Below are 144,179 nucleotides of genomic sequence, written 5' to 3'. Positions count from 1 at the left end.
AAAGGCAAGCATGTAAATAAACAATTTGCGCTTTTATTACATTACGCATACGCCGCGTAAACGATTGTTACATTTTTGGCATGTTATTAACACACGAGCGACGCTTCCATATGCATGTGGCTGTCTCTCATTCACACACACACACACATAGGCAGTTACTCGTTCATTCATTAGAAAAAATAAATTAAATTCAAAGCAATAATGTTAAGAAAAACACAAAATAATTCCCGCACATTTCTGGCCGCATGCCAAGTGCACAAAAAAACAAAAAGATAAAAAAAAAAACGATGAAATGAAAATAAAAAATTAAAGCTAAAAGTAGCGAGTCGTAGATTGAATACTCTGCGCTGTTTATTTTAATTACGAGTGAAGGGTAAAAGCAAATGTTTAAAATTAATTTAAATAAATATTTAAAATTAAATGTGCTTTAAAAGGAAAATATAATAATATTGTATATAAATTTTTATTATAGGAGTGCTTAACAGATCTAACATTTGTTGCAAGCATTGGGCAAAGCCAAAAATTGATGAGGCAGCTCAAGAGCTTAGAGCTGAGCTATGAGTATTAGAATTTAGTAGTAGAAATGAAGTTAACACTACTTATTTGCTACTAATTATCATTATCATATAACTTTAATAATAATCGAATCTTCAACTGAGCATAAGCACAAATAGTAAGCAATATAATAGAAAAGTAAAAATCAAGAATTTACATAAATTTGTTTATATAACATAAACAGCTTGAGGACTGCAATTGTTACTTATATGTTAACAGCAACTCTTGGTTAGTGTATAGCAAGCATTTTACTGCTTGATATTGGTTTCTCTTTGTGGTTGTATTAGGTTTTCAGCAGGTCCTGCCATTGACGCTATCATGTGTTGTTTGCTTGCTGGCTGCCAACCCAACACCTAGGCGCTGGCTCTGCCTCTGACTGTTGCCTGTTTGTCAAAGGTTTGGCAATTACTTACATTTATGTGGCCCAAAAATTCTGAGGCTTGCGGCATGTGGCCTATGACGTTGGCAGCTGCCAGTTCGTCCGTCAGTCAGTCAGTCAGTCAGAGTGAGAATTGCCCTTGTTTTTCCTTCATGTCATATCGATTTTCAAATTGTGCGGCGACTGCTCCAATTGGACCTCGTGTCCAAGTGTCATTTGACTTGACGGAACTTGTGTTTGCAAAATTTTTTTGTTGCTGTTGCCTTTGTTGGCTCAAAGGTGTTAACTTTAACGTTCAAGCAATTTATAATATACATTCTTTTTATTCATTTGCATTTTTTTCCATTTTATTTTGTGTGTACATAATGTAAACACGTGTTGTCGATTTCAGCGGAATAAGCGGCAAATTGATATGCCAAAAAATATATAAATTCATGTCGAAATTTCATTTAAATTGTTTTAAATGACATTTTAGCTATAAAGTAAAATTGGATGCCTTGGCATTACAGTTGGGCACGTACCAAAACCAATTTTTGTTAGCATGCACTCAAAACTTTGTTTGCTACAAATTAGAATTCCATAAAATGTAAATTCTTGTAAAGCCAATGAACTATACAAGGCAACGTTGTTGCCTCATCGTATCGAATGATAATGTTATCTAAGGCGTAGTGTGAACAGTTAAGGTTTAAATTGCGGCTAAGTTTACACAGTGCATTCATTGATTATTGATTTTTAAATTGTACTTAACTTGTTGCTCAGCCAGCCCAGCAGCAGCAGCAGCAGCAGCCTGTGAGGTAATTTATGAGCCGCAACCGGTTCGATTCGACAACTTTTGTAATCAATCTTAATGCATGTCTGTGGCCACGCCCATATATTGACTGGCTATGTGTTAATTTGTTGCAACTACAGTTGCTTTTAATTGATGTACGCTCTTTGGCAGAAACGTCATAGCTTAAAGTACTATAAACATGGCCAACTAATTGTTTTGAATTGCTACAAGTCCAATGTGCACACACTTTAGTTATTTTCCAAGTATTATTTTTGCATAAATTTTCGTCTCGTTTGGCTTTTTGTTTATTTTGCAACCTTGCAATTTTCTACTTGATTGCACATTATGACCGCAACAATTATTATCGCTTGGCAATTCGAAGCCCAATGACTAGCCCCGCTTTTGGCATAGAACCCAGTGCAATGAACCCAAGAGTATTAGAAAAAAAATTGCAATTTGATGACTGCACACGCCCCATTCATACGTCACGAATAGTGCAGTCAATTGATTTGTATTTTCGTTTGATTATTAAAAATCATCTTTTGAGTTCATGGCAAATTGCAAATGCAAAACACATTGAAACGTTTTTCACTCGATGCATGCCTGGCAATGTAACGGAAACAATTATATCGCATATATATATATATTGTTTATATATGTATATGATTGGCAATTGTAGTGTCAATAGCTTTGCACAACTTGCCACAAACAATAAACCGCAAGTCATTCGCTTGAAGCGCGTAAACTTCGCCGTTAGTTGTGGGTGGCTTTTCATTGTGGCAATAGCAAAAGTTATGCGGTTGGCAGCTTGTTTAAACAATTCCAAAAGCTTACTAATTTATACGTTCTAATTGTTATAATGCTGTTTAATTGAAATATGAAAGTCATGCACAGTGTGCTGTAGTTAAAGCAACTACAAGTTAGTCGCGCTTTATTTTACATATTTTATATTTTTTTCGTGTTCAACTCATACAAGTTTCTGCTTTATGCCACTTGCTGACCTTGGCGGCTGGATAATGTTTTTTCTTCAGTCGGCTACCAGTCGCTTTAAATAGCATTGTTAACCTCCAAGAGGTCGCCAGCAAACTGCAGCCAGCCAACAGCTAAAAACAAAAAAGTTTTTGTATAAAAATAATACAAACATTTGTTTTACAAGGTAGTTGAAACTTTTTCAACTTTTCAGTGCCGTCTCAGCGTATCAAAGGGCCTATGTAAAAGATTAAAAATATGATTATTTGCCGGCTGTGACCGCCAGAACTGTAGCAGCGTTTATATCACATAAAAAGGCATTAAGTATTTGGGCCACAAGCTTTTAATTAAAGGCCATTTGCAGTGAGTTTGAATTTTTTAATTGCAATTGTCATAAAATGAACTGAACTTGCAGCCAATGTGGCGGTAAAAAAGCTAAAAATTAAATTTAAGTGTAGTAGAAGTTGTAATAAGCAGCAAAATGCGCAAGTTGATTAAATGTTTGGCTTGATCAGCTTACGAACTCAAAAATTTTGCAGCTCTTCGCTTCCGCAAGATTCGAAACAGACAGTCAAGTACTCAGGAATTTCCGCTGTTCAGCCAATATTTAAACAATGTCTACTCTATACACTGTTGCTACTGTCTATTTAAATCTTTTATCAGCAGTGTGTACTTAAACGCTTTGCGCTGATTTCTATCGCTGGCCGATAATATCTAGATAAGGTGATCAAAATATGCAGACAAATGGTGCTACTCGCAAGTCATTTGGCTGTCAGTGACGTGGCGCCTCAAAAGTAAATGGGGGGCAGTTATCATGATGGGTGGATTTTGTGCGTGTGCGTGACTCATGTATGTAAATTTTGCTGATAAGCGCTGTAACTAAAAATAAAAGTTATAAAGACGCAGCACTGTGATAAGCTTTAATTGTTAGATAAAAATTATGAAATTAATTTTCGCATTCACACACATCTTGGCCACATTCGCATGCGGGCAAGTTGCTGGCCTCAGCGGGCAACTTAAGATTGCCCACAAACAAACGCCCGTACTTATCATCGTATATGGTAAAATAGAATGGCCGATCGGCATGAAATATCTCTGGCTCTGGCGGCGGCGACGGCGCTTGTGGCAAGCTGCGTGTCATTAGCACAGCCGCTGTGGCAGCTGCTGCTTCGCTGCCCTGCTCATTGACCTCAATGTACGCTTTGTGTATAATTTTGGACACATCTATGCGCGTTTGCTGCTCTATCATTAGCTTGAATTCGGGCGCATTGAACAGTCGCTGCATATGCAGCTGCTGAAAAATTGGCGACAACTCTTGCTCAAACTCGGCTTTGAACTTGGGCAGCTTAACGTCTATGCGCAGCTTGCGCAGCTGCTTTGTTATATTCTCCAGTGAGGTGCTGGCAAGTTTACGCTGCAGATTATGCAGTCCCGCTGCTTGATCGGGTAATATAATTAACATGCTAAGCGCACAGTTTGTATAGCGCAGTCGCAGCGCTTTGGCTTTGAGACTTTTAAGCAGCGCATATTCAAAATAATTGGTGGCATGCATCATCTTCACCAAGCGCTTGTTGCCAGCTGCGTCCAATTGAAAGTATTCCTTGCTGGTCTCCAGCTTGTCAAACTGTATGCGCCAGTTGGCCTTAAAATGTATTGCATTGACCAGCAGCAGCGTTGTATCTGCCCCAAGCGCAGCTGCACTTATTAATTGCTTTATGCAATTGTTGGTCTTCTGCTGCACCCAGCTATTGATGCTGCTAGCTGCTGCTTCAGCATTCTCAAAATCTATCAGCTCTGCTGGCGATCGATACTTGCTTGCTAATAAATCCTGAAAGCTCTTACTCAGCTCATAGTCTTGGTGCAAGTACAGTTTGCTAGCCATTTGCAGCACGCTATATTGTTCATAATATGCTACAAGATCATTAAAATTATTTGCTATTTCCACCAACAAGCGACTGCTTAGCTTAAGTCCGTTGTCCAGCTGCTTGGCTGTGGCGCTGCCATCAATGGCGCCCATGCGTAACATTGAGGCGCAGATTTGTACGCTGAGTGGTGAGCATATTAGATTGACATGCTCATTCGATTTGAGCAGCTGCTCATAGAAACTGTTGCTGAACTTGTCCACACTCTTGGCGATGGCAGCATCGCTGGTCATGCTGTAATTAAAATTAAAACACATTAAAATTTTGACAAATATAATAAGGTAAAGTTGCTACATAGCAAACTAAAATTAAAATTTTGACAATGCTTGGCTGGCCAGTGTTGTTTTATTTTAGACTGTACAGCACAAGTAAAAGTGAAAAAATAAAAGTACGTATACTTGATTTAAGCCTGGTTTGTTGGTTCGACTGCTGTTTCATACTTGTATTAGGTTAGGTTAGGTGACCTCACATAGACCACTATTGCTCCTTAGTGTTGCCGTTATTTGTATTAAGAAAAACGCAGATTATCTATGGATGCTCGTCCTATTTAATTCTGATTTTATTTTCTCTGCACAAATTTACTTTTAGCTTTTTGTTGCTGCTTTGCATATTTATGTTAAGCAGCAGGCCTAATGTATGCCAAACTGAGTCACACCAGGCCTCACTCTATATGCAAATTCTGTGAAATTTACTGTCTGCATATATTTTAAGCCATAAGTTTGTTTAGCGCACATCAATCAACATATTTTTAAATAGATAGTGTTGCTTTTATTTGATATGTGAACTTTTGCCGGCTGACACGTGCCTGAGTTCATAAATTATCTTATCTAAAAACAAGGACAGTTGTCAATTTTTCGCTGCGCTAATTAATGTTCAATAACTTTTTAATTCAGACACATTTACATGTCAATCAGCATAAATCACAGCTACTACATATAGTAGTGTTGACTAAGGTCGGTGCGACTAAAAATTTAATATTTTTGATGATGCCTAGACACGGAACTGTGTGTACAACTCGTATGTAGGTCAGTTTGTTTGCATGTTCTTGTCCAGCTATAAATAAATGCATTTTTGTATTCAGCGGGGGGGCCATTGAAATTGACAAATAAATAAACAAACAGCAGTACGTAGGCCTAGACTATTTTTGGTAGTCGCAACCTTGCGCATTCAGCAGCTCAAGGCGTCAATAGCCTCTTGTTATGACAAACTCAGCAACTCAGCTCAGTGTTTTTTTTTTCCTGCGGCTGCTTTGTGATCCTGATAGCAAATAAAAGTCAAGCACACTTTGACCTCAGCGACTGACTGGTCAGTCACAGTCACTGTGCTCTAATCGTATGTAATTTCACATATAGCTAGATATATTCACTTTTTTTGAGGTCTGGTAATTTGATGCTGGCAGCTAACAACAGACAATTGTCTGTATGGCTAAGTGCACTGAACTCGTTTGCTTCCAATTTTTTGTGTGCGCTTTGCATAAATTCGAGCTGCAGCGTCAATGTGGCACAAACAAAACAAAGACTGAGACACACTCTAGTGTTGTTAATGAGCTGCAGAATGTAATTATATTTGCCACAGCGGCGCCCAGTCAGGTGTCGTGCCTGTCATCATCAACACTTGCAATAACTTATAATCATGGCCTGGGCCCCATTAGCTATTGCCTTTGACCTTTGCTGTGTCGAATGGGTTGAGAACTATTATTAATGTTGCTGCTGACAGCTGTAGCCATAGCCATAGAGCCTTGGGGGCCTGCACCAACATCAAGTTGTGTATTGCTGCAAAATTGTAATTGAAACTCGGTCCTGTTAACTAATTATGCTGCTGCTGGTCACATAATTGATTGGCCTGCTGTTCATTGGCTTGGAAAAATGCAAAAAAGATGGAAAATGTGGGTCAATTGTCAAGTGTTGCTGCTCACTGATTTGTTGTTGCTGACGGAATTAATGTGCTGTAAACATTTTAATTACCAATTCAAAAAAGAAAAAAACTCTAATTGAAAAGTAGTCAAAACAAATCAAATGAGTCAGTTAAGCTGCTGTTTAGGGTTTTTTCCTTTACGTTTAGCATATATAAATTTAAATACGCAAAGCAAGTTGTTTTTTGTTTGTTATTGTTAAATATTGGTTTGTTGTTTGACTAATGCTGACGTTGAAGTTATAGTACAACTAGTTTGGGTTTGCCCAATAAGCTGAAGTTGTTCAGTTAAATTAGCTTATCAGTTAAATTATTAATGGAAAATATTTGGCATCACTAGGCTAAAAATTTGCAAACTCATTGCTAATAACGTTTGCAAATAATCCACTGCGATTAGCATTATTTTTAGATTTTACGCGCTTATTATTTACAAAAAAAATTAAATAAAGCGCTAATAATAAGTGCGTTAATAATTTTATAAAATATTGTAAGCTAATCAAATCACAACAAAATAAAGTAAATTGAAAACAATTTAATATGCTCTTTGCTAATTTCGTTGCAATCACAATAATTTGTAATCGAAACCGCAAATAAAGCTAATTTAAATATTAATTGATGCACACTTAAAATAAAATAAAACCAATTGCCTATAATAAAGATTAATAACAAGCATTCAATAGATATGTTTGTCATAAATAAAAGTATCAAATTAAGCAATTAAAAATGAGAGATGCGCGATATTTTATTTTGCATAATTATTATCAGGCGATCTCAACAGCACTGCAGCTTTGCAATTTGCATATTTATTTTGTTGCAATATTTTTCCAATAGGAAAATGTATAAAAAAAATGAATTGCATCAACGTCATCAACGTAGCGCCAGACAATCAATGACTGGGCAGACGACAACAATAGCGCTGAGACTACGTTGCTAATATGTTTGCTATTATTATTATTGTTGTTGTTGCCGTTGCTTTGCCTGCTTGCCTGCTTGGTTGGTTGTTACTTTTTTGTTGTTACTTTTGCGTTGGCTATTGTCGTGCTTGTCAGTTAACGAGCTAATGGAAAAGTTTATACTAGAACTAATAAAGACACGGGGGCATAAACCTCACTCACTCTGTATATATGTTTGTAAGCCTTACATGATGTTTTCGTGCTTGCTATATAATTTAATTTAATTTCTTGCATTTTCATTACGCAAGTCGTACGACAAAACTGACATGCACTAACGGAATTTTTTTATACTAAGGCACTTAGTTTAGCAACTTTAGCTCGAAAGATAAAAAGTTGTGCCAATATTTGCCTTATTACCGATGCTGCCTTTGACAACGCCGCTATATATTCAATTATGTGCAACAGACAAAACTTTTACTACTCACATACGCACACACACGCACACACACATAGCTTTATTAATATAATAAACAGTGCAAAAGTTTGGGCAGCAGCAGCAGCAGATGCCGCAACTAATTAAATGGGATTTATGTTGATAGCTTTGCTCATTTTGTTTATTGTCAAGTTAAGCTTTACTTTGAGGCTTAACGTAACAGTAAATGCGCATTATGAAATCAAAGAATAGTGCAGACAAAGCTCAAAGGTTGTCTGCATATCAATTGAGCGGGCGTGGCACTCAAACTTAAAACTTTGTATAATAAACAAACATATTAAATTAATTAGGAGCTACTTGAGGAAGTGCACACACACACAAACACACACACACATATGCTTATTGATTTGCTAATACATAAGCAGCTTATCATTGTTCCGTACTTTGCTTACTAAGCGCAGCTTTAGTTAATAGGGGGCTTGAATTGCTTAGTGACGTCAGTATTCACTTCGCTGAAGGTTATAACTTGCATTAATTCCTAGAAATTTTCTTGCTATACAGTTCAACCCTTATCTTAACTTATTTGCTTATCACATAGTTTTGCACACAAACAAAAGTGTAATCAATCAAATAGCATTGATTGCAGCCTATGTAAAGTCTACAAGAATTTCATATGCAGCGCTCAGTTGAAAGTTAATTCGTTGGCGATTATTGCTCATTAGCAAGCAACTCAAGGACAAGCTACGTAACAAGGCCTAAAGACAAGCTGGCCTGACTGACTCTTATCTGCTGCATGCAGTGCAACGCCCACTTGGCTTGCCAGAAATTAATGCACACAAATATGGGTTAAATATCATTTATAAAAAATTTATTTATGTTCCTTGTACTCACTTAAGTGCCTGCGTATACGTATGAAGTCAAAAGCTTTATATTTAACATAAAGATAAAGCTTACAGTGCGCGTCAAAAGTGACGTCACATGCAGTGTCCAGTGTGTGTTTTTTATTTTGGGGGGCGGCAGCAGCACAAAAAACCGGCTTCAAACTGTTGGACATTGAACAGCAACAAGCTGAACGTTGTAACTGTTGCTCGCATTGTTGTTGCTGTTGTTGTTGTTTTTATCGTTGCTGTGAGCCATAGTTTTGTTTTCTTTGTGTTGACCAATTTGCTGTGCTGTGCTGTACTGTGTGGGGAATCACAGCAAATATATTGTCAACAGGTTCATTTATAAATATAGTGCGACTCTTTAAACGTATCACGTGCTTTGTGAACCGCAAAACCATCAAAAAGCCAAGCCGAGCCGAGCCCTCTCTCTCTCTCAGTTCAGCGTTTGCGATTGCTCATAAGCCAAATTAATTTGTTAGACTGTTAAAAAATTCCTTTACTCATGCTACTTGTTTATTTTAATGTGTGTTCGCGCTGCTGTTTTTAGTTTATACTGCCAAGTCATTCAAATTAGCGCATATTTATCAACTTGTTTACGCTGCTTGCGGTTTCATCAGAAAAATATGTGAACTCTGCCCCAATGCAATAAGCAAATGCAAACACATGTTGCTTGCCTTCGAACTTTGCTTGGCCCACGCGAACGGAAGCTTTGACTTCCAAACATAACAGCACAGCTGATAGCGTTTGGCTTAAAATCAATGCCCAGCCCCTTGAAATAAATCAGACGATTGCAAGTGCAAATTGTCTTTGTTTCGTTGTAAGCTGTCAATATTACTTAGTATAGCTGCATTAGATTAGACGACGGTGATAAGAGAGAGACTAGCGAAAGCCCTGAATAGATAGAGCGCTACACTTGTGCTTATTACGTATACGCATACTTGTTTTGTATATATATTAAGCATACGTAGTGCGTCTGTCTTTGCCTTGATTCACATTTGGCGTCAATATTTACTGCGCGCATACACGCGCGTTGAGCTTCGGGCACTAAAATGTATAAGCGCGCGTTAAATTCACACCCCTTAAAATGCCGCTAACTAATATAACAACTAGCTAATATAAGCATTAAGTGCTTTGCCGAATTTTAAGTAAATTTAGCGCTCGAGTCTCTATGCGTATTTTTGGGGCGTTGCTTAGTGACTTGGTGATAAGCTCAGCTAGATCAAATATATATACATCAATATATGTATATAGTATTATATATTTTTATTTATAGCTTGTATTTATTTTTGTGGCAGACAAAGCTCAATAAAATATTTAAAGCAAGTTGCTATAGCTTTGTATCAGCTGCTCACTTTTTTTATATATTATATTCTATAAAATATTTAAAGCAAGTTTTTAAAGCTTTGTATCAGCTGTTTACTTTTTTTTTATATTAATTCAATATTAAATATATTTTAATAACATATTATACATCAATTTGAATTAATAATCTAAAACTTTTGGTATATAAAATATTTTTAAAAATGCTTAAAGCAATTTATCTGAGCTTTGCAGCAGTTTTAATGCTGTAATAAATTTTAATTTAACATTTTGTATATATAACATATTTTATTAAAGTCTTATGCAATAGTAACTGCTTTTTTCTATATATCAAACCCTTACTGTAGCTAAAGTAGGGCATGTAAACGCCGCTCAGCAGTTCGACACAAAAAGTAATTTTTATATTGTTTACATTTGGCAGTCTCTGGTCGCGTGTTCAGCGTATCCCATGCCTAAATACAATGTTCAATATATCCATCCATACAGTATGTGAGCTTAGTACGCACCTATGGATGAGCGCATGCCCTAGTGGTCGGTCATTCTATGTGCGACTGACTCAACTTAACAGCGATGCGTAGTTGTAGCAATTAAACTTTAAAACTCTCCGCGCTGCATGCAGCAAACACGTGTGTGTCTCTCTATTGAGAGAATATTATTGGTTATCAACGATTTCAAATTTGTTGCTGGTCATTGCAGATAAGCAATGTAATATTTACCCAGTTAATGGAGCGTGCCTGAACTTGTAAGTCGCATGTAAATATTGCGACCCCAAAAAAAAAAATTAAGACTGCTGCCAGTTTTGATATTTATTTTTAATTTCAGTATAAAAACAATACGTTATTGCTACTGTTGCATTGTTTGTTTTCTTTTAATTTTATTACTATGCATAATAGCAAGATTCTTATCTTATAATGTTCTATGGTTATCTCTTTTGCTCTTTTGCAGTTGCCGCCGAGTTGCGAGAGAGCGAGTTTCATCAGCTTCCAAACAAAGAAATAAAGGCATAGCAATATTGTTTACTTCAGCGGCCTAATAAAATTGCAATTTTTTATGGCTAAGAAAATAGAGCGTGGCCACATTTTGCACAGAACTGGGCAACTGCAGTTGCTGCTGGTGATGATGCAACAGCAACAAAAGTGAAGTTACAATTGCGAATGGAAAAGCGCAAAAGATTATACAATTTGTAAGCTGCAACGAACTAGGACAACCAGCAACAAAGGCCTCAGACAGCGTCTACAGCTGATAAATACCGGCTGGCAACAAGTAATAGCAACACTTAGTCACAACAACAACACACAACAGCAACAACAATTGCAAGAGCAACAGCAACAACAGCAGCAGCAGCATAAATTCAAAGTCGTTGCTGTATTAATTGAGCGTAGCGTGGGAACTACAAATCACAGCAGCAACCAGCACCAACAGCAGCAACATTTACGCTCTCAGCTGTACTCAACGCGCTCATTGCGCTCTCAGCAATATTTCGCGTTGAGTTGGGCGCTCGTTTAGCCTCATATATTTCACTGTGGCTCGGCTGCCGCACACGACAGTTGTGCTTGAAACGCTTCGTAGTGAAGATCGTGCTCGATCGACGCGCGTCTGAGTGAAAAAAGAAATAAAAACATTAAAAATTACAAAAGCTAAAGCGAGAGCAAAAATCTAAGCAGATTTAAATGCAAGTGTAATTTGTTATTAGAAAAAATCGACGACGAACTTCGCGCGTAAATTAGCAAGCGTTTGCAAGAAACAAGCTACAAAAGAAACTTAATCTGGAAAAATAATAAGCTAAGAAATAATAAAAAACTGTGTTGAAGTGAAATTTTTGTTGGTGTATGTGTACAAATAAAAGAAATATACAAAGAGTTGTGGCTCTCAAACTGTAAAGTGATGTGCGTGCCAGCAGCACAACAATTACAGCAACAGCAACAATAGTAACAAAACAGTTAAGCGCCCAAAGCAATGGCCATAGATTTTCTAATATTGGCGCTGCTCATCATCTCATTCATCATCAATCTGCTGGCGCTGTGCGCATTCTGGATAACGCCGGGACTGCGCACCACTGCCAATCGCTTTACCATCAATCTGCTCATAATCAATTTGATTGGCTGCTGCATCTTAGCGCCAACGCTATTTCTAAGCGGGCTCAAAAGCTTAGACAGCGGCGCAGACGACGGCGAAACAATTGAGTTCTATTCAAAGGCGGGCAATCATCAGTTGACCATACGCCGGCATGGCCAAGTTGTGGAGCAGGATGGGATTGTGCTGCGTCGCAACATTACCAAGAACAACAGCGATACGATCGAAATGTTTTACAAGTGCAACACAAGTTTTTGCCGTGAACTCACCATAGATGAGCGCAGCGATGGCAACATTGTTATAACGGAAACGGAAACGCATCAGGAGAATCTGAGCACGCCGGCACCAGAGCTGCTAGCGCTGCCGTCGCTGCAGCTGCGCTGCTGGTCCATAGACATGGCTGCTGCGCTGGGTGCGCTGGCTGTGCTGCTCGTAGTGGGCGACACCTGGTGCGCTGTGACTGATCCGCTGCGCTATCATAGTCGCATCTCAGGCGTCAAAACATGGATCTTCATAGCGCTCACCTGGACTGTGGGCATTTTATTTGGCGCGCTCTCCGCATTTCGCGTGCTGGACTTTGAAGCGGACACTTTGCTTAGTCGTCAGCGTCGCTTGGCTGCCACTTACTTTAACATCAGCAGCACCAACAGCATCTTTGGCATTGTCTTTGCCTGCGTCTACTTCATAGTCATCATACTGCTGCCCTTTGGCTTTGTATGCGGCATGTACTGGCGCATCTTCAGTGAAGCGCGCGGCAATGGGCTGCGCATGCGTCAAAACGGCAGCTCGCCGCTGCTGCAGAGCGCGCTCAATCTGAATCAGCAGAGCAACAAGGAGCACAATGCTACCACCTACGCGAATAGTCTATGCGTGCATAGACATAGCATAAGCTCGGCCAGCTCACATGGTGGTGGCGTCGTCGTTGGTGGACTACAAATGCAAATCGATGCGCGTGCGCCGCGTAACTCGCCCAGCTGCTTGCGTCGCGATTCGGCTGCCAAAGTGCTGCTGCCTACAATCTCAGACGATGGCTCCGATGTGGATGTGGTGGTGCATACAGCAGTGCAGCTGATGAGCGTGCCGGAGCAAACGCTGGCGGAGCGCACGCAAAACATTTTGCTGACGCTGCAAACGGCCAGCGGCGAAATAAAGCGCAACTACTCAGCCAGGCAGCTGCCGCTGCTGGGCACATCATCGCAGGATCTGCGTGAGCTGCATCGCCTGCAGGGCATACGCCAGGTGCACAGCTCGCCCAATTTGCATAAGTACACGCAACTGCGACAGGATTCGCTAACACTAAGCGACAATTATCAAACATCGCATCCGCTGCAGACGCCAGTGCAACAATCGCCGCAGCAGCAGCAGCCAGCAGCGCTGCCACAGCAGCTGCAGCCAGCGCAGGCAGCAACAGCAGCGCCGCAGCTGCACTTTACAGCGCAGCGACAGCAATCGCTGCAAATACCCGCCATACACGCATCGCCCAAAGCGCTGAGCTACATGAGCTCGCTGCGTCATCGCCTGAGCAATGCCAGCTCGCTGTTTAAATATCGCGAGGAGTCGCGCGCCGCACGCATCAGCATTTTGGTTGTCGTCATGTTTGTCGTCTCCTATTTGCCCTATGGCTTTCTAGTGCTGCTGCAGTCGCGTCTGTCCGCTGCCAACTTCAGCGGCAGCACGCAGCTTGCCATCTTTATGATATTGCTGGCCAACATGAGTTCGCCATTTATTTTCGCCTATCGCAACAAGCGCGTGCGACGCGGCGTTAAGCGACTGTTTGGACTCAATGTTGCTGGCGTGCTGCAGCGTCAGCACAGCAGCAGCGTCAAGACGAACAACAACAACAACAACAGCAGCGCCGCAGCTGCAGCAGTTGCTGCTGCCAACAATGCTGCGCAGCTGCAGCGCAACAGCAGCAAATTGTCGCAGTACAGCAGCAACAGTTGCCGCTATCTAACGCCGCAGAGCTCGCTGGCGGGTCAGGCTACACCGCTGCATACGCTGCGTCCCAACAGCAGCTGCAGCACCATCATTAACTTTGGCGCTGCACAAAAGTCTTCGGCTGACTCTGCCGATGAGGGCACCTCGCTGGAGGCAACACCGCCGCCGCCGAAGCGCACTGCGCGTCCCAAGCTGCAACGCGGCATTACCATAGTCGAGCACATACATATACCAGGTGCTGCGCCCAAGTTTCAGTCGCGGCGTGGACTGCTCGACATGTTCTTTCGCAATCCCAGAAAGCTGCAGTCCAGCAGCTGCTCGGAGCCCACAGAGGTTTAGATTTTAGTCTTAAGTCGCTTTGCTGAAGAATTCGCAGAACAGTATTCGTATTTTGTAAGTTTAGTCGTTTAGTCGAAGTAAACCGTTTAATTATTATTTTCAATGCTGTGCTAGAAGCTTCTCATGCCAAATTTCGTACCAGGCCATGCCCAAGTTGCTAGTCAAACGCACACGCAGTTTGCAGTTTGAAATGCACTGGCTAGCTAATTAACTAAAGTACCTTGTAAAAAATCATTTACAATATATCTAATCCAACTCTGTTTGTCTAACTATATATCAAAGCTGCTGCTACAGCAGCAGCGCCGTCAATTTCATGTACCTAATAACCAAATCAAGCAAACATATATACAAACATATATAGATTAAAGACACACACACACACAGTTTATATATCAAGTCAATTGCTTGAGTCAACGGCGCCGCCACTAATTTATTATTATTTTATATGATAAATATTTAATAGACACAAACACACGCCAAGCTTTAACTATAAAAAAAACAAAAGAATATAAAAGGCAAACAAGAAAAGATGAAAAAACATTCTATCTAAACAAAACCCAACGCTAAACATTCAATTTATAATTAGCTATATTAAGTGTGCAAAGCATATAATTGTGTATTACAAATTTATAGTTTAGTCTTTAAAGCCAGCACTTCCAGATGGCTGAGCCTATTATACACTACTTGCGTAGAGTGATATTGTATAATAGAACATGATATGTAAGCGGCAGTTTTCTTATTTGGAAAACTTTGTTCCGATCTATGCAATGTCTACTCTACTCTACACTCTCTCTAACTGTCTGTCTGCTTAGCTAACAGTCAATTTGTTATGTTTCTTTACTGTCACTGCGTGCAGCTAAATACCTCATTAGTTTTTAATTTTGAAACAGCCAGTCTGGCGTACGTACGTGCCTCAGGCTTACAGTTTGACGCCGGCAGCGCCGCTTCGGATCTAAAGCTTTATATTGTGAACTCTGTCCTATAGTTTATTTTCAATTTGTAGCCCTACGACGACACGAAACAACAAGAGAAAATGCAAATAACTCGAATTTATATATTGCTAAAAATATACAATTAAATAAATATATATATTTGAAATATATGTGTATACGTACTTGTAATCTTTTTGTTTTAAACAATTTATGTGATGCTGCGCTAAAGAGAAAGGTTATATCTAAATCGGATTGCAAACTGTATTAGTAGCGCTATATTTTTTGTCAAAAATATATATTAAACTATCATATATGAATGTTAACCACAAATTCAATGTGACAAATTAGCTCCTAAGCTGAACATTTAATGTGCAACCAACCAAAAAAAAAAAAAACACTAAATACCTAAACTATAACTACAGTACAAGCAAATAGCAAACAAAAAACTACAAGCATATTAAAATATTCCAAGAGTAACAGCAATTAAATAAATGCATATGTGTCTTGAAAAAAAATAAAAAGAACAAGCGAGTTTATTTATTACTTTGCAGCTAAACTGGTTTACTTTACTACTGTTGGGCAAAACCATTTCAACTCTAGAACACGCACACATACAATCTAGCAATATTAATTGATTTATTTGGGCAAGCGTTCAATACAAAGTTCAAAGGCAGACGCTGCGACTTTTGAGTGAATACGCGTGCTTCATTTGATTGGATTATATAAGCGAAGCTGCGATTGTCGCTTAGCGGGACAAGCCACCATAAATGGGCGTTTGACTGGAGCGTGTGGTGCTTGTCTTGCACTTAGAAGTTTGACTTATTTGGTGGCTAACGCTGCGTATGGGCGTTAAGCTGACTTAAGGCAACACCACTGTCATTATCTTTTAGTCGTGACTAAGCGACTTACCTGCTCCGTCGCTGACTCAGTTGTTCTATCGTTTGCTGCACTACAAGAACGATTTGGCACTGACATCATATCATAAATATCAACATTAAATTCGACCCCAAAAAAAAAGTTTCAACGGATGCGCCGCTTTGTTTATTTGTTTTAGTGATTCATGGCATTCAACTATGCGTAAAAAAATGTCAAACAAACCAAATGAAAAAAAAAAAAGGTTGCCATTTGTTTGCTTTTGTTTTCAGCATTTGCCAATTGTTGCGCAAAATTTCTTGATAAAGGGTATTTCCATCAGCTTCAACATTTTTTTAATGAGCAACTTGGCTCTAATGGCTCACTGCACTTTGAATATCAAACAGCTCAGCCAACTCATGTGTGTGTGTGCCTGGTGTAAATATTTAAAATTCTTGAAAATAACTTTGGTCACATGAACGCGCTCCAATGAGTATAAAAAGTAAATAATTCAACAATATGAGCGATTTTTTCATTTCGATTGCAGCTGCTTCTGTAAACATGAATTCTTTATGAGCTACGCTCAATTCATTGGCAGTGGTAGTGCGTTCCGTTATTGCAGTTATTTAAAACGGTTTTCCATTATTGCACTTTGCTGAAATTTCATTTAATTGCGCCAATCAAGGTAAACATTTTGAATGTAAGCACAGGTAAAGTTTATATGCATATTAAATTATAGCGCAGCAATAAAAAATGGCTGCAAGTAAATTAATGCATATTGTTGCTATAAGAAATGTTTTAATAAATTTGGCATAAATAAAATATTAAATTACATATAAAAAAGATTTAAAATATGCAGTACAGTAACTTTATTTGCTTTAAAAATCTTAAATAAGTAAATAAAATAAATCCCTTGAGTTCAAATCTTAAAATGTTTGGCTCTTTATTCATTTATATTAATTTAGCTACTGCTATTCACGCTTTTTCCTTTGAAAATTAATTACCAAGGGATTGAAATTTCCAATTGGCAGCTTCAAAATTCAAAAGAAATACTTTCAAATTTAATAGCAAGGGAATTAAATCGCACAGCAAGCGCAATAATTAGAATTTTAAATTTAAATCAGCTTGTCGAGTTTATTCGTAGCGAAAGCAAATTTATTTGTTAGCATAACTGTGCTTTATATATATACATTGCATTTTATTGGTAAACAAACTTGCTCTTAATTAATGCCAATACAAATGTTTGCTGATTAAATCTTTTAAATCTTTTGCAATCCCACCATAGTGTCAATGCCTTAAAAGCCAACTTGCTTCCGTAAAGCCGAATTGAACAGCCAAGCCTAATTTGAACATACGGCATAATTAAATATAAATTTATAGATATTAAAACTCGATATTTGACTCATGCCAAATGCGCGTTAAAAAGCTTAAGTATATATAATATAAAAGTCATTAGAACAAAATTTGTTTGTTGGCACAGTGAGACAGTTTGTAATTTATTTTTATTTTGGCTAAATAAATTGAATTTAAATGCTTAAAACTAGATGAATGAATGACTGACTGTCAGCTGGTGGGAAATAGCAAATTGGGCAACTGCGTGGCCGTGTGTGGGTGGACAGACTGAACTGAATTGTGAGGAAGCGCACAGATTTAGGATAAAAGTGCGTCAACAACAAAATTTTCGAAGGTTGCTGCTGGTCGTCGGTCAACTAGGCAAGGATGTCAAAGAGCAGTGCGACTAAGTAGCTGTCATTCAAGCAAACAAAGCAATTGATTAACCAATCAATTTTAGACATTGTCGGCCTACAGTCTGTGCGAGAGAGAGAGAAGTGTCAATGAACTGTCGAACGGAAGTTTTGTCAGCTGTCGCTGTAGCTAAGAATCGATTGACATAAATCAGCGATGCGGCTAGCTTTATATATAAATCATTATCATAAATCTAATAACGCCGTGTACGGCGCTTTTCAATTTGCATGTGAACTTGAGCGCAGCGCGCAGTGCATTGACTTGGCCTAAGAAGTTACCTTGATTCTGACTCTGTGACTGCGATTTGCTATCAGTTAACTGAATCGTATCGAAATGACAACAGCTGTGTAGCGAGTATATTTTGGGTAATCCGCGCAGATGTGTTGAACTATAGTAAGTACTTAATATTAAGTACTCACTATAATATGCAAATATATGGGACTGGGGCTGGGGCTGGGGCTGCTTATCAGCGTATGGGTTGCCTTATCATTCGCTAGATCTAACAACAACATGATTTAATATATTTGCACATAAACAAGCCTCGCCTGATGTTATTTTTGTTTTGTATTTTCTATGCGCTATTTTTGTTATTTGTCTAGAAATGCGTTTGTTTTAAAATACGCGCGCTCGTTGTTTTGCTTTTCCTTGGCCAAAAACTGTGCCATTCTCACGCAGCTTAAATGGGCTTCAATGCTGCTGCTTGGCTGCTGCGCTGCTGTTTGTCTTATCTTTGCTGGGATTTGCTCTCATAAATATGCCTTGCCTGCCTGTCCGTGTACAGCGCTTATCGCAACTCTCGAGCTGTCGTCATACAGCAGCTGAAATAGAAACATATGCATGAGCAGCTCGAGTCGAGTCGAGAGCCTGACAATATTTGAACTGCTGAGCATATTCCTACACTAGCTGTTTTTTTGCCTGGAATATTCCATGACACGTTTCAAATATTGTCACAGTCACAAAATATGTGTATGCTGCATCTCTCTGCATCGCTTGTTTGCTGGCCTGGCTTGGTCCAGGGCGCAGCTTAGTCACTCGACTCAACTCGACTCTCGTTCTTTATGCAAGTTTTTCCCCAGCAGCTGAAAATGCGCTTATCAGCTCAGCACGCAGATTTGCTGAAGCGGAAAATTTTTGCAATCAACACGTCAGCAATGTTAATTATTTTCAATTTATTTTTCGAACACAGCAACAACAGTTGCCGTTTTGCTTGTATAAAATTTAAGGAATTTTTCGCAGTAGTGCCAGCAACTTTGTTGTGAGCAAGTAAACTTTTTGGCTTTAAATAAATACATTTGGGGTTATTAAGTGACAGGAGGCCAGTGTATCTTAATCGTAATTCGTAGAAAGTGTTTGGCCTGTCAAGCGTTAGTTCGTGCTCAAGTGCTCAACAAAACAGCTGACAGCTCTTATAAACACTAATTTACAGTTTGCTGGAAGCGCATAGAATTCGCCTGAAATTCTGTTAATGAGTGCGACACAATTTGTATGTTCGAATATTGTGAAAGAGGCTAGTCATAAATAATGCACTTATTTAACTAAAAACAGCAGACTATTTATAAATATGCAACTTATAGCAGTTTGTTGCATAAATAACAAATGGGTCTTTAAGTGTGATTGTAGCAAATTTTTAGTGAAAAATGCAGTTGGTTTGTTATATTTTGTTTCATTTACTCGTCGCAGCTAGTTACTGATTTAAGTCAAAATTAATCTGACATATTCGAAAATAAATTAAATGTATACTGCAATTAAACCTGAATAAAATACACTTAGGTTACTCTAAGTTAAAACTGTAGCTGGTTATAGAATAAAATATATTTTTCAAAAAATACGCAGCACTTCACTTTATACAGCTTCCCTTTATTTTACAATTTTATAAGAAGTAACGCTTTGTTAATTTTACAAACTAATTTATCGTTATTTATGTTTTATGTTCACAATTATAGTTGATACATTACAAAGATCGAGAGGCTCAACTTTAAGTCTAAGCTGTTAAACACTTTAAGTATTACATAAGAAGATTCTTTATATACCAAACATTCTTGTTTTAATTCAATAATCTACACAAATAAAGTTGTGTCATTAATATAGGTAAGCTGATTGAAAAGATAAGGCTAACCTATTCAGTTGAGCGCGAGTATATATGTATTCCAGTTTAGATTGACAAATTAAATGTTTGATTAAATAATATATAATATGCATTATTAAATAATATATGTTTATAGCTTGTTTGCTTGCAGCTACTTTATGAATTGCGCTTATATTTCTTTGGACTTCTATTGTATTTATTTTAAGGCGGTCTCAGCTGTCGTATTCCAGTTTAGATTAAGGAATTAAATGTTTCATTTAATAATATTTAATTTAAATTGTCACTATATTTCTTTAGAATTTCTATTGAATTTATTTTTAGACGGTCTCAGCTGTCGGCTGCGTCCTGCTGCATTTCAATTATATTTATTTATACCAACTATAGTTGCCACATGCATATTTTGTTGCTCGCTGTACGCCAGACAATTTAAGATTTCAACTAACATCCACTGACAGGCAGAGCAGTTGTCAACCTTAGCATTTAGTTGCCATCTGGCGCATTTGTTGCCAAAATAAATACATTGCAAAAGAGAGAAAGAGAGAGCGAGAGCGAGCGTGTCTGCCGCATGTGTGGCTCATTTTTGGGATGCACTTGAGTGTCTAAATGTAGCGCACTTGGTATATATTTCCGCATCATTATAAATTTGCAATACGCCAAGCTGTTGTATTTATTAACGTACAATTTGTTGGCTATAGTCAAATGAAAAAAACAAAAAGAGCCGATATTGAATTTGCGGCAATTTTGCCGCCGGCTTGCATTTGATTTGGTTTTTTTTATTGGTTTAAACGCTTTGGGGCTGTTGCCTACGGTTGAGTGCGCATTTGATTTCTTTTTGGCCGCAAGCCAAGTGACGTGCCAACTGAGGTTAAGGTTTGCAACCTGGCTGACTGGCCTGGCTTTAACCAAACAAAACAAGAAAATATCATAACAAACGCCCACCCACCAAAACTGTTGTTTGATTTGCTTGTTTGCACAAAAGTCAGAGTCGAGCTAAACTTATTTTTGTATTCAAGCAACTTTAACTGCCAGCCAGAGACTTGCCTCACAGCTAAACAAATATTTAAACAGCTCAGTGCTCAGTGCTCAGTTCCCAGTGCCCAGCAGCCGGTAGAACAAAACTAGAAAACGAAAAACTACAACTACAACTATAACTTCCGAGCTTGACAGCATGGGGCGCCATAAGCTGCCATATTATAACCGTTAAGAAAATACTTTGCAACATTTCTTTATACTCTAAGCTTTTTTTTCGACAGCTTGCTTATGCGCTGTACTTTTCATTTTAGTAGCAAAACAATTTGTTTTGTTTTTAATACAAGCGCTACTAAGCACTAGGATAACTTTAAGTCGTATAATATACAAAGCGTGTGCTTGGGTTTAGGCGCCTTGCTGGCTGCTTAGTGTCGCAAAGTTCTATGTGCCAAATTGATTTTCACATTGTCCAAGCGTGCGCTGCGCTGCGTATACGTAATGTGTGTGTGCTAGTCATTCTATATGCTGATGGCTTAAAGTGTTGCAAATTGCTGCTGCTAATTGCAGTTGTCTAAAACTTTAAGCTACCAAAACTATCTCGTGCTAGAGCAAGTAAACTTGGCTAACAACACGTGGCTTAAATTACAATTTTGATAAGCGGCTGGCAGGCGGGCATGTAATTTAAGCGTTTTTGCTAAGCTTATAATAATAATTTGCTATTAATACTATTAATTTAAATATAGTAGCTGGCACAGGAATTTAATTGCTGCCAGTTTGACAGTTGTAAATATGTTTGATTTATTTTATAAAGAAATTTGCTTGCATGTTTATTACAAGTTGATGTAAAGTTAACAAGAAATATTTATATAATAAATGCTGACAAAAGTTCTTTACAGCTGCTTGCATGAAATAAATAATTATATATAATTTGTTAAAAAGTTTATAACATGTAGAAATTGCTTACGAAAATTTGTTAAGCTATGTGCTAAAAGTTGTGAAATTAAAATACTTTAAAGTTTTAGTTTTCACTCTACAAATGCAAATGTTGCGCTCTTGAATTTTTATCAATTTCATGGCCTGTGTTTAAAGATGCATCAGCTATGCGGCAGCGTCAGCATAGCAATCATGTGTGTTGGTGTTGTCAAAGCTGCTGCTGGGGCTGGGGGCGTGGCGTTGTGTATAACACGCCACATTTGCTAACGTTGCTTCCACTTTTCGCTTTGCACATCAGCTGCTCAAAAATTAGAGAGTTTAGCCCAGGCAGCCAACAAAGTGGCAATGAAGTGCGCCAGGCGCGCACGACAACACTTAGGGTCAACCAACAGCCACAAAAACCACCAAGCCACACTCACACACACACACACATGCGCACACATGCATACGAACATGAAAACTGCCATGCACAAAATGAGTTGCAGTTGCCTTTGGCTTTGCTTTGGCCATGCTTGAAAGGATTGAGCTGGCAGGCATTGTGCTCTAGCTAAATGAAGCTAGCTACATTGATTTCCCAGGTTATATAATAAAAAAAATATATGCTAAGGCTGCGGCAAAAAAAATTTAATAGCACAAGGGCAAGCTAAAAATATAACTAAATCAATTGTACTTTCTTTATAGAGGGGGAGTTTGCAGCTTGCTGATTTTTTGTTTGTGAATCAAACTATATGTGCTATATATTTATAATCTTCATATTTATTTTTGTTAGCTGCAGCTTTTAGTCACTCTTTATATAATAAAAAGTATATGCCAACATAAAAAATTGTTTAAAACAATGGCTAGCGAAAAATAAAATGATAGCAATATGTAATTTTTATTTGCAAGTTGAGTTTGCAGCTGGGGGATTTTTAATTAATCAAACTGTATTTACAATTTTAATATTTATTTTGCTTAGCTTTAGTTTAGTCACTGCGCGTAGCTTTGGTTATTTAATAAAAAGTACGTACTATAATTAAACTGCTGCTAAAAATGTAAAAACATCAAGGCTAGCTAAAAATATTACTAAAGTAATTGTTATATTTGATTGTAAGGGGAATTTGCAGCTTGGTGATTTTATTTTATTAACCAAACTATAATAAACATGTTAATATTTATTTGTTATATTTTGCTGCTGCAAAAAAAGAAAAAATATAACAATTGTTGGTAATTTTATTAATATATATAAATTTAACATTTATTGTATTTTTTCAAAGCTGAATTTGCAGTTGGTTATTTTTTTACTATATGTTTAAATTTAAACATTTATTGTATATTTTTTTAGCTCTATTTTAGTCACTGTGCGCATCTACACTGACTCATAAAAAGCACTCTCTTTCGCATGTTGCCTTTGGGGGCAAATGTGCACTGAGGCAAGAATCATATTGTAGGTTATTTTCGCTTTGCTTGCTGCCATGTGTGTGTGTGTGTGTGTGTGGGTGGGAAATGAGAAACGACAGTCAGTGCAAGTGACATGCAGCATGCGCTAGCTATTGCTTTATTTCGGATAGATCTACAAACAAACTGTTTTTATACTATATAGCATAGATGTTGCTGCTGTGGCTGTTTTCATGACAGTTGCATTTGACGTCTCGTGTCAATCGATATGTGCGCCTTTTGAAAATATTTCCCACTTGCTATAAGCGAAGCGTGCACTTATACTAAATGTCGAGCACTCAGCAACAACGAACGCTTCGCATATTAAAATCGTTTTGTAGCAGCAGCAGCAATGGTCAAAGCCAAGTTGGCTCAAAGTCAAGGCCGCAACGGGGGCAACAACTGTGCAGTTTGGCATTTGTTTTGGCTTGAGTTGAGTTGAGTGTGAGTTTTATTGCACTGTCGTGTGGCTGCAATTGAATGTACAACAACAGCAACACCAACAGCAACAGCAATAGCAACATGCAACATTTTGTGGTCAAGCGTACAACACGTGGCACTGCATTAATTTATCTGTGGCTTGTTGCTCTGCGTTCGTGTACGCTGCGCATATAAAGCTATATATGCATGCGTGTGTGTGTGTGCTGAGAGATATATCCGCCAGTTGGCAAACATTTCCATTTGCATTTTTGTTAAATTTTTAAAATTTGATTTAATAGTTACGCCTCAACTTGTGCAATTAACTGGCTAATTATTTATTCAAGGCGCTAGCTTAAGTTGTAGCCATTACATTAACTTGGAATATTTTCCATCCCACAAATAGTTTCCCTAAATCATTTAATAAGCTATAAGACAAATCATTTCAACAGTTTGCGGTTTGTTTCCGCTGCGTTTTGTTTACAAACAGCAAAAAAAGAGAAACTATTAAAAAAGTGTACAAAGAATGTTCTACTTGAGGCTGTGTGCACAGTGGTTTGAACTATATTATATGCTGTTTGATTTCATTTCATTCATGCACAGCACACGTACACGCACACTGTGGCATAAAAAAAACACCAATGTTTGTTTTTTAATTTATTGTTTCATGAGTGCAGCCGCATGGGTTCATTGTTTACAATTTATTGGTGATGAATTTAATTGTTTATACATATTTTTTATATATAATGCCGTGCGCCGTGTAGGTGGCAATTTTGGACTGTTTCAAATTAGTTTCAGTTACAGCGATAACAATCGTGCTGGCCAAATGAAATTAAAGTATAAACAATAGTGTGGGTGTTTTGGCTGTTTGTGTGTGCTCAAGAAAGTTGAGTTCAAACAAATGAAACTAGCAGACAAGAAATGTTTACGCCCTTTGCATCCGGTGACAATGCACTTGAGCGGGTCAATCCTGTACGCTCAGTTGACCTCAGACTGCAGAGTTGAGCGACTTTAGTCATAGCATTGAGCACAGAGCACTACGCGCTGAGCACTTTTATGGCCTTAAAATATAAACAAATGCAGCTGTCACTGCTTTTGAGTTATGCGTTCCTTTGGTCAACAGCTGGGTGGCTAAGATTTTATGGCTACCTTGGTTACCGCATCGCTTAAGCAAACAAAACGCTTGTAGTTCAATGCACCTGCAAAATCAATTTGCTATGCCCCCAGCCACAGCCACAGACTTTACTTGACTTTCGACTCTGGAGCGAGTCCGGCTGGCATCTATAACTAACTTTAGCAGCTGCAGTTAGCTTGAGATTAGCTTTTGTTTTTATTGCTGTCTAGCTATGACGAATAGACGTCATTTTGCTTTAGCGTAGGTCTGGAACTCTTGAAATACTTTGGACTCGACAGTCATGCAATTGTCTGTTGTGCACGCCAAACATTTAAATTTTATAGTTTTTTACACTTGCATTAAATTAAGTTCTAGCAAACAGACTAAAGTGCAATATGCAAATGATTAGCTTGAAAATTTTCGCTTTACAGCTGTTAAAGAGCGTATATAGCGACTATGCTACAAAATTATTTTTGGCAATAATTTTATTTGAGATTTCAAAATCAGCGCATTATTTGTGCTATTACTAAATTAAGCAGTAAAGCTGCAATTAGCAATTCCAAATAATAAACAAAATACTAAGAAACAATATAAAATTGTTAGATTGAAGATACTTATCAATTATTTCATTAAACTCAATCAATATCGTAATAAATTAGAAGCGCTGCTAAAATTAATTTTAACATCAGTACGCCATTGAATATTTATGTCTGATTCAAATAGTTTGAAGTAATTTATATGTATATATATAATTTATTTGTAGTTTAATAAAACAAGCAACTGATTACATATAATAAGTAATTCATAGCAACGTGCTGCATGTAATAAATTAAAAAAAAAAATAATTTAATTTATGCTATGACTTGAAACTAAAATAGTTTTCCAAGCTGAGTGCCATTTGCTTTAAATTTAAAATGCTTCAAGATTTAAATGAAATAACTCAAGCTACAACTATTTTAGCTTAATAACCCGCAGATTTATTTTACATTTGAACTAATTATCACTCTTTAAGTATCTCTGTTTATTTTTAGCACACACATTGAGTTTGTCAAAGCGCTTACCAACATTAATAACTTAGTTTTGAAATATACAATAACCTGCTATTGAAATCATGTCTTTCAGCTATTTTTAAATGCAACAACAAGTTGTGTGCTCATTGTTGATTCAATGGCATTACACGCAGACTTCCAATTGTTACACATCCACGCATTGTTACCTTTCTATTTGGCATTGTGAGCGCTGTTGCATATTCGATATAATTTCTTTTGCCAGCACATTTTCTGATGTGTCATGATGCGAGTGCACGCGAATGCGAATGCGAACCCGAACGCGAACGCTTAACTTCCGCACTTTATTTGTCTGCTTTCGAGTGTTGTGAAAGTCGAATTATGAATGCAAAAGTGGTGCCAGCCTCATGCATTTCCATGCCAAAATAAAAATGAGAAAAATATTCGTGTGGCGTCAATTTCAGTTAAGCAACAATAGGGCCAGCGCGTTGGGGGGAGAGAGGGACAGAGAGTGCTGCGTTGTGTGGCACGTGAATGTTGCACAGAATGCCAAACGCGCCACATCTATTTCCACTTCCGCTCATAAGCAGCGAGCTGGGAATTGAGCTGAGCTCAGCTCTGCAGCTGAAGCTGAAGCTGCGAGCAGCCAATAAACGCGGCAGCTGATTGGCATGCCAAATGAGACGCGTGTTGGGCCCCTCCACAGGGCAGCAAATAAATGCCAAAATAATAATATTATGTATACGCAGCCAGGGCGCAACTCATAAATGTTTGTTTGCTGCTGCTCTTAGTTTGTTTTAGTTTTATTTGCAGTCACTCGTGTGTGGGTTTTGGGCTGCTGCTGTTTTATTTATGAGCGCTAATGAATGCAACATTTTGGTGGAGCGACCACAAAATTGCCATTAGGCATTAATTGCAATTCAAATTTGCATTAGCGATGGTCAAAGCGTTTGGGCCAATTTGCTCATTACACAACTAATGCCTGTCAAACTGTAAGCTCATGCTTAGCTTGGCAATTAGCAAATTCACTATCAATTAGAATTTTAAATTTTGAATCTTGTAAAGAGACAAATACAAGTTATTATTTAAAATAGACAGGCAAAGCTATTAACACCTCATTGGCTTTGCCATCTTACACAATGCTGACCTTTAAAGGTGTTTTGTTGTTTTATTTGATTTGTCAGCGGGTTTTGGCCAAAACTTGTTTTCACTGTCAGCAGCTAAAAGTGAGCTTAAGGCCAATTGCTCTTGCATACAATAGAAAATATCAATAACAAAGTGTTTCCAGAATTTAGCAAACACTTTTAGCTGTAAGTTTTTCTTTTATTTTTCAGTGAACTTACAATTCAATTTAAATGCGCATACGCATGACGTATACGCGTTGTTAAATTTCTGCGCACATGTGTGTGCATGGGAAAATAAATTGAAACGAGCACACGCATAAATATTTATATAAAAGCGAATGATAGCAAAAATAACAGGTATACAATATATATAATTAGATTCATTGGTCGCGTCTGCGTTTTGCTAAAAATAAATAAAAGCCTAAACCGGTCACTGACAAACCTAAAAAAAATAAATAAAAGAGATTCACGCGCGCGACTTTTAGCGAAATACATTTCTAGTTAATTTTAATTTGAGTTACAAGCCAGACAAGCTGACGACGCTCAGAATCAGCATCAGCTGTGCGCTGCTGGCAGCTGTGCAATAGGCCAAAGCATTTACACTATTTCAGCTTTAGTTGAGTGGCCGATTAATTAACCATAATGATGCCCACAGCAGCTGGCAGCAGCTGAAGCTTCAGCTGTTTGTGTTTCATATAATTGCTGACTGGGCTTGGCTTTTGTTTCTGAAATGATGACACGCCTCAGACAGACACATAAAGGTATGAATAACAATTAGGCAGCAATGCAAGTACCGTTACAACAATCGAAAGCTACAGCACAGTATAAAATTTAATTAGACTGGGCACAGTGTCTGTGTATTTGCAAAGTCAGACTTATGTCATTTTAAAAACTGACTAAACTTAAAGTTATACAAAAAAATTCAAATTCAAATTGTTCAATATTTAAGACCTTGATTTGATAGATTATTTTGCATATTTGCTTGTCGCAATACTTTTGCAAATTCAGCAAGCGGAACGCACAAAGCGCTGAGAACACATGGGGCATGGAATTTTTGCAGTATAGACAGTGAAAGAGTGAAAGAGCGAGAGCGCGCGCTAAGTCGTGTTATCTGACATTGATACTGCCTTAAGCATGTGCAATTTATTGCGCATACGCCATGTTGTGCATGGTTGCATGCCCTTTTGCCAAAAATAACACAACAAACAAAATGATAAGTGCTGTAAATTTTGCATGCTTATCATTTTTTTTTTTTTTTGCTTTTACAGTCTTAGCAACTGATCAATCAGCTGTGAGCTGTCACATTATTTGTGCTAATTATTTGCTACACTCAACTCATTCACAAATACTGCTCAAGCGCACTTGAATTATCAAACAAAAAACAATAATTGTTTGCGCTTTTGTTAAGCGCGTGCTAAGTCTCAAACAAGCGCACAATATTTATAGCGCCAACGTTTTCTATACTGTTTTTATTTTGTTCATGCACTGATTTATGACATTTATGGTGCTTTGACTTTTCTCCCACAAGTGTGTGCCGCCGAGTTGTATTGATTTGGTTCAGGCCGTGCGAGCTAGTACGTACTATTTGCCATTTGTTTGTAGCTATGCATTTATTGCTTTGGCTTGCGGCTTTTATTTTGTTTTTGCTCAAATTGAGTTTTATATCAGTTATTAGCCAAACTGGCGACGGCATAGTGAAAATATAAAAACTAATTCACCAGCAGCAGCAAACATAAAATAAAGAATAAAAATAAAGTTGGAAATGTGTCAGCGAACTTGGCGTAGAATAAGCATAGCGAATGCGGCATACACTGCGTATAATTTATATACGTTAGTGCTATTAATAAGAGCAGTAGTGTAGCTTAAGCTGAGCTGCTTTCTTCTCTGCTGCTTCTCTAGATTGTGTGAAATACACCCACAGCCGCTCGTATTGTCTTGAGGGCCCCCCCTCAGCATTTAAGCGCTGATTCCGCTTTGTATGCCAAACTGCTTGGCTGATGTCATGCTCGTGTCTCTTGCTTAACACAAATCAGCGTCCAAGACTGTGTGAGAGCAGAGACATGGCCGGGGCGGGGGGAAGCTGTAGCCCATATTGGGTGAATATACTGCTTGACAGTCAGACCGACCGACCGACCGACCGACCGACCAAAGAGTTACAGTCGATTGTTGGTGGGCGTTGTCAACTGCAGACAAAGTGGGCCCAAGCTTTATGCCTTTTGGTAATTCCCATATGGAAAATTACTGCATGCCGATTTAGAGCTTGACTTGGTGGTTAAGTTGCATAAGCAAAAGCAAAGCGTGCTAAAAATAGGGCAAACCAAAATAGCTACAAAACAAGAATATCAAGAAATTATGCAAAAGTAACAAAGCGAGCGTAAAACCTTAACGAACTAAAGTTCCACTGGCACTTTTTTTGTGCTTTTAATTAAATGCATGTAGTCATGCTGAAGAGTTCGAAAATTCGTCAATATACAAACAGTTTTATTTTTGACAGCGCCGCTGACTCAGACCCAATAACTGGGCTCAAATTCAATTTCAAACAATTCAATTAGTGCCATGGAAACGTTTTTTTATGCGAACTGACCTTTGGTTTGAGGCTCGATGGCAATCAAAAAGAAATGTGCAGGAGTAATTGCTATCAAAACTAATTTCCGTGAGCCCACAGTGCGTATGACATACACAATTTGTCCTTGCCAGGCAAGCAAGTGTTCAATGGCATTCGTATATAATCTAAAACACGTGTGTGTGTGTGTGTGTGTGCGCGCTATTAATAGAGCCATGTGCATTGCTCAAATAGTTGTAAGCTTATTAGTAATAATAAAAAATTGTCACGTCATAGAATTGTGACTGCAATTTAAGCTAAACAAGTTGCATAATTTCCAAATGGCCAAGCAGCTAATTAATAAATAAATAAATTGTTTAAGCCGCCTAACTGCAGCCAGTTTAGATTACTTTTATCGCATAATTATATGAAACCTAAAATAAAGTTTCAACTTTTTTTCAGAAGTTCGCACACGCGCGCATAATTTGCACAACTTTTTGGCTGAAAAACTTTTATGTTGCGGCTAAAACAATTTCCGTTTTCGGCCAAAGGCACATGAAGAGTTTAAGCAGCCAGCGAAAGTAAAAAGTAAAAGCGCCGCAGCAGCAGCAGCAGCAGCGCAAAAACTTTCCAGAATCTCAAAGTAAAATTGAAAGTCAGCGCCATGCCACATTCCATAAACGTGAACATTGTTGTGTGTCTGGCCAGGTGACAGTTAGAACAGAGAGCAGTAGCAAAAGTAACAGAGCAGCAGCTACTGCCATACAATGCTCGTCAGAAGCTTTTCAAATCGCATTGCATTCCAGCTAATACAATAAATGTGCAGCTAGCTGTAATGAAAATAGCTTTACTAGACAGACAGCGCTCTCTATGCGCGAGAGGGAGAGAGAGAGAGAGCGGAAAGTGAAACGTGATTTCAATGCAATGCAGCCCCATTGGTCTGCGGCATTTGCTGTGGGGAACGCACGACTTTCTTGAATTTGTTAAGCGACGACAGCTGAGATTCTAATGAAATTTATGCACCGTCAGTGCTGCTTCGATTACAATGCTTGATTCTTGATTCTGATCGATTTGCTGCTGACTATTTATACTGCGCATTGTCTGCTCGTTTAATTGTGTAGTGAACTTGAACAAATTTTCGCACTTTATGCAAATAATACAAATGCATATGGCGTCTATATAAATTGGCGCATAACAATTAAGTTTAAATGCCAGTCGGTCAGTCAGTCAGGCAGTCAGTCATTCACATTGGCTTACAGCTTGCCTTTGATTGAAGGCAAATGCAATTGAGTTGCAGTGCCTGCAAAACTATTTCAATTGTCACTATATTTTGCAGTCATTGGCAATGACAATGAAAATCAAAATATATATAAAAATTTGCTTGTTGCCATGCTATGCGCATTTTTAAAGTGCAGGAAATGACGCGTATGCGCCGCTTTCACGTGCCTTGTAGCTGCATTAAGCATACGCACAGTGTGACGGCGGCGTTCGCATTTATTTCAATTGAAATGCAGATTATCCGCTGCAGTTGACTATTTTCTAAGTTTACAGGGAAGTGCCCCAAAAAGTTGCAGCAGCCATTTCATTGTTCAAGGCTTAAGCGCGCTTTGGGCAAAGTCATCAAAGGCGTGTTGCTTAATTTTCGTTCAAGGACTGTAGCTGATAAGAACTACGCGTTTAATTGACGTCAGCACTGGCTGCTGCTGCCTTATCCGGCTTCCAACTTACCCATGGCAACAAACAATTTCAATTAAATTCAAAAATCAACGAAGCAAGCGACACATTTCAAGTGCTACACAGCTACAGCTGGCAAAGCATAATCCCAGCGCCAATTCAAATGCATTCGTCAACACTTTCAGCTACAGGCTCGTGGGTGGCTGCCTGGCTGGTTGGTTGGTTGGTTAGTATCTGTAATAGAAAATCTAAATGGCGCCATTGTCATTGTTCTCGCAACTGGGTACAACTTTAATTGCAAAAGTATGCGACAATTTTCGTGCTAAGCCCAACTGGCTGATTACATAGCCAACATAATTACGAGTAAAATATTTTGTCAGCTTCCATTTGCTAAGCTGAGCGCTGGCACTGACGACAAAGCTCGAGCTTAAGTCTGCGTTCTGTGATTTGCCTGTGGCTTTTGCTTGAGCCTTATCCTGTGGCAAATGTGTAGCACATTTTTTGGCGTTGTTGCTGGCAATTTCCATATGCGTTTAGCTGTGCAAATTTGCGCAGGCATAAAAAATTTATTACGTATACGTATTACGCGCACGTCATGTAGGTCAATAGTATTGTTTTGATTTCAGTTTGTTTATAGCAGCAGCACAACAGCCAAATAAGATTAGTCGTTGCTATGCATTGAACAGCGTTTTAATAAAAAATAAAATATATATATATTGATATAGCTACAATTGCTACAACGCTTTAAGTTTTGTTATTTATCTTTTAAAAGGGTTTAAATTCAATTAAATGCAAGTGAAATGTAAAAAACAAATACGCAACTCATTACATTTCACGCTTGCACTGCTCATTAGCATTTATTTGTGCGTATACTTAATTACACACACTACAGTCGCTGCATGCAACACACTTCTTGCTGTTCTTGCTGCCTGCGATTGCATTTCAAAAGGCATTTTAATTGCTAGAACGGCGGCGCGGCGCCAACAACACTTAAATGCCAAGGTGTTGGTAGAAAGTTGTGCGTAAACTTAAGAGAGTGCCGAGAGTGCCGTTGCATGAAATCATCGTCAAAGTATGTAAGCTGGAGCCGTAAGCACCGCATGGTGCTACGTTCATTCACCTGCATGACATGACATTTCATTTCAATTGAGCTACAAGCGCTGCCTGGCGGCCTTTGCGCTTCCATTTACAGCTGACGAGCGCGATTATATCACAGCGCACGGTTCACAGTTCGCCCTCCCACGACATTTTGCGTACTTGTCCACTTGACAAGCTGATTTTATTAAATCACGCACACACACACGCGCATAAACGACAAGGCGCGCTTAGTTATTGTGCGCTGGCTGCGATTTATTTAGCGTGTCAATTGCTGCAAATCAGATAAATGGATTTGTCAAACTCTCATTTTGTCTCGACAACTTTGTTGAGCATAATTAACATGTTTTGCTTTTCTTTAATAGCAAACTATTGATTGAGGTCAAAGCTTGCCAGCTTGCATTTGAATTTTGTTTCATGCAATTGACAGCAGTTTAAGCTTTAAATGAGCGACTGCACATTACGCATACGCCGCATGCACCACACACACACGCGCAGACAAATGATGCAAGCTATCAAAAAATGTACACACACACACACACTCATATGCACACATACATTTGCTTTTTTGGTCAGTCATTCCGGTTTTTGGTTTTGGCCGTATGCCAACGAACACGGCCGCATTCAAAATGCAATCGACTGCACGCCTGTCTGTTCATACATTTAGTCTACGCCCTGCAGCCAAATTACATTCCATTAAAAAAAGAAAATCATGCCGCGCGGCACACAAATCAACATCAGCTCAATGAACATAAATTGCCAGTGCCGCGACGCGAGCCGAGCCCGCCAAACAGACGATCGATCGACCTTCACATTGGCCGACATGGCGACGACACAAGCAACAGCAGCAGCAACAGCAGCAGCAACAGCGCAGCAATTTGTTGCCAATTGTGCATATGGCCCAAAGTGCATGACTGCACACGCACATCAGCGAAGCTCTGGATTTGTTTATTACATTTAATTTGTAGCACATAAAATATTTGTTTTCAAAGTTTTTACAACTTTGCGAAATTTCTTTTGTTGCCGGACATTAATAAGAAAACTTTGAGTAAAATATTGATGTTTATATGAAACTAAACTAAAAGTTGTGCCAGCAGCGCTTTAAGCCACGCACAGTGGGGAATTCTGCAGGTTTTTTAAAATGAAGCTAATCAGATTTCATAATAAATGCGCATGGCAATAAATAAACAAAATAAATTTTATATGTATTTATAAGCGCATTAAATCAAAATCTACAAACAAATGTTTTTCAATATAAATGGTTTGTAATTAAATTCAAATTGATCTATTATTAACGATCAGCAGGCGTGCTGAGAGGCTTAGAGGCCTCAGCATGACTCGCCGAATATTTTTGTTTGCTTTGTGGCCAACAAATTTTACTTAAAGTTGGTGTCTAAATTAAATGCACCGAATTAGTTAAGCTCAAAACTTTAGTAAATTGTTAACAATAGTTAAAAGAATGTTTTGTGTGTCTAGTGACTTTAAATTATAAGTTAATATCTGTTTGCCTTAACAACTTACAAAATAATATAAAATAATAAATTAATTTTATTCTCATGCTTGAGTTTTGTTACAGTTTTGACTGTTTAGCATAAATTTATGAAAATCAATAAAGCAGAATGCAAGAATTTTTCCACTTAAAAATGATTTGCTGCATATCCTTTTGGTAAGGAATCCATTTAACCGCAATTATCAGCAAAGCGCAGGTTAAAATTTCCAAGAACTCAATATGTAGGGCTTTGCCAACTAATTCTACGAACTAATGAATATAAAATGCGAAAATTTTAGCTATAAAAAACTATGCAAGCTATGAATGCAGTTAATGAAATGAGTTGGCTCTTTGCTTTCAATTTCCCATAGTGCAGTCTGGTTTACTCATTGGTCAGCTGGAATGCATTTGAAGCTCATGCTGTTGCCAGTTGGTCACGCATGTTGGCAGGCTAAGCAAGTGGAGTTTGCTGCTAATTAGAAACTGCTTGCATAGCTGAATTCAAAACACAAGAGACTGAGGGCGAGCGGCGACGTCTGTAAGCAATTTGCAATTACGCTTACAGTTGTCAATGCACTGCATTCTGCTCACTACGACATACGCAATTGTGCCTAATGCGCTATGGCGTCGATTCAAGTCACGTAATTGTGCACTACGTATGCGTAATCTCAAACTGAGCACTGTGCGTGTTTAAGTTTGCCTGCAAGCTTAAACTGCATGAAAATGAAATGATTTTGTATCGATTTGGCTACAGCTGAGAGTTAATTGGCGCCACAAATCGTTGGAGTTCAGTGGGTGGGTGGTGCTGTGAGCCTAAATTATGCAAAGCTCAATCAACTGTAGCTTGTGTGTGTGTGTGTGTGTTTGTGTTGCGTTGCTTTGCTCGTTGTGACAATGTCCCGGCGTGTCAATTTCCGCCTCAGCACGTTGCGATGTTGCAACAGTTTGATGCGACTTTAGTTTCCCATTCACTGCTTCGCTGCTTGATGCCACATGACGTGTCGTCTCTGCTGTGTATGTGTGCCTGACGCATAATCAGCAACGTGGCAGCTCGAAATACTTGCCAGCATAGCAATCGCACCACAGGAAGTCAAAGGATACAATGACGCACCAGCCAACCAACCGAACGAGCGACCCAACGACCCAGCGACTATCACCTGGGCAACAACTGCAAGCTTTGCAGCTTAGTGCCGTCTCCAGCTGTTGGCTGCCAATGCAACGACAACGTGATGCTGTTTACATGCTATGCAAATACAATTAATTCCACTTTTGTGGACAATCTCCCTGCCACAGCAGCAAGACCTGCAGACAGGCAATTGCAATGGCAGCGGAAATGTTTACATTGCCCTAGCTCCCCCATTCGAGTTCCGCTCGCAAACAGACAATCCGAACACAAAAGGCATTCCGTATAACCCGCTTGTGGCTTTATGCGATTGCTGCCTGGTGAACCAAAAACTGTCAACTTATCAAACAAATACCTGCTGGCCAACACACTAAACAGCAAACGCTCAAGTGTCATATGTTGCAACTGATCTAAGCAGCTAACAATTTAAAGCTGTGCACATGTAATTTGGCCTACGATTTATTTACTTAATGCACGAACACAACTGAGCACTTACAGTAAATAATTTCATAGAAATTTGAGTGTCTATTTAGCTGTAATTAGAATTTAGAATTTGCCTAAGGCAAACTAATAGCACAGAGCATAGAATAAGATACGTCAGTCAGTCAGCAAATGCAAGTATTTAAATTTAAATTAATTCATAACTTATAAGCGAAATGTCTTTAATTAAGTCTTGCTAAGAGCTTGTCTATTTGATTACATTAAATAGTTAAATTAATTAATCTAGAGTTCTCTACTTATATCATGAGTATTAATAACTTGGAAAAAATCGCACCTCTTGTATTAATTTCTTATTAAATATAAGAAACTTTTTATTAGTAATAGTAATTCTTTCATTTATAGTAGGAGCACTTGGGGGCTCAAACCAAACCTCTTTACGTAAATTAATAACTTTTTCATATATTAATCATTTAGAATGAATATTAAGAGCTATTCATATTCATATCAGCAGATATACCCGTGAGTAAATCTATGCTGAACGCCATATCATTTATTATATATATATTATTATAATAAATCAGTCATTTTGCCTAAATAGTAAACTTTAAATTCAAAGAATTAATTTGGAATATTTGCTGACCATGCCGCATGCGACTTTTCCGCTAAGAAAAATTATACCGCATACAAGAATTTAATGCCAGTCTCAAAAGCTATTTATGCTAGTCCAAATTAACATTTATTATATACATAAATGTTATTCAGCAAAAGTTTAAATCACTTACGTATTACCTTCGCTGGTAGCATCAACAATTCAACATTTTGCGTTTCAATTTGCAAGACAAATTACTTCAATTGAGTTGTACAACAATGGACCATAAAATCATATTTTATAATTCACCATAAATGCAATAAAAACATTCGTTCTGTTCAATGCTGTAAATCAACAAGGCAGCGACCACAAGCAAAAAAAAAAGAAGAAAAGTCAATTAAATTCTGTATACTGTACGTTGTTCAAATATGGCGCTTTTTTTTTTATTGTTGCGGTTGTAAGTGTCGTCGCCGTGTCTGCGTCTGTGTTTTTAAACATTTTTTATTTGATTTTCATTAAACGAACTTTGCTCTCATTGTGTGTGCAACTGCCCACAACAGCAACAACCAACATCAACAACATTGAACTGAAAGCAGCTTAAGCTGCTGCTTTTGCCTGTTTACATTTGCATTCGCAATAAAGGAAATTGTAAATGAAAATGCGTGCCAATGTAGCAGCCTCTAAGCGTTTGCTGTCTGTGCATTTATTTTCATTTTTAAATGCAACATGAACTTGTAAGTAAAAGTCAGCGCACGCCAGGCAATCCAGATAACAACATTGATATGGTTATCAATCAGTCAAAAATGATACAATATTGAGACGGAAGAGACACCAATGAACATGCATATCAACAAAATAAAATTAAAATTGATTGCGCCAAAGCAGAAACTAGAGAAATTGTCATATCAGTTCCTGGAAGCAAGGAAAACCACTAACGGATATTGCATGAAGAGCAGCAGCAGTAACTAAAATTAAATGGGTTAAATATGCAAACTTTCCTCAGACTCACATCAGTGCTGCTAAAACTGTAAGCCAGCGCAAGCCTTGGCGCTTTTTTCATTGCTAATTGTTGTTAATTATAAACTTGAATTGAAAATATCATAAATGCGCTAACACAAATCAAACAAGTACCAATTTGATTAAAATATTTACAAAATTTTATAATTAACGTGCAAATTAATGCAGCGCCATCTGTTGTTTGTTGTTCAAAAGTTGTCATAAAAAATTCGCAGCATGTTTAGCAGCTGCGATATAAAATTCAAATTTTTATTTTGAGGCTGCCGCTGCTCATTGAAATATGTACAATTTTAATAAAATAAAAATAGCTAGCAGTTTTTTTTTTTATAGATAGCGCCACAACTGACAAATGAAAATTTGAGTCTGAAATTGTTATAATATATATATATAATATAAATCTTTTATGCAACAGACGTGCAATAAAAAATGCAATTTGTAACTTTTGCTTCTTATTAAGGTTTTTATTAAATTGAATGCTGTTCGTTCAATTGTTGTTGTCAAATTGTCTCTGTATTTTGGATTAAATTGAGTGGACACATGTTGTACATTTTGTCTTCAGGATTTCAGGATGTTATTATTTTCATGTTCGTTTTCTAAATTCATATTATGCTCTTAATATTATTTAGCTTTGTTCGCATCTAAAATGTTGAGCTAGACATTTTGTGTTCGATTAACAACGAGATATGCGGAAATATATTTAAATTTGAGTAACACACATAAATAATAAATATAATAAATATGATGGGTTAGTTGTTGGCTATCATAAATATTTGTATATATAACAATTAAAAGCTGAAAACTTGAACGATACTTGCAGAGGTATCTAAATTGTTCATTTTTTTTGTAACAGCTACAAAAGCTTTAAAATAGCTTCTCACTTTTTAGCTAAGTGTGTGTTAATAATCTCTCAACTTTAGCAATAATAACATTATATATGGGCTTATGAATATTCTGTTCATAAACAATGTATGTATATGTATATCAGTGTTTGTTAAATATGCGTTTTTGTTTGTTGTATTTCTGGTTGTGTGTGTTTATTTGCGTCATTTTCTTTCACTTATAATTATAATCATAATCATAAATTTAAAGTGTATTAATAATAATAATAATTATAAAAAACATTTTCTCAGAGCTTCTGTATACAAACGTTGAAAAAAATATAAGAATAAGAAACACATGCAATATCAATGCTTTTAAAACTTTGGTTGTTGTTTGTTTTTTGTTTTTGTTTGCCTTTACGATTTACGACATGTTTTAGCAATTACATTTTAAACATTGAATAGTTACATTATAATCATAGTAATAGTAATAATAATAATAATATATAATTCGCATAACTTCAACATTTTTTGTGCTTACATCTAAAATAAATTTTGCGTCTCAATAAACATAAATATTCACGTATTTTAAAATTTTGCATAATTTTTCAAACATTTTTTTTTATAATTTTTGTTGCTTGCTTTTTTAGCTTGCTGCTTGCTTGTTATTTGGAAATTGTTAATAATCAAATGATGATTAACAATTAACGCTCTGCTGCTGATGTTGTTGCTGTTGTTGTTGTTGTTGCAATTGCTGCCCATTTAGTAGGCGTGGTTGGCAATGAACAGCGAGCCGGAATCGCTGCCAGCGCTGCCAGCAACATATTTGCCCTGAGCGGCATCACCGTTGCCCTGCAGAAATAAAATAGAACGCATGTTAATTAAATTTTAAATTTTTTATAAACAAATGCCTTAAAGTGCTTAACTTAAGCGTTCAGCTCTTGAACTTTCTTTTTGGTTCACTGAACCGTAAACTTACGCAGCTGTGTCGCCCACACTTGACCACCCACGTACGTGAGAACTGAGAACTTTACACAAATTTAATTTGCAGGTCCTTTGAGCACAAAGCTTATGCGATTATAATACGACGACTGCAGCTGCGTCGCACTCAAGGCAGCAACAAAAAAATGCAGCTCACCTCTCTGTTTGCCAATTATATTATTCAACTGAAAAACTTGCAGCTAAATCTACTTAAACCAATGCATAAGCTGTAACTTTTTGTTGTTTTCTTTTTATTTCAGTTCTCTGACTTATTTAATAGTTCTAGCTGGTACGTCTATGCATTAAAGTAATTAAAAAAATATAAAAAAGTGTATGCAAGTGTATCATATAGTGATGTCTCCATGTTGCGGGGGGGGAATGTGTTATTGTCTCTCAGCTCAGTTGAGATTACGGCCAAATTGGTTAGCATATTGCACTTGCTTTTGCTGCTGGTTAACGCATTTTTGTTTAGTATTTGTGTTGAGCAACAAATAGACTGGCATTGCCCGCAAACGAAGGAATCGAGCCGGCGACGTATTTGCCTTGGCAACCAAGAGCATTGGCCTGATTTTGTGGTTGGGGTGGGTGTAAATAAATAAAAAAGAGGAAGCGGGAATAGGTTTGGATTAATTAACGTGCGTGCATAACAAAATATAAATAAAACAGCCAATTAAATAATGTTGTGTATAAAATCATGCATACAAAATAAAATAAATATAAAAGTTAGTTTTGAAAAATTTTGAGTTGTTAAATAATAAAATTGCATTTTTGTTAGTACAAATTTGAAGTTATTAAATGAGTGTAATGAGGCGAGCAAATTGCATTCTAAGCTTACTGCTTGGAAAAATATTTAGTCTTTTTTATTTCAATTAATTTATGAAGCTAGAAATATTTCATTTTAAGCTGTCTAAGCATTTGAATTCAAAATTTAATCTATATATCTAATTTATTTGCAGCTTGCTGATCAACTTTGCTTTAAGAATATAGATTCTCTATAGATAGAGAAGTTTATCTTTATTTAAATGAATTTATAACGTCTGCATATAATTGAAATAATACTTTAGCCAAACGAGTGTTAAATACTTTTGCATGAATTAAAACTTGAATTTCATTAGGAATTTTGCTTGAGTCTTGAGTTTGTCGCTTGAATTTAGTATCTGTGATCCTTAACAAACTGTCCAGTGCCGCCAGCGGCGCCTTGAACTGAGCCTGGCTCATAACAGCCGTAGGTGGCTTCACTATTCGCCTGAGTGAGTAATGAGGTAATGAGTTAGCGCTTGAGGATTAAACAGTAAGGATGTGTAAGGACTGGGATAGATATTTCAAAGCAGCTAGGCAGCTAACAATAACAACACGTCCGTACACCATATACACTTCTTAAACTAGCTCCCCATACTTTAGACTCTACTCTGTTTCTACTTACGCGAGCGCGCTTGAGCAGCTCAGCTTGGCCGGCGGCAACGTTCTCCTTCTTGCCACCCCAGGCCTTCAGCACGGAGGCTTGCAGAGCACGACCGTACGAGAAGGTCAAAGCCCATGGCTTCAGCAGAGCAACCTTGTTGATGGCGCTCAGATTGACTGTGGCCTCCTCCTCGGACTGACCGCCAGACAGGAAGGTGATGCCTGTTTATCAAATTTAGCTTTAGTTTATGTTTGAATATAAATAATTTATGCTTGTGCGGCTTACCGGGAACGGCGGAGGGCACGGTGCGACGCAGAGCCTGCACGGTGGCCAGACCAATCTCCTCGGGTGTGTTCTTCTTGGCGGACTGACCAGCAGTAACCATGTTGGGCTTCAGCAGAGTACCCTCCAGGTAGACGTGGTGATCGTTGAGCGCCTTGTAGACGGCGGCGAGCACAGTCTCGGTGACCTTCTGGGCACGATCCAGATCGTGATCACCATCGGGCAGCACCTCGGGCTCCACAATGGGCACAATGCGCTCCGACTGGCAGATGGAAGCATAGCGAGCCAGCACATTGGCGTTCTCCAGGATCGACTGGTATGAGGGGGTGTTCTTGCCGATCTTCAGCACGCAACGCCACTTGGCGAAGTCGCAGCCGTCCTTCTTGTACTGGGCGCAGCGAGCGGCCAAGTTGTCCAGACCCTGGGTGGTGGTCTCATCCTCGGAGCCCATCAGTGGCACAACACCGGAATCGACCTTGATGCCGGGAATGATGCCCTTCTTCTTCAGCAGCTGAACGAAGGGAGTGCCATCGTCGGCCTTCTGGTAGAGAGTCTCGTGGAACAGAATCACACCGGAGATGTTCTCGGCGAGCTTGTCGTCGGTGGTGAACAACAGCTGGCGATAGGCACGACGGTTGTCATCGGTGTTCTCCACACCAATGTCCTTCAAGCGCTTGCCCATGGTCGACACAGACTCATCGGCGGCGAGAATACCCTTGCCGGGAGCAACGATAGCCTGGGCAATCGACTTAAGCTCCTCCTGCAGCTCCTTGCTGGGATAGTTGAAGTAGGTGGTCATCTTTGAGATTGGTGTGTGGTTCTGCAAGATACGAAGCCATTTTGAGCATGAGCCTTGATGCAACTTGATCGAGCGATTCGTTTGGCATAATATTAAATTCAATGCTGCGCTTTGCAGTTGCGTCCAAAGCAAAGCGCTCATTAGACAAAAACAAATAGAGAAATTTTGGGCAAACAACTGTAAATTTTGGCAATAACAAAACTAGAATTTGTTTATGTGCATAAACATACAAAAAATAAAGTAAGCAACTGAGTCAGAGCAACACGTATCAAAAATTTGAAAATAAAGCTTATCAAACAGCTGATTTTTCAAAAAGAGAGAAACGTAAGAGAGCAACGCGCGCTGAAATGTTGCTAGCAACTGAATGCATGTTGCAGAGCTTTTAGCAACATTTGTTGCGTAGCTTAGCAGCAAGTTATAAAGCAAGCAGTTGCTATAGTAATTAATATATTTAAACAAAGAATTTTTGCAGCTGCTAAACAACTAATTAAATATGTTTACTAAACACTTGCACAACGCAATAGTTTTATTTATTTTTTAGCGCAGCAGCAGCGCAACCAACCTCGTCAAAGTTTTCTAAGCAACTGACCTAAGACCCGTGAGCAATTTCAACAACTCTATAGCAACTGATGTAATAAAACGCGTGTGCAATGAAACACGTAGACAGCGAGTGATACATAAGAGAGCGTAGAGAAAGTTAGAGGGGCGCCGCTGCCACGCTTAGTGACGTACACTTTCACTTTTAGTCAATTTGCTGCGTGTGACGTGTGTGTGCGGCGCATGCTCTGGCGTTGTGACATTGAACAAGGTCAAGCAACATGTTGCTAAGCGCAGCGCTGCTTATGAAACATTTTTCGAAACTGTTGCAAACACAAAAACTGAAAGTCATGGAGCGCGTGGAGCAGGCTACTCTCTTTAACGCCCACGCAGCTGTAGCTTGACACGTTTGACATTGAAAAGCGAGCATACATGTAAAAGTTATATATATGTATGCATATAATTTAGTATAAGCGAAAATTGCTGTGCTCAAAATTTGCTATTGAAAAGCCTTTTGCAGCTATTAGCTGCCACTTTTATTTTACGACACTTTATAGATAAGCAAAGAGATACATATAGCAGCTGTATCTATATATTTTATAAGCTTTATATATTTTTGTACACACCTACACGAGCCGGCGAACGATCGAGCACTGAAATGTAGCCCAAAATGTGGCGGCAAATAAATATAAAACTCAGAGCAGCAAGCAACGCATGACAATAACAACAACAACAACAACATTAAATTAACGCTGCTATCATGAAATATGTATGTAGTACAAAAATAAAATAGACACATGTCTCATGCTCTCGTTTGTGTGTATACACAAAAAAGAAAAACAAGTTGATAAAGCGATTAAAAACAAGCAAAATATATAGGGGAATATTCAAAAATAATGGAAACTTTGGAACAAGTTTTTGTTGTCAAGTCAAAAGTGTAACCTTCAAACCAAATATGGCAAGCAAAACAAGAAAACGAGCCCCCTTATTTAAATATAAATGTGGTCACATTATCGCTGCTTAACTTGTTCAGGATGTTGCTGGAATATCAGCTGAAGGTCTACGTAGTATTTGTAGTAGTAGTATAAAGGTCAAAGTAGATTCTAGACGAAGTTCCAGCAGCAGTCAATTGACAAATATTAATTTTGTTTTAAATCTGTATAGAATTTGAGTTGAATTTTAGGCATTTAGGTTTTGATTTGTTTTGGTATTTAGTGCTGCTCCTAGCTGACATTGACCTTCAGGTTTTGTCTGCTGTTTGCAACTCCCTTTCAGCTGGTGAAATAATATTTCCACCCCTATTAATGAGTTTGTGTCTATACTTGAATGAATCACAAGCTTATGTAAAACTTTGAAACTGCTACTCTTAAATCGAAAAAATAGGCAAGCAGCCACGCCTATCATTTACTTTTTTATTATCTATAAGAGACTAGTTCTCTCACACTAACAAGCAATTAAGAGTAGACTGCGCCGCAGCTGAGAAATAATTGGCAATTGCTGAAGATGTTTAATGCCAAGCGACGACACTTAAATGAAAACTAATTGAATGTATTTAGAACATATTTACATATATACTTGTGTATTTTAGGCAACTATTTATATAGAGCTAAGCAAGCAGCACTATAAATTGCAGTTGTGTGGCAGCAAGTTCGTTGAAAAACAGCCTGATAAGCCGGCACTGCTTTATTAACATTATCTATAGATAACATTTAACTAGTTTACATTTCTTATCAGTTTTATTTTGTTTGTCAAATTGCAGCCTTAGGTGCATGGGTCAACGACGTCGCTTAGAGCCATAAAAGAAAAAGTGCAAAAGCTTTAAAGTTCCAGCAGCTAAAGCTTAGAACTGGAACTTAGCTTTTATAACACACACACACATGCACACAAATTTGCATATTGATAACGCTTTTGTTAGTCGAAAATGCAAACACAGCGATTACGAAACAGAAGAGCTGCAAATTTTATGCACTGATATAACAAGATTACGAGTTTCTCACATATATTTGTTTTAATTTTTATATCGCGCACACACACATACGCAAGCTTATGCTTTTAACACCCACACACATACACTCACCGAAACTGGAAATTAAATTTGTTTGGAACTTTTATCCGCTTTTGCTTTTGCTACCGGCTGGCTCTGCTGTTGCTGTTGCACTGGAGTTAGCTATACGGACGCTTTTATTTTGGGCCCAAATAGTGGATGTGAAATTCCAAAGCGCAAATAAGCAAATGTAGGCAAGCGAAGCGTCAAAAGGTTGTTTGGAGGTCGTTGGTGTTGATAAACCGCAAGTATATATCTTTTAACAGAAAATGTTAAATTCGCTGCGTTTTCAGCTGTTACTTTAACCACGGTGCAGCTTTATGCTCATTCGGTGCTGTCAGGGCTGCAAGTTGAAAAACAAAAGCTAAATATGCAAAGCTTAATTTAATAATAACGTCAGCTCAACGCAAAATAATTAAATATAAGCAACATTAATGATTAATCGCAGTAACATTAAAAAGAAACTAATGCTAGCAAATTAATAAATACACAGAAAGCTTAACATGCAATGTAACTTATTGGTTGTGTTCTTCACTACGTATGTATACAAAAGCAGTGCACTGCTTGCAAGCCGTTACGTTAAGCTTGTTTTTCATTTTAAATACCTAAATGTAAACGCAAATTAAACTTGGCATAAAGAAGAATCAAATCAAGCAACTAACAATTAAGTAATTATGTATTAATTATTATTAATTAAATATTAAGATAAATTACCTGATCAATAACTAGCAATTCGTTAATTGTGAAACATTTAAATAACTTTACTTTTTGACATTGTAACAATAAATATATTTTTTAAATAAATGCAAACAGAAAATGTACAAATTTATATTTTTTTTTATTTTGTAAATATTTATTTATTTATTTATATTTTTGTAGCTTGAAGTTTGATACGCTGATAATCAATCGACAGCTCTTGGGTTAGCTTGAGACGTTGAGTAATGAACTCAAGCTAAATACGTAACTTCACTCAAATATAAACAAACAGCTGATTAGGAGAGTTGCAAAATTTCCCTTTATTATTAAAAATCGAGTGAAATGGAGAAGAGAAATATGCCACGCTTACGCTCTCTCTCTCTCTCTCTCTCTCTCTCTCGCTGTGCCGCCTCTTTATTGCTCTCAATACTCTAGTTGCGTGCTCTTGGCACAGTTTTAAAATGTCAACGATAGGTCAAATTTGTGAAGATTATAAAGGACTTTGCTCAAAGGCAAAGGTTTAATAACTAATAGCTAAGCATTTATCAAGATTTTAATTAATAATAACTAAATGGTTTGCCTTGATTGATGGGTTGGCTGCAAGCGTAGCGACTATCTAAGAGGCGTATACTTAATGTGTTTGCTATTAGTTGTTGCTCTTATCTAATGCAGCAGCCGACAGCAATGACTGAAGTTAGCATAAGACTCTCTGTTGTCCTCTTGCGCTCAGCGATTTCAGCCGCTCAGAGTTCGTCGTATCGTGCGCTCGTTGTTTCTTCTTCGTTGGGGTAGGCAATGAACTGCGGCGAGTTCTTATTTCGCATTTTGTCGCCAGCTTAGAGTTTCAGTTGAAATTCGTGCGTCGGCCGGTTCAGTTGTGTGGCAAACGCGCGGACTATAGCAAACCACACGTGTTGCATTCGCCTTGCGTCGTGTGTGTGTGTCTCGTGCGCAAAACTTATATTACGTATACGCTGTGCTTGCCATTGCCCTCGAGCGGCAATTGTGACAACAATTACGGAACTTTGCTGGGCGCTTTTCTTATTGCGTGTGTGTGAACCTAAGCAAGAAATTATGTGAATTACAAGTGAAGTGCAAGAAAATAAGCGAAACAGTAACAGGCATAATAAAAAGCGAAAATAACAACAACAAGAATAACACAAGTTGAGCAGAAACTTAAAGCTGACGCACATGTCGGAGAGCATGTTAAACAGTTTAGACAATTTTGGTAAGCCCCAGCGAAGCACATAAATCTTCATATACAAATATATACATAGAGAGGAAGCGAACCCTTGCGGTTCATATGCAGATTTTTTGGCAAGCAAAACGTAATATTGAGAAATTGATGAGTGCTAGCTACTCACTCCACTCCACTCGCTTCTTTGCTGCGCCCCTTAACAGCCCAGCGAGATTCACTTCATTAATATGCGGCAAGCAACATGCGTATGCTGTGCGTTGTCAAGCACCACCAAGCACCACCTACAAGACAACCACTCAGCCTAACAGGCCACACACACACACACACACACAGACAGACACAATACTCATGGCTGAAAAGGTTGCTACAGCTTGTCTGCATTTTAACCAAAAAATGAGTATCCTATAGCCGTCTCGGCAGGATGCTGTCGTGCTGATGATAATGTTGATTTTTGCCTTCCGCAATAATTTGCTTTGAACTTTGAACTACAGCCATTTTGTTGCTTGTGTGTGTTTGTGTGTGTGTGCGTTTCATTTAAAGCACTTTTTAGCTTTTCAGCAGGTGCTTAAGGCTTAAGTAGCTTGTGGTCAATGTTTTGGCTGTTTTTGTATTAATTTGAATTTTATAGCACGCGTTGGGCACTGCTGGGGTTAATGGGTTCACTAATGCTTTGCGCCATAATTTATTGAATGTAGGTCAAGAACATTAGCAGCGATAATATTTAATTGCAACTAAGCAAGTCATAAGCTGCATTTATTTGATTTAAGCCGCGCATATCCTTCAATTAATAATAAGCGCACATATCACGCTACAATGCTTAATTAGATAATATATTAATGCATATGCAAATATATATTTATGCATAAGTTTTATTTGTTTTAATTGTTAATTAAGCAATTACAACGCGCTGCTAAAAAAACAATTAAACAAACATCATTTAATTAAAATAAATAATTGCATTTGCTTGCGATTAACGTTAACCAAACTAAACTTGAATCCTTTGCGCAACAAAATGCAAAACATGGCCCAACAACAAATTGTTGTTGTTACAGTTATTGTTATTTTTACTCTTAAAGTTGTAGTTTTTATCCCAACATGAAACAAACACTTGTACCCATGGTCCATACCAATGCAAATTTGTGCGTGTGTTTTGTTTACTGCCAACAAGAGAGAGAAAAAAAAATATATAAAATAAGCACAATAACAGCGCAAAACAATAATAAAAGGCACACAAGCAACATCAGCTGGCGCCAAGTGCGGCCTTTTTGTTTCTTTTTTGTTTATATGTTTTGAGCTGTTTACATTATTATTATTTTTTTATTTGTTACAATTTGTGTGTGCGGTGCCTGTCGTCGTCGCTGTTTATTTGAATTCAATTATGCCGAGTATATATTTCCATTGAAATTTTACAGTCATTAATGGAGTTGAATGGCGGGTGACAAGCTTGTGGCAATGCTTTTCCATAAGCAGCTTACAATTTGCTGCCATTGTTGGGGGCTAATGAGCTGCATTTATATGCAAAGTGGGGTCGACATTATATTACCTGATGCCTAGAATTTCAATTCAAATATCATGTATACGCAAAATCAATTCAAGGCATATAAAATATATTTATAGCAAATCGGTTATACTTAAGAATTCATTGAAATTTCGATGTGTTAGCATCAAACGTTTTTAAGCTTAGCTTTGTCTATAAATAAAATAAAATAAAATATAAAGATAAAACTACGATTTAAATATTCATAGAAATTAGCCGTTAAGTTATGTTTAATATAAATAGACAAATAAATATATTGATTGATATTTACATAAAGGTATTAAAGCTCAGCTACTAGCTCATTATATTGAATCTACAAATCAGTTTTTACTATTTTTATATAATTACTATGCGAATTATTATAAATGGAACTTTCAGATATGAAAATTTTAATTGAAGATGAAGATTTTAAGGCTTAGCTTTTATACTAAGCATAATATTGGTACGAATATAATAGGAAAAACTCAAATTTGAATATTTATTTACAAATCAGTTTTTACTATTTTTATATAATTACTATGCCAATTATTATAAATGGAACTTTCAGATATGAAAATTTTAATTGAAATCGGCAAGCTATGAATATTTTAAAGCTTAGCATTTATACTAAGCATAATATTGGTACGAATATAATACGAAAAACTCAAATTTGAATATTTCACTAATGTGTAGTTTGCTGCTACTTAAATTGTAATGTAAAATTAAAATGCTTGGAATTATATATGAAAACTAATATATGATTAGATTGCATACATAAGCAGTTAAAGTTTATTAAGCTCAGTGCTGTGTGCTAAAAATAATAATATAACGCTGTCTGACAAACAGTTCCAAGGCTCAACTTAATATTTGTCGTAAAATAACTTTCAAATTTTATGCTTGCTTATTAAAATGCAAAGAACACATGTAAGCTTTAAAGATTTAACAATATGCTGCAGGCAAAGCGTCAATCAAGAATTCTTATTATTATTGCTAGACGTTCGCATTCGAGTTAAGAAATTTTGTGTGTGTGTGTGAGCGGCTTAAGGCGCCAGCGTTGCTGCTAATGCTGCACGAATGCAAAGCAACTGATGGCTTATTACAATTCATATTGAATGGAATTTAGCGCTGAATGAATTGCAAACTGAATGAAAAGCTGTAGCAACTTGCTGGTGGGAGGTGCTAGGCGCTCTCTGATTATAAATAACGTTAAGTAAGCGCACATGAATGCATTTTGATTGTCTGCTGTAGTTTACGGCGCGCTTCCTTTGCCAGCGCATGTAAATGAAGGACGACGGCGCACAACGGGGTGCGCTCTACTTCGTTTCAGTATTTGCTTTGCTGCTGCTGCTGCTTCTTCTTCTTCTTTTTTTTTGGCGACTTGCTGGCAGCAAGTCAGCTACTTCCTTAAATAGTGCGCTAATGTCGCAAGAAAAGTATTTTTTATTTTATTTTTATTTATTTGCTTGCTACTTTATATGGAAATTCCAACTCTAACTGCTGCAGTCGGCAAACGACAGCGACAACGTCGCATTTCCTTGCCTGCAATTTTACCCAACGCGCTGCGCACTCGCCGCTTTACGCTTTTTGCATTACTACGCGCCGTTCGCTTTTTATGTGTCGGTTATGCGCTGTTCCTCTTTTGAGGCCATGCAAAATAATGCATTATGGGTGTGTGTGTGGGTATATGTTGCAATAAATGTACGACTCGCTACGCTTTAAATTCGGCATGACATTACACAAAAAGGCAACGCGCATACGCAATGTTGTACGCCCATACTTTCCAACTGACAAGCCAACGAATATTGCATTGCATTGTGCTTGTTTGACTTGAGAAAGCAACGCATTTATTGTTATAAAACATACATTCATTCATGCAGCTTTAATACTGTTAACTTGGCTATTAAATTATAAGCATTTTAATTAAGTCTCGAATTGCTTAGCAGTTTTCTCTCGCCGCTGCTTAACGAAGCGACAAATGTTTTCGATTTTGCAGCTGCTGTTATTGTTGCTCTTAACTCCACCGGGTGTTCATTTAGTTGCTTTGCGTGCTTAGCTCTGCTCTGCTTGTGTTAATAATTCGTGCGTTGCGCTTGTGTCACGTTTTTGCAGCTAGCAAAACACAAAAAAATATACGCAAAGCGTTTGTGCTTGTCAATGTTGTTTCATTCTCGTTTTCATACTCAATTTTTGCATAATTTTTTATTTACACAGGCAGCAGCATATTAAAGCCAAACGCATGTAACGCCAGCAAATTTCTAACAACGTGCGAGCCAAAAAAAGAATCTCAAAACGTAGTACAAACAAGCATAAAAGCAAACAAAGCTCAGATAAGATATCTAGCAAAGTTGTAGAGTGGAATGCTTTCATTTTGTTTGCAAGCAACCAAGCATAAATATCAACATGCGAGAACTCGAGTCTTGCTCCTCTGCTCAGACACCACCCAAGCTACGCTACTTTCTCTCACTTTTTTCTACTAGCATTTGTGGCATGCTAACTGTTGCCACATCAAGTTGCTCTAGAAAAAAAGAAGAAGAAGAAGTGTATAGATTTTGTTGCAGTGTTTGCATTGACAAATCTGAAAACTAGTTATGGGTGTGGCACAACAATTTAACTTTCAACTCGTTGTTGACATAAAGAAGTTGAAGTTTGAGCAGAGCAAGCAGAGCCAGGACATGCAAAGGTTTGGCTTTTGCTCTTCAAGCTATTAAAAAGGGAATGCAATTACTCAAATGCAACTCAGAAATGTAATTAATATCAAGCGTAGTTTTATTTATGTGCTTGCTAAGCTATGAAATAACTTATCGCAGCTATAACTAGAAATTTGAGTATAAAATTTACTTCAAGTATCGTCTTCCAAAAAGGATTTGGGTAACACATAAAAGCAGCTCGTAGCTGATTTTGGTTTGGCTTGAGGCTGATTTGAAATTCTGTTGAATTTCCCCAGATACTCTTTATATTTGACACAGAGCATAAAATTCAGAACACGTTTTTATTATTAAATACAGCAGCATGTTGAGTAGCAGATTATGCATAAATTAAGCAGCTGTCAGCTTTGACTTATATAAATGCATTTTAAATGATTTAAGCAATCAGCTTAAAGCTTAAAGCATATATATAGATCTAGATATATATGCACGCTTTTAGTTTTGGGTTGAAACGCCGTTTACCTCAAATTTTTCACACAACAAACTTATGCATTGCGAACTATTAAAGTAGTTTAGCTTAGTTGCTGCACAGCAAGGAAAAAAAACTTTAATTTGACTTTTCCAAAGAAAATTGTGAAAACGAAATGGTTTTTGGCTATCACGTACACACACAGTCATAGCTTGAGTCGGTCAGTACCCTCGACAGCAACTTTTGGCATACTCATATGCCACATACAGCGAGTCAGAGTCAGAGTCGTCCTTGCAGCTCGCCTTTTTGGAAAACTGTCTTCAATTTCTTTTCCAACATTTGCTATGCATATCCCTTTCACTCAGTCCACCTGCACTACTGCGAAAAACTTTCTGTCGCTCTAGCAAAAAAAGATAGAGTGAAAAAAAACGTAGCTAAAGTTCAGCTGTTGCTGTCTCCGTCTAACGCAGCGTTGTTGTCGCCTATGTAAACTTTGTGGCCCACAGTGGAAACTATTTAAATTTTTCGGTGCGCACTTTTTGCGTTTTTTTTTTTTTTTTTTGTGTGATCCAGAAAGTTTGCTATAAATAATTTTGCACTTTTATTGTGCATTTTATGCATTTGGTGTGCAATTTCGATATCGAAGTTGGGGCTCTGAAATAAATATGAAAAGTTTTATTTATGCTCGGCACGGGCTTAGCCTAGCTCACGGCCCAAAAGCAAAGATATGCAGCCAGCCCAGCCCATGAGCGTTATATTTATGGCATTTGTTTGCCCAACAACTTTCAATAGCTCAATCACGCCAAAGCAAAGCTCTAAGCACATGCAACGCTCCAATTGTTGTTGCTGGACTGAGTCGCATTAAAACTTGTTGGATTTTCTATTTGTATTCGCAGACAGAAACAGGAACCACATCATCAATGTGAGTGCTGCGCTTCTAGTGCTGTGCTGCTAGCTCCTGGGGGCAATGAAATCACGTAAGCCGCCCAAGGTTTGTGGCCTCAACTACTTGACGCTTGTCTACATTCCATTGCTATTGCCCATATTAAAATGCTCAGCGCTGAGCAGCAGCAGCAACAATGGGAGTGGGAGCAGCAGCAGCAGCGGTGGCAGTCAGAGCGGCAGCGATTTCGATTATCGCATGGAACGTGTACGCAACGTGCTCAAGGAGGTGCCACTGATCGATGGGCACAACGATCTGCCTTGGAACATACGCAAGTTTCTGAAGAATCAGCTCAAAGACTTTCACTTTGGTGGCGATCTGCGCGAACTGGCGCCCTGGTCCTCCAGCGCCTGGAGCCACACCGATCTGCGTCGCCTCAAAGAGGGCATGGTCTCCGCTCAGTTCTGGTCCGCCTACGCGCCCTGCTCCTCTCAGCATCTGGACGCAGTGCAGCTGACGCTGGAGCAAATCGATTTGATACGTCGCCTCGTCCTGCTCTATCCACATCACATGGCGCTCGTAACCACCGCAGCGGGCATCGAACAAACGCATCGCACGGGCAAGATCGCCAGTCTAATTGGTGTCGAGGGTGGCCATGCGATAGGCACAAGTTTGAGTGTGCTGCGCATGTTTTACCAGCTGGGCGCCCGATATCTAACACTAACACACACCTGCAACACACCTTGGTAAGCATTGAAAACAAATTAGAATAAATAATAAATATATTAAGTTAAGTTAAGTTATATTAATACAAAATTGTTGCATAAATAGCAGTTAAGTGAGATGTTTTATTTTATATTAAGTTAACTCAATCTTATAAACTTCGACTTAATACGTTACTAGTTTATTTAGTTGGAGAGCGCGTAATCATGCATAAGAGGCAAACAGATTGTTTTGAGTCCTTAGTTTGCTTCGACTTAACATGGAAAGGAAGCGGCTTAATCTACTAATTAACAGTCTAAAATATCGACGCATTTCCGCAAAAGTATCGTATGTCAAATAAAATTAATTTTACAGGAGAGCGAATTTTCTAATTTATTTCTGGTATATCTTTGTAACTACAGGGAATATTATTATGATATTTAAGTAGATGATGAGTGACCAAATTGTCAATTTCTATAAAAAGTGGCGAAGGATACTTTCGCGGAAATGCGTCGTATTGTTGGTGCTGCTGAAACTTAAGCAGATTATAAGCAAATTCAATCTCTAACCTGCAGCCATATGTTCAGTTTTTAAGCTTGTGTTCAATACTTAAAAGACAAGAATTAAATCGGTTGTGATAGCATTTGTATAGGATGAGAAGGACAGTACTCAATTTGGTGGACGCAGGTTAATAGAAGCAGCTTAACATGCAATAAACAAACAGCAGCTTAAAGTAGAGTTAGGAAAACAGTTTTAGCAAGTGAGAGCCACAAGCTTAAAGATAGAGAGAGAGAAGCGCGTTTTTCATTTGAAAAGCATTTTCATATGAAAAGCACTCAAATTTGATTTAATTTTATGCTAACATCAATTCAATGCAACCAAACGCTACATTTTTCATAGAAACAAACTTAGCAAACTAAAAGCAAAATCGCCAGCATGCTGTGCTATGCTAAACACAAATAAATATAATTAATTAACCATAAGCTACATTGCAGCTGAATAAAAGAGCCAAAGTACAGTTTGATAGACATGAATACAGCTTTGATAACTAAAAGTAAATGACAAATTCTTAGAATTAACAGTACGCTGAACTAGCAAAAGGTTTATAAATAAAAAATATATATTTATACTATTTACTGCTTGCAGGGCGGACTGCTGCAAAGTTGACGAACCTGGGAAATATCCACACATAGGTGGACTTTCATCCTTTGGCAAGGTAATTTATAAACTCAGCTTGTAACTAACATAAAACTTTAATGCTTAATGTATTCAATATGCAGCTGGTGGTTAAGGAAATGAATCGCTTGGGCATGATTGTGGATCTGTCGCATGTGTCAGTGCCAACAATGCTGGATGCACTCGCCGCTTCACGCGCTCCGCTCATCTTCTCACACAGCTCCGCTCATGCCATTTGCAATAGCTCACGCAATGTGCCCGATCATGTGCTGCAGCGCATTGTAAGCAGCAAAAGCAGCGCTAGAGTTAATGTACTTTGCCACTAATGAGCTCTTTGTGTTATTTTCAGGCCATAAATGGCGGCTTGGTTATGGTTGCATTTTATCCGCATTTTGTCAGCTGCTCGGGACAGGCAACGCTGCATGATGTTGTGGGTACGTAGTTTGGCAAGTTTACGCCTGGCAGTTGCTTTAATATACGTACTATGCTTACAGCACATATAAACCATATTAGAGAGGTGGCTGGCATTGATCATGTGGGCATAGGCGCTGGCTACGATGGCGTCAATCTGTAAGTAAAGCTACACGCTTGTTAATTAGCTGCAATGCTTAAGTAAACTATTTGTTTGTTTGCTTGCAGTGTGCCCAAGGGTTTGGAGGATGTGTCCAAGTATCCGCATTTGTTTGCTACGCTGCTGGAGTCGGACAAATGGTCGGAAAAGGATATTGCCAAGCTGGCGGGCAACAATCTGATACGCGTTTTTAAGGAAGTCGAAGCGGTAAGCTTAATGCAATTCACTATTGACATTCTATTGTGCATTGGCAACATTTTTATATATGGCCTGGGCACTACCTGCAGCTTAAGTCCCACACAGTCCTAGCTCAAAAACAAAAGCACATTTTTCAAAGCAAAAACATGTCTCTAAGCACTGAGCCACACACACACACACACACAGCAAAGCAGCAAAACTGTGGGAGAGCGAGTGCATGTTGTCTGCATTCAGTGGCTCGCTTGTTATTGCACTTGGAAAATTCCTTTCAAAGGATAAAGAGAATAATGTGGCTTTGCAATGGAATTTGCACATACTTCGTGCGGAAAGAAAGCAGGCCAAGCTCGACAACGACGACGCTGCGGCGTCGAAAAGACGCAAGTTGTGAAATAATTTTAAAAGGATTTTCAAATGGTTATTTCGATATTTATACATGAGCACAACCAGCAGCAGCAGCAGCAGCAGCTCCCTAGTCTAGCTGCACTTTGTTTGCGGATGTGGTCAGCTTGTTTGCCGTCTAGTTGGTTTGCTCGGCTATCACAATGCAGCTTGCAGCTCAACTGCTATTTGTTGCTTGCTACTGTTGCACACAGCCATTTAAATCAATATAAGTTGCCATGACTGACTGCCTGGCTGGCTGGCTTGAGTTTGAAAGAGTTTGCTTTTGAGCAAATGTTAGTTCATTGACTACAAATACCACTCAATGCGTAGCATCATTCAGCCAGCTTCAAGTAGATTTGTTTTGTAGCTGCTCAGCTCTTAGTGCTAGTGGCGCATAAATCACAAGCACTACTTTCGCAACTTCTAGCAGCTTAGACTAGTTTTATGTGCATTATAATTTGGCTTTAAATTTGTTAATTTAAGCAGCTCATGCTCAAAGGAAAACGCATTTAAAATGCTAGAGTGCATTGTGTAGTGGCGGTCATTTAAAGATTTAATAACAAATATAAATCATACGCCCTCTTGCACACTGCTGCTTTAGCTTAAAAATTTTATTGCTTTTACTCATTATAAAAACCGCCCCCTTGGCTGGCTGCTGTACCGAACTAAAAAGCGATGCCACAGCATTTTTAATTTACGCGCTTGTCTCCACAGCGAACTTTAATCATGCTGCCCCAACCCCTACCCCCCCACTCATCCGCTCGCCGCTTATGCTTGACTCTCTGCTCAAGTTGAAGTCGCCTTATCTGCCTAGCAACATTGTAATTAGTTTTCGTAGCGCATGCAGCGCTGAGTAAACTACATAGACAATGACTCTCAATGTGATTACAATGCGCATTTGTATAATACACACGCTTACTTAGAGCTACTAGCAAAGCGGGCGAGCGGGAGAGCGGGAGAGCGAGCGGGTTGGTCTGGCTGGTTGGCAGTATTAAAAGTGTTGCCTACTTTGCAGCGCGGGTGATTAAAATCGCTACTTTTTTTTATTTTATTGCGTTTTGCACTCAACCACGCTGAAAATAAGCACAATAAAAAGACACACACATACACACTGCAAAGCTGACAGTAGTACATACATAAGTATATATTGCTTTTTTTACTGCTGTTTATTATATGGCATAATGCTCATTAAGAATTGCATTGTACTTTTTTCTCATTTTATTTTTATTTTAACACTGCCACAAAGTAATTAAAAATGTTGCCTAGCTTGTTTTTATTTTTATTGTATTTCATTCGTTTTGCATGTGTTGCCCACGCTTAGCAACAAAAATCAGAGCAACGACTGTTAGGTTATTGCTCCGAATTTATAATATAATATATTGTACATGTTTGCGTGTAATTAAATGCCAAAAGCCTAGGCTCAAATATTCAATTATTAGCTGCCTAAGCAGCCAAAAATTTGTATGTTGGCCAGTTGGTCGCTTGGGTGCCCAACGCGCTCGCTGTGATAATTAAGCAAGTCATAGAAATTAGGCAAAAGGCCATTTTAATGATTGTCATCTCTTGACACACACACACAGACCAGCGCACACACAGCCAAAAACAAATACACATACATATTAATTTAATACCCTTTTATGCTAGACACGCACACACACACAAAGAGCTCAGAGACTTGCACTTGGCTCTGTGTTCCAGTGACTTATTTAGCCAGCAAATCGCCAGCGTTTGAATTTATTTGCTCTGATTTTAAATACAGGCGAGCAAAGATAGCGGCGCGCATGTATGAATTTGCTATAAAAATAAGTGAAATTAGGGTAATAGAGATTTGAGTGAAAACATGGGAAAGTCTTAAGCTTACATGCTCTGGCGCCAACAATAACAACAACAACAACAACAGCCGCAAATGGCTGTGCGAGGGTCTGAAACAGGAAAGGACAGCACAGAGTTTGGACCAGCAGCAGCAGCCATAGCCATGAACATGATAATTTTCTTGACGCCAGTTTTTATCTGCAGCTACAGCAGCAGCAGCAGCAACAGAGCCTGGGGTTTGTGTAAATGTATCTTTTATTTTAGCCTTTTATATCTAATGCGAGGCATGGCAAAGGCATTTGGCACGACACATAGCCCAAGTGGCGGCAAAGACTTCGGCAAATGGCAGCAATTTGTGCGAGACAAATTCATTTAAATATCCCAAGCCCAAGCGTTAGTTTCGCTCCCACTCACACTCACTCGCGCTATCTCGCTCTTTATAGCTGTGTGACCTTCTTACAATTGATTTGACTGGCCTGAAAGTGGCACAGCTCTTTAACAGCCATTTCACTTTGAACTTTTCACAACTCTCACAACTCTGTAACTGTGTGAACTGTGCTTTTCTCATTTGTGCAACACTCAAAGCAGCGGCTAGAGCATTGCCCAAAGCCAAAAAGGCACAAACGAAATGCGAACTAAAGTGCAATGACTGCGCCCACTACCCACACAAAGTCTACGGCAAAATGTCTGTGTGTGTGTGGGCGCACACACAAGCATAAAGCCTCATAAAAAAGTCGTAAATTCGATTGTTGTATGGCAAACAGAACAGCGGAAATGCCAAGAGGGGCAAGAACCTGCCGCTGCCGCTGCCTTTGCCTTTGCCTCGCTGTCTGTGTGTCCCGCCGCCGCCGTCGCTGTCGCAGTTGTTTGGCCTCAAAAGGTGTTTGGTGTTGAAAACAAAACAAATTTTTTCGCTCTCGCATATTTTTGCTTTATTGTGCGTCTCGTTTTTGCCACTGCCTGCGCATTAAATGTGCTTCAAACTTTCTACACACACACAAACACACACATATATATATAAGTTGTACTAAAGTTGGCCTCAGTGCGAGCTTAGAAAGGTCTTTAAGCGCCTGTTGGCACTGCGAAGCCAATAAAGCCTGTAAATGGTTTTATTTTTTATTTTTTACATGTGAATAATTTAATATGCATATGATTACTATTTAAGTGGCTTAAATCAGCAGCAAGCAACAAGATTTGCTACAGCTGTAGCATATGGACGTGCACACGCCTGATAATTGGATTTAGTTCCAGCGCTTTGCGCAAATAATATAAAATATTCATTTTACTTTATGTGCTCAGTCAAGTTTATTGACTAACATTTTGTAATTAATAATGCGCTGCGTAGATTGAAAAGTTTTATTATTTGTGCACGCGCAGCGCTAAAAAGTTTGCGCCAACTGCTGCTGCTGCTGCTGGCAATCAATTTGCTACAGCTACAATCTAATCAAATTTGATTTAAATTGCGCATACGCCATGTAAACTTATTTTAACGCTGCAATTTTGCGTTCATTGATTTTTCCGTTGCAGGTGCGTGATCAAATGGAAATGTTGCGTGTGCTACCAATTGACGAGTCAATTCCAGCCGAGGACATTATGGGCAGATCCTACTGTCGCTACCAAGGACCAAGAACGTGATAATTTCTTTATTATATAAAGTTGCACAACCCACACACACACTCATACACTAATAAGCAAGCAGCAGTGTAAAAATTATGTCAAGCTTACGTGCTGTAAAGTGAAACTTGTTTTAGGTTAATTGACAAAGTTTTTTCATCGCTGCCAGAACATTTGTTTTCGTCATACGAGTGCCACAAGTGTGAGTCACTGTGTGTGTGTCTGGGTTTATGTGTGTGCTTAATATACACACATGTATAGTTGCAGCATTAACACACACACACACACTCACAATCGCTCAGAATCCACGTGGCAGCTGTTGCCGGGCAACATTGTGCGCAGCTGGCAGCGCTCATAAACAAATACAAAGTGGCAAAGAGCTCACCATACTTTACACACACACACAGGCACACACACACACAGACATAGGCACATGTGCGCACACACAGCGAGTTACCATAGTTCAGCCAACATTGTGTAAATATCATTGCCATGTTTATTTTTATCTTTAGCACTTAGTAACGCAGCAGAAAATTCGCAAAACCTCTAAGCAACAAAAGAAAAGCGAAGAACATCAAATAATAGCGCACAAAAAACAGCAGACAAAAGCGAACAGAACGTAAGCCAAATTATATCAAAAGTAAAATTAAAAAATATAAAAAGCGTAACTAGCAAGAATAATGACCACCAACCAACCAAACCAAACCAAGAGAGAAATTGCTGCTCTGACCGCACAGAGACAGAGTCAACAAATAGCATTATGTATTTTTTCTATGAAAAAGTTATAATTATAGCAATTTATATATATATATAGTATACTGATATGTGCATCAAAAGTTATGTGGCTGGCTAAAGTTAGTTAAATATACTTTTCATGTTTTTGCAATTAACTAATCAAATTGTTAAGCGCGCAGTGATTTTTCAATTAAAAGCGTTTGTGCATTGCCTAAGCCCATTGATTACTGTTATTTTAATTACGTTACGCAATTAGTTGATTAAAATTAAACATTTAATTAGCCAAAGGTTTTCATATTAATAAATTGATAATTCGCACACGTTTAGCAACATTTTGGCAAAACATTTTCCCAGCAATGCGCGCGTGTTCAATTAAGTCGAACAACATGCATACTCAATTATTAATCCAAAAAAAATAAAAACAAAGACAACCCGCCAAAAAAAAAGTAAAATGAGTTCACAAATCAAAACATTTGCATTATATAAAATTTAATAGCAAATGTTATAAGAGTCTCTAGTATATAAAAGCTGAAAAATAAATTAACAAACAACTATAAATGTTTATGCCACTACCATTTAACGAACAAAGCATATAAATAAATACACACACACACACACGGACACACACATGCAGTTTATGTTGCATGCATATTTATAATATTTTGTTAAGTTGCATTTACTACTAAAATGAACACAAGCTCTTTTGTTAACGAAATACCAACACATATTAAATGTTTTGCATGGGGTGAAACAGAAACAACTAAAAAACGAGTTAGTATAGTGAACAAAGTAAAACAAAAGTAAAAACACATGTGATCAAAAATTAAATTAAACTACATACATATATAAACTAAAATATATATACACAGCTATAAGAATTACTTAACTAAATTATTTAATAGCTTAAATGGTTTACACACAACTACGAATTGATAAATACCAAAAAAACAAAAAACCAGCTTCTATATTATAAAATATTGTATTCATTTTTACAGAAAGTTAGTTGTACAATTTGCCACAATAAAAAAACAAAGTATGCAACTATTAATAAACATAAATTATACCTAACTGTAATCCCCAATAGAAAACTTATCGATAATGTACTTTTTGCAAGTTCTTGTAAATATTTGTATGATTAATGTGCAGTCATTATAATGATTAGCTCGAATGTATATGTATGTGTAAGAACATCAAGTATATATAACGTTGTGCATAATAACCAAAAAAAAAAAAAAACAAATTTAAGCGCATAAGTGTATTATGCGTATTATTGTCAATAAGTGGCCAGCAGTAAATAAAAAATCGATTCATAAAAATATATAAATTGCCAACTCCTCGTGTTGTTTACATACAAAGCTTGACGCCACTTTAAGCTATTTTTAATATATAGCACATATATATTTTTAACGTAAGTATTGTTGTACTGCTCGTTGTCGTTCTCTCTCTCTCTCTCTCTCTTACACTTTGCATAAGCACTGACTTGCTGAAGAGCCATCAACACTCAAACACTTCCTGGTTGGCTTGTGTTGTTGTGTCATTGTCTGTTTGCTGTGTGGGTTATTGTTGATATTATTATTGTTGTTTTTGTGCTGATTGCACTCGAAACACACACTCAACAAACACTTCACTCACACACTCACATCCTGCAGCTGGCGTTCCCACCAACTGCGACTGACTGCGAGTTGTGTGTGTCTGCTTCATCCTGTTTGGCTGTGATTGGTGCACAAAGTTCGCCTGTCAATTTGTTAAAACCAAAACAAAAATACTGCTTGCTTTTAATATGATATACGCTGCTTACCAAATACCCTCTAATTGACAGCGAATTAGCAGCGTATCCTTTAGGTACTAGGGTGAGAGCATATTTTCCATTTTAGCTAAGTTTATAAATTGAACAAAAACTAAATAAAAATTCAATTCAATTTCAATTGTACTTGCAACTTTTTATGGCAAGACAGTCAAAAATTAAAAATAAAATAAAATAAGCAACAAAAACAAATTGTGATTAAATTCTTAGAATTTTTTTTAAATAATTTATTTAAATGCTGGCAATATATTTAGAATTTTTGCACCTTTAAATAGATCCACCCTATTGCTCACACACAGCTATCGACCGACAGCTATAACGTTTTACTTATCTGTGTGTGTGTGTGTGTGTGTGTGTGTTTGGGGAGAAACCCGAGCATTTTATTTCATTTCATTTTATTTGCACAGCGCATAAGATAAAAGTCCAAGCGAATTCAGCTGCAATAAAAAAGGGAGAGTGTCTGTTATCTAAAGCGCTGCCCTCACTGTACCGCTCTGCAGTTGCACACACACACACTGTCGCTTAATTTATGTGTGCACTGTGGCCAAAAGTTCAAACATTGAAAAATCATGAAATTTATCTCAATTCTGGCAAAGGTCAAGCAGCAAACCCCTATCCCCGCTTCAATATAATTCACATGCTCATAAAACTTGCAAATATTTGTGGTTTCAGCATAGCATTCAACAAATTTTGTTAGCGGCTATGCTGCTAGCTATAAAAAACAGTGAACTATGCATCAAACAAAATGCATGTTTTACATAAAATTTCAATTAAAAGAAATAAAGTTTTAACAACTGCCGTCGTCGTCCTTGGCAACGAGCAGCAGCAGCAGCAGCAGTTTGAAACGTGCGTATCGCCTAAATCATTTTGCTGGCAGTCGAAATTAAACTGGCACTGGCAACAACTTTTATTAAACATTTGTTGCCAGCACTCTGGCAAAAGCCATCAGTTAGCAAAAAGCAATAAAACCCACAACCCCAACCCCCCCCTTTCGTCAACATAAAAAGAACGCAACGAAATCGAAGCGCAAAACTAAAATTAAATACGCTGCAAGGCCGCCGCATAGAGAATTGAGCGCCCATAAGTATAAAGCATGCGACTTGGCATGCACTGCAATTTAAATAAAACAATGTTGTTGTTGCTGCTGCTTGTTTTTAATATATTATTAATGTTTTTGCAATCAATTGCTCATAAACAATAGCTTGTCATACGTAGTGCGTTAGCAATTAAAAATTCGCTTGCTCTCTTTAAATAAATCATTTTGCATATTTATGCTTTGTATTTTCCATGAATTGTGCGCTTTATTTTAATTTTATGCTTTGGTCAGTGGCGCACACACACACACACAAAAAAAAAACAAAAATAATATAAATAAATAGCGCAAAGCGACTGGCAGGCAAACCTCAGCTATAATAAATATAAATATATAGTGAATATAAAAAATACGCACAGTCAAACAAACGAACTGCGGCTGGGGCTGGGGACTGGGGGGTGAAAAAGGAAAATCAAAATGGAAAACAAATCACAAAACACTAAACATTTTCGTTTAGTTTTCAATGAAGATTTGCTGGCCATGCTGGCCACGCCCACTATGCCCCATTTGTGCCGCCTTTTTGTTTCTCTTTGTTGGCCACAAACAATGTTACCGCCTTATCCGGCATATCCATGCGACTTTTGCTGCCACCCAACTCTAGAGCTGACTGTGGCGCTGGCGCTTGCTTAACCCGCTTGGCTCACCCCGCTTCACCCCCTGCGCAGCCGTAAAGTGCCACCAAAAAGGATTGCTGTACACCATAAATTGTTGTATTTTATTGTCCAATTTCTTTTTATTATATTTTTGGGTTATTTTTCGCGTTGCGTTCTGTTGCTTATGCTTCATCTACTGTTTCGCTTTTCTTTGCGCTACTATTTTCTTTGCTGCTGCTGCGGCACATGCTGTGTCCTGTTCGTGCCCTAGCCAGCTGGACAGGGATTGGCAGCAGCAACAGCAGCCTCGAACTCTGTAGACTTGGCCGTCATTCGCATTGTCGTTTGTTGGAAAATTGTTTTAAAAAATAACAACAAAAAGCAGCAAAATAAAATAAAATACGAGCAAACGTTTTCTTACAACAAAAACTTGAATTATTAAATGACGACACGACACACACACACACAGGCAATGGTAACAACAACAGTCAAGCAAGCGACCGTTGCTGTTGCTGAAGCTGCTGCCAAACTTGCCGCTGGTCATGTAAGTTCGTTTGTATGTAACTCAAGTATGCATGTGTGTGTGCTTCTTTTAACAATTAAGAAATTCCTTAAATATTCAGCATGTCGCTGCAACAATGAAACGCTTGAGGATGCTGCAGCAAGGTTAAATTTGAGGTATGCGAATAACAAGTGGCAATTATAATTAAAGCAAAGCAAAGTTGCTTACTCCTGAGCATGGGGCTAAGCTTTGAGTATAAAAATGTTGTAATCCCAGCAGAGGCCTCAAGCTGTTGTAAGCCAGGTTGAGGCATCAAATTGTGATATACAGCTGTACTTTATTTATTTGTTGAAATATGCAGCAAGAGTTATGTTTTGATTTAAGGCAAAAGTCGTTTAGGTAAGACCCAAATAAATATAATTACTATTTTAATTATAATTTCTAATATTTCATTTGCCTATTTTAATTATTTTAATTCTCAAAGCTTTGCTGCTAATAAATAAACACGGTTAAATATAATATTTATTTTAAATAATAATTGACTTTATTGTCACTATTTTAGTGTTACGGCATACACCTTTTGTTAATATTTTATGCTTCTGCTGACTTACTTAACCTAACATGACATATTTTAATTTTATTTTTATATGCCTATCAAATGCTATGGCAACAGCTGCTGATATATAAATTTCAATTAAATTCGCTATCAAAGATATATTTGCCCGCTTTGGATTATACATGTGCGCACTATGCGTATGCGTAACATTTGCATCAACGCTTGCATAACAAAAGCGCGCAGAGCACCCCTAACGATTCAAAAAACCACACACACGGCCAACTTTTAACTGCTGCTGCCCTTTTTGCCAACGCTGTAACATGCAATTATATTTAACGATGATGTTTATTACATAATGGCAAAAACACGCAGCTGGAGTTTATTATAATAATACATGATTTTTTTTTTATGGCTGTGGGCAGACATTTGAATTTTATACAGATTGATTTTCTATTAACTTAATTAAATTATTTGTGCTGCAGCTCAGAGCCTACAACTTAATTAAGCAATGCGCTAAGCTATACAAAGCCAGTTATATATATTTCAAAATGCAATTAAAATTCGCTATGCTTTGATCAGCATATATAGCTTTAATTTATTGTTGTCAATGCGTGTGTGTGTGGCGCTGCTGTTGACAACCGCAAGGCAATTAACGCTAAGCACCACAAATCCTTTTGCCGTGGCCTCGTCAAAACACTCGAAGCATAAAGGCGAAAGTTTTCAACTCGGTAACTAAACATGTGTTGATTTTGCTTGTAAGGCGATGAATCCAATTATGTGCTTAATCACAAGCTAGAAAGAGACAGCGTTTAAGACAGAGCCTTAAGCTGCTCGCTCGCTTGCTCGCTGCTGAGCCTTGAAGCATTAAATACTTTAACACACAAGCGCTGTTAAAATTTATTCATGGTCGTTCTTAATGCAAGCGGGCCACGGCAAAGGGACAGCAGCAGCAGCAGCAGCAGCAGCTCTGTCGACATGTCATGCAAATGTCCTGAGCTATGCATGTGTGTGTGTCCTTTTTTTTTGCTGCTGCCTGCTCTTTGCTGTTGCTTTTGTTGTTAAGCACGCTTTTGAAAAGCTATTGAATATGTTACGCTGGGACCTCAGCTTTGCATAAGGGATCTCGCTCGCTCTCCCACTCGCTTTTAATGGCGATTTTTCACACTATGCGCTATGCGCTTCACTGCTAAGGGTAGCAACTATTTGATGTCAAGCAGTCACTTGGCCAGGCGGCAGTGTATTGCGTTTGTCAGCGTTCAACGCTCAGTTTATATATTTTTTTTCAGGCTTTCAGCTTTGTCCACTGCTCTGCTGTGTATTTCATAACATTTACTCTGGGGGGGCTGCTGCTGATCCAATCACTGGTTAAAGCGAGTGTGAGTTTTCATTAGTGACGCTCTCGCTGCTGTGTTTGCTCCAATCGTTGCACGCTGTACTAAAAGCGGCAATTTAACACTTTTGCCACTGTGGCTGCCACATTGATAAGACCGTAGAGATTGCCTGCGCAAATATTTGAACATTTAATTTTAATTTTGCGACACATATGCGTGGGTGGTTGACAGCGTCTTGAGGCAGGCACGTGGCAAATATTTTGCCGAGCTGTAGACAATGAATTTTAAGTGAATTACTCAGTTGGCATTTGATTTGCTTGAAGGTTAAGTGAGTGTGACATGAGTGTAAAGGCAAATGTTGTGCGCGAGCAAACGTTGCGTATGCGTTATGTCAACAAAGATCAGCATACGCTTGAGCGTTTTGTTGTTGTGACTTAATTTCGTGTGACCTTTGACCTTTGTGTACACTTTTGACAATTAACAACGTGCTAAGCAATTCACTTTCAACACTTGGTCTCGCCTTGTTTGGCAGTTAAAGTAAAAGTACAACAGACAGAGCAGCAGCAAAGCAGTTGCTGCTTTGGTGGCATCCGTTTTGCTTTGTTAGCTCGCTTCCGGTTTCGAGTAACTTTGATTGCATTTGTTTGTCTGAGATTTCAGTTTCATTGGTTTCATTTCCCCCAGATCTCGCTTTGTATGTGCAACGGCGTTCACATTGTTGTTGCTCAGCGCGCCTTGCAACTAGTGCACTTAAAATGTTTATAAAGTTTGTTCTTTCTTTTATTTACTTCGCTTTCAGCGAAGCCAACGCCGTCGTCTTTGTTAGCGTCTCGCACACACAGACAAACATTGGCGCTGGCATTGTGGGTAAGCAAATTTGGCTTTGTTACAGCCTTGCCTGGCACTGCGCTTTTAATTTCGCTTAAATTCGCGTTTCCGCTTTGACGTGTAGCCAAGTAAACCGCTTACCAAAAAGCACTCAAATATTGTAAGCCAAGACTCTCTCAGGAATCAGCGAACGATAATAAAGATTATTTTATGATTATTAAATCGAAAATTCATGCACAAGCAGCAGCAGCGGCAATCCCATCAACAAAGGGACTAAACCAAAAATGATTATTAAATGGCAGCATATACGTAGAATTTGATATTTTGATTGTTGCAATATTTATTTTAAATGCAGTATTTCAGTTATGCTAATAAAATAAAGCTATATTTAATAAATTGATGATTTGTTTCGCAGAAATATATGCTAAGGTTTTATTATTGGCATAAATCATAGATTTCGAGTGAAAAATAAAACTTAGCTAGCTTGTGCACTAAAATGAATGCAAGCAATGTAAACTTTGCGTATACGTAATTGAATTTCTAGGAACTAGAATATCATTTTAATTGCTTAATGAAATAAAAAGTGTACATAACAAAACCATTTACATTTATTTAATGAATATACATAAGTATGATTTGCTCATTAAAAAACTTGAGCACTTAAATTGTTTAACATGACACTTGTGACATATTCTAAGGCCTGCAAAATGTATTCAAAACTCATATAGGGCCCATTAAAATCTATAATGGGTCACAGCATAATTAACTGCTTGTTGTCTGTGTTGCTCGCAACACAATTTTGCCTTTAAGTGATTAATTTTTAGAGCCTGTTGGCTGTTGCTCCACTCCTTGGGGCACTTGTCGGCATATAGAACTAAGCGCCAGCAGTTGCAAAATGTTGCCTCTAAGTATCTACTTGTTATTGGCATTTACTAGCATTTACATTTTAATGCTTTTTGGGCCACCGCAGGCGGGCAGGCCAAGTCAAGTGGGGCTGGGGCTGGGGCTGAGGCGCTATCAAAAAACCTTTAGGGTATGCCAAAGTCCTTTTGTTCTTTGGCATTTCATTTCGCCGTCGTCGTAGTCTTCATTGGCTTTGGCATGTGTCCCTTTTGTTGCGCTCTGCTCTGCGCTTTATATGTCTTTTAACTTTCTGTTTACTTTACATTGCTGCTTTTTTTGCTGTTGCTGTTGCTTTTGCTGTTTAAATATGCCGCAGTATTTAGCATGACAGCGAGACAACAACTACATGTTGTGGTCCCCTTTTGGGCCAAAACTAAAAGCCCGTTCACACAGCAATCGACGTTGCCGCAGTTCAAAAGAATTTCTGCTAACTGCCAATAATTCAGTTTGCCTTTAAATATACACACACACACACATATATACAAATATATATATATTTGCTTGGTTTACATTGTGTTTTCATTTGCTGTGTTGCTTGTTGGCCTGCGGCTTTTGCTTGTTTTTTATGGAATTAATTAAAACTTTGCTTTGCTCATTTGGCAAACAAAAAAAAAAAACAAAAACGCACAACAACAAGCAGCTTAGCATTTCATTCTAATTGATAACGTTTGTTGTATACTAAGCACATAAAATGACAAAATTGTCTAATGAGCGAGCTGAAAAGTTAGTCAAACAATTTTGGAATTTTTGTGTTGATAATGTGGTAATGCAAATAATATTTAAATTATTAAATAGTTTTATTTGTTATGCTCACAAACAGTTTGAATAATGATCAACTGCTCTTTGATTTCATTTTATTTATTTAACAGTTTATATCATTCAAGTGTTAAAATATTAGTTTAAATTACATAAAAATGCCCACAACACTCTCCCCCCTTAATCATATATTCAACCCCAACTCGCAAAACATAAATTTCATAGCTCAATTTCTTAATGATAAGAATCTGATCAACAAACTATAATTAAAATATAAACAACCCACCTGTAAATAATAAATATAAAACTACTATCCGTACATAGCTCAACTAATTAATATAAAACTACTGTTAAAAATTATGTCAACATCTAATAAAAAAAATGTTAGCTTAAGGCCCCGTAGTTACAGCCGAAATAATTTGGCTCCGATTACAATTTTATATTGTCTTGGCAGCAATTACAAATAAAAATAAAAAATAAACATAAAAAGGCAATTGAACTATAACTTAACTAAATGTAAGGCCAAGCAGTGAAAGTATTTACATTGATTAAAGCTTGATTTGTGTATAAACTTGCGCTCACTTTCAGCTTGTACCACACTTAACAATGTTAACGAGCGTTGCTTAAATTAAAGCCAAGCTGTGACTAGCGCAAATGCTTTGAACTGTTTTCTTATTTTTATATGCTGGCACACACTTCCGTTTAATGACAAATTTCATATGAAACTCAACTCGAAAACTCAAATGCGACCAACTGAACAACAACAACAAGCAAAACAGTAACAGTAATTTAAAAGAGCCCTTCGCTCCACAATTTTCACGTGTCTGCGTTTTGTGTTTAGGCCATCAAGCGACGTTGGCAACGTCAGTACTCTGATTTTATGCATTTTATTATCTGCCTTAGTCACGTTTCAATTTACGGCCCATTGGCGGTTACAATTTGCAATCACGTTTCGCCCTCACCGACCCCAGACACAGACAAAGACACACACACACACACACACACCAAAGCAAAGTACGTCTGTCTCTCTGTCTGTCTGGCTGGTGCAACTTTCCCTGCCCGTGACACCTTTATTATGGCTGCCACCCAAGCAGTTTACTTCAACTCCAGCACTCGCTCTCCAGCTCACTGCGGCTGCCATTCTGTTTATCATATGGCCCAAGCCCACTTATACGCTTGGCTGGGCTCGGGCTACGTTGCTACGAGTGTCTGTCTGTCTGTCTGTCTGTCTCTGTTTTTGAGCCTTGTTTTAGTTTTGAATTTATTGCCATTTCGTAATTTTTTTCCTGCGCCTTTTGCCATTGTCTTAGTTTTATAACTTATTTGTGTGTCGGGGGCAGGTGCAAATGTTGCACACACCGTTGCCAGTTAGTGAGCCGCACGTCTGCTTCGGCTTCATTGTTATGTCTTTTATCTATGACGGTTCATTGTACGTTTGCCAACACTGGCCAAGGAACGAACGACGAAGCTGTGGCGCTGTGGCTTCCGCTTTGGCTTTGATTGTCTTGTCTTGGAAGTCTCTGCTTCTCTTCTCTTGGCTTGGTCACGTGGCCAAGCAGCTATAACACCTGCAGCTGCAATCGTAAATTGTAACTTTTTATTACATAATTTCTGTCATTACCCTGCCGCTGGCTGTGGGCGTCGCGTCGCTGGCAGTTAACCCTCATCTTGCGGCCATATTCGTAATGACTTCAATACATTTCGACTGTCGACTGTCGCCCCAGACTGACTGACATCCGTTGCCATTGCCGCTGCCATTTCGTTGCGCTGCGTGTCCTGCATACACACAATGGCCCACATTTTTACTTCTCGACTGTGCCACCCACACGACCGACACAACGTCAGAGACGCTCGCTCAGCCAGCTTGACTTTTATGAGCGTTTTTACTGTCTAACTGGTCGAGCCAGGCCGGTCCGCGCCGCGCCGAGCCAAGCCGGTAATGTTAATTTAAAATGTAATTAGTTTAAGTAATGAACACAGTGCCGCGCGTTTTGGGGCACTTAGCGCGCACCTTTTTCTTTTAACTAGCCAAAACTTTTGGCCGCCATTTCGCTAGCAATTGACACAGCTCTCTATGTGTAGCTTAAACATTTTTATAACCAACTATAACTATTTTCCATAGCAGCAACTTTCATTTGAATTAACCACGCGCTGCTTTCCTTTTTTTTTTTTTTGGAAAATTAGTTTGTGCGCAAGTTGAAAATATTTATTTTTGCAGCGTTTTAAATTAGTTTCTTAGTTTCGCTGCGCATAATTTTCACATTCTGTGCAAAAGTTTTTGCCATTTACGTTATATTTTATTTCTTTTAGCGCTGCTCGCTGCTCGCTGTGCTCGGCACTTTGCTGCTAATTTTTATGCTTGCCATCATAAATCAAAGAGGCTTTTGATCATCTGTGCGCTGTCGGACGAAGGCGAAGTCGGCAGCAGCATCGATGGCAGCAACATCAATCTGAACAGCGCTCTAATTAGCTGCTGTTGGCTGTTGGCTGTTCGCTTGTGCCTTGTGCCTTGTCCTTTGGCTTGTTAGCTTTGTCAGCTTGCCTTTTTTATATTTTTGCTTCATTAAACCAATTTCCGTGTTGCTGTCAAAACAACAATTGATTTCCGCGCCAATCGACAGCAGCGTAGCTAGCAGTGTCTCTTGGAGCGCCAGCGCTGCACCTTCCGCTGCTGCTTCTTCAGCTCGAGGCGCTGCCATTCACTGGACACTGCTTGCTTGGCTTGCCTTGTGCCTTTGCGGCTTGGCCAATTGTGTTTACATTGGCAGGCACTGACAGTAACGAGTTGTTCTACACACGTCCTTGCTCAAGTCTCTCTGTGTGTGTGTGTGTCCAGCACATCCTTTGTCAGCATATTCTGTCTGTTTGCCTATCATTCAGCGCTGCTACTTTCAAAATAGTTAGTCATGCTCGCAGCGTTTAGTGGCCAGCAACTAAATCGATAACTTAACAATGCGCATTCCAAAATATTTGCTGCATTTCTTATATTTTGCACACAATGGCTGCACTTCAAACTTCATTCGGCTTCGCAAGCTGCTTAGCTTTAAGCGAATGCATTGCATTTTTCTCACTTGGCAACATTTGCATGCAAGTTGGCCGCCAACCCAGACATAAATCTATATGGCACGCGTATAAATATTTCTCTGTGTGTGCCATTTTCTATTCCTTGTGCTTTTGACTTGTGTTTTTTGGCTTCACGAGCTGCTGCTGCTGCTGCTGCTGCTGCTGTCGGGCTCAATATGATTGAGCGCTTGGGCGCACACGTGCTGCCAACATGTGTCTGTTTGCCATGTGGAAATTGCCGAGCATTTACATGATGAGAGAGTGTTCTATTTTAAATAAATACATTTGCTGCATTTCAACATTTGTGCAGCTGCCTGCCTCTGAGTCTGCTCAAGGCATCAAGCCAAACAAATAACGTAACGCAAATTGAGAATCAACAGCAGCAGCAGCAGCAGCAGAGGCAGCAGCCAAAAGGACACGCATAATTTACCAATGGGCACGTAGCCTGCTCCACATGCAACATGCTGCATGCAACATCCAGCAGCACGGCAAACAGCGTCCCCTATGTTCAAAATTATTGTATGCTTTGACTGTGCGATTTATTTCACGGCTTGCAACGAGATATCGTTACATATTGCGTATACGTAACCGTTGCCGTTGCCAATTCATTGAAGCATGCAAACACAACATAGATTCGATTACACCAATATACATTTCCACAAACAACATTTGTGTCATATTCTGAGTCCATGGGCGTAGTCAGCCCCAGCACACAAACTAAAGTAAAAATGCTGCTATTGAGTTGTACAGCTATTATTAATTATTTCTTGGACTAATATGCTTTTTATAAATAATGTATTAAATTACAAGTGTTCTTTATAATTATTACGTTTCAGTTTTTGATATTTGTATTACTTTTAGCACAAACGATCTTCACTCTATCAATTGCTGCTGTTTTTTTTTTAAACTACTAACCTGTTGAGCTACTCATAACAGCATATACAGCAAATTCACTTTGACATAAATATAAATATAACAAAACTATATACAAAATCTAGGGTATGAAATTATTGCATTTCTCTTTATTTAAATACTGGTTAGCAGAGATGGAAAATAAACTATTTAAAGGTGTATAAATCGACTGAAATTAAATTCCTGTCTACATATTTGTTAATGCATTAATAAATATTAATTTTCTAGAATTAAGTGCACCAATTCAGTTAACAACATTTGTTAAATTATGCATTTTTAGATAATTAATTTAAGTTACTGAATCGCTTGCCTTAAATTCTCGAAAAACATTTTGTTCCAAATGTGCTTTATTCAAACTGAATTCATTCTTTGAATTCCACTGCAAATTAAATTCATTCTTTGAATATTACTTCAAATTGTATGCAGCTGCCTAATTTTAATGCCAATTGCATGCTATGTTAGAATAAAATTCAAATTGTTTGCTATATCTGAGCTTAATTCAAATTTTAAAGCACTAAGCGACATAAACTGTGAGTTTTATGTTAAAATATACTACAACTATTTTATATGTACGACATAAAGGCAAAACAATAAAAATGCTAATGCTGCTCCCATGATATTGTTTTTATTATATAACTTTTTACAGTCTTGTGTATTACATTAGTGCAGAGAGACACATTTAAGTTGCATGCCAATCAAAATAGTCGTAATTATGCACATGAATGTTATCAAAATGTGCCAAATACACATTTGAGTTATGGCCGAGGCAAAACTAATTGCATGCGAGGGTGTTAAAATTATATTATTAATTCATTAGGATTCATGGCTCAATTTTCACACACACACACACACACACACACAGACACTCACACATGAGCGAACGTGCAGGCATTTGCAAATTTCAAAACTAATAATAACTTAAGCTACATAATTAGTTGGCCAGTCCCAGGGCAGCTGCAGCTTTTGACCATACCCCATGCCAAGTTCACATTTAGTTGAGTGTAGTGTGTGTGCATGTGTCAGTGTGTGTGTGTAGCTCATTTGCCATACATATCTAATTTATTTTACTAATTTAACACATTCACACCTCTTCAGGTTGATTGCGCACGCTGCTGCAAAACTATGCAAAGCGTATTTGGTCAAGCCACAGCCACCGAGCATCGGTTGAACCCAAACCCTTGCTCCCATATATATAACCAGAGGCAAATCCAGCACTCAGAGCACACTCTGGGGAGCTGCACATTAATGGACAGCCAAATAATCAAAAACTTACTTTTCCATGCTGAGGCAAACTGCGAACTGCGAAAATTCCTCGGGGCTATGTGGAGCTCAAACCTCAATCAAATGTTCGTCGGCTGTCGATTTGCAACATGAGCAGTTTTATGTAAGATAAATGAAGTCAGGGGGCTGGAGTGGGAGCTGAAGCTGCACAAATGATAGCCAGAGCAAGCTCTTCGGCATTCATGAATTCATTCATAAATTATTGCTCCCAGCGCAGTCATAAAGTGACCCGAACAGCCACCAAATATTACACGATTGCATATATGGTCAAGTCTCAAGTCACACACCCAGCGGCTAGCCACTGTGCGTGGCATGCCCAGCATGTGTGTGTGTGCGTGTGTGTGAGCTGCAGGTGCTTGTCAATTGCCAGGCATTTAGATTTACAAGTTCCCACAACAGTTCAATAGTAATAAGAGATATTTTCGACTGTAAATTTAGTGCAAACTCTCCGGAGAAAATGATGCAACCAACCAAGCATATTTTTGAATTGTATGCGATTTGTCTGTACAATTTTGCAAAAATTTGCAGCAATGAAGTAGAAATTTGTCTAAAATACAAAACACTTTTGTAGAATGTGCTTCGAACATTGTCTACAAACTCTCAGTTTGTTGCCTAATAAGCTTCTCGCAATTTGCTTGCTCAGGCGTAGTGAAGCCAGCAACGGACTTATTATTCTGCAATGGTTCTGTCTTTCTATGTGTGTGTGTGTGCATGTAACGCGGCAATGTGTGGCAATGAATGCAGTTTGATTGCAGCTACAGTGGCTCAAACATAGCAATATAAATTATTTTATGCTGCAGCTTTATTTATTTACAATTTGCACTTATCATCAATTTATTTTTAACTAAATAAGCATAATTAATCTATTATATATTTTAAATTATTATACTTTTTCATTGTCATGCTATTGCTGTTAAGCTCATTCATTTTAATTGTAGTTCAACTAATTTAATTGCTTGGAAAATTTGCTTTAAATGCATTTTTATCATTTTGGTTACACTGTGCCGGGCGCCATGATTGCAACGCTTGTGCTTTGTGTTGTTTTAAGCCACGAGGCAAACAGGAACCAAAAAATCATTGCATAAATTACGAGGCAAGTCTAACAAAAACTTCGATATGCAACAAATATGCAAATATGCAACAGCAATGTTGCAACAGCTCGAACTCGTTTGCTCTCTCTCTCTCTCTCTCTCTCTCTCTCTTTTGCTGTATTTGCTTGACTGCTTTAGTGCGTGTACTATTAAAAGGGCATTGTCAGGTGCTGCAAGCAATATATTGCTGTTGTTGTTGTTGCTGTTGCTGTTTCATTGAATGCTGTTGTCATCGCTCATCTGCTTTCTTGACTGCCAATTAAAGTGACACGCTGTCTGTTTGCCTTGTCGCTGGCTGTCAACAGCATTGCAGACCAAATCGAAGCGACAACCACAGCAGCAGCAGCAGCAGCAGCAGCAACAACAGCAAACTAAAAATTCCCCATTGCCCCATGACACTTGCTCATTTATTGTCATTTGTAATTTATTTCTGTTGACATTCATTGTCCATTTAGGATTTATATGCAACAAACATACATATCCATATATAAAGCTAAACCAAATACACAATGTGCGTATGAAACAACAACAACAGCTCATTTTACAACTTCCGGTTTAGTGCCACCCAATCACTCGTACTCAGCCCGTAAGCTCATCTGCTCTGGCTGCTGTCTGCTGTTGTGTGGTTTATTGGCTGACTGCTGTAAAATTGATAAAGCTGACTTTCAACATAATCAAAAGTAATAAATATTGTAACTGCTGTGCTTGAGTGCAGTCTGCCAGCATGGCGTCCTGTCTGTCTGTCTGTCTGTCTCTCTGTCTGTCTTAAACTCTTTACCTGCAGTAAACTGAATTTATTTGATTTGATTTGCAATGTTTACTTAAACTTTTGTCTTTAGCTGCTCATACTAGACTTAACTTCAATCGTATGCAAAAGTTTGTAACATTTTTCAACACTGCATGGCACAATCGCATGCAATTGAATGGGTATAAACTAAGCGAAAACTTTGAAAACAACTTTTTATGCAGTAAAAGTTGCAAAAGGCAATAATTAATTAAATAAATTTACAAAATTTAACTTGAACACAACGCTGCAAACATTTTCTTAAACTGTAGCTTAAGTCTATGTGAAATATTTAGTGGTAAATGCATTTAATATTATTACAGAATTAACTGAATTATTCTTTGATTGCTTACATTTGAAATCGACGAAGAATTTTTTGAACATGAATTTAACTTTTTCTTTTGCTTACCCCTACTCAAGTGTACGCTAGTGTATCCATTCGCTTGAGCCACTTTTACTGTCGAGACACCCACATCTAGCCGAACGACCTTCACATCAGCAACTGCCACAACCATATTACTCAAACTATGCTGACATATAGCCAGCTACAGTCTCCTCCTCGCTGCTGCTGCCTCCGCAAAACGTTGCCAAGTTGCCAATGTTGATTGTTCCTGTGTCTGTCGCACACTTGTCCTGTCTCAGCTCATGTTTGCTTGATTTGCAGTGCTCGTATCACGGAAAATATCAAATTTCAATAAATCAAATTCAATTTGTGCACACACACATTTGTATGATAGTAATATGTCTTTGTTTCAGTCGCTGGCAAAATATTTGCACAGTCTTGTTGTCTGGTCTCTCGCTCTCACTATTTGCGTTGCTTATTTGTATGGGCTATATATGAGTGTGCGTGTGTGTCCACACTTGTAATTGTATTTGTGTATTTGATTGCCATCAGTTTGATGCACACTTGCCCACAATGCCGCCGGGCCTGCTCAAGTGTAGCCGCCGTCGTCTCACTCTCTCGATCATATCATTTCTATCATGTGCCTGAATTTTATGTTCTATAGCACTGTATGTGTGTGTTGGTGTGTGTGTGTGTGTGCGTGTGCCTGCGTTGCGTGTCAACAGCTTGGCAAATTATGTATGAGCCGCAATACAACTGCCTTCGGCATATTATTATAATTATCAATTGTATGCGCCAGTCAATTGAGTAAGCTCTTTGTATCTAAGTTGAAGTCTGTATATTGTTTTATCAATTAAAGCTTATGCCAAACAATCTGCATCAAAGAATTCGAATTCTGTGGAAAGCTACTTAACAATTGCTGCATTTATATGGAATTTTCTTATTTAGTTAATATGCACGCGTGGCAGAGCTGCTGGGCATGTGGCACATACGCGTGGGTTCACTCGCTCTCTCTCTGTTTATTTTCTCATTTGCTGCGCGTATTGTGGCAAAAGCAAAAGCAAAAGCAAAAGGTTGCTAAATTCAATTTGTTGTTGAGTTGAGAATTCCCTGCTGTATTTTAAGTTTGCATATTTTCTTTCAATTTCACACAAATGTAGCTGCAGAGCATTTTACTTTAGTTCTGCTTACTAAATTAAAGACAGCGCTAGTATCTTTTTGCTCTGTTAGCAACGTTGCTTTGGCTTATCGCTTATTTCCGTTTTGTACGCTTGCTTGCGTTCACTTTTTTGCCCAACTAAATTAATATTTTTTTCTTATCAAACAACAACAACGAGCAACTCAATTCATAGCTTTTCAAAAGGGTTGCCTAGCTTTAGTTGTACCCAAACTACATGTAAAGAAAAATGATTCATTATTTGCAATTTCCGCTTGCTGAATTAAAATACGTTTTTTACTTTGCATTATCAATGGAGTGAGCAGAGCCTGAGGTAAATCATTAAGTTTTATTTATATGCTTGATGATTGGGCAAATCAAATTCAGTCGAGCAGCGACTGTAGCATTTCCTTTAGTGTGTTACATTTCCGTTGTGGCATATTTATGTATCTTGAGTTTGTCCCTTAGGGTTGGGCTAAGCGCCTGATTTTGTATAGAATTTGTGCGCTTTTCTTTTTGCAGCAACAACAACAACAACAACAAACTGCGTAAAGTGCTGTCATCAGCATAGTCTTAGCTGTTGTTGTCTCTCTCTCTCTGCTGTGTCATTTGATGCGTCATTTTTCAAGCTCTTTACTTGTCGCCGTCTAGTTGTTGCACATTTATAAAAGCTGCACACAGCGTGAGGTGCAGCAGTCTAAAATGATTGCATTTAGACGCTCAAGCAACAACAACAACAAGGATGCGTTTGACTATTTTAGTAGTATTAATGATGCTCTATTTGCCGTGCAAGTGGCAGGACTAAGCTAGAAAGAGAGCCTTGCTAAGTGATGTCGGCATGAATTATAAACAGCTGTGCTCTGTGTGTTTAGAGTAAGCGCATAAAAGTTAAAGTTCAATTACTGCTGCAATTTGCCAACAGCACTGCGTATACGTAATGTGTGCAAACGCATAGATTGCTGCAAACTAATATTGGTCCTTTGTGAGTGATATATAAAACCAAATGTCGGTTGGCCTTAACGCGCGATTATCGGTTTTAATTATGACCCAGCGGCATTTGCTGTTGCTGCTGCAGTTTGCCCAAAATAACCCGAAAAATTCATTGAATTTCCAACCATAATCGTTTGTGGTGAGTTTATGCACTAACGCTTACTATAACTTGCAAAAATATACAAAAAACAATTTGCAATATGTTAGCTGACTAGTTGCTGATAAGACTCGTAAATTTGCATTAAATGTTAGGCTGGCAAAAATAAATTTAAAAAGCAACATGCCATGCTCAATTTAAATTGTAAAATATATGAAATAAAATAAATGGCACAAAGTTATTATTTGTTAAACTTTTTTTGCAGTTGCTCAATAAATTTGCAACAGATTTAGTTTAGGTATTCAATTTTGCTGCTGCTCAGTTTGGCATTAAATTGCCAAGTTCTTGTTATTATACGAAATTGAAATTGCATTGAAAATAAATTTGCTTGCAGCTTGAGCTTGGGCATTTAAATGATGATGTAGGAAATACTTTAATGCAAGTTTAATTAAAAACTCAGCTTTTGAAGCTGCCTGCATACTTTAGCGTAGTTTTTCTAAGCAAATTTGCTGCTGCCTCTGTTGCAAGTTGGCTTTGTGAATGACCAAACTGTGGTTACCTTTAGTGGATAGCCACAATGGCAGTGGCAGTGGCAGTGGCCATGGGGCAGTGCAGTTGAGTTTTGGCGAATAAAAGCAAGCTCGGCTTTATGTGCTAGAAAAATTTCAATTATTTTATTAGCCACATGAGCGAACGAGCGAGCATAGCATGGGTTTCATTGGCATGTTAAAGGGATAATGCGGCTCAGGTGAGAGTGAGAGCGAGAGTGTGAGAGTGTGTTAGGCATTGTTTGCGTAGTTTGTTTTATAACCGGTAGCGATTACTATAAAATATGCAACATAATTCTGGCACAAAGCCTCACTAAAGCTGTCTTGCCTCTCTACCCTCACTCCCCCTTTGCATACATAAATCTTTCGTGTAAGCATATGAAAGCATATTTACTAATAACCCAATATCCTTTTTGCTACACAAAGGACAAGAGCTAACAAAATATAAAAAGCGGCAGCAGCAGCACAGCAGCAGCAATTTTGTTGAGTAGTGTGTGTGCCTCTCTCTCTCTCTGTGTGTGTGTGTAGTCTATCGACGCTAGTTTGTATTTAGTTGAGTGCTTTGTGCTTATGCTGGGTGCACAGTGAACAGCTTTTGGAACAATAACGATTTGCCCTTGCCTGTGCATATTTTTAATTAAAACACAAAAAAGCAAAAACAATGCTGGAAGAGTTGCTCTGCTCACTGCCTGCCTGACATTGGCTTGGGCTAAAATAAATGAAATATTTATTAACGAATCGTCGACATTCTTTGCAGCTTTCTGTGCGCAAGTGAAATGCCAAAAATAAAGCAAAAAAAGTGAACCAAAAAAAAGAAAAATACAAACAAAACCATAAATGAATTCAATTACATTAAGTTTCTTTTTTATATATGCGGCGTGTACAGCTGTGTGCGTGTGTGTGTGAGGCAAATGTGTTATGCTTTATTTGAACCAACCACGTAAGGCAATAAAAGCCAACAGGCAAAAAGGCAAAAAGAATGAGCCCAGCCCAGGCCCGCATGCAAAATAAAGCGCAAAAAAATAAACAAGAGACGCAAAATTCAACGTACGCGAACCACAGCCATTTAAACAATGTCCAATGCACTCCAAGTGGCTTTCACGCCGCCACACCGTCTACCGCTTGCTTGTTCCAGAGCCACACACAGAGAGCAAATTAAATGGCCATGGGTGTGCCAAATGCATAGCGCAAGCCAAATGACTGAACCGCCCAAGGGCTAACATGCATGTAAGTGTGTGTGTGTATGTGTGCTGCTCTAACTTTATATATAATAAAACTTGAACTGCTTTATAGTTCAACGAATTCTGAATAGTTAACAAACAAAGCAACAGTGGCAAAGCGTAACCAAACATAGAATACCCTTGAGCAAATACTTAGAGCTCAATAGTTTCCAAACAGACGCGCTCCAAACTGAAAGTTGCAGCCAATGTGCGAGACGCTTCTATCTGCTTAAGTATTAAGTAGATAAAATCAATAAAAAATCGAAGTAAGTAGTGTAAGCGTTTAGTTTTTAATAATTTTCTGAATAAACTGCTCTTTATACTTTAATCATTTTTAAACGTAAGTAACATTAAGTAATAGAGCAATAAATAAAAGAAAAATCGAAATGCTTTAAAAGGTAAGTTTCAATTATTATGTATTAAATATTAAATTCATCAATCATTCAGTTATTGAATATACACAAAATTAAATAAACTAAATACTTGAAAAGACAATTTTTAATTATCTTTATTATTATTTTTAGTTATTTTAAACAAACCTAAAGAGTTCTGCATTATTGTATAATTATTTGCAATTCTAATGATTTGATAACTGCAACAACTAATAAAAAATACAAGTATTTTAAGCATTAGCTTCAATTGTTTTTCATTGTATTTAGCTTCGGCTTTGTCATTGCATCAATTAATTTAGCATTGCTTTCAAAATCTTTGTTATCATAATCAAATCATTAACTGATCCAAAGAGCAACTAATTATAGTTCATAAGTTCTTAGCTCATCCTGAACATATTTTTAATTAATGCTTATATTTTATTCATCCAAAGAGCAACTAATTATAGTTTAATTATTAGCGCAGCTTAAACATATTTTTATTGACGCTTATATATTTTATTTGTTAAACAGCTACAACAATTTAGTTGCTTTGTTGGCCATTGCAAGCTTAAGGGCATTGAGCTTAACAGCTTTGTGGAAAGCCAGCAGCAATAATCAAGTAACGCTGATTGCAGCAAATGTTATACAACAATAGCTGTTGCTGCTGTGGGCCACAACTTGAAGCTGAACTTTGATTTACCTGCATTTACCTTTTTTATGTCTTAAGTAGTTGCGGCGCACTTTAGAGTTTGCCAGCTGCGTTTATTGATGGCCCAAGCCGCAAGTTGCTTACAATGTAAGCAGAGCAGGCAGTAAAGTTATAACTAAGAAAGTGAATTGTTTAAGTTACAGTCGCAACATTAAGTTTATTTACATGCTGGCTTGGCTGTGTGGCAGGTCATTAAAATGTATTTATGCGTCTGCTGTGTCAACGGCAGCTACCGGAATTAACTGTCCTAAAGCGCGGCAACCGCATAGCCGCGACAGCGTGTCGATATCGCATCCTTAAGCAGCGTGCAGCAGCCACTACCACGCCCAGTGTGTGGGCGTTAACCGAAAATCGATGACTGCGCAAATGGAGCGAATGATGTATGCGGTCGGTCGGTCGGTCGGTCGGTCGGTCGGTCGGTCGGTCGCTCAGTTGGCCCAAGTGGAAAAGTTTTGCTGTATCGCAGTCACTTGTAGCTAGCAAGGCAAGGCTGGCAGGCAGTTGTAATTGGAAGCTGCGGCCACCTTTGCGTGGTCAGCTCATTGTTTACTCACTTGCTCACAATGATTAAGTGCAGCGCCCCCCCCCCCACTACACATCGGACACCTGTGCAGCTCGCACTGCACTGCACACTGCACTTAACTGCAATGCGAGTCGTCAATCAGCTGCCGTTACTGTTACCATTGCCATATGACATTGCTGCAGCCAGAGACGTGCAACGCGCTGTGCTGCCATTAAACACTTAGCTAATAGCTGCTGCTGCTGCTGCTTTGGCTATAGAAATATGCCTAAGCTTGACGCGTTGGCCATAAAAGTTCTGCTGGCTCTCGATTCAAATCGCAGCTCCCAATTGTTTATGCGCTGCACATGCGAAAGTTCGCTCGTAAAGTTCGCTGCGCTTGACAGCGAGTGCAACAAATTTTCTTGACATTTTATTGAGCCGCATGTGCTTGCCATAAAATGATTTAAAGCGTGTGCGATTTGTCGATTTCAGCTGACAGCTCACAGCTCGCAGCTTCACTCGCAGGCTAATCACATGGCCATGGCAGCTGCATTTGAGTTTAATTTACTTGCACTTTAATACACAAACATAATGTGCTTTGATAGCTCAGGCGTGTGGACGCCGACGCCACTAATGTCTTGCCGCAGTATCATCGACGTAGCATAAACATGCATAATGGAGCATCTTAAATGCAACTTATTTTGCATAGTTAAGCATTTGAGTGGAGCAACGGCAGCAGCAACTTTGATGCTTCCACTTGAGGCGGCGACTCTCGCGCCCTCTACGTTCGCCACAAAGCGCTGAGCGCTCAACGCTCTGAGCACTGAGGTGCACCATAAACTCAATGAAAATATCAAAAGTTGGCAGCAGGCAGCAGGCAGTTGCCTATGTCTAGGTCTGGGTCTCAGTCTCAGTCTGGCCATAGCTTTATGGCTGGCTGGCAGCCACTTGCCATATTTACACCAATTCCCTTGTCTGCATGCCAAGTATTTTAGCCTCAGCTGTGCCGTTTTCTTTGTTGAGCAGCGCTTCAAAGCTGTTGTTTAATTTAAGTTAAAAAAAAAAAAAAACAGCAGTGAGTAGAACTTGCTTATTATGAGCTGCCAGCTGGCAGATAAAATGTTAAACAAAAAGGGTATAAGCACTTCGTTACTCAAACTTTTTGCTGCCTGGCTGGCAGCTTTGCTGCAATTTCTTAAGCTGCTTTTTACGCTTAGTTGGCTGTCAGCAATGCTTTTTGTGCTTGACTTTATATTCAATCGTTGGCTTAATCATTAGACTGACAGAGTGAGCGAAAGTTTTGGCCATAATACAATGCATTACACACAAATGCTTAAAGTTGTCAATGGCAACGTGGCGCATACGTTATATTTATGCTACACAGCTAATGACTTGAGCACTTATAGCGCATGAAAATGTTTGCTAATTACAATAACGCCTAATTTACACACATCGCTCATATGTTGCTAACGCGCGTTGCGTTAATTATTTTGTTCACAGCACAGCAAACTTTGATCGAGCCAACACCTGTACGCAATTAGACTCGCGTGCTGCGTTGCTATCGCAATTTGACTTAAAGCCAGCACAGCTTGCAGCATAAATAATAAAGTAGCATCCCAACACTACAGCAATTGTTATGCAGCATAGGCAAAGTTAACGCCCAAGCGTGGCAAGTAGGCGTATACTTGATGCGCAACGGGCAAAACGCATTGACGCATAACATTTTAGGGGCAGCCTACAGCATAATCGATACGCTGGCCCTTTTTCAATGTCCTGCTTTTGTTGTTGCTGCTGCGCGTGTTTTGCTAAATCCTGCTAAGCGTTTGATGTAAACTTAATCATGCTCAAAATGGTTTTTAAGCTGGTCTTAGACTTTTGCGTTGCCGTTTTGAATAACAAAACAAATGTTAGAGACATAAGCTAAGTAGCTTTAATCACATGCACGCTTCTACTTATAATTTAATTCATAAGCATAAACATTTCACTTGAAGCAAATTCAATTGCAGTCTAGATTTGCTTGCATTAATTCTATTCTAAGATTATAATGTATCTATTAAAATAAGCAGCTTTAAATGCTAGCATAAATATTTATAAAAAAAAATTCTATTTACCAATATACTACTCACGTCTACTCATGCTCTCTTCACAGCAATAGAAGCAGCTACTTGCCTTTGCTCTCTCTCTAAAGTGATCCAATTCTCTAGCTGAACAATGAGTTGCTCTGCTGCTGCTGTAATTAAGGAGTCAGTTATCAGACAACAGTCAAAGTGATTACATTGACGCTTCAATGTGTACTTAAGCAAATTCTCAGCAGGTAAGCTTGGCCATTCAGCGATTGTTAGAACTAATTCTTAGAAAGCTTAAAATAAGCACGCAGTTATAATTAAATTTGAGCTCAGCTGCCAGTCAGCTGAACTGTAATCATTAGTTATACAATATTAATGAAAATGTGCGCAGGTCCAAGCTTAAGTTTCTTCTAGTTTTATATAAGCAAATTGGCGCGTCGAAATTTAATATGTTTAATTAAAGTCTTACACACACACACATGCAAACGTATCAGACTAATTTTGTTTGCCAGTTTTTGTGCCATTTGTGGAATGTGCTGCTTAGGCCAGTAGCATTGTCTTGCTGGCTGCTCAACTTATGCTAGTTAAAGTTTATATAGACCATCAAAAAAAAATGTATATAAAAACAAATAATATATTTGCCGCCTCTGTTGTTGTTGTTGTTGTTGTTGCTGTAATGCCATTTTAGTGGTTTTTGGCCACACATGCAGCAGCAGCAACAACAATAGACAAAAATTGGCACAAGGACTAAGCGAAAAGGATGCTGCGACTGCGACTGCACCCATTTGGCGTATGCGACTGCCAGCATTTGCTTCTGGCTTTTTTATTTAAGCGGATTATTTTTGCAGCTGTGTGTGTTTTTTTAGCTGCTGGTCTTTTTGGCTTTTATGGCGCTTTGGTATTTTGGAATGCCTAATGAATGCCACGAGCTGGTTTGAGGCTCGGCGCGCTGTACGTAAATATGAACAAATGATGTGCACACATACTTAAATATAAATACACACATTAACAGCGTGTGTGTGTGAGTGTATATTGAAGCTTGTTTGGCATTGTGACAAAAGTTATTTAATTATGATTACGACTACTGCTGCTGCTGTCGACTACTAACTACATATTATAGCTCATCTGCGTGCTTCATGCTGCTCATTTGCAACGAAATTTACTTAGCTTTGCACTAAAGCGCCACAGGCTCTGCAAATGTAGACATAAAACTTAAATACACTCAGTGCCCCACACACACACACACACACATACACGAAGTCGACAACAACGACCCTGACCAGGCCTCAACGCTACTGCCAGTGCCAGTGCCCGACTGGCTGGCGGCCTGGCGGCTGGACCGATAGTTGTAGGCACATGACAGCTCACATGCAGCTTGTATGCAGAGTAAAGAGCGAGGCGAGGCGGGGGGGCAGACAAAAGAAACTCTTTGGGTACAAACATGTTAGCTTTGGCGCTAATGTCAAATGCTGTCGTACGCACAGCAAGCCGTTAGCTGCTGCTGCTGCTGTTGCTGTTGCTGTGAGTGCCACGCCTTTCAAATTTGAGCTAAGGCTAAGCATACAGCTTGCAGTCATAGCCAAGTTGCCTTAATAATTTCCCAAAATTAAACTACAGGCAATTTAATGACATACGTACATGTCGTGTTTGCTTCTAAGCTTATCGATTTAGTTTAACAAGCAGCCCAAACAAACATTTAGCAGTTTAATCAAATATTTAGTTGACATATTGCTTAGCAGTTGCCTTTGCTTTACTTTTGTTTTTAAATTTTTAACATTTAAGCTACAATGTCAATTGCCTCACATATTTATTTATATTTCATAGAGACAGAGCAGCGCCTGCGGCTAAATTTCAATATCTGACATATACATATGATGTATTAATATTGAGCACACTGTGTGGCTGTCTGTGGTTTAAGTTTGAGTCGTGAGTTTATCGATTTGCTTCTAATGAAAATTAATGCTTCAATCCACTGGCTTGGCTTTGTTCTTTGCTGATGTCATTGTCTGTCTGTCGTCCTGTCAGCATCAACGTTCTCAGAAGTGACAACAACAAGCATTATCTGCCCATAAGACACAACCACAACTGCTTGTCAAAGCTGTGATATAATATGCATTTTGACTCTTGATAAATGTCAAAGGTGTGCTCAAAGAATAATGGAAGTTGTATACATTCTTTTTGGATTTCAGCATATCGCGTGCATCAGTGCTTAAAATTAAATTTAAAAATATAAGCTATAAATCATTGCTGAGCCTAAAAGTTGAAGGCAAATTAGCAGTACGCATTACATTTGATTTGGTCTGCTTATTTTATTGAAATATTTTATAACTTTACACATATCAAAGCCTCTTTTTTATTTCGTACGCATGTCTAAACTTTTGGAAATTATATTGATTGCGATTGTCCCAATAGCAAATATGTTAATGATTACAAAATATTTTTATAGCCTTTTGTTAAATTCAAATTCATTTTACTTTGTCCATTTTATAGAAGTTTAACTGTCGTATTTGATATTTGAGAATGGCAATAAGTTGTTTATATCTATCTCTATAACAGAATTATTAAGTAATTAGCTTGTTTTTGGATATAGTTGTTTTTGGTATAGTAAGACTTCAGATTTGTAAAAAGCTCACCTAGAAGTTAAAAGTCTAACGAAGTTTGTCAAATGCTCACAAAAGCATTTGGCAGATCTGCTAAGAGTAAAAGAAGAACTTAGAAAGTTAATAGAGTCAAAACGATCAGCAAGTCACATCCCATAATAAATTTATACTAAATTAATAATATTTAACTTAAACAGTGATGCATATAAGCCACCCACTGTACCTGCAAGTAAATCTCTGCGTATACTTAATATTTGATAAATCGTGGCAACACCCATATGAAGCTTAAATGACGACTTAATAGTCCCACTGTGGCTTCATTTCTTCAACCACGCAGCTAGCTTAATGGTTGCCATAGTCAAGTTAAGCATTGAACAGTTCTTAATAATAAGCTGGCCCACACGACTAATCTAATTGTGCAATACCAAGAAATTCGAAAATTGTGTTTATGTTTTGAGCATATCTCGTGTGTTGGCTCAACTTCGATTTCTGCGAAACTTTAATGAAAGCGGCTAAAAATGGAACTGAGCTTAAGCTGTGGGTCAGCAGCCCTGGGCTGCATTTGTTTTATTTAAAATCGTTGAATGTGTAAAGTCAAATGGCTTAAGTTCTATTAAATGCACTGCTGGCTGCGCTGCTATGAAATTGTTTTGCCAGCTGTAAAGCGAAAAGAGCAAATGACAAACGGCAAACGAGTAAACAAATTAAATTCAGCGGCAACTTGCAACTAGTTCAACAAATTGCACTTTGACTGTGGGGCAACTTTAGTGGCACGACCTCGACTTTTGGATGTGAAGCACAAAAGTGTTCCCATTGCAGTCGCAGTCGGTGGTTGTCCCTGGCGACCAAAGAGCGAGCCGAGCCGAGCAGCAAGCAAAGGATGCGCAACAGCAAAAGCAACAGCAACCAAATGTTGTATGCCAAGTTTTTAGGGCCGAGATGGATGAGTGGCAGCCACATTGGTGGTGCCTGGCTATTTTCTTTGCATGTGTCTGTCTCTGCGTCTGTGTGTGTGTGCAACAAATGTAAGCAGAGCTGAGCAGAGAACAAAAGCAGCAGCAACTGTTGAAATGAATTTCTAGTAAACGAAATGAAATGAAACAAGGGAAATTACAAAGTTTTAATTCAAACATTCGCATTCGCATTCGTTGGCAAATACTTAAGCTGCAGCTTTAGAGCGGGTGGGCGTTGGGTGTGGCATTAATGTTGTTGTTGTTGTTGTTGTTGCTGCATTGCGACTAAACGAAATGTTTTACTTTTAGCTTGCTACAGCTGCCAGTTTGGCATTTGCCATTACTTTTGAGCTGCCTACCATACACCTGACTGTGTCCTTGCCGCGCAAACACTCAACTTAACTCAACCCACTCTACTTGCAAGTAGATCGCTATGTATGCCCTGCAGTGCTGCTGCTGCTGCTGCTGCTGCTGCTGCTGCTGCTGCTGTTGGTGCCGTTTTGCATTTTGATGCATAGCTGCTGCTTGTGGGTTGCATTTAATTGCAAATTAAAATTCTGCGCTCAAGACTTTGTGTGCGAAAGGCTTACAGACAGTCAGTCAGGCAGGCGGGTGGCAAGCCAAGCCAATGGCAGTCAGGTCCTTAGTCCTTTGGGTGGCTGCAGCAAAATAAATAAATGTTGCAGCTGCCTCCGCCTGCTGCGCTGCCTGCAACTGTAGCTCAGTGTAAGCGCGCACTTTGTGCTTTTGTTTTTCTTTGCTGCTCGTGAAAACTTAACACAACTTTACTCTTAACTCGTTTGCCCGAATTAACTGTTGGGCAAAAAATTGCCGAAAAAACATGTCAGCTGTGCCAAAAATTACAGCAACAACAACAACAACAGCCCACAGGATGTGGAACGCAAGAGCTGCTGCTGCTGCTGGCCCCAGGACGCGGCGCAGTTGCACATGAGCAAATTAAATGGTTTCCGACTTCCGGCTGACAACAAAAACGGCTGTTTCCATACAACAAACACACACACACACACATACAAGCTACATGCAAGTTTTATGCTTTTATGGCGCTTGCTTCCTCTGCTACATCTTCCCCTCGTCTGTCGCGCGCGCGTTTTTTTTTTTCGGCGGAAATTTTGCTGAATATGGATATGGATTTATGTATAGCGCCGGAGCTGGAGCTGGAGCGCCACCAAAACTTTGAGCTCAGCTCTCAGCATAGCACACACACTAGCTGTCGGCAAGTTATAAATTAGCATAGCATGTCCTAGTTTGAATAAGACAAACACCAACATTTACTGTCAAGCAAATGTAATGTAGGAAAAATAAATTTCAAGCACACAAAATGCCGCATAAAAATAATTTAGCCAAGTGTTGAAGCCAAAACCGCATTCAATTGCCATAAATGTTTAGATTGCTTTTTAGCTGTATTAATAAATTTGCAATTTGCTATACATTGTAGTTTAACTAAACTTAAATTTGCTTGCACAAAATTGAATTAAACAACATTTTTTTATACGCAGCGCCGTTTTGTATATTTTCCATTAAAATGCAGCTGCAAATTGTCTGAGTGGTGCCTGGAAAATTGCAGCAATTGCAAAAAATAAAATGCAAATAGAAAAAAGTGCAGAACAATGACTTTGCATACGAATATGTATTTTAACAAATAGAGTTGGAAGCAAAAAAAAAAAAAATGAGTGCAGTGAATGAAACTAGCTTAGAACTGCATTTATGCTCTGGGCTGACAAACTGACCAAAAAGCGAGCAAATGCATCAAGCCAAAAATTGCTGTCACAACACAAAAATCTACACACATGTTGGCTTTGCGGGGAATCCACTCACACACACACACACACACACATATATGCTACCTTGCTGTTGTGGTTGGCGCAGCTGTGCTTGCACCACAATACATAAAACCGCTTAAGTTTTCATTCAACGAACTGTAAAACTGCATTTGAATGAAAAGATTCAGTCAAAAAGTAAAAAACAAATTCACTCCAAAAGCTGCTGAACTTGAGCTGCAGCTGTATGTGTGTCTATGTGTGTGTGTGTGTGCTGTCAATGTTTATAATAAAAGTGCGCGACTTGTCACACATTTAGGCGCCCTTTTTTGCTCGCTTAGATTTTTTATATTATATTTTGATGAAAAAATATTGCGGCTTGCCAGCTGCTGCTGCTGCTAAAAAAAAAAGCAACAACAACAAGTCGTCAAACTAGCGCAGCGAATTGCTGACGCTTGCAAAAGCGAGCAGCGCCCACATAAAAACCGCAAAAACCAAATAAAAACTCTGGCACTGACGTGACGAACACGAGTCCCACTTGTGCCATAAGCCAAAGTCTGAGCCACGTCTCATAGGCAGCCGAATTTGATGGCGGCCACAACAACAGCAACAGCAACAGCAACAATGTGAGTGAGAGTTGTAGCTAAAAATGCTTTTTGGGGCGCGCAGAACTAAAAACTTGAAATCCTAACCGGTAACTGAAGCTGTAGTTGGTTAGTCGCTGAAATGTAAATCAAAATTCCAGGCCAGCATACAGCCCAAGCCGGAACTTGCTACAGTAACTGAGTCTGTGTGTGAGCGCTGTGGGTTGGCTGTGAGTCCGTTAACGTGGATAAACCGCGCGCGCGTATAAATAAATATTTACAACTCGTTTGCCGCAGCCAAAAGCAAACTAAACTGCCAAGGCTACTGCAGCAGCAGCAACAGCAACAGGAGCTGGGGCAGCAACCACAGCAGCTGCAACCGGTGTTGAAGCGTTCAAGGACCCATCCGCCAGTCACCTAACTATAAGCCGCGAGTCGAGTCGCTGACGATGCTTGAACACCTTGCCAGCTGCCAGCGTTAACAATGCAAACTCATTGTCAGTATTTCGCTATTTTTTTCACTCTCATTTTGTTATTTTACACCGCGAGCGCTTGCTAAAGCTTTGGGCTTGCTTGCATTGTAGCTGCTGCTGCTTCTTCTGCTGCTTGTTAACAGCAATGTAAAGCTTAGAAGGGCTGCTTACTAAATAATATTTGCAACAACAATTGGCTGCTTAATTATGCCAAACAGCAGCAGCAGCCACAGCAGTAGCAGCGTTTTGATGGCTGCGTTTATTAAACTTTTATAAAAATAGACGCGTAATATTCATAGCATTAGCTGTTGCTCTCGTTGCTGTTGCAGCCGTGCTAAAAAATCGTCTCATGAATTAAAGATGTAACCAAAAGGGGCGTGGCGCGCGCAACTTCATTGCTAGGTGAACGCCTTGGCACTTCAAAGCGAACAGAGTCAAGTGGAAAGCAACGTGGATTGCCACCCAAGCGTGAGCGCAAGCCCAGGCGCGCGCTTAGTGTAAGGAAAAAAACGCAATCAAAATGCGACAGTTTTTCAAACACTCGGCGCACACACACACACACACACAAACACATACGACAAAAACAATGAAATTTTCATTTCTTCATTTCGACGCATGTTGGTTTTGCTTTTGGCTTTGTCAGCCATTCGTCAGTAGCGCAGGACGCAGCAGGACGACGCAATCCTTAAATAAACTATTTATTGTTTTGTGTTGCGTTGCGCAACGTCTTGGTGGACGCAGCGCAATTAAATTTGTGTGAAGCGTATAAATAAATTTTAAGTGGTTCTTTGGGGACTCGGAAGTCCTGGTGCTGGCATTCATAAGGACTTTGTACATTTGCTCGTTTCTCTTCTTAGCTCTATCTCAATTATGTATGCTAAAAGCTGCTCGAGGCATTAAATGCATATTTCATGTTAAATAATGCTGCCTACACTCTTACTTTCGATATATAGTATATAAATATTATAGGTCAGCTGCCATATTGGCAAAACAAATACTCAGTGGAAATGCATGCAGCCAAATCAACTTAAATTATTTACGGGCTGCAGTTGCAGCTGCTTCTATTCTATTAGCTAAATTGCATAAATTTTATGTATTTTTTTATATTTTTCCGTTGCATACCTTGCAGCGCTGCACTAACACTAAACAAAACATAAGTCCTTGCCATATGTAAATGTGACAGTCCGCATGAATTTTACACACGCTTTACTGTGTGTGTGTGTGAAATCAGTGTGTGTGTTGGTGGGCGTGGCATACGCATAAATAAGCTGCTAGCTCTACAATTTTCATGGAATACACAAGTGTGTGTGCTTTATATAAATGAAATCAACTACTGATGCTATCAAATGAAGTTATGACACGAAATTGAAATAAATTTGTTATATTTGAAGGCCAAGCGCCTGTCGCCTGCAGGCATTGGCCCCAAAATTTATGAAACTCAAAGCAGCAAATGCATACGTCAGAGAGAGAGTGAGAGCGACTCTGCACTAATCAAAAGCATAAATTCACATAAAAATATCAAGCTGCTGTGCTGACAAGCAGCCAACGCTAGACGCTAGACCAGCAGCAGCAGCAGCAGCAGCAGCACCTGCAATTGCCCCATGCCACACATAGCTAAGATAATAACTGTTGCTAAAGTTGAAGGTTTATGAGCTGCACACAAAAATGGAAATTGTCTCAGCTGCTGTTGCCATTGTCTGTGTGTTTCTATGTGTGTGTGTGTGTGTGGGCGTAGACAACTAGGCACTTAAGCAGACTGTGCAAAATGTGCCTAGAAACAGCAACAACAACAAGCGCAGTTGACAGTCGCTGTCTGGCTTGTTATATATTTACATATGTATGTGTATGTGTGCACATATAATAAGCACAACAACACTAAATGCGCTGCTTATGCATGCAAACACACACACACACACACTCATACGCTTATCTGCACTCACACATACAGAAATTGAGTGCATACTTTGCTTAAAGTGCAGTTGACATAGCCAATTTTCAACAGAGCGACAGCGAATGGCTCGGCAGCTTTATGGCTCATTTCCTAAATGTCTGCAAAAGTCGCTGTCAACTAGGCAAGCGAACGCATTAAACTTAACGAGCAATGCTAAGCAAAAGTATATTAAAAAAAGGGCCCACTTACAAGTTATACCCAAAGACTTGCAGCTATACTTAATACGTATACGTAATGAAAAAAGGCTATGACTTTATCGAAGTCGCATACGTTGGCGTAGAAGGCTTGAGCACATTTTCGAGTGTGCAGCACATTTTTTAATAATAATGTAGTTGCTCTACTATGTATATAAATTTAATTAATTTAATATTAGTCGCCTGCACATTTAGCTTGAAAAACAAACAATACAAAAAATTCGATATTAAGCTAAAATAAATTTCTTATATTGCCAAGTTACAGTTTGATTATTCAAATATTTTTATATATCGCATACATCTATATTTTAACTATGTTAGCGTTGGCTTCTCAGAATCATATGAAAAGGATTCAGCGTCATGTTTATTGTTTAATTAGCGAATGTTGCAATGAATTTCTCATATGCGTTGAGTCAAACGAATTTTTCCTAGAAATTCTCTTAGTACAACAGCTCGACTTAGAGTTAAGACTACAATAAAAAATACTTGCTATATCGCTACTAATTGTTTTAGTTGGCTTTGAGTAACGTCTAAATTTCTATGCAACGCTTTAGCAGTGACTACTCGAAAATAAATAAAATATGTTGTGCAATTCAGTGCCATAGAATATCGCAATGCTCACATTCCAATCTCAGGTTTGTTCAATTTGGCTAAATGCAATCCCAGCTGGACAATCTGTGTGCAGTCAATGTTATTTTGGTTAGAGGAGCGGCCTATGGCGCGCTGTGTTGCCATCAAAAGAGTTCAAAGCACAGAACGTTTAACTCGCTCATTGCGTGTAATTCAAACCCAATGGTTGAGGTCCGACAGCCGTGCAGCTGTCTCGGCAATTTTGGGCAACCAGTTAGTGTGCGTGTGTGTGTGTGTGTGTTGCAATAGAGCAGCGCGTGTCATTTGATATCAATGCGCAATTGGCAGGCGCACACACGAGCGGATAATAGCAATGGCAATGACGGACCATGACTGAAATTGCAACGTGCAATTCGCAAGGACGGACTATTTGGTCAGAGCGATTGCCTTTTTGGACAAAACATTTGCATTGAATTGCCAAAGCACATTTCAATTTGTAGCGCCCCAAGTTGTTGCTCGCTCAACATTCAAAGCAAATTAAAGTGCAGCAAACTTGCTCAGAATGCTAACGACTTAATAAATGATAAACAGCGCTCGTTTTAATGCCAGCGCTTAACAATGGCTTGGCACGCAAATGGGTTATTACTAGTAGTGCATATGAGTCTGGGGCAATGCATTAGTGTGCTAGGCTGACTGACAGAGATAGGACTGCTGCTGCTGCTGCTGTTGGCGGCGCAGATAAGAGCGCAGGCAATTTGCGCTAAATAACACGACAGTTGTAACAATAAACAACTGCTAAACCAACAAACAATGCGCATACTTATTAGTTATTGTTGTTTGATTTATAAAGTGTTTGTCATTTGTTAAATAAATTTCACTGTGTGTGTGTGTGTGTGTGTGTGTGTGTGTGTGTTGACCCTGGGCACATTTATTGGCGCTCTTATCTGCGCTGCCAACGCACAAAGCAAAGCGTTTAAAATAAAAAAATGGCAGGCAGGCAAACAAAATTGGACGCCAGCGCACACAACAAGCTGTTGTTTTATTTATTGACAATGGCAGACAACAGAACAGAGAAAAAATTGTATAATATTGTCATTAGGCACTTAAAATGTACAACTCATGCCGAACATGACTGCGAATAATTTGAGCGCTTTAAACTTGGCGCAAAATTAAATTAAGCAAATACAAGTGACAGTTTATCAATGCCTTAAAAGCTGTCAGCAGCCAGCAGCCAAGCGGCCAGGCCAAACAATCAGCGCAGCGAATAAGCCAAAAAGAAATGACATTGACATTTTGAATAATGACACAGCAGCAGCAGCCACATGACGACAACGCTGCGGGATACGCATAGACTGCAAACCTAAAAGCTTAGCCAGCGGATTAGACTTGGTCTGCAGCAGTTGCTCGCGCAATTGAAATGCTAATAAATAGTGTCAAGGTGTTGTCAAGCGCATTTCAGTGTAACATCATTAGAGCGAGTGCGCCAGCTCTTAAGCCAACAGCCAAGTGATCCCAGCAGCAGCGAAAGTTGAGTGGCCCTAATCACAGCGCTGCAATTTTCGCGCACTTGCCGATCAACAAGAACTTTGCTTGGACTGGGGTGCGACTGCCAGCAATAATAAATTTTATGCGCAAAGTGCCAAGTGCCAAGTGCAAAATGAAGACAAAACAAGAATGCGCCAAATAGTAGTTGGAAAAACTAAAATTAAACTTACGCGCGCTCTCGCTGAGCTGCAGCGCTTTTTAATATAATTTTCTTAACCCTAACTGCTGTTGTTGTTGTTGTTGCTGCCACGCCCACTGTGCGGCTAAGTTCAAGGTGGGCCGTCTGCCATGCTTTGAGTGCTGAAAAAACAACTTGAGATTGTAATTAGTTTTTGTTGCTGCCGGCTTTAGCAGCTCAGCTCAGTAGTTCGCTCTGGCTCTGGCCAAAAAGCGAAACTTTCAAATTGAACTGCGCTGCGAGCTGTGCTCATGCAATACAAAATATTTTGTGGCTGCAGCAAATATGTCTGTGCAGAAATCTCATTAAGTATACGAAATGTGGTACGGCAGCAAACATAAACTGCAAAAGCAACACGAAAAATATGAATGCCAAGTGCGAAAAAAATACGCAAAGCAAAATAAATAAAAATTATGAATGTCATTTCGAGGCAGCAGCAGCAGCAGCAACAACAACATTTTGCAACCCGCAGCTACGTGGCTATATTAAAGGCAAACAGTAACAAATGCTTGCCAAGCTTTAGTTTATTTTTTCTTGCATTTTATATTCTTTAGCTTGGCAACAGGTAGAGCGCAGAGCTGGCGCCTGCATGCGAGCTCTGGGTCAAGTTTGAGTGGCGCTTTTTGTGTGTGTGTGTGGCACAATTTTTATGATGAGCTGAGCTCAGTGGCGCTTGGGTGTGGGTCAAGTGTGTGGTCAGAGTCTTGGCACTGGCTAACGAGCAGTTTGGGGCGTGTCTGCCACTGGATAATGCCATGAAAATGAGGCTTATAATGTGCGTAATTTGCCAAAGATGCGGCCGCCATTGTAAACACAGCAGCAACATTTGCTGTTCTACTTATTAACAATGATAGCTCCCTAGGCAATGTAAACGCCTAGCCGGGCATATGCCAAGTTAATTAATGCTGCGAATTCTATATATATATTTAAAATCGTATGCGTATTATTGCGAATTTATTTACTGTGAAATTATATAAAACAATCATTATAATATTTAATGCGCTGCTGATTACGCGCAATGCATTTTAATTGAAAAGTTAAATCAACTTAATGCTGCTGTGAGTGTGTGTGAGTGAGTTCTTTGAACTACTTGAGCTCACTGTGGCAATGGAATCTGCTGCAGTACATAACTACGCCATATCAGCAACATATATGAGCTGGCAGCCACCGCAATAACCCGCAGCTGAAACTTATATGTGACTCCCAGCGCATGGCTGCTCATATCTTAGTGTGTATATTTTCAATTGTCTATGTCTGTTCGTCTGTCTATCTGTCTGTCAGCCTGTCTGTCTGTCTGTCCGTGCAGTTTCTTTCGCTTCGCGTAACCTCAATGTGTTGCAAACATCAGCAGCGACAGCAGCAGCAGCAGCAGCAGCGCTGACAGCAACAGCAATAGCAACAGATTCAGCGTGTCCTTGGCTGCCAACAAGACCCCTCCCAATGCTCGTTTCAGTGCATACACAGTCAGCCAGCTTTAGTCGCATTACAGTGGCGCTTAAAAGGTTAAAACGTTTTGACTTTGAGCAGCAGCAGCCGCCAAAGCGAGAGTGCAGCGCAGCGCTGCCAAATCGTCCCATGTATGTGACGTCATTTTGTTGTGCGCGCTTTAATTGAGAGCTAGTTACTTAAATTTTGTTGCAAATTAGTATTGAGCATAGTTTGAATATTTCGCTGTTAATATTGTTGAGGAATTCAGTTGATGCGGCTTCAAAATTGCGCAAATAATCAGTGGCGAGTCGCTATGCACATTACGCATACGCAGCGTGGCGCGCATATGGAATTGCTGCTTATTAGGCCTGCTATGCGAGCTAGCTCACCAGCGTGGCGTATACGTGATGCTATGATAATCATGCTTATTCATAATAAATCTCAGCAGAGCGAAGAAGTTCAACTAAGGCGTTGGCAGCAAGCGCCAAGTGCCAAGCACTAAGCAGCTCTGATGATTTATTTAATGCCTAATCTGAGGCTAACGCCCCACTGACAAGACAACAACAACAACAACAATAACAATAGCAGCTTAAAACATTATAATCATTATTATGTTAGGCAGTGCTCTCTGCGCGGCGCTTATTATTATGATCTAACTGTCATACACACACAAAAAGCAAAATCAATTAATTGCGCCACTTGCCAAGCAACCAAGACAAGCTGCAAAGTTGTAAAATCTTACTTTAGTCTGCCACTTTTTGTGCCACGTAATTAACTTAGCGCTGGACATCAATCAACAAAGCAAAGCTAAGCCAGCGCTCAGCGGCAGCGACGCAAGCAGAGCACTTGAGCGGATAAACATAAATCTGTGTAGTGTAAATGGCGAAAGTTGTGGAGGGTTGTTTGCAAGTATTATTGCGCTTGTCATTATCATTAGAGTGCCTGTCTATAACGGCTACAATAACAAGCCTGAAACGCAGCTGTAACAACAAGATACGCGCGCCAACCTGTGTAGCTATAGCTACAGATACAGCAAAGCGAACGGACAGGCAGTCAGACGGCCTGGAATGTTAAGAGTGTGACAGTTGGCTGTTAAACGCTTGAGAGCATAAATATTGATTGATTGTTGTCAGTACAGCCAACGTGGTGCTGGCCGCTGCCAAGGTGTCAGCTTTGTGGCGAATAATGTGCCCTAATGACAATGATGGGCTTTAGCTTAAGAACTACTAGCCTGTGCTTTATATTTTTAGCGCACTTAATCAAGCAAGTGCTATAAATAAATGGAGCTATAAATTTTTGCTTATGACTGTCTACGTGCAGCTTATGCTGCTGCTGTCAGCGCTTAAATGCAATCAAATTGAAAATCAAACTGATGAAGACATTTGGCCCCCAACAATTGCAGTCAATGCGGTGAACCCCGGGCTAAAGTCCACGCCCTTTGTTGCATTAGCAGCAGCTCAAACTAAGCAAAAAAAAATATAGAGAAAGCACAACGAAAAAACTAGCAACTAAATGGGATTTACATTTTCCAGCTATTGAACATTGCGCTGGGCTTAAAGGCGTGGGTATAGCAAAAAAGGACACGGGGCGAATTGTGTGTGTGGCGCATCAGTTAAGTCAGCTTGTCTCTGGGCTCTTTGCACTGCCAGTTGGACATGCACAAAGACCAAAGACCAAGGGGAAAAAAGCAAAAATGTGGAAAACTATTAAGCGGCATTAGCTGCGCGTTGCGCTTTGTGCTACGCTCACTCTACAGCATTGATTGCTGAAGCTGAGCATAGACGACAGCGCTATAGCGCTATAGCTATATACAAATGACTTTTGTTGTATATATAACATTGTTAACGGCTTACAAATATATATACAAAATATGCTTTGCTGCTTGTTTGAGGCAGCGCATTCGGCAAGCGCATTAGCTGCATAGCTGTCATTTAACCTGCTGCCTGTAGTTGGAGCTGACGCTGTCGCTGTTCGCGTTGTTTCCGTCGAACTTTTGATCGAATGTCAAGCCATTTGAGTCAATGTCGGTTGGTTGGCTATTCGACTCTTACCAACGCCACTTGGCCACCAATCGCCCATTAAGCTATTTTCTACTACTTTTTTTCGCTTTTCCGCAACAGGCTATATGCATGCCACATCCTTTAGAGCTGCTGCTGCTGCTCCTGTCTGACGCTATATACTGCACACTTGCAAATCTAATTTCATATTTTATGAAGTGTTCTGCAGCTGTGCGGACCGCGACGCCTTGGCAGCCATTCGAAGCATTACTCTTGCCTTTTACCTTGCGGTTGCAACACGTAGCTGCTGCTGTTGCTGTTGCAACCGAAATTGAACTGGAAAATCAATTGTTGAGCACATAAATTTGTTAGCACGAAAATTGCACCGTTGGGTAAAATATATATTTTTTTAAATTACACTCACAAGCGCAGCGCAAATAAAGCGAGCATAAGATAAATGCCAGGCAACTGTCTATCAAAGCGCATGGAGAGAGCGAGAGAGAAAGAGCGTACATTGGCTATTGGCATGGCTACTATGCGCCTGGGCCACTGTTGTCACATAATTTGCTCAAAGTGCTGCGCTGCACTTCATTAGCGACAAGCAGCGAATCTCGGCTAAGGCTAAAGTATACAAAGAGAGAGAGAACAGAGAGGCAACATTCTTTGCTTGCCTCGTTGCATCTAACTGGGTTAATACGATGCACAAATATTTTGTAGACACTTAAGCAGCTCAAAGTGCTCGACGGCTTGGAGTGTGAGTGTGACTGTTTGAAATTTATCTGCAACATTCCAATTGCCAGGCATGCAACAAAGTGCCAACAGGGCCAGGCCAGGTGGCAAGACATTGCTTGTTGCAAGTTGCAACCTTAATGTTTTGCATGGCAGCTTCAATGGCGGCTCAGCGCAGCGCAGCAGCGTCCAAGCCCCAACGTCAAGCGGATACGGAAACTGAATGGCATGGCAACATTGTTGAAAACATGCACGTGGAACTTGTTACACAAGCAACGTCAAGCCAAAAGGAGCAGCATCGCATTGCATTCAACATGCAAGAAATCTTTACAAAAGCGGCAATTCATTTTAGCATTTCTCGCATCTAGAAGACGTGCACATGTCAGGTAGATTGTCTGGTTCTCCGACTCTCACTCCGGTCTCTCTGACTGTGCGACTGCGAAATGGCTGCCGGCCACCCTAAATGTGCCAAGATAGCGCAGCATGCCATTACGACATACTTGAAAATGACTGCCAGGCTCTTGACAATGACAAAGGGACACAAGCAGCAGCAGCAGCAGCAGCTTGCATTGCAACAGTTTCAGCAGTCCAAGGACTCAAGTCAAACTGACCAAGGCTGGAATATAAATGACATTGCGCTCATACATACAAGCCAATCCACAATAGGTAAGAAAGCAGCAGCTTAGTTGGTTTTATCTGCACACTTAAAAGCTTACATTCAATAAGCTTATTTCATTTAAGATGTAGAAAGAATTGCGCATTAGCAATAGCAATTGACACACAACTTAATGTGGTTTCTATTATAAAATATAATTGACCAGGGGCAAATGCTCGAGTTATACGATGATTGTAAGAGTTTATTTTTATTTTAATTGTAACTTAGAATTATTTCTATATTACAATTAGGTAGCCAGAGCAAAGAGTTTATAAAAATTTAAAAGTCTATGAATAATACGCTCCATAGCAATAAATATTTCTTCAAACTAAAAATTCATACCTATTGCTTTATGTGAAAAATAAAAATATTTAAATTAATGCAAGTGAAGTTAATACAACATGTTTCAAACATTTGTTCAATTGGTTCATTAGATTTACCATATGCTGTTTATTTACGAAATTAAAATAAAGATTAAAACCATATAAAACAAATCTTTGCATATACTTTCTTGATCGCTGTTTGCTGTCTACATTTTATTAGGCAAATTAATATCAACTAAACTCAATTCCATAGTTTTCTATAAATTGTTATAGTTATTTTTATATTTGGCTAACAATAATAAAACCACTAACCCTAACATAAATAATAAAAAAAGATTTTTGAGTTTGCAGTTATAAAGATATTTCCATGCTCTATCGTTTAGCCTTTTACAGAATTATGATATCGCAAGTTAAGAAGCCAACTTTTTTATTGGAATTAACTTCCAATGTGTGTCTACGTCTACGATACGATAAATCGTAACAAACCAATAGCTAACGTACTACAATTTATATAGCCAACTCTTTTATTATTTATTTTATCGAATTAAAATGAGCAGATGATCAGCATGGAGCACAATTAACAAATTCTACAGCAACAAGGCGAATTAGTTACTTAGCTTAGCGCAGTCATTAACCATGGAATGAGTCCAAGCTTAAAAGCTTACCGATTCGCTTGTTATCTCTTTCGCTCCACTTTTACTAGGCGCGAGGAGAGTGCGTACACCACACATCCGCTCGTGCAACTAGCGATCATTAGCGCGACGCAACAGCTTTGCTCAATTGTGCCACGAGATGGCGTAAAGAAGCGTTTGCTTCTTCGGCACTGCGTGCGCCGTTGTCACGGAGCATAGCTTAATACATGAGCGCACTATACAGCGGAAGTGACTGCTCCGCGAGCGGCTTTTCCTGCCCAAGGTCCGACTAAGTCTCGCTGTCCGTGAGCGTAGCATAGCTGTGTGGCGACGTGTGTGCTGATCTGTCAGCGCTCGAGTGTCTCTCAGAGTTTATGAGTTCTTACGATGATATTGCACTTTGTGCGGTGGTGTGTGCAGTACTCGAGGACAACATACAGGTCAGCGGAAAAGAGATTTTGTATTAAGCGTACTTGGTTGTGTAAAAATATAATAGAAAGCGACAAAATACCTCTGAAACGCTTGCTCATACAGGCGGCTGCAATAGAAATTCAACCTGCGACAAAATCGAACCAAAACGACAGGATGGCGAACTGGTGCTCTCGAATCAAAATTGAAAGTAATAAATGGGCTAGAACGCGTCTTGAGCAGCTGCGTTCGGTTTGTGGGAATGCATGAGGCAAATATTGAGACACGTAAGTTTGTGTGCCGGTACAAGGAGAAACTTCACGTACACTGCCAATATTCTTTTGCCTTTGGCCGCTGTTCGGCTATTATTGTCAGACGACTAAAAGACCACTTACACACACACAACAGCAGACTAACAACAACAACAACAACAACATACCACAAACTCCGATTTCGCAAATCCGCAACAGTTTGTCATAGTTATTGCCGATTAGACGTGTAGTGTCGCTCACCTCTACATCTCCCATTTTTAACAAAGCAGTGTGTGTACGTGTGTCGCGAATGTCTAGCAGCAAATGTGAATGTGAATGCCTCAATCTTTGCTCAATCGCAATCTTTGGGCATTGCCAAAACAGGTTAACTAAAAGCAAACGTGTTCTTTGCGTTTGCAAACGCAAAAGCGCTAAAATTATTTACACATAGCAGCAGCAACAACAACATTGTTTACATTTTGTGTGGCACTTTAGGCAACCAACTTTAAGAACTCAGTGAGCGCACAGGTAAACGCAAACCTCATTACAATTGTAAAAAAGGGCACAAGGCTTTGGCAAAATTGCAGCTCAATCTCAAGGATGCCAGCAGCAGTCCCAGCAACTTAATGTCATGCACAGCAGCAACGGCAACGGCAGCAGCAACAATGCAACAGCAGCAACAACAACAATGCCGGCTGTGAGATTCGTCAACGACCTGCTCCAATTCGATTTATGCAGTCCAAGGTCAACAACAACAGCTTTAAAATGCAAACGCAGCCAAAGCTGAAGCAGAAGCAACTCAAGCTGTTGCTTGAAGTCGAAATCGAAGAAATCCAGCTGAGCTGCTGACGCTGCTGCTTTATTGTTATTGTTATTGCTGTTGCTCTTGCTGTTGCTGTTGCGGTTGCTTTTGCTATGCAGCCAGCTTGCAATGGGGTATATTGTATGTTTAATAAAAACATGTAAGCGCTTTAAACTTATTAAAATATGTAAAAAGAACATTGTGCAGTTAGTCGCGCTTGGTTGCTGCTGCTCAAGCCGGTTTGGCTATTGTTTGGCATCTCACTCTTTTGAAGGGTATTGTAATTTTGATCAAGGTATCTTTTTGTTTCGTATTGCAACTTAATTAAACGAGCTGCTTAGCTAGCTGGGGAGAGCTTGTGTTGTGTTGAAGTGTAGCATAATTAAATCTGTTGCTTTGAGTGCTTTTGTAATTTCAGGTTTTTGGCCGGCAAGAGTTCAACTCTCTTAGAGGTCGTTGTCAGTCCTTCAACTCTCTGCAACGCTGCAATGCACGCGTTTAAGTCTTTCGTTTTCGTTTTCGTGTTTGCTGAAGAGCCATTTATAATGATTTAATTTGTTGCTTTAAATACACACGGCACTTAGCCATTTGCTTTAGACACACACACAAACCGCAACAATGAGAGCAACCAGCCAACCGCTGCCGTAACTAAAACAACAACAAAAACCAATTGCCTCAACCGCATTACTTGGCGCAATTAAAACCACAAAACAACTTAGTTCAGTTCGCTCTGCACACAAATCGGTTTGTGCGCTTAAAGCTTTTTCGGCTTGTTTATTAAACTTGCAAAATGCCAAAAAGGTTAGAACGCCGTTATAAACGCATTACTTCTGGCTTATTAAATTAATGAATTCTAACGCGTAACGCTTATGCAGCATTTGTGCAACAGACTATGCATTAATTTATAGCTGGTCAAATTGACTTAAGTAGCACCAACCAAAAAAATATTTCATTTGGTACCCAGCATGACCAAAGGCGTTTAATTATTTCACATGAATTTGCAGAAAATCTGTACAAAATTCTATACAAAAGTTTGCCTATTGTTTGCCTATGAATTTTTGTCATTTAAAATTATGAATAGCAACTTCAATTTGTGCAAGTCATGCTGCTGCATTTTAACTAAAAATTATTGGCACTTATTGTATGACTAAAAATAAACTCATTTAAAATATGCACAAAATATCGCCAAGCTCTAAACAAAGCAAATTTACATGCAATTTGCAGCTTTTTTTGCTTTGCTGCGCACATAAAAGAAACAATTTGTTTTTAATTGAATTCTATATTAAACACATTATTAGCAAATAACAATTAGGCAATTGCCTTTTAATGACAATTTGTCTGCAGCTCATTTTTACTTTGCACTTGCAATAATTTAAATTTATTTTTTCTCGATTCTAATGCAACTGCAACAATTTTTGATAAATAGCATTTAACAGTTTGATGCCGCTGCAGCTCAAATTAATAACGTCAACGAATTGCAGACATTCTGCTCATTATTTGTAATAGTGATAAATGAATTTACACTTTTTTCGCATTGGCCTGTCAACATAGCTCGCCGGAAAATCGACGTTACGTTACCTGAATTCAACGGATAGGGTTGTTATATCAATTGATTTATGAGCAATTCATGTAGAGCAAACATTTCACTACGGAAACAAAATGTTGCCAGCAAAACGTACACAACATTTACATTTATATTTAATTCTAGGGCGTAGTAAAATGTTGGCAAGAAAATAATAAAAGTGCCGGCAAAATGTTCAATACTTTTGTTGTTTGTGGATCTTAAATAAATGTTGAGCAATTAAATCTGATTGCAACTATATTCTCTCTTTTGTTTTAAATTTGCAGCAAGTCGGCAGCAGCACTTAAAAAGAACTAGCGCGCCCCCTTAATTACATGCTAGCTACGCCCATGTAATAATTATTCAATTAAATAACCGCATTTCTATGAAAAACTGATAGCATGCAAACTTATAACCAATAATAAAAAAATTCAATGAAATGTCTGACTGACAAATCAAATGGAACATTGTGAAAAAAGTTGCGCATGGAATTTCAGTTTAATTGGTTGATTTAATTTGCAAAAGCCAGCAAAAAGTGAGACTAATTTGTGGCATTATAAATGGATTAATCCAATGCAATGCTTATGGCTTTGTATATGTGAAAAATGAAGACTTCACTTTTACAATTAATTTGCATAGTAGCCAAGCGTTTGAGAACTAAGTTCAACGTTTTTATGCTGTTTAGCATATGGAGTCAATAGACTGAGCAATAAACAAGCAACATCAAATCAAAATAGATTTACCCAGTCATAGCCAAGCCAAGCTCTAAAGTGTTGACGAAAATATGCAAAGTTTTTGCATTTATGCCACTTGCCAGAGATGATGACAAGCACTAACAATAATAAGCCACTTGTGAGGCTTCGACTTCAGCAGACTCCACAGGGTGTGCGCTTTGCTCAGAGCGTTCAGCTCAGCGCTTATGTGTGTGTGTGTGTTTGTGTGTGTGCATTTGCATAATCTGAAGCAAATCTTTGGTAACAAGTAATCGAAAATAAATTTGCATAACAAATACCAGAGAGCAAATAAAAGTAAGCAGAGCCAAAGCCTAGATAGCATTTTGACACGCTATATAAAAGTCTGCACTTGATGCTCACACACACACACACACACACATGCAAATAGGCAGCGTCAATCTGAAGATTTAGGCATTGGTGTGTGCGAAATTTAATCACAATTTAAATTGAAAAATTCAGAATAAAAAAAGCGTAGCGCTCTACATATTTGCAACTGTAAATAGACAAACAACTGACGCGCAGCGCTTGCGGCAACAACAGCAGGCAACATTGCCAGTAATTGCCAAAAAGTTTGTGTACATATGTAACGGTAATATTTGCATATAAACAGCCATATGTAAAGTCACCACTCAACAGCTTTTTGCCCCACTCCAGCCCAATACCTTTTTATTTGCATTTTTGCCAACGTTTTTTTTCTTCTATAAATAGTCAATACAAGTGGCGCAGCTTTTTCTTGTTTGCAAAAGTGCTTTTCAATTTAAGCAGAATTTTACAGCATATACTGTAGTTGTATTTATTAAATTTAATATGCCATAAATGCACATATAAGTGCTAAGTATGCAAGCCATCAATAAGCTTAGCAGCATTTATGCTGTTTGCATTGAGCCTGCAAGTAAATAAAGTAAATAATTGCAAGTCCCAGCATGATGACTTTGGGTTTTACCACACACTTAACTTACCGCTCAGTTGAATCATCAGCTATGACTAGGCAGTCGACCGATATACGAAACATCAAAGCCAAAAAGTCAATGCGCTAAGCTCTGTAGCATTTTTCAACTGCAGCTGCTTGCACATTTATACTTTTGTTTTTCAATTTGTTGCATTTTAGAGCCTTGAAATTCATTTTCCACCCATAATTGTTTGCAAACTTTCAATTCAATGCTAGTTGTTGTTGTTGTTGCTGGTCTCAGTGTTAATTACTACATTTTATTGTTGATAAACAAATAAAAAGATGTGCGTATATTAAATGCACGTCGAATTGCTGTGAACTGCGCAAAATAAATTACGAGCGAGCATAAAATATAGAGATGAGCTTTTTGGTCGACTGCCTGCAGTTTCTGTCTGTCTGTCTGTCCGAGTTGGTCTCGCTATTTGTTTGTTTGTTAGTTGAATCACAGTTGGCATCACAGTTGTGCAGGCGACAGTCAATTGCAGCTGCATAATAAACAAAATAACTACAAAACAATTTTTCGTTTGTTATGAGCACTTAAACTCATATCTGCCAGTGCATAAATAAACAAACGACAGACGCATATTTTTCTTTATTTTATTGGCCAATTGAATGACATTTGTCTAGCTGCGAATTTTTTATCTTTATGATGGCAATTTCACTTCATTGTTTTTCATTGTGTGTGCTGCCAAACGAAATTTAAGTTTTGCGCACTTGAACTTTAATCAAAGTTGCAAATTTTGATTCAACGTTGCGTATACTTGATCGATATGTAATAGCAAAAGTTCAATGTTTGAGCTTCAATACTTTTATTTGGTTCGCTCGCATTGTGTAAGTGATTGTTGGTGTCATGCAGTTTTGCCAGCAGCACAGCTCGCCCCAAGTCTACAAGGCGTATGCGTGATATGCCGCTACGCGTCTGCTGCTGCTGCTTGTAGCTTGCGTTTGTCATACAAATAACAGCAACACTTTCGCTTAGGTGTCTATGTCTGTGTCTATGCTGCCATCATGTGCATGTCGCTTCTTGTTTAACCCAATACCAAATCCAAACCCAGAACGGGAAATTCAAACACGCCTTGCACATCGTCTCGACAATAAACCCTGTTTGTTGCTGCACCGGCTGCTGCAGTGATTGTCAACGTCATCATCATCATCATCAGCATCATCAGCAGCAGCAGCAGCAGCAGCAGCAGCCACAACCAAGCAGCGACCTCGCTTATCCTAAGCATGTTGCTGTTGCTGCTACTGACGCTGCTGCTGCTCCTTAAGCTGCTCTTGTGCTCTTGTTGTTATTGTCAAGTGCAAATGTCTCTGTGAAATATGCAAAGACATAAATATTTCAATGGGTTTGTCTCTCAACCTCACGCTCTCTCTCTCTTACGCCAAGGGGAAAAACTATGAAGAGCAATCACAGCATGAAGAGCTCCCTATTGTCATTTAGCAAGATTAATTTGGCAAGTCTCTCTATATGACTACTTATTAACAGCTTGATGCATTTAATCAATCCCAGCTGCACTCAATTTGTGCGATTTTATGTAAGAGCAATTTGCTATCAACTTTCAATTATAGACATGACCCCATTAAATGCTGGCATTCGTATTTGTGGGCACTAAACTGCCTTCGTAATTGATATGAATTACAAAATATAATGACTAGCTATCTCCTATGTCTGTCTTTGCACTTGCTCAAAAGTCAATGCACACATGGGCTTAGTCAGAATGTAATAAAGGGATACACATTTAATAGCACAAATTTGCATTACGACTTTGGTCAAAGGGTTAATGCTTAGCTCTGTCGTATTAATCTTAAATGATCTTATGAAAATGCAAAGTACTGAGACAAAACTTTTAGAATTGATAACTGTTGTCAAAAGAAATTACTTATGTTGTTTATCCACAGTTGAATCCTATTTAAATTACAGTTTGTCATTCAATATAGTTGTCTATTATAATTGATAGTATTAGACTGATTGGTTGAAGTGTAGTGTGAGCAGCAGATTATAAATAATTATTAATATATTCCTATATTTATTAATAGCGGTGTTATTACATTTTTTTATTAACCTGCGCTGTATTTGAATTGAAATTTGCATTTAAATTTGCATCAATTGGCACCCTTAGCTGACTACGTCCATGCATATTCAGAGTTAATAAACATTTGTGAGCTTTCAGGGCTATTTTATGTGGTGTGGGCGTGGCTATGCATGCAGCTGCTGCAGACTAAACTGACCTTAGTCAATTTGCCCAGCATTGTGACTGTGCAACAACAAAATTGACAAAACAGAAAATTGCCAGCATTTAAGTTAGGTTATCTAGAATATTTTCTCAAAGCAGCAATTTCAATTGGTTTGCGAATAAATTACATGCAATTTTGTAATAGACAAGCTGCAATCATTTGCATTCTCGTTTTTGCTGACGTCATTGTGATTATATTTGCATGCAATCATTTAGAAAAAACAATATTCATTGTCAAGTTTGGTCATAGCAGATAATTAAGTAAAATAACAATTGCATGTTAGTTAGTTAATCCCCGTAGCTTCGAGTGTGTGTTTACTTTGGTTGGCCGCAATCAATGCGCGACCTTTGGCGGCCTTCGGCTTATGACAGTTTGGATTTAGGTATTGCTTGCTAACCGGTTCTCAATGCAAGTGACTAAGTGCTAAGCAGTTGTTTTTTTTTTTGCGAATTCCTCACGCGCTCGTTATTCCCCCCACTTGACTGCGCTCAAAGTCCTCGCAATTGCATAAGCTGCAAAGTGCAAAAATCTTTCAACTGACAACTAAAGTTGAGTCAAAAGGTTGCTTAGCAACGAATCATTACTTCATTTGAGTTCTTAGCACAAAGTGCAGCAAGCAATTAATATTTATGTCTCGCAATTTACAAAGTTTATTTGTTGCATGCAATTCCACGCTCTGTAGCAAAATGAGCTGCAAAATGCGCAGCGCAGCGACTCGTAGGTGCGCACCTAAAATTGAGTTAATTGTAAACACAGTTAGTTGGATTTTCATGCTCTCATGACTAAGCAATTTTTGCCTAACTGTCGAAATCTAATTCTAAATGCTAGTACGCCCCACTGATCTATAAACGTGTAGCTATAATTTTTTCGCAGCCCACTTTGCAATTGAAATTGGCAATGACGATTGCTTATGCAGCTGCAAACGAGAATTTTGAGTTCACAATTTTCAATTAACAGCGCCAGCGATTTGCGCTGAGTCAAGCTGAAAATGGGGGAGAGCACACTAAGTGCAGCAAATTGGCATTGCTGCTGTTACAGTCTAAAAAAATTAAGCAGCTGCATCATAAAAAAAGCGGAGTAGACTTCCAGTTTGGTATTAAAGACTAAGCTACAAACAATAACAATTGAATCAATATCAATTGCTCAAATATTTATGCTGCATATTTGTCAAAATTTTGCGCAGTGTAGCTGGTCAGTGTGCTGTATTATTGCAAACAGCAATAGCACGAAAAGCCAACAATGTTGCACCGCAGCTCAGCTTAAAACGCATAAAAGTATGCTACGTGTAATGGCAACAATATGTGCTTATGTTCACATGTGTGTGTATTTGACTGTGTATAGTGCTGCGGTTTGTTGTTGTGGCATTATTGTTATGGCTTAATGAAGGGTGCACCACAGAAAAAAAAAAAGGAAGGCAACCTCAAGTCCTTGAAAGTGACATATAGAAGTAAAAAATTCAAGCACTGCACGCAGCAAAAGGCAAAGCAACTTTAAGTTTATATAAAAGCAATCGAAAACAACAAATTGCTTTAGTTATTGAATGCAGTTTTAATCCTTGAATTGCTTAAGGCTCTTTTAATCTTGTCAAAGCCAATTTATGAAAATATTTATTAAAGTTAGCCTGCTGAACTGTTTGACTTAATGCTTGAGTTGTTTGATTTCCTTACAAAGCCAATACATGCAATAATTTTACAAAATAAATAGTAATAAACAAGACTTGCTCAAATTAAACATGAAGTCAATGCACGCATTAAATTTTTCATTAATTTAATATCCAAATCATTTCAAGCCTATGCTTTACTTTTATGTGACCGCAACGCATGGCCTAAGTTTAATCTAACCAACACTTATGCGTGCTTTAATATAAGTTAGCTAAATAATCGCTTGTTATTACTCACTGCAGTAAACGGCGCACAAATGCTTCGATGATTGCTTACTAACTAATGGCTCGTAATAATTGCGGCTCATGTACAAAAGCAGCAACAAAAAAAAAAAAAAAAAAAAAAATAGGCTTCATTAAATACAAATGTGTGCCTCGCAAGCGAGCAAAGCAACGAGCGAGAGCAGCCCACAAATGCCCGAAAACCCCAAAACCCCAAAAACCAAAACGAGCCAAACGAATGATCTATGTTTGTACATACGTTCATATTGTTATGTCTGTTTTATTGTTGCCCAGTGCTGTTCTCAGAGCCATTGAGTTGGTTTGAAAATAGTTTTGTGAAATTTTGGGGCATACTTACTCTACACAGACACACACAGATAGACACAGGCGCATAGTTTGCCAGCAGCAAGAAGTATGTTTGTGCTATCTATAAACACGTTTGTGCATGCATTTGCAAGCTGCAAACATGTTGTGGTGCTTGCGCATATATAAACAAAACAAAAATAAAATATTGAATTTAGCTATAAAATTTTTAGCAATAAAATATTTCTAAGCGCAATTGTTTGAACTGCTGGTAAACTAAACCAAATATTGTGCTGTGAGATATTTGCAATATTATTTGTTAACTACTTTTATTTTACAAATTGCTTTAGCAGGCGTGGGGCATCTATCAAGCATCTAACGTCTATTACTAACACATGAGCGCATTATTTTGTTAGGCGTTGACCGACAACAATTTTTGTTGTTAAATTTATGGAGCGTAAAATTTTGTGGCCACCAGCTCAATGTGGCGGAAAGGGAAGAAGAATCTCGAATGTGCAAAAATAAATATAAATATTTACTACGACGGCACTGAAAAGTGACTTTTGTTTGGGGCGGCAGCTCTTCAAATGCTTTTCATATGTAAATGAACTTGGCGTGCATTTGGGATACAAGTGTGTGTGTGTGCGTGTGTGTGTGTGTGTGAGCATGCTATTGACCCATTTGGCAAGTGGCTTAAACAGTGCATAGTTACGAGTAGTAGTAGGCAAAGCATTTAGAGCGGCTTCAATCAAATGATGCGCTCAAGCAGCTAATGGTGTGTGCCTAGGCCAAATTACAGAGCAACGAATCAATGGGCAACTAATTTGCAGCGGTTTTGAAATACATGCTGATATATATATTCGTAGAAAATGCTAATAGGCTTGCCAGCTGCTTCGCTTCGATAAGTTGTGCAAAGCTTTTATGCACACTAAACAATTTACTGCTGATACTATAAATTCAAAGATCGTTGCGCATAATAGTGCGTCATAAATTTATGACTCAGACGCTAAACAAATATGTGCTACAAATAATACCTGACCGCCTTGAATCAATGGCCAAGTACTTGTAGCTTCTAGACTAGACTCGGCAGCAGATAATCATTTGATTTTACAACTTTTTTGATATGCCCAAAAAAACTTTGTACGCTGCTCATTGTCGCGGTGTTTGTTTCTTTTTATTGCGGCGTTTATATTTGTTGGCAGCAAATTGCTTTGTGTGCTCACATTCGATAGATACAATCGCAGCACGCAACAATTTGCACTTCTTTATGTTTGCCTGAACTTCAAACTTTTGCCTGCCTTGAACACACACACACGCACACACGCACACGTGTGTTTATAACATATTTTACTTTGCATGCATATGCCACGCCTACATTTTTATTTATTTCCGTTTGCCCTACAGCAAAGTTGGCACCTGTTTCGGTCTGCGGCAAATCCTATAAAGATTTAAAAGCAAATCTCTGCCGGCGAAACTTTAAAAGATTTTCTGCCTGGCAGGCATGACTTTGGTTGTCTCACGTGCCATTTGCTGCAACAAAAGATACAATTGTATCTTGCAGTTTTGCAGCAACACCTTTTTTGCACAACTTTTGTTGCCATTTGCAAAGATTTCTGTTTATTTATACATGTTGTTAGTTCTGGCTCTTGTTTGATTAAATTTGTGGTTGCTGCGGTGCGTACCCTCTTAGCCACTGGCAATCAGTTTGGCTAGGCACACAGCAAAGATAAATAAACTTTTAATTAGAGGCATTCGTCACACAGGCCAAAGGTCAGCGCTGCTTGCATATAAATTCAATTAAAGTCTTGTGGGGTTAACCAACACGCTGCTGTCCCAATTGATTCACCATTATGTCGTAAGGCGGAAATAGGAAGTTGCAACAAAAGCCGCAATCTTTTGACAATTAACACACAATGATGTGCATTAATTACTCAATTAATTCTAACGGCATAATGCGAAAGCTTGCGCCAGTTTTCAGCGGCATTAGCTTATAAATGTCACATGATTGAAATTTATGACTAATAAACAAAAAGTCAATAATAATTTGTGTGTGTTTACGCCTGCTGTTTAATAATATATTCAAGCTAAAAAGCTAATTACATGTTAGTTAATTGACTTCTTGCTACAGCAGCGCCCGTTTGCATATTGGCTGCCCACCGATAGTTTATCACATAAGCCACACTAATATATATTTCGGTGTATGTTTAAACAATATTTCTTAATTGAAATGCTGTGGGGCAATGTCTTACATGTAGTACCAGACAGACAGGCCGCCCCAAAACAGCCCAAAAAGAGAGCGAGAGCAATAGTTTGGGCCAGGCCAGCCAGCGAACATTTGCAGTGACAGCATTTGGCCCAGCCATAGCTCATGGGCCCGCACCCAACCCCTGACCCAACGCCAAGCAAACCACACTGACTGTCAGTTGTGTTGTGTCGCTCTCTCGCTCTCGCTCTCGCTTTCTCTCTAATGCTACAATTTTGCCAGCGCTGCAAGCGAGCTGAGCAGAAATTAATTACATTGAAGTCATTTATCAAGAAAGTTTATTTCTTGCTGCTTCCAGCCCCCACTCGAGCCACTCCCACTGCAAAAAAAAAAAGCAGCCGAGGCAAGCTCGTACCACAAGACGTCAGTTGTTGTTTACTTTGCGTTAGTTGCCTCATTGTTGTTATGCTTATTTTTATTTATTTCTTCTGCGCTGCCCCATTGTTAGTGAGTAGTAAATCAATAATTGAAACAGAGCTTAAGGTTTGCTATTTATTTATTTCGCAGCTACCCTAACCTGCCGTTTGCTCCAAAAATAATTGCAAAACTTTTGGGGCGGCCAAACTGCTTGGCTTGGCTGCTTGGCTTGGCTGCTGCTGCATTTTCGATTAGCAAAATGTCAATTTCAAACATTTGGCCCAAAATGCTCGTTAGCCGGAACTGAGAACTCGAGTAGTCTAGTTCACAGTTGACCTGTGGCGGGGTTAACCCGCTGCTGCTGTTGTTGATGATGGAAACACACATTTTGCTAAAAACATTGGGTATGCTTCTACGCCAGAATATTGGCAATAGCTGCGGAACAGCTTTGACCCAATCCGCTGCGCTATGGCAATATCCATCACTGGCGCACTTCACTGGCCAAGCTATGCCATATACAAAAATTGGTTTAATCAACTGTGAAACAACTGCAGCAACAGCAACAGCAGTAGCAGCAACAGCAGCAGCACTCGCAAAAATAGCAACCAAAACAACAACAACAACAACAGTCGCCATCGTTAGAGCTCTTGGCTGGTTTAGACTCGTATTGACAGCTTTTGTAGAAAATGTTGCGCCATTTACGCGAGAGCTGCTGCTGCCGCTGCTGCTGCATGGGTCATGTCAGGCTAACGGTCATGCTATCTATATAGCTATATAGCTATATCTATGCGTTTGTACTCGCGCTCTCTTTATCGATTCACTTTCGTTGCCAACAACACACAACACACACTACACTGACTGCAAAAGCGTTTGCCAATTTAACTTTTATTTCGCATTTCAATTTTCAAAAGACACACGTATTTTCAACGATATCGCGTATACGCGTCTTTTTTTGCAGCTGCATAACAACATGGACGCCATTGCCGAGGGAGTGCCGCCAACGGCACCAGCAGCAGCAGCAACAGCAGCAACGACAACTGCTGCGTCTGCCACTGCTGCAACAACAGTCGACCTGGACCTGGCCGCACGTCGTCGACTCTTCATGTCGCAGCCATCGACGCTGGCGTCGCGTCGCCAACAGGCGGTGTGTGTACGCCGGGCTCACAAGATGTACGGCAGCAGCAAGAATCCAAATATTATACTGGATGGCCTAAATATGACAGTGCCCAAGGGCTCCATGTAAGTAACTAGTGAACAACTAAGTTAAGTGCATAAAAATAGAGAACACAAAATTTGTGTAACACAATGGAATTAACTGGCGCTTTTGCTGGCTAAAATTGTTAGTTTCCAAACTATTAAGCGGCTTAAGTAATCGACATCTTAAAACTTTTAATGCACTTAGTCTAAGCAGCTGTCCATTTTAAAAGTAGTTGAGATGCATATAAAGCAAATAAGCTATAATTTTTATATAATTTATTTAACATTTAAACTAATTGCAGCTTGGCTAGCTTGCCTAAAGTTTAACGCAACTGCAATTGGACGAAATAGCAATAGTTAAGCTGCTGATTAATATTTAAAGTTCTAGTGCTGAATTTGTAGAGCAAGTTTTGAAAGGCTTCTAAGGTGAGCTGTCGATGTATTTTAAATTTCTTACAGTTCTCGATCGAGCGATAGATATAGTGCAATTATGATAGCTAATATAATAAATATCATTTGCAGATCATAACAGACATTATTTTCTGTAATAGCTATGATGCTGTACTAAAGGGCTTGATTACTACAAATATTTATTCATGTATATGGCTTAAAATAATTTATTTAAATTCAAGTTAGTTTTTTATTATATCGCTTATATTTACTTTTGCGCAAATACTTAATTTATTGCTTCGTTCTAGCTACTCTCTCTCTTTAACTTTTAAGCTTATGCATTTAGCTTATGCTAAGTTAAGCCTCTTCGCTACTTCTTTTTAACCTACTTACTAATAATAAGCCTATTGTTAACCAAATGCTAAAGTAGCTTGTTACAGACTTTATAAACTGATTATTATGCTATAAGTTTCAAAGTAACTTGCTTCCATATTATTAATTTGGCTTTATGCTCTAAGTTAATTTGTTTAATATAAAGTTATTCGTTACTCTTAACTCTTGCATTTCGATCACAAAAATTGCCCTATAACCTATAGTACTATAGTCTGTTTACTGGTCAGTTGGCTGCTAAACAAAGTTTGGTGACATTTAATATGCCACTAGTTGATTAACTAAATCAAACACATGTATGCCCTAATAGGTTATTATTGCTGAAACACACACAGTCGTAATGGGTAAAATTCGATTTTTGGCATCGAGAGTTGGTTAAGAGCATATTTTCTGGACCATTTGCTAAGCAGCTTAACGCAGCTTCGCATTAAATTTTGTGAACTGCGCCGCAGCTGCGGCCAAAAGCCCGAACCGAACTCACTTATGCAAATGGAAGTGGGTTTTGTGGTCTGCGTAGGGCAGCAGCTTGCGACAGCGAACTAACCACATGTTGGGCTATTTACCAACAACAACAACATAAACTATAACTAAATGCACATGTGTGTAGGTGGTGTGTGTGTGTGTGTGCAATGCTATTGACCGCAATTAGCACTCGGGCAATGCTGAGTTGATCTGTTGCGCTGCTGCTGCTGCTGCTGGCGAAGACATCGTGCGACGTTAAGTGGGTCAATGTCAGCACTTGAAAAACTGCCAAATTAACACACACACACACACACACACACACAGCCATGCATATGTGTCAGTGTGTTAGTAACTTAGCCCATAGAGACAACGAACCTACAGCATCAACAGCTTAAACTATAAAAAAAAGTGGCCAAACCCGTTTCTTAGCCAAGACACGCACCACTGCGCGACTACAAATTGATCGCAGCGTTGCCAGATTGCGCTGCACGAAAGCATGAATGAATACAAAAAGTTTTGACCATGAAATTTTAACGCCACTTGCCGACTGCCTTGAGAGCCAACAACTGTTTGTTTTAAACATTTAGCAAAATATTCACACAGCGCAATGTTGACAGACTTAAGAAAAAAATAAAACTTGTTGTCGTCGTCGTGTAAGCGGCGAAAACTTTAGGCTGAAAATACAAAATGTAAACGAAAAACTGTCAGCGACGTGTTAGTGTGAACATGAAGATTTAGCACAAAATATATATGTTCAGTTCGCTCGACTGACTGGCTCGACTACTACTACCCCCAAGTGCTGTCACTAGGCCACGCTTCAACACCCAAAAGATTTGAGCTCTTGTTCCCACACGAAGCAGCAAAAAAATTCGAGCACAAAGCGAGATATGACACAAAGTTGTAGGCGCGGCTCAGCCTCCGTGTCTGTCTGTCTGCCTGTCGGACTGACTGACATTTGTTTTGTTGTAGTTCTTTGTTTGCCGAGAGGCTGTCGCTGTCGTTGGCTCGCACTGTGATAAATAATTGTGTATTCTTTTATTTTTTTGCTGCTGCCGTTTCATGAGCAATGAATTACATATTCTTTGATTTTTTTGTTTTATTGCCACTGGCCACAACAAATTGCGAATTTGGTTAAACAAGCCAAGTGTAGACAATGAGCATTTAGTAGACCACACAGCGCTCGCTCTGTGGCCTGTCAATTTTGTAAATAAATCACACGCCAGTCCACCCCACCAAGCATAAATAAAGTGTGTGTGGAAATTTATAGTCGAGCGTCTGTGTTTGAGCTGCGCGTTTCAAAAATCAGACAATCAATCTTGCATTGCAGTTCAACTTAAGCTTGCTTTAAAGCTTGAACGTTAATAATTAATGCCTGCAATTAGTGCATTAAATTAAATAAGCCTTGCCACATATGCTTTGCATGTGTTTATCCATGCAAATGTGTAATTTGCTTATGCCGCCGCGAATGCAACTACAACTGAAGTTGCCTCAACTGCAATTAAACATTTAAAGACTGCATTGCATATTTCAAAATTGATTAAATCTGACAAAACAACAGAGTTTAAGCAATGCTTCATGCTAAATGGCAGTTAATAATTATTTAAATACATACTGCGATAATTAAATGCTTGCCTAGCAAATTGAGTTGGCAGATGGCTCGACAGTTGAGCATTTCATAAATGCAATTTAAACTCTAACCACATCAAGATGCTGGGCTGTTATTCATCTAACTGCCAAGTCTTTAGTTTGGCAGCAGCAGCCACTTTTTGGTTTTTGCTAACTCGTTTTCTGTGGTCAAGTTCAATGGAGATTTACAGCAATTGCATACAGTTTCAATTACTATCATTTATGGCCAAGCTAAACTTGCTGTAATTGCAATTGCAGTCAGCAGTAATGTCTGACAAAGTAAATACGCTGCCGCTTTAGCTGTAGTCAGGTGAGCTTATATAGCGTGCCAAGGCTCCAGCAGCAGCAGCAGCAACAACAATGGCAGGCCGCCATTATTTTGACATACGACTGAGTGCTGAGAGGCGGCCCGCTGCCTAACAATGGCACAAACACGAGCGTTGAACATTTTACACGCAGGTTGGCAGCGCAGGACGAGGGACGAGGGACGAACAATGTTAGGGCGTTCTCTGGTTCTCTGCGGCAACAACATGGGCAACATGAAGAAACATAATGGCTGCTTACAATTTGTGAACGAGCATAATGCGAACATTACATTCGCGCCATTGTTCTGGGCTTCCAACTTCAGTGGCAGCTTGAGCGGCGCTGCGGCTGCTGCTGTGGGGTCAAGCTAAAGGCATGCGGCATGGCGTTGCTGGCTGGCTAAATTAAATTAAAGCTGTTTAGGTGTAATTGGTCGTTGAGAGAGGTCAACCCACCGAAAAAGGCAGTGACCCTTTTTCTGTAGCGAGTTGGCTGAGGCCATGGGCTTTGCCTCTTTATTGCAGCTGCCATGAAAATGGCCAATTAATGGTGCATGAGTCAGGCCAAATTGAGCGCACACACCATAAACAGCCCATGCAGGAGATTATAAAGCGTCAGAACTAAAGTCGACAGCTGAGCACTGAACATTAACACCGAAAACTTAACGCACACACACACACACACACAGACAAACAGACAGACATACGTGTGTGCTTAAGCTGGCATTTAATTGCTATTAAATTAAGGGCAACAATACTGTATGGGCTTTGCCTAATAGATTTATAATTATTTAGTCAGCATTAGGTTTTTATCATGTGCATCGATTGGGCTGCTCTAGTGTTTGCATATTAACAACAGCTATAGATATAGAAACAGATTCAAAGTGGTGTGCATAGCTTGAATTGTGTTAGTAAGTGCTGTCATTAGTGCTTACTAATATGTTATGTTGTCTTAAACAAATTAAGGGTTATTAACAACACACATGTAAGGTCTAGAGGTTACAGCCTGCCAAAGCAACTGTGGAGCAAAACTTTTTAAATTGCTATAGAATAAAATAGAATAGAATATAGTATAGAATATAGAATAGAATATAGAATAGAATATAGAATAGAATATAGAATAGAATATAGAATAGAATATAGAATAGAATATAGAATAGAATATAGAATAGAATATAGAATTGAATATAGAATAGAATATAGAATATAGAAAGAATAGAATATTGAATAAAACAGAGTATCTATAGAGGTTTATATTTCTATAAGTTAAATATATAGCAAATGCATAAGAGTATATAAAATTTATTAATATTATTTATTTTAGGAATTACTTGTATCACTTTTACGTATAATTCCTACTTAACAATTTTGTATAATATTTAAAGAAAATAACAAGAAGTTAAAGCTCATTTATTTCAATTAAAAACATTTAATTCATAATTTATTTTAACAAGTTTTGAACCACAGTAGCTAAGACCTTGACTCAAGCTTCTACAGCTTAGTTAGTTAACTAAGTACGCTTATTAGTTGCAGGCACTGTATAGCGGCGTCAATTAATTGCACTTGTCTAGCTTCATAAACAAGTTATGTGATATCGATAACTTAGTCTTTGCCACTGTGTTTGCTTTTGTGTATTTAATGGAGGTCAACACATCAAAAGCATTTTGTCACTAATTACAGCACAACGCTTGCTAACAATGCGCTGACACACACACACACTCGTACACTTGAAATTGTACTTGAGTACAAGTAAATCAATACGGCATTAAATTTAGTTGTTGTTGCTAGTGCAACGCCTTTGGAATTAGACTTATTTGCGTAAGTCAAAGCCAAGTGTTTTGACAGCTATATATCGCTTGTAACTAGATACATAAAGCAGCGCTGAAGCTTACGTTATTGTGGCCATATAATCAAGCAGCGGCAGCAATTTGTGCTGATTACAGTCGCTGTCACTAGCTCTGGCTCGCTCTTGTACATGCGGGTAAAAACATTAACTGCTAAATTATTGAGTGAGTTTTAATGGCTGCCAGAGCAGAGTCGGCTTATCAATCGCTGCCTGAGCTGCTTGTTGTTGGCTTGGGGCGTGGCCATTTGCCTTGCACGCCTCGCTGACTCCAAAATAATAATAATAATAATAATAGCAGCTGAGTAGTTAATATAAAAGCTCAGCTCGCTATGCGTGTGTAGCTGCAATTTATGCGATATGCGCACACACTTAACTATTTGAAGTTCAAGTGATTTTTTGTTGTGCGAGCTGTTGTTGTTATAAATCAGCGCGTTGATTTCTATGTCATCAATGTGGATCAATCAATTGATGATCAAATTATGCAAGCTAACGAAATGAAATTGAATTTGGGTTAGCGGCAACTTTTTTAACAAGTTGCAAACAAAAAGTTTTCTTTGCGGCCATTAAAAAGCGGAAATTAAAATCCTTATGGCAAATGATTAACCAATAAGCGCAACATGACACGGAAGCCGCACAGACGCACACGAAAGGCTAAACAAAGAGGCAGAAGAAAATCCAAACGGCTACGCGTGTTGTAATCCTCTGGCCCGCTGGCCTCCTCCACTCAGACCATTGTGGCATATAATTACCAAAGTGGCCCTTGACTGGGGGCCATGCCACAGCAGCTGCCAGTAGTAGGAAGTTCAACAGCCGTTGCACTGGCCAGCAGCTTATTAGTTAAATTAGGCAGGCGTCTCGAGTTTTGTTTGCCCATTTGGATGCGGCCAATTGAGGCGTCAAGTGAGTGACGAACAACAAGAGTCGAGTTTGTAATGAAAATCGATTAAAAATGGCACAGCGAGCGGGAGGGCCGCCCACCCAGCACGCATAATAGCAATTTAATTGTAAACTGTGACCGCCATTTTGCTTTGTTGGAGTTGTGGCAAGCTACACTTGAAGGATTGAAAGTGCCATAGCAGAGTAATTAATTGATTGAAAGCAGTTGCCACTCGACAAAGTCGGCGGCGCAGTCGGCAGTCGGCAGTCGCGTATGCCCGGAAGCGTAGCAAATCAAGTCATGCCACACGCCCTTCTGCAGTTCAAGTGGCATAGAAAATTGGTTACGCTCTAGAGCTGAAATTAAATTCTCCATTGCCCCCAGCAGCATAATACACTAAATTTTGTATAACTTTTAAATTTATAACAAACATTTTTTAAATGCGACTTTAGCTACCTGAGGCTGCGTCCTGAGCACTGAACTTTAAGCTGCCGCTTTGTTTAATTAATGAAGTCTCAATTTGGCTGTAATTAAATTTGTTGCCGGACTGCGACATATTGCGAATTAAATATGCTTAAGCATTCCTGCGCCTGGACGACGACGACGACGACACGTCCTGGCTGCGACTTGAGCTCCACAATTATATGGCGGAATGTGAATTGAAATTCAAGCAGCAATTACCCGAATCGAAATGTGAGAAACGAAACCAAACCCAAGCCAGCCAGCCAGTCAGCCAAGCTAACCAAACGAAATGAAATGAAGCGAATGTCAGGCCCGGCAGTCAAGGACATGATTGCGCGCTGGGGACGTTGACGCGCGGCTTTTGAGTGTTGGTCGCAATTAGGCGAGCTAAGAATTCAATTTATTTTAGAGCAGCGCGCCACGCCCCCGCCCCGCTTGTTGTTTTGTGCGCTTCAATATTTAAATGATTGCATAATGTACTGTTGGCTCAGCCGCAATCTCAAGCGGTGGCTGTCTCAGCGCCATTTCCACTGATTTTGCGCTTAATTTGCTTAAGCTGCACTTCATTTTTTTTTTTTCTTGTTTCTTAGCTCACAGCAGGAAGCAAAAACAAATAGAGTGTGGGGCATTAAGTGTAGCTGACTGACAGAGTTTTCGCTTTTTGCGGCAACGCACTTAAAATGTTGTTAATTTGCAACGCAGCACATCAGACTGACAACATGGTCATGCGGCATGTGGCAAGCGTTGCATGAACTGGACGTTCAGTCAGTCAGAGTCACTCAGCTTCACCCGCTCATCATTCAAAAGCGCTGCTGAAATTAACAATTATACAGCAGCGGCGGCGGCAACTACAAACAACAAGGACACACAAGCTACAAAGTGAGGGTGGGGCTGGGGGGTGGGGGGTGTTGGTGTTGCAGTTAGCTGTGCTCTGGGTTTTTATAATAATAAAAAAAGGCATTACGGCGGAAACGGAAGTGCGCATTAAATGTGCACGCTTGCAGGTCTGTTTATGTGTCTGCGTGTGTGTGTGTGTAGCCGCAATTAGCAGCGCACATGTGTGTGTGCACTCTTTTTTTTACAGCTGTGTGAGTAATTAAAACTGAGTGTGCGCATTTAATAAGTTAAACGCTCACACACACACACACACACACACACATACATAGTCAAAGGTGTGTGCACACAGCTGCTGAATTTCCGGCACTGCTGCGGCATCCTATTGCCGCTTTTCTCAGCTTAACTCTCTCATAATAAAGTCAGAGTTTAATACGCTTTATGTATCATTATTTTAAGTAATAAATTGCATTAAATTTGCTGCTCTTATAACTACTTGTGCATTAATTGCGACTGTAGTTCAAGCAGAAAGTCACACAAATTGCAGCCTTTTGAGCAGCCTTTAATTAACTTGCGCCGCATGAGTCAAGCCACCCCAATTGGCACTCAACAAGCAGCACACACACACACACACATACACGTATATATGCACACTGCACATCCTTAGTTAACGTGACTAACCCTAAAGTGCCTGGCGGTGCTTTTTAGGTTGACCTTACGCTTCACATGGCGTATGCGCAACATCCGCTGCTGCTGCTGCTGCTGCTGCTGCAAATGCAGCGCGCACAAAAAAACTTTTCGCAGTCACACCGGGTGGCATATGTGAAAGGTTAGCGGCAATAAAAGCGTATAAAATTAGCTATTAAAATATAGTTCTAAGCTTATATTTATTTATTGCCGCATTGCCCGAGGTCATGGCCCCAATGACGTTTCTCATTTGTCGCTTGTGCAGTTTTCTAATTATAAATAAATTATGCGCATAAATTTAAATTGCATTTAAAACGCTTTTGTTTTACCAAACTTAAAAAATTGGCAGCAAAACTGCGCAGCAGTTGGCAATTTGTTCATTTTAGTTAAACAATAAAAATATCTGTTTGGCTTTGTAATCAGCTGCAGCGTGGAGCGTGCAGTGTCCAGCAGTTTAGCGTGTCAATAGAGCAGCAGCAGCAGCAACAATGCAGACATCAACATTCAGCAATTGACATATGACTGAAAAATAGCACAACTAAAAGCGCAATACAGTGCAGAGTCGCTAGAAAGAACTGGAGAGACGCTAAGTTGAATTGGCAATCAAAATTTATCAACTCAAATCAACTTTATAACGCTTTCATTTCAAAAATTTCAGCATCGCTCAGCGTTTTAATTATGAAATTTAAGCATACTTCGAGATATTATTTTATATAAATATTTATTTTTTATTTATTTATATAAGCTACGGTAGAAGCAGCCATAGATACTAGCGCTTTCGACTTTACCAACATTACCAACAATTCTTGGGGCCATTTGTATGCGAATTATTGAATGTCTAATTAAAGAAATATAAAAAATAAGCATATTTTATTACGAATAAATACTTAACTTTATTATGAATTAAATTAGTTCGGCAATAATATTTTTTTTAGCAGTTTACTGTTTAAAATTCGAACAATTGAACTATAATGTTTATATGTTGAACTATGTGTTTAAGCAGTGCTAACATTTGCTCTTCATCGAGTGCTCACTGTGCTTGTGTGCAATTTACATCTGTGTCTGTCTGTACTGTTTTCGTTTTGGGCCTGGGCACTGTGATTTCTCATATTGTTGCATTCGTTTTAATTCTGTATTGTTGTGCAAATAACAACAAAAAAAATATTTTTGTACAGCTTCTGACAAACAACAGATTGGAAATGAGCTGCTGCTGCTGCTGCTGCTGCATGCGTTTAATAGTTATTACAGCAAAACAAAATGGAGCTATAATTAAGTGGGCTGTGCTTATGAATAATGATTGGTAAATATTGCAATACGTAACTGTAATCAAAACTCGTATGATAATAAAAATTTAAATTATATACGCAGCAATTCATTAACTACATGTTTATGATAATCATGGCAATTTCAATTTCGAGCAGTTCATTATACAGCAGCAGCAGCAGCTGTAGCTGTAATTAGGCTGAAAGTCGAGACTAGCATATTTGAGCCATCCGCATGTTAGAATACTTTTATAAAAAACTGTATACATATTTTGAGTGTACGCGCAACTTTGAAGTGGGTTGCTTGACTTTGTTTGTAGTCAGGCGAAATGTTGTCCTTGAATTACTCATAAACTGCCAATTCAACGAAAAGTTTGCGACAACAATAAGCACACATACACTCACAGTCGCACTCACACTTGTGCACTTTTGCTGTACAGACATGCTAAAAGTTGCGCCAAAGTTCAGCTCAGACTGAAGCAGCTTCTTAATCAGCAGTAAATTCCCAACTAATCAGCGACTTCATTGTCTCGCTCACATGCTTGCAACTGTCCGGCATTGAACCAGCGCCAACTTATTGCAACATTAGCGCATGCTGCGTTGCATAATAAACGCTGCACACAACGCGGCGTATGTGTGATGCAACAATAAGCGTGTGATTAAGCAGCGCTAAGAGCATTTCGCTGAGGTCTCATCTCTAGATTGGCGGCGCATTGAACTTTGCTTTAATTATGCTGCAGACGCTGTTCACATTGGACATGGAACATTGTTTGCGCTTCGTTTGGCTCTTGGCTTAATAAATTGCAATTGTTTGAAAGCCAACTTTTTGGCCAACACCCCCCCAAAGGCCTTGGCCACACTACACAATTTGACCGAGTTTAGTTTTGCTGCTTTCTCTTTCTAGCGCTGGCGCGGCAGTAGATTTTGTAATTGGTTTTGGCTGCATTTGACAAAGGCATAGCACGAGAAACCAAAACCAATAGCAAAACCCAAAAACAAAAAAAGAATCGCAAGAAAGTTTAACATAATGCTCAGCATGGAGTAGCAAACAAAGTTTTGCAAACATTCACTGCCAGCATAGATATTTGTGCAATGTGCATTTAACGAAGCGCATAGCAAAAAATTCTGTCAGAGCGAATTTTGTAATTTCCCAGCTACATCTATGTTTGCCACTGAAGTCTAATGTTTGGCCAAAAAAAAAAAAGTTGCATAAGCGTAATTGTTGTCGACGCAACTGAGCGAGAGCGACACGGCACTTTGAAAAGTTTTTGGTTAAACTCAATTCCAGTTTGGATTTTAATACGTAAATTGTTGCACACCGTCGAGAGCTGGGCCAACTTAATTAAAAGCCAAATGCGTAGTCTGGGCAACTCTTTAAATATTTCAGTGCGCACTGTCAAAACAATGCCCAGCACAACTGCAAAAACTAAATTGTTTAAATTATTGCAAATAAACATGCAGCAAAAAGAGTGGAGAGCAGTGCATTGCATCTTTGCATTACAGATGAACAGCAACAACAATTACAAGCAAACAAAGTGCGCTAGTTGTTGTTGTTGTTGCTATTATTGTTGGGTTGGCTACTGTGCAAACAGTTCACTTGTCTGAGCAAAAATATTTTGTTTCGACTGCTTGTTTTGTTTTCGGTTTTTGGTGTCTGTCTAGCTGACCGCAAGTGAAAAACACTGACTCTACCAACCGCAAAGCTATAGGCAACAGTAACTAAAAGAGAGGAAAAGCGTGCAACAATCAAATGCTACTTGATATGTATGCGCGTGTGTGTGTGTGTGTGTAAAAATTGTTTAAATTATTTGCACAAAATGAAAATAGACAGCAAACTGCAGCAATGTGCAGCTTGTGGCTGCTTAGAGCTTGCGCGGTGAGGTTCGGCTGGGTGGTCACTTCAAAAAGTCAACTACTAGTCATGTCAGAAGTCAAGTGCTCTGTATATTATGGTCAGCACGTACTAACTGTAGCTGTAACTGTAACTGTAGCCCAGTCATACTTCATAACTTTTTATATGCATGCCGCACTCTTTGGCTGCTCTCTCTCTCTCTCATTGCTGGCCGTCCAAAAATTTAATTATTAGCATACGTTGCTCTGCCTGCTGTTTGATCTTTATGTGTGTTCATTGCGTATGCGTAATGCGTATGCGTCTAATTGAAAAAATATTAAGCATACGCCCGCATTGTTTTGCAGCTGTTGCATGCTACACTCGCTTTAATATGATTATACAGCGCTCTCTCTCTCTCTTGTGATTAGCATATGTATAGCTTAGACTGCAAATAGCATAAATCATTTAAACTTTGAGTTTGAGCGGCTGAGCCCATTTGCTATGCAAAACTTTTTGCCAAGCACTTAGACTTAGCTCTGCATTCTTGAGAGCGCACAAAACTTAGCAGAGCCTTAGTGCTTGTCTATAATGAAAGTTTAGCGTTTAATTAGACCGCCAAATTGGCAGGCTGACTTGTTGTTGAGAGACTAACTAGCAAGCTAGCGACACTGGGCGACGAGCGTCGCGCTCAGCTGCCAACAATGCGAAACTACAAAAGTAAGCTTGTTAATTAAATACGCATTGCCGCGCTTCTAATTACCTGCGACAACAGCAACAACTACAACAAGAATACGCGCCCAGCTGTAAGTAAACAATATAAATTGTTGTTGTAAAGGCAAAAGTTGCGCCGCTGCTGCAGTTGCAGTCAATAAATTAAGCAGCTAAATAGGCTGGCATTAAAATGAAATTACCAACTGACACTTTTGAACTCGCGCTCGGCCGTCGCACTGAACTAATTTGTAAGAAATCAAATGTTCGCTTAATGACAAATGTCAGCCGCTTAAATTGCATTTAATTAGTGCGCATTTTATTGTTGCAGTTGCAGTTGCAGTTGCTCCTGACATGCCAGTCACATCAATCTCTGCGTTTGCAATGAGCTAGCTAAGTGCCAGGCCACAGCCACAGTGCGGGGCGCAAAAAAGTTTAATGGCTTCGAAAAATCAACTTGCCTGTTGGTGGTTGTGTCGTTGTCGTTGGCGCTGCTGCTATTCGACGTTTGCTTATTGTTTGCATTTTGCATTGTTTGCATTAGCTGCCAGACGCTCTGCTCTGGCACTGGCGTAAAATATGCGCCAGCCGCAGGTAAATGTTGGTAATTTGTGACTCCCGATTGCAGTTTTTGCTGCATACACTAAGCCCGTGCTGCTGTTGTTGTTTGCCGTTTTTTCGTGCCATTAAATGTTTTGCTAGCGCATTTCTAGGCTTTATGGCAGGCTCTATGCTAAATTGTTGTGGTAATATGCAATGGCAGTGGCAAATGGCAACGCGCTGGCAATTTAACGCAGGAAAACTCAAATAAAGATAAGTTGCTTGATTAAAGCCAAAACATTCAGTTGATTTATGGCTTTGAGAGTTTGAAGAGTTTGAATTAAAGCTTTACGCTTTAAGCGCTGTGCGCTGTTTTCAATTTGACGACGCTCAAAACTTTCAACTTTCACACTTTAATCATAGCCGCGCTTATTGTTTAGTCTGTGCGTCTTTGCTCTGAAGCTGTCCAACGTTGAATTGCGCTTTTTATTTACCCCTTTGGCGGTCTCTGTTTTGGCTTATTCAAGTGTGGCGCACACACACACACAGAGAGTCACTTTGACCTGCATGTTATTCATGGCTAAGCACACACACACACACACACATGTGCATAGCCGCAGTCCCTGCAGACAGCCAACAATTTTCTAAACTTGCGCGCTGTGCACGTTTGAAAAAATAAAAGGACGCTGCTGCTGTGGCGGCGTCAGAAAAGGGTTAAGGCATTGGCTATACGGCTATGGTCTACGGTCTGGGGGCGGTTGCGGTTATGGGGCGTGGACGTGTGTATGGCTGCGCGCTAAGCTGTGCTAAACATTCCCCAAATATATTTTGCAACAGCTACTCCGCATTGGAGATAAGCGAGCACACCATAGCTAGGATGACAAGGACCTTGTCCTGCACACACACAAACACACACACACTAAAAACTTTGCGCTAGCTGCATATTTTTCGAAAACTATTCACAGTTGATTTTTCACCTGATGCTTTTCTGCCTCGACTTGCATGTGTATGCTAGCTTATATATATATGTGTGTATGCGTGTGTGTATGTGTGTAAGTGCTTAAAATATTTGTCTGCCTGGCTGCATGCTTTGGCTCCTCGTGCAGCGCTCGCTTTAAACGTTTCTAGTTAAATGCAGTGGCGTCTGCCTGGACTGGCCTATGAAGTGCTCAGTTAGTAGAAAATTTTTGCCAGCCAGAGCTCTAAATTTGAATTGAAATTGGGCTGCTTTAGTTATTTGTCTTGCTTAGCTGACGCTTTAATATGTATAATAAATTATATATACTATAATAAAGAAAATTATATTTATGTGCAATTGTGCTTTTAAATTTAAATACTCAAGTTAGAGACCGTGATCAATCGAGTTGAAGCATTGATTAGTTCTATGGAAATGCAAGCAGTTGAAGCAAGAAGTTGAAACAAGAAGTTGAAGCAAGAATTTCAAGCAAGCAGTTGTAGCAAGAAGTTGAAGCCAGCAGCTGAAGAAAGCAGCTGAAGCAAGAAGTTGAAACAAGAAGTTGAAGCAAGAATTTATAGCAATAAGTTGAAGCAAGCAGTTGAAGCAAGAAGTTGAAGCATGAGCTTGAAGCAAAAAGTTGAAGCAAGAAGTTGAAGTAAGAAGTTGAAGCAAGAAGTTAAAGCAAGAGAAAGCATGAAGTTGAAGCAAGAAGCTGATGCAAGAAGTTGAAGCATTAAGTTGAAACAAGAAGTTGAAGCATGAAGTTGAAGCAAGAATTTATAGCTAGAAATTGAAGCAAGCAGTTGAAGCAAGAAGTTTCAAGTCGACAATTGCATTAAGAGTGAGAAGCTGTGTTTATGCTTAAATCATAACATTTATATATACCATATTAATATTTAATATACATAAATAAATAAATGAACATTTAAAATGCAAATCAACAATTAATATCAATAAATTGTATGAGAAGTTAAAACTTATAACCTCCCCTCTGCTTTGCACAATCGACTCTAATAGATTAAAAACATGCTACAGCAAATTATTGTTATTAACATAAGTTAACATAACAGTTATAATTTATCTTAGCTCTCTACGCCGCTCTGCACTTTCTTAGCTTTATATACATTTTATTGTTAAGAAAATCTTTGCTCAATCGATGCTCATCTCTCTCTCTATCTCTCTCTCTCTTTGCAGCTATGGACTGCTGGGTGCCTCTGGCTGTGGCAAGACAACGCTGCTCAGCTGCATTGTGGGCCGGCGGCGTCTGAATTCAGGCGAAATTTGGGTGCTTGGCGGACGGCCGGGCTCGCGTGGTTCCGGCGTGCCGGGTCCACGAATTGGCTACATGCCACAGGTGAGTTGCACTGAATATTTTATGCGCTGCTTTTATTGCGCGGCGCTGCTGCTGCTCGTAACTAAATTAAATAAATGCCATAAAAGTTTAAAAGTCACTTAAGCGCACAAGACTCGCACAGCGCGAAACAAAAGAATTTTAATTTGGAAAAGCTGCAATAATATTCGAGGGTCATAAACTAGCAGCTGCTCGAGTGCAAATTGTTAGCGCTAGCTGAACGTATGATTAAATTTTATTTGCAGGAAATTGCGCTTTATGGCGAGTTCACAATGCGCGAGACTTTAATCTACTTTGGGCTGATTGCTGCGATGCCACGCGGCGACATCGAGGATCGCACCGAGTTTCTGCTCAAATTGCTCAATTTGCCGAATGGCTCGAAATTCGTCAAGAATCTGAGCGGCGGCCAGCAGCGACGCATGAGTTTGGCTGTTGCGCTGCTGCACGAACCCGAGCTGCTCATATTGGATGAGCCGACAGTGGGCGTGGATCCAGTGCTGCGACAGAGGTAAGCGAAATGCAGATAAGTGATGATTAACTTGTTAACTTTTGACGCTTTGGCAGCATTTGGGATCATTTGGTGGACATAACTAAGAATGGACATACAACTGTGATAATCACCACACATTACATCGACGAATGTGCTCAGGCGCATGTGGTGAGTACGAAACTAACAAAGCGAGTGTCAATAGCCCCCCACCACGCTTGATTTATAGTCACACACACAGCTTGCATAGCTATTTGTAATGTGCGGCGTATGCGCAATTTTATGCGCTTCAGCAAAGGTGAAAGCTCAGTCGAGTCTTATCAGCGCTCAGCGCTCAGCTCTAGTGTGTGGCGCTGTCAACACGCGGCGCTAAGTGCTTCCTCTTCCTCGCCAGCGGCGGCTTGACAATGTGTCTGGGCCAAGTCTGTCGGGCAAATTTGTATCCTGCGCGCGCGAGTTGCAACAAATCTCTGCTGAGCACAAAAAAAAAAAAGTAGAAGAACGCACAGGCATTGTAGCATATTAAAGGCAGGCTGGCTGACGCTCCGTTGACCCATGTTGGCCATGGCACGATTTACGAGCCATTTCCGAGAGCGTAGAGACACATTGCAAAATTTACTACAGATTTATTTATGTTGGCAATGCGAGTCGCAATAATCAGCATGTGTACGAATGAGAGCCAGCGACCGACAGACAGACAGACAGTTATTTAATGCCAGTGTGTGTGAGACAAGAGACAATGAACCTTTGGCGAAGCAACAAAAATATGAAAATAACTGGCATAGGGGAAATGGCATTTATATGAGACTCTATATATATGAGAAAAATACAGAAATAAAGCGTGACAAAGCGCACAAAGCAAATTCCTGTCACAATAGACACTCAGATAGACAGAAATATGGATAGAGCGACAGATAGTCAAGCGACACGCACAGAGTACATGTGTGCGTATGTGTGTGTGTGTGTGTGTGTACATAAAACAAACAAATCCGCACACAGACACGCAATTATGCTGGTCAGGTTCGAGCGGAAATACTACATAGCGGGTACGTAGCCATATATCCGTTGCTAGAGCAATGAAAAACCGAAAAGAGAGATTGATGCACAAAATGAAAAAATATATGTGTTAAGCTTAAGGTAACGCTCGAGCTACAGCCAACGACAGCTGTATGCTCTACTCTGAATGGCTGACATTAAGCCAATTTAGGCGCATCAAATTCAATACTGCAGTTAGCTGCTTAAGCCTGATCGAATTTGCGCTTTGAAATATTGAATTAAGTGTGAGCGAGCTTTGAGCTTGTTACCCAGCACTCAACACAGAGCTGAACTCACGTGCGCCAGCGTCGCTGTCATTGTGCTAAAGAGTTATGGCCAATAAACGGAATCACAGTCGACAGTCGTGTGCTGTGGCGACAATTGACTTGCATAAAACAATGCTCAGTTCACTACAGTGAAACGCTGCCAAACATTTTAAGCTGCATTTCATTTTAGGCTTGCTGCGAAAAATTAATAATTTGTAGCACAGTTTTTTGCTGACGCAAGTTTTGTCTAGCTGCGCAAGTTTTTGTGTTTTTTTTCTTTTTGTTGACAGTGTTTAATTGCTCATATTGAACACGTGTTGTGCCTTGGCAATAGCATACAGTGTGGCATGGCCAACAATCCAGAGAGCTTAGGATTGTGCACGCTTGAGTTGTCTGCTCGTATTATGGCCAGCGGCAAATTGCTTTTTCAGCTTTGTCACTTTTTCCTGCCACGTTTTTGTCTTTACGCCGCCGCCGTCGCTACAGCTTCTCAGGCTACGTAATACGCTGCTGCTAGCTGCTGTTAGTTGCTCTTGTGCACATATTTTTCGCCAATTCTGCACGTCAGAAGGACTACAGTTACTCGTCTGACTGCCCAGCACTGGCCGCACTGACTAGCAGTTGAGTTCAATTCTAGTTTTAGCTTTGTCTTGCTCTTGTTTCGTCTGCTTCACTTTTTTGTTGACTCAACACAATTGCGTGCTGGCTGGCACTAAACCACACTAGTATTTGTGTAGCTCACACACACACACACACAGCACATAAATTCGGACTAGTCTCTAGCTCAAGCTGAAGCTCAAGCTGCTGCTGCTGCTTGTGATAGAGTGAGACATGTCTATTGACACCTGCAGTGCGCACTTGGGGCAGTGCTTAACCGTTTTTAGAGCCCTGAGTTACGAGTTACGAGTTAAGTTATTATGGCCAGCATTTATGGCTGTGATAATGCTTTGAACTCCAGCAGCTTTCAGTAGCAAGTAGAACTCAAATGAATATGCTGCCTTTTAGTTTTGATTAAGAAAACAAATAAACTTGTTAATAGCGCATATTTATTTTACGCTCTTAAGCTCAGTGCATTAGCAATGTTTAGCATTGGCTAGCAGTTTATTGATTATTTTTGTATTTTAAACAAAGCGTTAGACTGAACTTTGTCGAGAGTGCGCACTATAGCTTCAAGTATTGCTGTCATCTGCAGTTTTAATGGCGCTGTCGTAAAATCTTTGACTACCCAATCATAAATGCAATATTAAAAATAATATATAAACTTAAAAATTGAACAGCTGGCTGCAATCGACAAAATAGAAGCCTGTAGAAAGAGAGCAAGCTATGCATTTAATTTAAAAGGTAAAAACAAATACAAAAAAATATAAATTTATGCAAATTAAATGAAGCATTTGAGCAGCATCTCCCTTTCTATATATTTATGAGATATTTTTATCTTAGTAGAGTTTATGTGCATACAACTTTTAAAAGGTAAATATATATAATGTCTTTAGATCTTATAATTGCTTAGATCGATAAGTTTAATTGATAACTTGTCGCCTTAATTAGACAAGCTGATCATATCTATATTAAAACAATAACTATATCTTAGGCTATCTATTTCTTATTCAACTGAGTTATGAAAGCACGTTGTGAATTTTTGTGTACAGAGTCTAGCAAAAGGTGAAAAATTGAAATTGGCTTACGCTGCGTGTGCGCAATTTGATTGCTTGCTGTGCTTTTAAAAATAGTTGTTGTTTGCCTTTCGGCTTATTTTAACAGCAATGATGCATTAAAAAATTGCAATCAATTGTGCTGCAAATGCATCAACACATGCATTTAAAATGCATGTGTGTGTGTATGTTGAGAGTGAATTTTATTTCTCAGAATCAGAAATTATTCAGCTGTCCATTTAAAGTTTTTTTTTGTAGGTACTTTTAAAATTGCAGCTTTGTTCTATTTTGTCAAAGCAACATGCGGAAAATTGCGCGACAAAAAGAAAATGCAACTGAGACAAAACGAGGCTAAAACAAAAGCTTTAGTGATGCGCTGACTGAGTGAGACAGCGGCAAATATATCCATCAAATGATGTTACGCTGCCTGATTTCATTTATTAGAGCAGAAAGTGTTAGGGAGTTTCCCATTGCGGTGCGCGCTGGCGTATGCGCTATGTGAACAAAGCTCAACTAGCATTTTAAATTGTAGCCTAATAATGACGCAATTGCAGACCCTACTATGACATAATATACTGACAGCCTTTGATGTGGGTCAGGCCATATGCTCGGTCTGGCAGACAAACAAAGCATAGCAAATAGCTAAAGTTACAGTTCATATTACATAATTACTTTACAGCGAAATAGGCAAGCTGCGCTACGTAAAATTTAAAGCACATGCAGCTTAAAGACTTGCAGCTTAGCTTTAGCCGCTGCTTATGCTAATAATTCTCGTTTAGCTGCGCTCAGTCGTAAATCATTTTTCAATTTCCATGTGTAAAATAAAACACACAAAATTTCTATAATTTATAGCCAGTGCTATAATAAACTGCTGGGCGCAAGCTTAAAGCTGCAGTACTGTTCAATTAGCAAGTTAATTGGGCGCTTCAAAGGCGAATTAGCAAACATTATGTTATACATTGGCACAAGGCCAAGGAAATGACAGATTTCCTGCCCAGGCGTGTCGAACGCGCGCACTGCAAGACGAAATCAAATCAAGCAGCAAAACTTTTGTAACAGGCTAATTCACAAGCGTGTGTGTGTGTGTGTGTGTGTGTGTAACATTGAATTTCCATGTGCAGTGGCCACTCATGTGCATGCCTAATGAAGCTATCCAAAGCATTTGGCATTGATGAACGCAAACCGTTCACAATGAAGATGTCAGTAAAGTTTGCCAAGTTTGTTCGAGAGTCGAGCGCAAGGGCTTGGGAAATTGTTGTGTTCAGTATGCTTGGTCATGTGCGGCATAGAAATCAATTAAGTTAATTTCCGCACGTTGCGTTGCGTGGGCATGGGCGTGCGACAATGGGCAAGGGCTTGAGTGAGAAACGAGCGACAGCGCACACTCAATAAAAGTTTTCAACGACGACAACGACAACAACAGGATGTGCATAATTTTAGCCATTGGCCAAACTTTTGGCTAGAATACAGCATGTCGTGCCACTGTATAGCTCAAAGTCAAAAGTTTAATTGACTTGTCGACACTTTTGGCACAATCGATTCCAAATCAATTTCAAATCAATTTGCTTTGCTTCTACACAGATTGGACTGCTGCGCGGTGGCAAAATGTTAGCCGAGGAGTCGCCAACTTATCTGCGTCAGCAATATAATGCAGATTCACTCGAAGCTGTATTCTTGAAGCTTTCTGTAATGCAGAACATGGGCAAGCGACGACGCTCATCCATAGCGCAGGAGATCGTGGAGCAGGTAACAGTGCCTGCAATTTCGAATCCAGCGCTGGACATGTCCGATGAGCAGCATGCGGCTGAAATCAGCGGCGAGTTTGGCGACAACATATCGATGAGCTCAGCGGTGCGCGATCCCATTAGCAGCGTAGCGCCTGTGGCGCCGCCGCTGCCACCAGCACAGGAAATACCCGCATCCTTTTTATACAACATGCATGTAATGCAATCGCATCATTTGCATGCGCTCATTTGGAAAAACTTTCTATGGATGATACGCAATGTGGGGTAAGTTTCACTTGCACTAACTAAGCAACTAACTAATGCTGAGCCTGATTCTTAGCATAATGCTGTTCATTGTGGGTCTGCCAGTGGTGCAGATAATTCTCTTCTGTTATGCAATTGGCCATGACCCAACTGGACTGCGAGTTGCTGTGGCGAATCACGAGATGTCTGAGGAAATGATTACGCAACAGCTTTGTCCCGTGTACACCGGATGCAATCAGACCATGATGAGCTGCCGTTATTTCGATAGGCTGGCCAAGAACAAGAGCATGGTTGTGGTGAGTAGTAGAGCAGCAACTTTCTGTATATAAGCAATGCAAATTACCTTTGGCCCCCACACAACGCCCACCACAAAGCAATTGTGCCATGCGAGCCGGCAACAATAACCACTCATCGATGAAGCAACACACACACACACACACACACACACGCACACACTGCAGAGCAGTTGAACCCGCCGGCCATTCCTGTAATTTATTTCAATTTGTGTGGACAGCAGAGTTGGTCAGCCAACGTGTGTGCAGGCTCTTCAATCTACTGCACACATTGCCCATTGCCCTTGCCCATTCCCCTTGCACTTTATCATTCCCATTTACAGGCCGCACACTCCTAAATCAACTGTCCCTAGTATGCCTTGAAGCTGTTACGACGTCTTGGCTGCTGCTGCTGCTGCTACTGCTGCCGCTTGGTGTTGCTGCACACAAATTACAGCTGCTTATCTTTGGCAACAGCAATACCAAAAACAATGCCAACAGCAATAGCAACAGCAAAGCGACTTTGTGTTGGCTGCTGTTGGGCGTTGGGCGTTGGGAGATCATCAATAAATTTACTGCTCGGCTTGCAGCAAAAATGCTAGTTGAAAGCTGTCCAGTGCACAAGATCTGACCCTAGTGGCAATTTATTGCAAATTACGCTTCAAAAACAAAGCCTGCGTTGTTGGCTAATTTGCGCATAGCGCAGCAGCAGCTAAGCAACATTAACTTTAAGGAACTGTTTTACAGTTATATTCCACTTTAAATTGTTGCACAAAAGTTTGCAAATCAATCAAGAATCAAAAATGCGCGCTGTCTTTAACAGCAGCCGCAATGAATTTCGTTATAGCTTCGGGCCACGCTATTTTGCAATTTTATTTTTAAATAACAATAACAATAAGGCAACAACAACGAAGCGTTAACAATCCACACGCATCAGCTGCCAATTTGCGTTGGCTGCGAGAAAAACTTTTAGCTGCCAAAATTGAAAAGCTCAAGCTCGAGCAATCGCCAACTTCTTTTCCCTTATCACTCTTCATTTGAGCGCAATTTGCTGAGAAAAGTAAACGCAACAAAATAAGGTTTTACTTTTTATATATCTTGACCGTAGCATCTGATGCTTGGCCCGTGACCATTTGCTTGGCATTTGTTGATGGGCCAAAGTTAATTTTTGGTCAATGAACAGCAGCATATCGGGCGAACATCAGCAGCTTGCAAAAAATCCCACGCCGCGCAGTAAAAAATTTGAATTTTCAACAATTTGGCCTCGCGTCCTGTGCTGAGCGCATTTGGTAGCAGTTTTTGGCCTGTGGCTTGTCTAGATCAAAGGCATTTCGTTGGCTCTTTATCTAAGTGCTATAAAAATGGAACTTTGTTTGCTTGGTGGACCCTTTTAGCTTTGGTGGCTGCCTGGGGCGACATTTTGCGCGCTCCCTGCGCGAACGTAAATCTAGCAAAAAGGGTAAAGGCGCCTTCTAATTTATGCCCCAAATTGAAAACGTATTGTGGCCGCTTGTTGTTACTTTTAATTAAATGTTCATTAGGCATGACAACGTTGCTCATTAGGCCGCTTTGCTGCTCTTTGCTGAATGCAAGTCCTTTCACTTGCGTTGATTTTTATATCCTTTATGGCTGACAAAACTTGCGAAGGTAGCAAAAAGTTTTGCTCATTTAAGCAAAAAACTTGTAAGCTACCACTACATTTTCTTTTGAGTACTTTAGAGCAATGTGTTTGGCTCTCTCTCTCTCTCTCTCTGGGTTGGTCTCTTTATTTGCGCATAGTTTGTGGCTCAAGTTTGTCATAAACAATGCTGAAGTTTGGGGTTAAAAGTTGTCAAGTCTGCTGAATTGATTGCTGCTTGCTGTTGAACTTAATTTGCACATGTTTGTTTATGTTAAGCTATGCATAAATTATTGCTTTAAAAAATGTGCAGTTGAGACTCGAGAGTAGTAGCAGCTGCGCTTGAGATTCTTAAATTTTGCAGCAAAAGTTTCGATAACAAAACTTGTGTGGACTACACAAATTCGATTAAGCATTTAAGCTAATGGAGCTCATCGATGTGTCAAGCCATTAAGCTATGCATGTGTGTGTCTATATGTGTGTGCACGTGTATTGTGGAATGACTTCATTTGTCTCAACATTAATGCGGCAATTGCGTAAATTTCACGCCTCACGCTCACCCCCTTGACGCTTTAAATAACGCACACGCGCACATGCCTGGAAGCCACAAAATTGTAAGAGCTTAGCTCGAATACAAATTCCTTAACATGCCGACGTCGTTGTCGTTGTTGTAATTGTTATTGCTATTGCGATTGTATTTGCGGGTTATTGTATGTACATAAGTGGCTGTCAAAAGTTTAGGCAAAGTTCTCTCTCTAAACCAAAGTTGCTGCTGTTGCTGCTGCTGCTGGTAGCCCATACAACTTAATCAATGTGCAGGCACTTACAAGCACTAGCTTAGCAGCCAAGGACATGCCCACAGTGTTTGGGTAAGTAAGTAAATGTGTGTGTGTATCTATGTGGGCGTGGCGTGGCTTACACTTCATTATTTATATGCTGGCAGCGCGCAAGAAAAAAAGCAAACGAAATGAAAATAGGGCGCAAAACGAAATCAGCGCAATTGTAAAAGATAACATAAACATATTGTTGACAACAATAACATGGCAGGCAGGGAGGCAGGCAAAAGCACAAAAAGCAAAAAGCAGCAAGCAGCTCAGCTCGCGCCCAAAAAAGTAGGCAATGCATATTGGGTGGTGGCGCTGCCTTAAGGAACTGCCGCACGCGCTACTGCGTTGGTGCTCTGAATTTATCGTTTGGCGCACAAAGTACGCACATTAATTACGCGGAGTTACTTTTATTATGTTGCTGCTGCTGCTTGTTCTACATGCAACAAACAATGCGACAGGAAATGAAGCGAGACACACAACAGCAAAAGCAAAAGCAGCAGCAGCAGCAGCTTTATTTACGTTTCGCAGTGACAAGCGCTGCTCAATAATTCAATGCCTCGAGCGCTTTTAATTGCACAACAACAAAAGCCAGCAGCGGCCTAACTTCAGCACATTGTGGCTGCATTGACTGTTTAAGCTAATTGATTGACTGCTGTATCATTTTCATTTGCAGCATTATGTGCACGACGATGAGACTGCCTATGAGGAAGTGCGTCGAGGCCGCGCCTGGGCAGCGCTGGTAGTGCGGCCCAACTATACGGAGTCGCTGCTGGAACGTGTTGAAGCTGGACGCTCTGTTGACGACGGCACTGTGGAGGCCTCTGACCTGGACGTGCGCATGGATTGGTCCAGTAAGTCAAAGTTCAGCTGCAAGCGTAATCCAAGCTAATTATATTATGTTTTCGCTTGCAGATCAACAGATATCGCAGCTGCTTTATCGCGATTTGCAGTACTCGTACTTTCACTTTGTCGAGGACATGCTGAGCCAGTGCAATGAGAACTCCAAGCTTGGACACGTGCCTGTCAACTGGCAGGACCCCATTTACGGCTATCGCGATCCCAATTTCACAGACTTTGCCGCACCCGGCGTCATACTGACCATTATATTCTTTTTGTCGGTGGCCATCACCTCGGGCGCCATGTTAATTGAACGCAACGAGGGCATGCTGGAGCGTTGCCTGGTCGCGGGCATTACCGGACCCGAGATACTGCTCGCCCAGGTGGTGACGCAGTTCACCGTGATGCTGAGCCAAACGGTCTTTGTGCTGCTCGTCAGCTTCTACTTCTTCGAGCTGACAATGGTGGGCGACATCTGGCTGGTCGTAGCGCTTTGCATACTGAACGGCCTTTGCGGCATGACCTTTGGCTTTGTCATCTCCTGTGCCGTGGACACGGAGCGCACCGCCACCTACGTGGCCATGGGCTCGTTCCTGCCCATTGTTATGCTCTGCGGCATTATTTGGCCCATTGAGGGCATGTATCCGCTGCTGCAGATTATCACAGCGTTCTTGCCGCTCACCAAGCCCACAGAGTCGATGCGCTCGATATTGCAGCGCGGCTGGGGCATGGAGAATCCCGTTGTCTACAACGGCTTTATATCCATATCCAGTTGGGTGCTGGTCTTCCTGGTGCTCACCATACTGTTGCTCAAATTCAAGAAGGGCTAGGCCTTGCTCTTAGTCTTATGATTTTACTAGGTTATAAGGGTAGTGCCTTAGCGCTGAGCTGTCTCGAGTAGAATGTATTAGTGTAGCTTTAAGGTTCCGGATGTCAATAGTTGTGCCTTGTATACATTAAGCACACACACACACACACACATATTAACGCTGGTCAATATATAGCAAACAAGCAGCTAACTAGCTTTAGTTTTAAGTTTGAAAATTTAATAAAAATGCTGCGGCAATTTAACGTTACTATTTTGTTTGATATTATTGTGCCCCAAATGTAATTAACTTTGCTGCACAGTTTGCTTACATACTCAACGTTGTTGTTTTGCTGCTTGTTGCTTGTGCATTTTTGGAATTAAACTGCATGTTGTTTCAATTGGAACGCCTTTGATTATGAGCCAAATTGAGGTCCTTTTGCGTACTTTCAATCAGTGTTTGATTTTGCCAATATTTATTTACCAAACAGTTGCAATCAAAGGTTGCTCGAATCAAATGTCTGTCAGTTGTTGAGCTCTGTGCTCTCTTTGTTGCCACAGCGAGTGCATTATTTGTGGCAGCAATAGCAAGAGCCAGAGGTCGTCGTCAGTGCTCTGAAACGTTCATGTCATCTGGCTGGCTGGCTGGCTGACTGGCGGTGTGGCTGGCTGCTGTTGCTCGGTTTCGACACATTTCACATTTTGCGGCAAAATCAATTAAACCGGAAATGCTGCCCCAGCCCCCAGAGTGTGGCTCATGCCACACGTGCTGCATCCGCTTAGTGCAAGAAATCAACTTAACAAGCAGACACATGCCCTATGCCCTGCTATTGTTTCTCACGCACACTCAGACAATGGCTTCATATGCTTGCTGGCAAGTAGGTCAGGAGAAGAAGCTAAAGTGTTGCATGTCCAACGCTTGTGTCGCACGCTTTCGTTGCAATAACTGCGATTTTGTCTTCCATCAGCTCAATGAGCTGCCAGCGCAAATCAGTCAGTCCCAGTCATTGCCCATGACTCTGTATTTCGAATTAGATATACGTCAGCAATCGATATTGTTGAGTAGTAGCGCAGCGCAGCGTAGTTTGCCATTATTTTCCACATTCGCTTTTGCTGCTGCCTGTAACTCAAGAATTCATCATTATCTGCGAATGTGCCATCATTGATTACTCGAGTGTAGCTGACGGCAGCGCACTCGAGCACAAGTATTGCAAACTGTGTGAACACTGTGTGAAAAATAAAATGAAACTCATTTTCATTTTGCGTTTTCCTTTTAATTTTAATTTTGTTGTTGCCAGCGCATCCGCTTGCCAAAATAATTGAAACGCTCAAACTTTGCAACTTGCCGCTGAATTAATTTTACAACTTCATAATTTCACGTGCTCCATGAAGCTTTAATAACAATCCAACAGTCAGTCAGTCAGTCAGCCAGCCAGCTGTCTTCGATGGTCCTTTGTTCTGCGGCTGCTGCTCCTTTAACCCACGAGCACGAGTCACTCGCTATCGAGTGCGCCAGTCTACAGCTTCAGCTTCAGCTCCTCGATGGCGTCTTAATTAATTGCTCAATTAATTTAATGTTCAGGCACAGAGACTCAGGCCTCCCCAGACGCTTGTTCTGCACTTCGTTCATTTTGTGTTGCAAGCAGCTGCTCAAAAAGTCAATTGTCTGCTGTGCTTTTCAATGGGTTTGTGTTTCACAAATGTCAACGCACAAGTGTTTTGTGTTGCGCCAAGATAAATCGCTCTGTGTATACAGCACAGCGCTTTATTTATTTAGGGTCAGAGGTCATGCGTGTTAATTAATAACTTGCCATTTAGCATATTTGTGGTGGCAAGAAGCGAAATTTGAGACAAAATGCAAATGCCAGAGCCAGAATTCAAGATTCGTATTTCAATTTTATTATAATTGAACTACAAGCAACGCCGTATACAATATAAATTGCATACTTTTAAGCTGCACTTTTTACATAATATGCAGCTACAGCATTAAGCCAAGACAGCAACCTATTAGTCACAAAAACTATTGCATAGCAACAAGTGCAGCTCTTGTTAAAATCAAATACTAAATAACAAAAAATAAACGCTACTATTAATAGTATTAAATAAAAATAATTGTCAATTGTACTGCTGATATCTAATGCTGTATTGCTCATCCCAGCAGGCTCAAGTATCTGTAGTTAAATATTAAAAATATTATTATAAAGTTTATTAAACTACCAACAGCGCAAAATATTAAAAAATAATATTTATTGCTTAACCTGGCTACGCTTATGACCAACGGGCTTGTAAAAATATTTACTTACATTTGAAAAAATTATAGTAACATTTAAACAATGTTTGCTTAAGAACGAAAACGATTCAGGAGGCAAAACCAATGTTCACGCATGTTTACATTCTCAAACAGTGTACAAACAACAATCAATCATTCATTGGCTTTGCTTTGGCAATCCATGAGAAGGGTTAACCAAGCCAGTAGAGTCGAATGGCAGCTGAACTTGTTATGCTGCCAAGAGCAACGCTTTAGTTGCTAGCCCCAGCAATTTGTAAGTACAAATGAACATTTAATTTATGTATGCTTTACTTTAAAGTAGTAGGCTTAAATTTAATGCCAACTATTGGTTAGAATATGAAAATGCAGCAACTTAACAAACCCAACGGTTGGGCTTGCTTGTTTTTTAATTAATTATTTTTGCTTAATTGCTTCCACTTGACCAGCGAGCAGCAGAGCACAACGCATAAGTGTCAGCGACAAACTGTGCATGGCGTTTGTACGGGGCAATCAATTGTCAATTGGCTTTTGTATTCATAGTGCTTGTTATTGCATTATTTATGGGCATTAATTGCCATTTAATCAGCCTTGCCATTGGACAAGCCAAAATTCAGCTTGTCTCTTGCAGCATCAATTTGCGCATTTACTGCTGCCAACAAAAATAAAAAAAAAACGCTCGATAATAAATACGAAGAAATGCTTTAATTATTGAATCAATTACATGGAAATTTTGTTGTTTGTTTGGCCAAAAACCAAACGCTTGTTCATATGTGCATGCACTTTATTATTTTAATGACTGACATTAATTATTTGCGGTGCATTATGAGCAATTTGTTTAATTTGCCAGCCACATCAGCAAACAAGAGCCGCAGCAGCAGCAGCAGCATCCAGTGAGCGACGACGCTTTACGTTTGTTGGGCTTCGATTTGCTTGTTTTGCATTTGCCTGGCAAATTGTATAATGAAAATGTCAATCAATTTTCCCACGATTTGCTTTCCAAAGTGTATGTCATGATGTCCTGCGACACACATACTCACACCACAACCACACACACACACACACGAACACACATACATATATATTTACACTGCCTGCTGTCACACTCAATGCCAATTGCAAATTGAGTTCATCTGCTGGCGGCAAATATTGACATGACAGACACATTTTTATTTTATTTTATTTGCATTTTTATTTCACTCTTTGCTTATGTTATGCTCACGCTCTTGCATTACACATATAAAGCAATATATATATCTATATACGTTTCTCAATTTGTCTACCCCAAAGCTTCATCTTTGCTGCTGCTGCTGCTGCTGATAATATCAGGCGAGCCCCTAAGCATTTGCTATGCTTGTTTTTTTTTTTCTGCTGCCTGTGCCTGACATATCTTTCACTCGCTGGCGCTCTGTGGGGCTGAGCTCAGTGCTTAAATGACATATTAATTTCCAAAGAGGAAACGAAATAATATAAATGGAGTTGTCGCCTCGGGCTTAAGCCGCTGCACAGGTGTCAGTGAGCAAGCAAACACAGTTAGACAGAAATTGTTATGCAAATAAATGTGTGTGTGTGTGTGTGTGTGTGTGTGTGTGTTGCTGGCTGACTAGTAATTGCTTGCAATATAAGTTACGTATACGCGGCGTGAAAATATTTGAAAATACTGCGCGCATTTGATGAAGTCAACAAGATAATGATGCTGCTGTCAGCATGCGCCACGCGCCTGCATCAATCATTTCGCTAAGGCGCAGGACTCGGCCAAATAGCTGTCGGATTGGTCTGCTGCGCTGTTGTCTGTCCATAGCTCAATTGAAAAGCACTTTGGAGCAGCATTATCGCCATAAATATTTTATTGTTATGTGTTTTGAGCACTGTTTACATGCGGACGGACTAGCAGCCACCACACACGTGTTGGTGGGTCGCTTAAGCAGTTCACTGCAAATGCTACGCCTTGCGTTTATATTTTGAGCGCCTCTCGTTGTCCTCAGCTGCTGGCGCATAAATTGACATTATTTTCTAAGGCATGCTGGAGCTGCTTTGCTGGCATTCTCAATGCATGAAGCTCAATTTTGCAGTTGGCGTTGCCTTTCACGCTGTTGCGCGCGCTCTCTCTCTCTCTCTCTCTCTCTCTCTCTCTCTCTCTCTCTGCCTTACGCTTTTGAGTGTAACACTTAATCGGCTTGCGGGGATATTTGGGATTTGGGGCGGAAACCTATTTGTGTCAAGACGCGCAGCTCGTTCTTAGCTGGCAGTCATTGTTGGTTGGTTGCTTTTAATTTTTGGCATTTCGCTTTGGCAAGCACTTTGCTTTGTTTTGCGACAAATTCTTGTTTCTCTCAGTTGCTGTTTTTACTTAGACGTACTTAAAATTTACAACAAAAGCAGGCATCTTGAAATGAACTACTTAGTTTCAGTTTCTAACTGCTATGGCCATAGCTGGTTGGTGTTGCTGTTGCTGTTGCTGTTGCTGTTCCTTCAAGCAAACATTATAACAATGAAGCCAATTTCAAGCTACGACAGCAGGCCTAACACACAAACAAATACATACGTATATATATTTCTTTTGTGGTGGGCAGGACTCTTGCCCTCAAAGTATGTGCTAATGGCTCAAAAGCAAATGGCAAATGGCACACAGCACAGGCATAAAATGCGCCAAAAGTCAGCAGCACATAAATATACAAATACAAATACAAATACAAATAGCAGCAGCGTGAGTCACACACACTACCAATAAATGGCCGACGGCTGTTGCTCTCGCATATGACTGGGGCCATTGAAAAATGTCGAGTATCTGGCACAGGGCATAACATACAATGTGCATTGGCAAAGTCCTGCCTAAGCAGCTGGCTCTTTATTTTTTGTGTCGTTCGCCTCTACAACTCGGCGCTGTCCCTTTATCTGGTAATTCGCTGCTAATGGCTCTTTTGTGTGCACTCCCACAATTATGTTGCTGTTGTTGCAGTCACAATGAAATGCCAGCAGCAGCAGCACTGTCGCTCAGCTGCCTTTTAATATTTATAATTTTTGAAATACCAAAGCAGCGACATCGACCAAACTAGTCTTGGTACACAAGTATTTATATTTTGCCAGCGTGTTAGGGCATTGCATGCTTTAGATGCTTGTTGTTGACCACAAATATGCTCATTAACAATATGTAAAATCAATAAATGGCACGTGTTACGCATACGCAACGTTGCATATCTTACAAATTAACTAAAAGCCTGCGCGCCAGCAAACTATTTGGGTTTAACCAAATGCGCATTGTGTTTAATTCAATGAATTAATTTATGCAGCAGCCAGCCAGATAAAATAATGTTGCATAATGTTGACAATGCTGCTGCTGCTCCTGCTGCTGCTGCTGCTACAATAACTTTGTGCATCAGAACACTTAAAATGCAACATAAACAGTTGCATGCTCTACAAAAGTTTTATAAGCTGCTTGCTAGCACTTTGTAAGCTGCAAGTGTGTGCTTAATAAGAATAAAGCTGCATTGATATGAAAACAAAGTCAAGCTTGTAGATTGTGAATAGCAAAGCGATCGAGCAAGTAGAAGCTAAAGTATAGACAGCATTAAGTTTAGAGTTGTGGCAAGAAATTAAAGTAATTTCATATTTGTTATAGTCGCACTTCAATGCAGACTAGAGCAAACAGTTGAAGCTCGAAGTAATTAAAGTAAAAATAAATTAAGACTATTACATATTTATTATAGTCGGCTTAACCACTCGTTGCTCTGCTGCTTGTTAGAGCAGGCAAACTGCTGCTGCATTTTAATTTTTTTATGCTATTTATAAATGCAATTTAATTGCAATCAAAAGGGCAGCGTGGGAAAGGACGACGCGGCGCGCTAACTGGCAAAATGATGGCGCTTATCGATGCGCATGATGCGCATGCAAAGCACTTTTAAATTATCAACAGGAATTAATAAAATGCCAATACACACACAGGCACTCACAGACGTGTTACCAATCAGGCTTACGCATTGAAGGACGTGTCAACGAGCCAGGCACTTGAAACAACCACAAAAGGCATAAAAAGTGCTGTAAAATAATAAAAACAGCTTTGATTATTAAAATGTAATCAAAAATTAACTTAATTAACAGCAGCGAAATTGCGTTGAAAATGTTATTGGCAAGACAAAGCAAAAAAATTAATATAACGTATACGCAGTGTTTGTGCCTTCAACAGCACAATCAAGAACAGTTAACGACAAACGCAGATGGCAATCAGCTCTCTCTATATCGTGCTCACTCTTTTTGTCGCACTTGTGTGTCTGTGTGTGTGTGTGTGAGTCATGCATAAAAATTACATATGACAAGATATTAGCGTGAAAATTGATATAAAAATCAATGACGTAATGACGACAGCAGTAACGACAATCATGACAAGCACTTTAAAGCGTAGCCAGTGTTGTAAAACGACGTGTCTGTTGTGCTATAAGTGTTGACATAAGCATTAAATTTGATGGCCCAACGTCGTCGTCTGTGGCTGCGTCTCTCTCTCTCTCTCTCTCTCTCTTTTGTACTTTAGTTTTCATGTTGCAAATTAACGTGTGCAGCAAAAGGTAGCGGCAACGCCCACTGGCTTATAAATTAGTTTGCCAGTCGCACACGTAGCCGATACAGTCAGAGTCAGACGCTCGCACATAACATTAAAGTGACTGCGAAAAGGACATGTCTTGAGGCGAAGCCTCTGGGGCAATAAAATGTATTTTTATGGGGCAAACATTCAAGTGGCGCATTTTGCATGCAGCACCAACCAAAGTTAGCAACCCATAAAGGGAGCCATCCATAGTACAAATAGCGCAACTAAATGAGCACGGATTATAATGATACACACACACATGTGAAAAGAAAGAGCGAGATAGCGCTAGAGCGCTGCTGTTGTTAAAAGTAGCCCGTGAGTTAGGCAGAGTAAACAACAGCGCCACGTTCACATCCATAAATGTTAGCAGCTTTTATGACCCAGAGAAAGTCTCTAACCCCAGCTAGAATTTCAGACATTGTCAGTTGGCTCGACAGTCAGTCAGTCAGTCAGTCTCTGTTCGTCGCAGTCCCAGCGCTGGGCATTGCTTTGCATAGTTTCTGGTCTGGCACACATCAATGTCAATTGATTGCAATCCTTTTCCATTCAGCGTCGCCGCCAGCGGCTTCAACTAAGTGTGTTGTATTTAACCAGCAGCAGCAGCAGCAGCAGCAGCAGCCGCTGCCTGCCATTTCATTTCAAAACAAATCGAGCATGCAACGTGGCCACAGCAAAAACCAAGCGCTGATTTGCTGCTTTCTTTTTTTTTTTTTTGTGCGCTTCATTTTATTTTGTGTCCAGGCAGGCACCACGGGATGCTAAATAATTGAGCAGTTAATCCCAGCAAATTGCTGGCATAGAATTCTCTTGCTGCCAGCCAACTAATAATTTGTATGCTAGCAATTGATTTGTCTACTCATTGAATTATGTAAATACGATATGCTGTGCGCAGTGTCTATGTGTGCGTGTGTGTGTTTAAATTAACTAAAGTGAAAGTATTTTTGGCCTGATTGGCTGCTATTCAGCAAAATTGTTGTGAACTGCCCGATTAGTCAACACATTTGGGCAAGCTTAGCAATTTGGATGCATATGTCAAATAGTGAGCTATGCTTAGCGTAAGCGTTGATTTGATTTATATATTGAATTCGCTTAGACTTTGAGTGGCAATTACGGCAAACTGAAACTTAAGCTGTCAGCTTAAATTCAATGGAAAAGTTAGCACACGGCAATTAGCAAAGGTGCAGTGAAAGTTGTTCCAAGGACTTGCGCACATTTTGGCAATAACAACGGAATTATTTAGTATTTGCATGCGAAGAAGAATTAGTTAGAGCTAGTGCTGGTGAGTAAATCAGCTTTAAGTTGCAAGTCGCTTCAACTAAAATTTAATAAATTCATTAAAATATAATAAAATATGCCTATTGTCTCTTAACAGAAAACAGTGTTGAAGTTAAAATTGTAGCTTTAAATGAACAACTATGTTTATTATTCTTTTGAAACAAATAACATAAGAAAATTCTAGAGAAAATTGAGTATAAATCTGTTAGTTTATATGCCTGCAGCTTGAATCACAAATAAAAATCACATACACATAAAAATAGTAAAAATCATTGCTTCGATATATTTTAACAAAATGTAGGCAATTT

At 39.3% G+C, this 144,179-nt stretch overlaps 5 protein-coding genes across 7 annotated transcripts; 3 read left to right on the top strand and 2 right to left on the bottom strand.

The window, feature by feature from the left end:
* Positions 1 to 3,579: 3,579 nt before the first annotated feature.
* LOC108601802 (serine protease inhibitor 42Dd-like) lies at positions 3,580 to 4,911 on the bottom strand. Its single transcript, XM_017989738.1, has one exon. It carries the CDS (start codon positions 4,849 to 4,851, stop codon positions 3,619 to 3,621), a length of 1,233 nt encoding a protein of 410 aa, XP_017845227.1. The 5' UTR covers positions 4,852 to 4,911; the 3' UTR covers positions 3,580 to 3,618.
* Positions 4,912 to 11,536: 6,625 nt separating this feature from the next.
* On the top strand, positions 11,537 to 14,860 carry LOC108604558. Its single transcript, XM_017994086.1, has one exon. The coding sequence runs from the start codon at positions 11,992 to 11,994 to the stop codon at positions 14,383 to 14,385; it is 2,394 nt and encodes a 797-aa protein (XP_017849575.1). The 5' UTR covers positions 11,537 to 11,991; the 3' UTR covers positions 14,386 to 14,860.
* A 23,574-nt stretch (positions 14,861 to 38,434) lies between these two features.
* On the bottom strand, positions 38,435 to 44,005 carry LOC108604230 (fructose-bisphosphate aldolase). 3 transcript variants are annotated; one of them, XM_033293979.1, is made up of 5 exons: positions 43,845 to 44,005; positions 40,435 to 41,251; positions 40,171 to 40,370; positions 39,237 to 39,311; positions 38,435 to 38,618 (listed from the first exon to the last, which is right to left on the bottom strand). In XM_033293979.1, exons 2-5 carry the CDS (start codon positions 41,228 to 41,230, stop codon positions 38,529 to 38,531), a joined length of 1,161 nt encoding a protein of 386 aa, XP_033149870.1. In that variant the 5' UTR covers positions 41,231 to 41,251; positions 43,845 to 44,005; the 3' UTR covers positions 38,435 to 38,528. The 3 variants fall into 3 exon arrangements, with proteins under 3 accessions (XP_033149870.1, XP_017849088.1, XP_017849087.1); XM_017993599.2 differs by lacking the exon at positions 39,237 to 39,311 and having other exon boundaries at positions 43,845 to 44,000; XM_017993598.2 differs by lacking the exons at positions 38,435 to 38,618; positions 39,237 to 39,311 and adding an exon at positions 39,883 to 39,993.
* Positions 44,006 to 45,377: 1,372 nt separating this feature from the next.
* LOC108601914 (dipeptidase 1) lies at positions 45,378 to 59,188 on the top strand. The gene is made up of 8 exons (XM_017989891.2): positions 45,378 to 45,735; positions 51,232 to 51,964; positions 53,067 to 53,136; positions 53,201 to 53,377; positions 53,446 to 53,530; positions 53,591 to 53,666; positions 53,736 to 53,874; positions 57,586 to 59,188. The coding sequence occupies exons 2-8, from the start codon at positions 51,303 to 51,305 to the stop codon at positions 57,691 to 57,693; spliced, it is 1,317 nt and encodes a 438-aa protein (XP_017845380.1). The 5' UTR covers positions 45,378 to 45,735; positions 51,232 to 51,302; the 3' UTR covers positions 57,694 to 59,188.
* Positions 59,189 to 99,514: 40,326 nt separating this feature from the next.
* LOC108603779 (ABC transporter G family member 20) lies at positions 99,515 to 135,975 on the top strand. Its single transcript, XM_017992873.2, has 9 exons — positions 99,515 to 99,683; positions 111,200 to 111,480; positions 125,808 to 125,967; positions 126,210 to 126,472; positions 126,529 to 126,622; positions 130,986 to 131,413; positions 131,469 to 131,688; positions 134,783 to 134,960; positions 135,022 to 135,975. The coding sequence occupies exons 2-9, from the start codon at positions 111,212 to 111,214 to the stop codon at positions 135,774 to 135,776; spliced, it is 2,367 nt and encodes a 788-aa protein (XP_017848362.1). The 5' UTR covers positions 99,515 to 99,683; positions 111,200 to 111,211; the 3' UTR covers positions 135,777 to 135,975.
* Positions 135,976 to 144,179: the final 8,204 nt, after the last annotated feature.

This window comes from Drosophila busckii, chromosome 3R (genome assembly GCF_011750605.1).
Source record: "Drosophila busckii strain San Diego stock center, stock number 13000-0081.31 chromosome 3R, ASM1175060v1, whole genome shotgun sequence".
Taxonomy (NCBI): Eukaryota; Metazoa; Arthropoda; class Insecta; order Diptera; family Drosophilidae; genus Drosophila; species Drosophila busckii.
This window is presented reverse-complemented; position numbering and strand designations above follow the sequence as displayed.

Coding starts and splice junctions, on each gene's coding strand:
- LOC108601802 (XM_017989738.1), bottom strand. CDS start 4,851: ATGTGTTTTAATTTTAATTACAGCATGACCAGCGATGCTGCCATCGCC.
- LOC108604558 (XM_017994086.1), top strand. CDS start 11,992: ATGGCCATAGATTTTCTAATATTGGCGCTGCTCATCATCTCATTCATC.
- LOC108604230 (XM_033293979.1), bottom strand. CDS start 41,230: ATGACCACCTACTTCAACTATCCCAGCAAGGAGCTGCAGGAGGAGCTT. Junction 39,312..40,170: donor AGCTGCTCAAGCGCGCTCGC/GTAAGTAGAAAC, acceptor CCACAAAATCAG/GCCAATGCTCTTGGTTGCCA. Junction 38,619..39,236: donor CGGGCAATGCCAGTCTATTT/GTTGCTCAACAC, acceptor TTATTTCTGCAG/GGCAACGGTGATGCCGCTCA.
- LOC108601914 (XM_017989891.2), top strand. CDS start 51,303: ATGAAATCACGTAAGCCGCCCAAGGTTTGTGGCCTCAACTACTTGACG. Junction 53,137..53,200: donor GACTTTCATCCTTTGGCAAG/GTAATTTATAAA, acceptor TTCAATATGCAG/CTGGTGGTTAAGGAAATGAA. Junction 53,875..57,585: donor TTTTTAAGGAAGTCGAAGCG/GTAAGCTTAATG, acceptor TTTCCGTTGCAG/GTGCGTGATCAAATGGAAAT.
- LOC108603779 (XM_017992873.2), top strand. CDS start 111,212: ATGGACGCCATTGCCGAGGGAGTGCCGCCAACGGCACCAGCAGCAGCA. Junction 126,623..130,985: donor AATGTGCTCAGGCGCATGTG/GTGAGTACGAAA, acceptor GCTTCTACACAG/ATTGGACTGCTGCGCGGTGG. Junction 131,689..134,782: donor AGAACAAGAGCATGGTTGTG/GTGAGTAGTAGA, acceptor TTTCATTTGCAG/CATTATGTGCACGACGATGA.